The sequence below is a fragment of the Solanum dulcamara genome, chromosome 3 (genome assembly GCF_947179165.1).
Source record: "Solanum dulcamara chromosome 3, daSolDulc1.2, whole genome shotgun sequence".
NCBI classification, from domain to species: domain Eukaryota; kingdom Viridiplantae; phylum Streptophyta; class Magnoliopsida; order Solanales; family Solanaceae; genus Solanum; species Solanum dulcamara.
The window spans coordinates 72,541,866-72,673,530 of record NC_077239.1 but is presented as its reverse complement, the minus strand read 5'-3'; the positions used below and the strand labels follow the sequence as shown (position 1 = coordinate 72,673,530).

General features: G+C 34.1%; 7 protein-coding genes across 12 annotated transcripts in view; 3 read left to right on the top strand and 4 right to left on the bottom strand.

Annotated features, from left to right (window-relative positions):
* The window catches only part of LOC129882847 (CSC1-like protein At4g02900), a 7,958-nt gene extending 7,128 nt beyond the window's left edge, over positions 1–830 (bottom strand). For 2 of the 3 annotated variants that reach the window (XM_055957330.1, XM_055957332.1), the window contains exons 1-3: positions 742–784; positions 555–642; positions 80–419 (exon numbers count right to left, since the gene is read on the bottom strand). In XM_055957330.1, the coding sequence (XP_055813305.1) occupies positions 80–393 (314 nt within the window). In that variant the 5' untranslated portion in view covers positions 394–419; positions 555–642; positions 742–784. Of the gene's footprint in view, positions 1–79; positions 420–554; positions 643–701 lie in introns of all 3 variants that reach the window. The other variant, XM_055957331.1, reaches the window with a different exon arrangement.
* Positions 831–10,216: 9,386 nt separating this feature from the next.
* Positions 10,217–11,699, bottom strand: LOC129882848 (EID1-like F-box protein 3). Its single transcript, XM_055957333.1, has one exon. The coding sequence runs from the start codon at positions 11,075–11,077 to the stop codon at positions 10,226–10,228; it is 852 nt and encodes a 283-aa protein (XP_055813308.1). The 5' UTR covers positions 11,078–11,699; the 3' UTR covers positions 10,217–10,225.
* Positions 11,700–28,722: 17,023 nt separating this feature from the next.
* LOC129883659 (uncharacterized) lies at positions 28,723–32,712 on the top strand. Its single transcript, XM_055958279.1, has 9 exons — positions 28,723–28,998; positions 29,454–29,801; positions 29,979–30,155; positions 30,354–30,434; positions 30,781–30,855; positions 30,931–31,445; positions 31,528–31,663; positions 31,859–32,400; positions 32,487–32,712. Exons 1-9 carry the CDS (start codon positions 28,723–28,725, stop codon positions 32,710–32,712), a joined length of 2,376 nt encoding a protein of 791 aa, XP_055814254.1.
* Positions 32,713–37,942: 5,230 nt separating this feature from the next.
* LOC129883658 (protein HUA2-LIKE 3-like) lies at positions 37,943–66,938 on the top strand. Its single transcript, XM_055958278.1, has 19 exons — positions 37,943–38,378; positions 45,657–45,733; positions 46,456–48,507; positions 48,620–49,088; positions 50,178–50,286; positions 50,389–50,501; positions 50,600–50,787; positions 50,903–51,386; positions 51,514–51,958; positions 52,039–52,212; positions 52,380–52,480; positions 52,891–52,956; positions 53,045–53,126; positions 54,790–54,863; positions 54,979–55,055; positions 55,245–55,306; positions 55,504–55,622; positions 65,114–65,281; positions 66,651–66,938. Exons 1-19 carry the CDS (start codon positions 38,256–38,258, stop codon positions 66,681–66,683), a joined length of 5,016 nt encoding a protein of 1,671 aa, XP_055814253.1. The 5' UTR covers positions 37,943–38,255; the 3' UTR covers positions 66,684–66,938.
* Positions 66,939–88,469: 21,531 nt separating this feature from the next.
* On the bottom strand, positions 88,470–95,974 carry LOC129882846 (uncharacterized). Of its 2 annotated transcripts, none has more exons than XM_055957329.1 (9): positions 95,827–95,974; positions 95,226–95,299; positions 94,345–94,498; positions 93,357–94,234; positions 92,413–92,586; positions 92,198–92,314; positions 91,150–91,329; positions 90,959–91,005; positions 88,470–89,075 (listed from the first exon to the last, which is right to left on the bottom strand). In XM_055957329.1, the coding sequence occupies exons 2-9, from the start codon at positions 95,271–95,273 to the stop codon at positions 88,760–88,762; spliced, it is 1,914 nt and encodes a 637-aa protein (XP_055813304.1). In that variant the 5' UTR covers positions 95,274–95,299; positions 95,827–95,974; the 3' UTR covers positions 88,470–88,759. The 2 variants fall into 2 exon arrangements, with proteins under 2 accessions (XP_055813304.1, XP_055813303.1); XM_055957328.1 differs by having other exon boundaries at positions 95,226–95,296.
* A 6,484-nt stretch (positions 95,975–102,458) lies between these two features.
* Positions 102,459–110,465, bottom strand: LOC129882844 (DUF21 domain-containing protein At4g14240-like). 3 transcript variants are annotated; one of them, XM_055957325.1, is made up of 14 exons: positions 110,247–110,465; positions 109,778–110,075; positions 109,603–109,679; positions 108,941–109,024; positions 108,735–108,848; positions 108,118–108,201; positions 107,862–107,933; positions 106,183–106,250; positions 105,322–105,409; positions 105,151–105,224; positions 104,703–105,081; positions 104,403–104,449; positions 104,199–104,280; positions 102,459–102,791 (listed from the first exon to the last, which is right to left on the bottom strand). In XM_055957325.1, the coding sequence occupies exons 2-14, from the start codon at positions 110,025–110,027 to the stop codon at positions 102,741–102,743; spliced, it is 1,470 nt and encodes a 489-aa protein (XP_055813300.1). In that variant the 5' UTR covers positions 110,028–110,075; positions 110,247–110,465; the 3' UTR covers positions 102,459–102,740. The 3 variants fall into 3 exon arrangements, with proteins under 3 accessions (XP_055813300.1, XP_055813301.1, XP_055813302.1); XM_055957326.1 differs by having other exon boundaries at positions 110,252–110,465; XM_055957327.1 differs by lacking the exons at positions 109,778–110,075; positions 110,247–110,465 and having other exon boundaries at positions 102,465–102,791; positions 109,589–109,679.
* A 17,599-nt stretch (positions 110,466–128,064) lies between these two features.
* LOC129883657 (uncharacterized) lies at positions 128,065–128,529 on the top strand. Its single transcript, XM_055958277.1, has one exon. The coding sequence runs from the start codon at positions 128,065–128,067 to the stop codon at positions 128,527–128,529; it is 465 nt and encodes a 154-aa protein (XP_055814252.1).
* The last annotated feature ends 3,136 nt before the right edge of the window (positions 128,530–131,665 follow it).

Here is a 131,665-nt window from a genome sequence, read left to right as displayed (position 1 = left end):
CGAAAGATTTCCTTATCAGTAAAAACTATAGCCTGTTAAGTGAAATGGACAAGAAATATTGTAAATGTTGTGAACTTACCCAAGAAGGTATATCCGTATATACACAGCAGAATCAAGGCCAGCATGATCGATAAGATCTGGTTCTGGCATTCTTAGAGCTGCAGGCATCCAATTCAAGAACCTTATGTATGTTCTGCAGTCCAAGTTGACAAATTTTTTCACAAATGTTCCAGAACTTCTCGGGCTTGCTCGTATACCCTTCAGATACCATTTTGAGAAGTACACTCTGTCGTTAATTGGTTGGAGTCGTAGAATTGCAAAGGCCACAAGAAATGCAAATGCAGATAGAAGATTGAGCACAGCTGACAGAACAATGTCTTCACTGCTAGCCATGTTTCCCTCCAAATGTTACTTGTAACCTGATATTTCGGCAAGAATAGGTACATAGTGAGAACATGTATGATGGAACTGAGCAGTGAAGACAGGTAAAGTATAAGAGTAACAACTTTTTCAATTATGATATTTCTCATAATTAAGACAAAACTAATCATAACTTAGTTTAACAATATGTCATCAGTGCAATCAGCAGTCCGCAGAGGAGGATGCAGCCTTGTTCCACACTGAACCAGTAATTTCAATAAACTGCATAAATATATGTGAAAAATCAGTACAATTTCAAGAAATACTATAAAATTTTGAACCTGTAAATGTAAATTCTGGTTTCCCTCTGGCAGTCAGCACCTTTAGCTTTATTATCAAGGCAACCAGAAGAACTTGAACCTAGTGGCTCCTTTTTGCCAGCTACAATGATGGCGCACTTTCGACGTTTGTCAATCACCCTTTCACTCTATCAGCCTGTGCTAACCTACAAGTTAAGTACCAAAATTTATATACTTCACCACAAACTAATTAAAGAAACATCAAAGTTATAACAAACATAATTAAGAAACAGTATGCTATGATGTCAGAGACATGCATGTAAACAATTCCCTTTTTTGGTAAAACCCCTCATAACAAAAAGAAAAAGAATCATAACATAAACTTCTTGAGCCACGTAGCTATGACACAAGTGTTGAATTGATTTCTTCCCATGTATCCAAGTCAGATGCCCTCTGCAATTAGTCGAGTTATGCACAAACTAATGAGATTGACACCATGGTTATCAAAGAGAAATTATTTTTAAGCCTAGAGTTTCCAGGAATAAGACAATGAGAACATGAAACAGCTACACCAACGTAGGATTTTCTTAAACAGATCAGAATCAAGAACAGAAGCCCATCGTTTTTTTTTTCTCTTTTTTTTTTTTTAATGAATTCAAAATTTGCTTATTTCAATATCATGGGTAGGTTCGAAAACACACGAAAAATCAAATCTTTTTAACACATGATTACAAACTTGAGAAGATTAATGAAAAAACAAGAACCCAAAAGAATATTTTCTCACCCGTTTTGGCCAAGGAAAAAAAAAGTTTAGATTTTTGATAACAATGTGAATGATACAATGACAAATTAAAATGGCCACCTCTCTTTTTTCTCTGAGAAGAAAAAAGATTTCAGTTTTCTTGGTGAGAGAATTAATTAGAGTTTCAAAAAAAAGTAAAAACGTGGCTGGGCCTGAGAAGGGGCGGCAAAGAAGCAGAGACGGTGTCCGGCCTTCCTTTGGCAGGGCGAAACTTGCTGTCATCAGACACTTTTTTCACCCAATAACGGTATATACTGTTCCATTTACGCAACTCCACACTTTTTCCTCTCGTGGATCTTTCACTTTTGTTATTTCTATTTTTTATTATTAAGTGGGAATTTATTAGAACCAGTTTCTTTTATCTATTGTAATAAAAATAACATTTGCATAAACATTACTTATAAAATTATATTAATATATTGTTTTTGTAATCTCTCAATTTATGTGTTAAAAGTCTAATAGACATAAGCAAATGAATCTGAATGGACATGAGCAAATGAAGGCTTTTTATAGAGTATTACCTCTGTTTCAAAATAAGTGGATTGTTGAGGTAATCCATATTTATTAAAAAAAATAGTTTAAGATATAAATTGAATATAATTTTTTATTTATGTTCTTTTTATTATTTTCAAATTATTTTTGAAAATAAAAATAATTTAAAATAAAATCATAAATATAAATAATTAACTCTCTTGAAATTATCACTTAGAAAATATAAATAAAAAAAATAAAGAAAATTTTTAATAACTTTCTTTAACTTTGAACAATTCATTTATATTAAAATAAAAAATAGTCACTTATTTTAAAATAAAGAGTGTAATAAACTTGAAAGAAATACATTTATGTCATACATAAAATGAAGGACATGTCACGGTCCCTAGAGAAATGATATAGAAATACTCCCTTTGTCTATATTTACTTGTTTATTATTCCCTTCATTCCATATCAAGTGAATTTATGAGGTAATGCATACATATTAAAAAAATATTCAAGAATATAATTTGAATCATACTTTCCACTATTGTCATTTGTAAAATCATAAATATAATTTTCCAAGTAGTGTGATTTATCTCCTAAAAAAATATAAAACTTTAATAAATGAAAAAGTAAATATGAAAAAAGTTTTAAATATCTATCTTAAACTTTGAACAATTCAATTATTTTGAACAATAAAAAATCCTTCAAAAATTCACTTAATATGGGATGGAGGGAATATTTAAAAATAATTGTCCAATAAAATTTATCCGGTTTGAAAAATTAAGAGAAAATTTACCTTTTCGTGTTTATTGTACCTTTGCTATTAAATACTATTCAATACTCCCTCCGTCTCATATTAGATGGGCACCTTACTAAAAATGTTCGTCTCATATTACTTGATCACTTCTTAAATCATGATATAATTAATTAAATTTTTTCTATTTTGCCCCTACCCCTATAATTAATATGATTTTTTGAATGTATACAATTCTCAATATTTGCCATTTTTATACTTTATGTATATTGCATTGATATAAACAAAGGGCAAAATAATAAAGTCTTACAATGTATTAATGATTTCTTAATCACCGTGTAAAGTTGGAAGTACCCATCTAATATGAGACAGAGACAGAGGTAGTATCTAATACTCCCTCCATTCTATATTAAGTAAATTTGTGAGGCAATGCACACATAAAGATATAATTTGAATCATACTTTTCACTATTTCCTTTATAAAATCATAAATATAACTTTGCAAGTAATATGATTTATCTCCTACAAAATATAAAACTTCAATAAATAAAAAAAATATTTGAAAAGTTTCAAACATCTATCTTGAACTTTGAACAATTCAATTATTTTGAATAATGAAAAATCTCTCAAAAATTCACTTAATATTAAATAAAGAAAGTATATTTTTCAAAGCATCAAATTTAATATAATCAAAGGGTAATATAATAATATCACATCTATTTATTGTTTGTTAAAATATGTACCAAGTCAATAGAGCACTACTATAGATAGACAGAGAGAATATATCTGAAGTGTAGTGAAAAGACCAAATTATAAATAGATGTGATTTAATTTGATACGTCTGTATAATAATAATAAAAAAATTAAGCTATATCTAATCAAGAAATTTAACATAAAATTTTGATCATATGTAGGTTATAATATTTACCTGATTATAAAAAAAAATTCTGATCTCAAATATTTTATAGTAATATTTATGTAATCAAAAAATAATATAAAAATTTAAGTGAAACTACTTTTAAATCAATGATGATTCCGTATCTTGGGCGGTGGTTGTCGGCTGCTGCCGTTTGTTTGTCCAAGGTTATTAAAAGGACAGTCGGTACATTAAAGTTTTCACTATATCTTCAACTTAATCAGTTTGTCCGAGGTTATTATTGTTTGAATATTTATAATAAAAAAATATTCACTTATTGCTTTTTTTTTTACTCTATCCGTTCACTTTTACTTATCACTTATTTTTAAAATAGATTTTTATTTCTATTTATTACTTTTGTCATATGTTTTACTCTTAGCATTAAATATTACTTCCTTCATTTCTTTTACTTGTCAATTTTTGACTTGATACACCTATTAAGAAAATAATGATTGATATATGAGTTTAATATTTTACCTCTATTAATTGATATAGTCTTAAGCATATTTACTCATAACATTTTCCAAAGACATTAACTACATGTTAATAAATTGAGGATATAATAGGAAGAAAAAAATTATCTTTTATTGATTTGTCAAAAATGACAAGTAAAAAACTCAAATTAGGAAATATTTGACAAGTCAATAGAAACAGGAGGAGTATTCTTCAAGTCATTTTTCAAGACTTAATACTAAACACCATTTAATAGGAATAATGTGATAAAATACATATATCAATAATTATTTTTTTAATAAATGTATCAAGTCAAACAGTGACAAAATGAACAGAGGGAATACTTGTGAGTTGTGAGCAAGATACAGACGGGTGTCGTTTAGTCGGAGGCGAAGTCAAAAATTTTATTTACAAATATGAAATATTATACGCTTTTTATGTTATTTTATACTTCTTCATTTTTTTTAGTTGTCATAATTTCCTTTTTGAAAGTCAAACGATATGAATTTTGACCAACATTTTTAGATGTATTTTTTTCATCATAATTAATGATATGAAAAAATTACAATTTATAGTATTTTTCATATAATTTTTGACTATCTAATTTTTTATTTTAAAATATCAAATTAATGTAATCTAATTTAGCTTTAAAAGCTAGTCAAATTGACTCTCAAAAATCCCAACATGATAACTTAAAACGATAGAGGGAGTATGACATTGTTTGACTTGACATGGAGTTTAAAAAAGAAAGACTTTTAAAACTTAGTGGTCTAAAATAAATAATACTTCCTCCATTTCAAAATAATTAAATTGTTGCGACGTTTTTCATATTTAATTAACTTAATTGTTCAATATTTAGGAATAATTTTAAATATTCTTCCATTTTACCCTTCATTTGAATTTCCTATTTGAAAAGTTCAAGAATTTTTAATTAATGTATAGTCATTCTAAAGAGTAATTTGACAATAATTCAATTATTTTGAATTGGAGGGGATAAATGTTTGTGTGACTATAAATCATTTTATCAAGGAGGAAGAAGCAGTCATTTAATGAAGACACTACTCAGTTACTCTTTGATACAATCAGAGTATATTCATATACTGTAATATAATATTACGATATCAGAGAGGAAAAAAAGGGTGGCCGATGACGTCAGCGCATGAATTTAAAATAAAAAAAGAGGATGAAAGTAATGAAGCATTTAAGGGTAAATATTTTATTTTTTGGGGATATAAGTGTTCTTTTTCCTTCTTTTTTTTTTATGAAAACAAGCTCCTTAAAAATGAGAAAAATGTCTTTCCCTAATCAAAGTATGAAAAATAAGTCATATAAGTGACATTGCAAAATCATTATTTTTTTCCTCCCCTATCCAACATCCTCAACAGCTCAACTAGTGGCATATCAAAGATTTATACCAAGAGATTCATAATATGAAGAAATAAATACACAAAAAAGTCGATGGAGGTTTAATATCTACTATATACGCATAAAAATAATTTTAATCATATCTAAATAATGTAATTTTTCGTTGAAGAAAGTTTTTTGGAATCCTCTTAGCTTTACCTAGCTCCGCTCCTAGGCCCAATACCACTATCAACCCGCTTGATAACTTAGTTAACTTATGAAGTAAATCGCATTCGTTGAAAGGTTTTTGCTTATTTTTTGTATTTTCCAGAAAAAACTACACATTCTAGCACATTTATAGTAAACAATACACATTTAGAGACAACCCTGATTTTAACTATCACCCCAAATGTCAAAAATTGGGCATTAGTCATCTTTGTTTTGCATACGACTTATTGATGTTTACAAGGGGTGATCTACAGTCTGTCCAGCTCTTGAGGGATAAGTTTGACATGTTCTCTAATGTATCTGGACTGAAGGCCAATCTTAGCAAGAGTCATATCGACTCTGCATCTGGGGAACTTCCTTCCAAATACTTAGGGATGCCTCTATTTAGTAAGAGGTTGTCCGTAGACCAGTGCAAGTCACTGATGGACAAGATAATTGCAAAAATCATTTATTGGATGGCTAGATGATTGACTTATGCAGGTAGACTCCAAATGATCAGGGTTGTGCTTATAGGTATACAAGCGTACTGGTCTCAATTCTTTTTACTTCCGCAAAAGGTTATCAAGCTTATTGACGCAGTCTGTAGGAGCTATCTGTGATCGGGAGAAGCAAGGATCACTAGAAGAGCTTTAGTAGTATGTATGCCTAAAGGAGCAGGTGGAATGAACATGATTAATCTAAAGTTGTGGAACCAAGCAGCCTTGTGCAAATTACTATGCAAATTGAGTCAAAGGAAGGATAAGTTGTGGATTACATGGGTGCATACATACTATATAAAGCAGAATCAGTGGCTATCTATGGAGGTCCCTAAGCAAGCCTCTTTGATGGTGCAGAAGATATTCAATAAGAGGAAGCACTGGCAAAAGTTAAAAGTGCAACCTTAATTGATCAAGGGAGGAAGATTTCAGATTAATATTGCCTACAAAGCAGCTAAAAAGTGAGCTTACAAACGTACCTTGGAGATGACTAATATGCCACAATGCAGCATGTCCAAAACATTGGCTGAGCCTACTGGGAAGATTGAGAACAAAGGATATACTACAATAGTGGGGCATGAAACTTTACAACATATATTATTTGAGTGTGCGTACTCTAATGAAATATGAACGGAGATATTGCGTTGGATGAAATGGCAAAGAAGTATCATCAGGTGGGACTTGGAGTGGGCATGGGTTATGAAGGCTAGCAGACAAAGCTCTCCTAAATGTGTACTGTTAAAGGTAGCATTTGCAACTGTGATATATGAATTTTGGATGGAAAGAAACAATAGAGTTTCAACAATAGGGGTACAGGAAAGGAGAAGCTGGTGCATAGCATAAAAACTGCCCTATGTGTTAAGAGTTAGGGATAACAGTAGGCTTTTTTACTATGTTTGTAAGCTGTAATGTAGGGATGCTTGTTTGAATGTTTCTTAATGAGTAGGTGGTAGATAGGGTCTGCATTAGATGAGCATTTAAAGGCATGTGCTCTCGATTTGTATTTGCTTACTTGGTAATTAATAAAATGTGACAGTTAATTCTCAAAAAAATACACATTTTAAAATATAGAATTTTCTTCAACACTCTATATATATTCCAAAAAGAGAATAGATTATTTATTTACCAAAAATAAATTATGTCTTATTTATTTATATACAAAAAATAAATGCTTTGATAAATGCGCGCATTTGGAAAAATGACTATAAATGAAGAAATTGATAATCATGAAAAAAAAAATGTTGTCATACTTTAGCCACTAAAAAAATATGAATTTAATTAAAATAAAGAGATAAGTGTCAAAAACACACTTCAACTATCCCTTGAAAAACACACCTCTCTCTTTTATTTCACTCTCATCATGGTATGTGTACTACACTCTCTTTTTCGTTTAAAAAAATTTACCACATCACACTTAACAAAATATTCCACCTTAACAAAAATTAAATAAATTATTAGAATTAGTTAAAATTAAATATTAAAGTATTACTATTTCCTCGACCAAAAAAAATTATAAAATATTTTCTTACCTCACTCCCTTTCTCTCACCATTACCCCCTTCCCTCAACCAATTTTTAGTTTTATTTTTATTTATTAAATTTCTTTTATAAAAGTTTTTAAAAAAATTCTTACTTCATCTCCCCCCTCCCCCCCTCTTCTTTTCAAAAAATAATATATTTTTATTTTTTCTAAAAAACAATTCTACCTCACATGCCTAACCCTCTTTTTTCAATTTTTTTCTCATTCTATATTAGATATATACACATGATTTTAGAAAAATCTTTTTTACTTAACGCAAAACTTTTCTTAAAATAAAATTTTTATTTCTGTGATATCCGGTACGCAAGTAGGAAAAAATATTTCTTTAAAAATATATGTACATATCTAACACAAAACGAGAAATATATATAAAAAATAAATATAAATTAAGAGCGAAGGGTTAAATGAGGTGGGTATAATTTTATTTTTTAAAAAAATAAAAACAATAACATTTTTTAGGAAGAAGTGGGGGAGGGGTGAAGTATGAATTTATTTAAAATATTTTATAAAAGAAATTTAAAAAATTAAAAAAATAAAAGGACGGAATTGTGGAGGAGGGGGAGGTGATGGAGTGCGTGAGCAAAATATTTTAAATTTTATTTTTTAAAAAGATAATTTCTTTTTTGGGGGGATAGAAATACTTTAGTGTTTAACTTTTAACTAATATTAATAATTTATTTAATTTTTGTTCAAGTGAAATATTTTATCCATGTAGAATGTCATGTGACAAGATTTTTTCAAAAAATAGAGAGAGTTACACACAATCACTGAGGTGTGTTTCTCAAACCAATAAGTGATAGTTTATGTATGAAACTCATACTTTCAAAGTATGAAAAAAAAAATTAAATGTGTTTTTAAAACTTATATCTAAAATAAATAAATAGTGCACTGATCAAGGCTTAGAGAAAGCTAAACTTTGGAGGCTTTAGGTGAATTTGTCACCTTTTCGCACATTATATTTAAACCATTTTTTTACTTTTTTTTTTAATTTTGTTGGTTTAATTACTTACTTTCTTCGTTAGATTTTAATTGGCCCTTATATGAGAAATAAATATTTTATTTTATTTGTTTATTTTAATAAAATAAAAAATATTTTTTCATATTATCTTTTATATTAACTATATAAAATAGAAGTAGTTAGATTTAGAATTTCAGAGGATCGTTAATAAAATTAGTTTAGTAAAGTATAATTTTAATTAAAATTTTCTCAATCATGTGTTATGTCAACAGGATTCAAGCAAATATAAGATGGAGAAAGTATTTTCAACTTTCATCTAAGTCCTATTTAAACGAGTTGTCATAACTCTATCTGTTTTAATTTGGTATTAAGCTGTGTTTTTAAATTTTTATTTAAAAAGCTCTCAAATGGATACATTGATTAAATTTAGGTTCACGTAGAAAAAGCATCACTTTGGAGCAGTGACAAATGAAGAATATTTATTAAGAGGCGGCGAAAAATAAAAATGTCATGCATAAAGTTTGAACTTGAAACCACAAAATGAATTTTGAACCCCCTAAATTATTGACCAAAACTCTAATCTTGTATTTAAGGGATTCAAAATATATATATATATATATATATATATACAAAAAGAATTAAAAAAATTACCTTTTGATATATATCATCATGTAAGTTTTTGTTGAGAAAGTTCAGGTGAACACCCTGGAAACTCTCTAAATCCGCTCCTGTCCCAACACCCTCCCCTTGACCATTTCAATCCCTGCCATCCTCGAAGCCCCAATCCTCATCACATCAAATTCATACAGTATTTTTCTAGATAATATATATATATATTCTTAAGGTTTTTTTTACCTACTATATCATTAGAAAAATACTAAGACAAAAACTCAATTATTTTTCAAAAAGATATTCTTTAGAAAAATATTTAACAGTTTCCTACCTACCAGACACACACTGTTACAGTTTTTTCTAAAATAATTAGTTATTTAATTGTAGAAAAAAAAATTAATACCACACTTTACATGAGATAATAATCTCGGGTTAATTCAAGGATAGTCTCTTTTATTTTTACTTGTCTATTATTTTAAATTTGATTTTTATTATTACTTATTACTTTTTACATATTAAGAAAAAGACAAGAATCTTTTTCTATTTTATCCTCAACATTAATTACACATTCCTCCAAATTATTTTTTAAGATCTAAAATTATACACCAATTCATATGAATATTATGATAAACTACTCATTTTAGTTATTGTCTTAAAAAGCGTGTAAAATCCAAAATAAAAAAGTAAAAATAAGCGGAGGGTTTAATTCAAAGGTCAAATCGCACATACTAGCTCATTTATTGCTCAAATAAACATAATTTTAGGGTAGACTCTGAATACCGAGTGTGAGAAATTAAAAGAAGAAAACACATAGCTCATTTGTTACCCTATTCTTACTCAAAAAGGTACTGAACAACTAAAAGAGAGAAAAACAAGGTGTCCTATTATTTACTTGTTGGTACAATCAGGTCGTGTTCTTTTCTTAGGTGTTTGGTTGGTTGAGAAATGTTTCAACAAAAAAAGAACTTTCAGAAACTCTTACTCAAATTTTTCAAAACAGATCAAGCATCAGATCCATTTCTTGTAAATCTGATTTCTTCCATCACGATCGTCGTTGCCATCATCATCAATATCATTGTCGGCGCCTTCTTCATCTGACGATAAAGGCACAAGCCAACAACTTCCATGTAAATGCCCATTCACACACACAAAATACTCCAACCCGTTTTCCATTGTACCGAGTCGCCGTGCCGCGCTCCTCGGTACAAGCCTAGCTGCTGTCATGCTCCAAACCCGACCCCCACAGAATGGACACCTCACTCCTTCTTCAACCTCCAGCTCTCTTGTAATCAAACACGCCCTCGTCTTCGACTTCATAAATCCCCCAAATACCCCTCGAAAAATCCCCAAATCATCACCCCTATCCCTAATTTGATGCTCACAAGGATCACTCACGTACAACAAATCCGTCCTACATCTCTTCACCAAAAAACTCCGACCCGACGTCTTCGAAAATCGAGACGACTTCACGAAGTGACCCGGATATGATTGACTCATTTGGAAATGTCGGGTCGAATTACACCCGCAACAGTGAAACAGTAATTTCGCCATAGCATCCCATTCCCCTCCGATCCGATTATTCGGCGCACCGTCCATTAACGTTGCTATCATGCGCGGTGCGCGATATATGCACATCTCCTTCCATAATAGCCTTTTCGCTAGCGCTCTAAGCTTGCGATTAACCGACGCTATTTGACACAAAGAATGTACATCCCACTTCATACAAGGAAAAACCAATCGGAGAATTATCTCACTGTGAATAACCGAGTCGTTGTCTAACTGACTAGACGACGACTCGGCTATTCCATTCGAATTCAATCTCCGTCTTTGACTCATTATAGAAATCGATTTTTTTGCCATTGAAAACTTGTCTTTGGCGCCTATATAAATCGTAAAGTAAACTCTAGAATCACATGGTCGGACACGTGTAGCACTAGTAATAGATAAATGATAAATACTACACTTATGATGTTTTTTTTTTCGAATTAGGGGTACGTGTATTGTTCTGATTGGTGAACACGACCATTAGGGGATATGATTTGATGTGTTACAGAATCTTAGGACAACGTTATGTGTTTGTAAGATAGTGCGGATCCCTTGCCACGTGTCTTAATAAAAGTATCTTTTTTTAGTTGCTCGAAATATCTTAGGGAGTACGTGGCATGATTTGGAATGGGGTTGATTCATTAGTGCCTAAAACGCTGAAATGTGAGTATTATTTTTGTTCTTTCTTTCAAATGATTTGGTCACATGTGTATGTGTATGTAATCTAAGACGTGCACGTATATAATATGAATTTGATTATGGTATGAAGGTTGGTATTTTTGTTGTTTATTGTTTGTGGTCACATGGTCTCGTCAAAGTAACAAAGAATTATTTGTCTTATAAGATGCAGTGTCCAATTGATTATAGTATGCATTTTGTTGGAAAATTAAATTTCGCGTCACAAAATGGAAGAAGGGTTGTCAATTTGTCATTCTGTACTTTTGTTAATTATTTTGTTCATAAAAGTAAATCAGAATATTTAAGTATAAAAGAAAAATATCTGAGATTTTAGAATTCATCGTATGTTTTTAAGAAATTTAATCCTCTTACTATATTCGAGGTGATGAATTATTTTCTTTCAGAATAAAACGGATATATCTGTTAAATGAGTAGCGGCATTTCAAAACTTCAATAACTTAAACAAACTCAAAAGTCAGCAAAATCACACTTAAGACTCGATTTTATTTGTAAGAAAATATATGCAGAACAGTAAATTCGATATAGAAATTGAGAGAAAAACTCCCTACTTATAGCTAACGTTTTGGGTTGAATAGGTGCAAACTCATCTGTTCAAAACAAGTATGGTGTCTATTGGAAGAAACATGTCCTTTTCAAAATAATTTAGTGAATTTAATTGATCAATTACATTATTTGTCAGAATCGAGCGACTGACGATGACGGCGCGAGAAATGACTCTCTTCTAAGCTCTTTAATAATTAGAAGGAGTGTTTCTTATTAAATATACGAAACATCTGCTCTTTACCACGAATGAAGGAGAAATACACTTTAATGCACTAGACTTTCCCTCCATCTTATTTCCCTTTATTTCCCAATTCATACTACACCCTCTTATTTTAAGTTTTACCCTTAAAGAAACCCAACATACATTCCATGTAGAACTCATTAATACTCTATTCGGATGGTTGTTTACTTCTAAATACATGACTTGAAAGTAATACTCCGTCCATTTTTTTAATTGTTATATTGCGTTTTTTGAAAATTAATTTGGCTAACTTTTAAAGTTAAATTATATCACATTAATTTGATATTTTAAAATTAAAAATTTAGATATTTAAAAACTATATGAAAAATTAATGTTTATCAGTTAACAATAGCAAAAGTTTTGCAGAATCTTGACGAACTAAATGTCTTTTTCTTTTAGTCACTCTCTTTATTGTAGAAGAAAAAGATGTAAAGATAGAGAAGAAAGAGAGTTCCTTTCTTGTTCTCACGTTGCAAAGAACAAGTGCATTTTCTTACTCATTTTACTTCATATTGTGACCTGCACGTTTTTATTTTTGAGTCAATAACTTCTCTAGGGAAATTAATTCCATTCTTATCGTTATCAAACGGGTCGGGTCAGGTCGGATCAGTCCGAACTTCGACCTAATTTTCAACAAGTTAATTATGATTCAATGACACACATATTATATTATATTAAGATGATTAAATAATTAGTTTATTATCATTAAATTGCTTGTTAAACGCAATTAAAGTAACAAAAGATAACAACAAAATAGTAATATAATTGACAAGATTACTAAAGTAGCTAATATTATTGATCTGTTTTATGATGTAGTTGTCCAGCAACGTCACCAGAAAAGCAAATATTAAGTGAGCTTGAGAGCTTGATACTTTTGGATTACAGAATTTCAGAGTATAGCTGATGAGTACGAAAATGTGATGGATTACAAGGATAGGATATACATAAAGATAAGTCCTAGGAAACGTCTTGTATAAATCTCGTCCCTAGAATAACACAATAAATTATCCCATGATTTTAGTCAATCAACATGAGATAAATTCATTCAAAAAAAAATTTCAAGAGTAACTATGATTTATCTTTCGTACCGAACAAGCCCGAGAGTGGAATTTGCTTCTACATAGGCTTTTGTTTTTACTTCCTCGAGTAGGTAGAGGAATTTTTTTTTTTTTTGGGGGGGGGGGGAGATCATTTGATTTAAATGCTTAAGTTCTTTAATCACCTTTTCATTAATACTTTTACATTTTACCTAATATAATACGTCATTCGTTCACTTTTACTTATTCACTTTAGATTTTGTGCGCTCCTTAAGAAATACTGATTAATATTTTTTTCCACAATATCCATATTAATTGATGTATAGTCTTAGGTCTTGAAAAATAATTTGGTAAATAAGCAACAAATGTTGAGGATAAAACATGAATTTTTTTTATCTTTTCTTAATATGTTAAAAATGACAAGAATAAAAATCTATTTTCTTGGAATACTGAACTCTTGAATAAATCAGTTGTCCAATTATGTAACCAGCCACTAAACTCTACTTATGTCACTACTAAGCTATCATCAAAGCTTCTTTTTTTTTTGGTTTTCCACCCAATTTTTGGTATTTATATTTGTAAGATCCCGAAAGTCAAAAAGTTGAAACCCAAGAAAATTTCTCAAAATATTGACTGAGTTCAAGTCCATGAGTCTCTCTACGATTCGTAGCAGTTCCTACGACTCGTAGTTGTAGAGGGAACCCTTGAGCTTATTCAGGACCAAATTTCAGGAGAGGTCCTACGACTCAACAAGACGAGGCATCGGCCTAATGACGAGTCGTAATACCTACTCGTAGGAAAAGATCAGAAGCTCAGATTTTCAGGTTCTCAGGACCTGCAGGACGATAAGGGTCTACGACCCTTAATCCTGTTTAGAGTGGTAATAACGACTCGTAAAAGCAACTTCAGAGATCCCAAATCTCAAGGTTTCAAGGACCTGCAGGATGAGTCATTTTTAAGATGCGTTAGACCTTCTACGACTCGTAGAGTCCAATTCGTGGGGTCAAATTTGAAGTTTAATGAAGGGTAGTTCCGTCTTTTTCCAAGTTCGGTTCAATGAGCCTAGACACTTTTATGGTCAAGTACAAAGTATATATTTACCCAATTCTTCAAATTCCCCTCCTATTCTATTCATTCTTCAAAATTTCCCTAAGGCAAGATAACCAAAATCTCTCTCAAACTTCTTCTACAATTTCAAGTTAGGTTTCAAGTTCATCATGGTTCCTCTTTAATCTCTTAGTTGAATTCATCAAGGTATGTGGAGATCGATTCATGGGTTCTTTTCACTCATGGAGTCCCAAGGTTTTCCTCAAAAATCTATTGAAATTTCATTACTTTTGAACCCTAATTTTGATGAATTGTGTTGGGATGTTACCACATAGTGCGAGTTAGGGATATTGATTCTGAAACTCCTACTCTTGAGTTGGTCCCTATAGTTATTGAATTTCTCAATGTATTTTGCGATGACTTGCTCGGTGTTCCCCATGAAAGGAAAATTGACTTTGATATAGATCTCATTTCCAATACTCAACCTATTTCTATTCCTCTTTACCATATGGTTCCAGCGGAATTTAAGGAGTTGAAAGAATAATTTAAGGATTTGTTGGATAAGAATTTTATAAGGCCAAGTATTTCACCATGGGGTGCTCCCGTGTTGTTTGTTAAAAAGAAGAATGGGTCACTCCGGATGTGTATAGATTACCAATAATTGAATAAGGTCACCGTGAATAACAAGTATCCAATTCTAAGGATAGATGATTTGTTTGATCAATTGAAAAGGGAAAGTTACTTCTCAAAGGTTGATCTCCATTCCGATTATCATCAACTAAGGGTAAGGGAGTGTGATATTTCCAAAATGGCATTTCAAATAAGGTATGGTCATTATGAATTTTTAGTCATGTCGTTTGGATTGACTAATGCTCTCGCTATCTTCATGGATTTGATAAATCGTATTTTCAAGCCATATGGTGGTATTTATTAATGACATTTTGATTTACTCTCCAAATAAAAAAGATCATATGGGTCATTTGAGGATTGTATTACAAACGTTGAGGGACAACAACTATTTGCCAAGTTTAGTAAGTACGAATTTTGGCTAAGTGAAGTTGAATTTTTCTGCCATGTGGTGTCCGATGATAGGATTAAAGTGGATCCAAAGAAAATGGAGGCGGTGAATAATTGGCCTAGACCAATGTCTCTTTCAAATATTAGAAGCTTTTTGGATGACTAGATACTATAGAAGGTTTATTGAAGGGTTTACATCTATTGCTTCGTCTTTGACTAAGTTGACCCAAAAAAAGGTAAAATTTCAATGGTCAGATGAATGTGAGAAGAGTTTCCAAATATTGAAGGATCTTCTTATGTCGGTTCCTATTTTGATATTGCCCGAAGGTTCGAATGGATTTTCTGTTTAATGTGATGCCTCACGTGTTGGTTTGGGTTGTGCTTTTATTTAACATGGTAAGCTTATAGTATATGCCTCTAGGCAACTTAAAGTGCATGAATGGAACTATCCAATCCATGATCTTGAACTTGCGGCATTTGTGTTTGCTTTAAAAATTTGGCATCATTACCTTTATGGGGTGCATGTGGATGTGTTTACCGACCATAAAATCTTGCAATATGTGTTTATCCAAAGGGACTTGAACCTTAGGCAAAGAAGATGGCTTGAACTTTTAAAGGATTATGACATAAGTGTGTTGTACTATCCGGATAAGACAAATGTAGTAGCCGATGCTCTTAGTCGGTTGTTCATGGATAGTGCAACTCATGTTGAGGAAGGTAAGAAAGAGTTGGTTAAGGATGTTCATAGATTGACACATTTAGGTGTGGGTTTGATTGACACTAATGATGGGGGTGCTCTTGTGCATAATGGCTCAAAATTATCTTTTTGGTGGATATTAAGGCCAAACAAGACCGTGATCCGGTGTTGGTTGAATTGAAGAAGTCGGTGGTCAAAAAGATCATTGAGGCTTTCTCCTTAGGGAGAGATGGGGTACTTTGTTACCAAAGTCATTTGTATGTGCCTAATATGGATGGACTACGGGAATTGATATTAAATGAGGCCCATAGTTCTCGATATTCGATTCATTTGGGATCCACCAAGATGTATCGCAATTTGAGAAAAGTGTATTGATGGAATGGAATGAAGAAGGATATAGCGGAGTTCGTGGCTAAGTGACCAAATTGTGAAAAAGTGAAAGTTGAGCATAAAAAACTGGAAGGTTTCGCTTAAGACATTGAAATTCCTACTTAGAAATGGGAAGATGTGAATATGGACTTTGTGACGGGTTTACCTCGTATTGGAAGACAATGTGATTCCATTTGGATTGTTGTGGACCAAATGATGAAGTCGGTGTATTTTCTATAGGTTAAGACTTCTTATGGTGCCGAAGACTATGCCAAATTGTACATTAGAGAATTAGTAAAGGTTTGATAACCCCCGAATTTAGAGTATCCTACTTTCACGCAATTCACAGGGTTCAACAAGCAATCGATAGTTCACGATCAAGGGTGTAATACTATTTTCTGCAATGGGCGAAAGCCTGATGGAGCAATGTCGCGTGGAGGTAGAAGGCCCACGGGTCGTGAACTTCTTTTCTTGGAGATGAAGCAATGACGGTATCTAGGAAATAAGCATTGGTTAACTTTGTGCCAGCAGTCGCGGTAATATAAAGGATGAAGCATTATTCAAAATGATTGGGTTGTTTCCTTGTCTATTATATTAGATCGAGATACTCAATTTACTTCACATTTTTGGAAATCGTTTCAAAAAGGTCTTGGTACAAAAGTTAAGCTAAGTACCGCCTTCTATCCTTAAATCGATAGACAAGCCAAAAGAACGATCTAAGCATCGGAGGATATGTTGAGGACGTGTATGATTGATTTTAGAGGAAGTTGGGATGAGCATTTGCCATTGATTAAGTTTGCCTATAATAATAGTATCATTCTAGCATCCAAATGGCTCCTTTTGAAGCCTTGTATGGAAGAAGATATAAATTCCCAGTGGGATGATTTAAAGTGGGTGAAATGACATTGATTAGACCCGATTTAATAGCAGATGCAAAGAAGAAGGTAAGGATCATAAGAGAGAGATCGAAGACGGCTCAAAGTCGCCAAAAGTCCTATTCGAATATTAAAATAAGAGACCTTGAAATTGATATGGATGATTGAGTGTATTTGAAGGTTTCACCTATGAAGGGTGTAATGCATTTTGGTAAGAAAGGAAAATTGATTCCTAGATATGTAGGACCTTATAGGATATTGAAGCGTGTTGGCAAAGTGGCATATGAATTAGCTTTTTCATTTGATTTAGCTATTGTTCATCCGGTATTTCATGTATCGATGTCGAGGAAGTTTGTGGGTGATCCAAATACTACTGAACCATTGAAAAATATAAACGTTAAAGAGAATTTGACTTATGAGGAGGTTTCGGTAGGAGTCTTAGACCGAAAGTGAAAAGATTAAGCAAAAAACAGGTTGCGTCTGTCAAGGTGTTGTGAAGAAATCAATAAGTAGAGAGTGCTACATGGGAAGCAAAAACGGACATGACAAAGCGTTATCCGTATCTCTTTCCTTCCACTCAAGTCTAAAGTACTAAGTTGTCCATGATCAAATCAACTAAATTCCTATGTTTCAGTTTTATATGTCTATGCAGATTTTCAGGTTCTCAGGACCTGTAGGGCGACAAGGGTCTATGACCCGTAATCCTTTTCATGAATGACTCATAGAAGCAACTTCAGAGATCCCAAATGTCAGGGTATCAAAGGCCTACAGGATAAGTCATTTCTACGACTCATCAGACTTTCTACAACTCGTATAGTCCAATTCGTGGGGTCAAATTAGAAGTTTAATAAAGGGTATTTCCGTCTTTTTCCAAGCTTGGTTCAATGAACCTAAACACTTTTATGGCCAAGTTCAAAGTCGATATTTACCCAAATCTTCAAATTCCCCTCCTATTCTATTCATTCTTCAAAATTTCCTAAGACAAGACTACCAAAATCTCTCTCAAGCTTCTTTTACAATTTTAAGCTAGGGTTTCAAGTTCATGAAGGTTACACTTCAATCTCTAAGTTGAATTCATCAAGATATGTGGGAATTGATCCATAGGTTCCATTCACCCATTGAGTCCCAAGGTTTTCCTAAAAAATCTCTTGAAATTTCATTACTTTTGAACCTAGTTTTGATGAATTGTGTTGGGCTGTTTCAGTTATATTTTTAACTATTATTAATGATCATTATAAGTATGATTTTACATTAATTACATAATTTCAAGTTGAATTATGAATGCTCATGCATGAAGCTATTTTCAATGATGATTTACATAAATTATGATTATGAATTTCAATGATTTCAAAGTATTCTCATGGTTTTCACTCAATTTGTCTTTGTATACGAGTTTTACTCTAAATTTAAATATGAATTATGCTCATAGGTTACAATTATGTTCCAAATATGAATTTCATGCAAGTTATAAAGAAAGGTGACTTAGGATCGTTAATTGGTGACCTAGGAACCTAATGGCATGACTTATGCAAGTATGATTTGTAATATTGAAAGGTTTTTACTCACATGCAATTATGACATGAAAATGAGCTACTCTATGAAGATTAAACCTATGCACAAGTTTTTACGATATATGATAAGTATGATTACTATGTTATTTATTCCGTAGATTTGACTTAGCATCGAATGAGACTTGAGGTGGGGGTTCGACTTACGGGGTCCTTATATAAAGTCTCTTATCTCATAACTACGTATCACTGTAGGTTTGTCAATATGTCCTAGCTAGTGGATCCACATATAACACATGTTCACGACACCCGCTTAGTGGGATAGAGTCTACCTTAGCAAGTAGATTTTCCTTTTTTTCGTTGTATAGGGAGACATCGAAATTCCATGTTATAGCTCGCATGGTCTTATTGTCGGTTATGGTTCTATCCCACATATGTACACTCTGTTTATGTTCTTTTATGATCAACTATGGCTCCTAAATGCTTTGATCATTATGGTTTTCTCATAACTTTACTTATCCTCTTTATCATGTACGTTGATTGATCATTGCATCTTATGATTTATTATCTATGGCATACCCACATACTTAGTACATTCAAACATACTAACACATATTTTTTGCCCACATTGTCTCATAATATAGGGGTCGAGGATCACATTTCTTCCACACATGGCAAGTAGAGTTTCCATCCAGCGAAATTTTGGTGAGTTCTCATCTATCGAGGGAGAGTTATGGGTTTATTTCATTTCAAGAACTTTTGGTATATTCGTATTGAGGGTGATCTAGGAACATGTCTTAACCCCAGCCCATCTTGATTAGTAAAGGCATACGTTGGACAAGATGATGTAGAATTTATGTAGTCAAATTTACACTTTCTTTTATAATTCATGTTTTAGACTCTTCCTATGTTATTTTCGCTTTACTTTACCTTATGTATGTTTATGATATGTCAAGAGGCTTAGTTGGAGCCTTTCAGGGTTTCGATCATCGTGTTACAACTAGATCCTACTCTGAATCGTGATAATATTGGAGTTCGATTAAATCTGAATTCGCGAAACTTGACGAAAATAGGTTTAAAATGCATGAATTTTTATTCTTTTTTTGAGAAATCTTTCCTCTCCACCGCTCCCAAACTTGGAGCATCCTATGAGGGTTTTTGGAGCAACCCTCGTCCTTTTACAACTAAAGAGGAGAAGTCCAATTATAAACTTTGCTTCCTGCTATTGGTCCTATCAGCCCGCTATAGCAATCTGTCGGTAGCTACAGGCGGCACTTTAACGAGAAAATTTTTGCTATAGCGTGATGATGTCAGTCTGAGCAAAATTTTAAATTTTTTATTTTTTCGTCGTGTCACCTCAAATTAATTTAATAGCATATTTCAATAATTTTTGCCATAAGATATCCCTGAAATCCTGTTGCTCTACCTTGACAGCACAATTATAGCCTTATGAAAATCATCAAAACTTTTTTCCCCTAACTTTACCCAACCAACCAAAAATAAAATCGACCATACTCCGTGAGGGGATCCCTCCCCTCGAGTTGCACAAAATAAATTAGAGTACCCCCTCCCTCCCTACCGAGGGCCCAAGTAACCCGAGGCCTTGCTAATATATTAGGTTGGGAAGATTAAATGAATGAAATCACAAAATTTTCCTGCTCAAAAGTCTTGACCCCCTATAAGGAGAATATTTTCGCTATTGCGGCCACCCTCCCACTATAGCAAGTGATAATATACCATAGGGGTGAGAAATGGGTTTCTCACCCATTCTCTTCCTGTTTCACCCTAAAATAATACTTTCCCCTCCTGATCACTTCACTTCAAATGTCATAAACAAAATGATAATCAAATATCTTTACTTTTCTTACTTCATTGCACGCAATATGATCGCTTTATGCTATAAATTGGGTGAATAAAATAGATATTAGGTTGCTTTTTGAATTTTGACTTTTTGGAGGTGTTCATTGACCTTGAAAAGGCTTATGAAAAAGTTCTAAGGGGTGTTCTTTGGAGATTTTCGGAGGCTAAAGGTGTCCCGATGGTATATTTCAGTGCGATAAAGGACATGTATGCTGGAGCCAAGACTCGAGTTAGGACAGTGGGAGGTGACTCAGAGCATTTTCTTATTGAGATGGGACTACATCAGGGATATGTACTGAGTCCTTTTCTTTTTGCCTTAATGATGGATGAGCTGACACGGTCTATTCAGGAGGAGGTTCCATGGTGTATGCTATTTGCGAACGATATAGTTTTGATTGATGAGACTCGAGATAGAGTTAATAATATATTGGAGGTTTGAAGACAAACGTTGGAGTCCAAAGGGTTCAAATTGAGCAGGACCAAAACAGAATGCTTAGAGTGCAAATTTGGTGCTGCGATGGATGAAGAGGACATGAAAATGAGGCTTGCCACTCAACTTATTCCCAAGAAAAAAACTTTAAATATCTTGATTCATCATTCAGAGCAGTGGAGACATCGATGATGATGTCATGCACATCATTGGGGCAGCATGGATGAAATAGAAGCTTGCCTCTGGAGTCCTGTGTGATAAGAAAGTACCACCTAAACTTAAAGGTAAGTTCTACAGAATGGTGGTTAGACCAGCATTGTTATATGGAGTGGAGTGTTGGCCAGTAAAAAAAATTTATGTTCAGAAAATGCATGTTGCAGAGATGAGGATGCTGAGATGGAAGTATGAACACACTAAGAATGATAAGATTAGGAATGAAGTTATTCGGGTGAAGGTTGGAGTGGCATCTATAGCTGACAAGATAAGAGAAACGAGACTTAGATGGTTTGGGCATGTGCAAAGGAGGGGTGTCGACGCTCCAGTTATGAGGTGTTAACGGTTAGAGTTGGGGTTATGCAGAGGGGTAGGGGTAGACCAAAGAAGTATTGGAGAGAGGTGATTAGACAAGATATGGCGCCACTCCATATCACCGAGGACATGACCTTAGATAGAAATGAGTGGAGGTCGCAGATTAGGGCAGAAGGCTAGTTGGGATAGAGTGGTGTCTTGTCGTGTGTCAGTTTAGGGGGGTCGTAGGTCTAAGTGTGCCTTTATAGTTGTGTTGTTATTGCCTTTGATTATCACATTACTTTGCTATTGTTATGTTTTTGTCTTGTAAAATTTGCATCACTTTTTTGCTATTATGCTATATATATTATTTGATTTTCTCTCTTACTTGAGACTGTGACTTTTGAGCTGATGATTTTTCGGAAACAACATTTCTATCTCCGTGAGGTAGTGGTAAGGTCTGCGTACATCTTACCCTCCTCAAACCCCACTTATGAATTTCACTGGTATGTTGTTGTTGTTGGAGGAGGTGAGAAAAGAGATGGAATATTTAATATAATAATTATTATCAATTTATCGATAATCCTTTAAGAAAGAAAATCATAAATTATTACGGAATCGATAATTAGATAAAAACTATAAATTTAAATCGTTGATGGAATTTAAATTAATATTCGTACAAATTTATGTTGTGTATAGTGTATTTTTCTTCTTTTTTGATTTTTAATTTAAAATTAAATTGATGGGGCTTCCCAATTCATTTTCGATTGGAAGACTTTTCAATTGCTTAATATTTTCTTTAAAAAATGTCATAAAAATTATAAGTAAAATTTAGAACACGACACCATGCATACTTTTATAGGGCTTGACAATCCTTTTTATGGATATTTTTACTGTTTATAAGATGATAAATTAAAAAGGCATGATAGACGACAATAATGTAGAATCATTTCATTATTTTATAATAGTGTGAGATAATGTTAATTAAAGACAAAATACTTAGATCATTTGAGTGAAAAAAAATAATTAAGATGGGACTCAAGAACTTCATCTACTGAGAATAAATATCAAATAAGAGATATTTAATCATCCAAGAGGAAAAATATTTAATATCTAGCAGCTTGCTACTCAAGACAATTGAAATACCTTATAACTTATTAGTTACTAATCGAGATGCTAAAATTAATTTAACGTCAATAAGAATAGTTCAATAGGTTTCGAAGTTAGAACTTTGGGCGTTAATTATATGTTGGCTTGTTGTCGTTTTCACCATCCCATGCTCAATGCAAAGTTTAATGTTTCATTGTTCTTAAAATTGATATATAAAATATATTTTCACATATAAATTTATTGTGATATTTCTTGATTTATTTTTATAATGATATAAATCTATCAAATTATTTGGTACAATTATAAATTTATATATGAGCATATGATTTTTAAAAAATAAACCTAAAAATCTCTTCGGCACAATTTGATTTTGATCGGTTAAATTAATTTTTTTAAAAGTTATTGACATATCTATTTCTGTCGATCAATTTTGAATGATGAGTTTAGAGTGAGAGATTTACGAGTTTGAAATTGAATTTAGAGAGATAAAATGTCATGAAACTAAATGAGAGAATATATGAGCAATCGATGTTTCCTTTTTTAAGCCCAAATTGACGAAATTGATTCCAAACCCACATTTCTTCCTAATATGTTTTACAAGGTAAAATATTATTTATTGTAGTAAATAGATAAAAATGCTTATTTATATATTGTAGTTTCTATTAGGGGTGTTCAAAATCGAAGTGTAATCGATAAGTCAACCGCAAAATTAATTTATTGACTTATTGATATTGGGTTATCGAATAAACGATGGGGGAATAGATTAAATTTTCATAATTAATGACTTATTGGTGTGGGGACGTATTATTCAATTTTCTTATTAGGTAAACCGTTAACCCGTTAATAATTACCATACCTATACTTTTATTTTAGGTATATTAGCCTTATTTAATATTTTATCATAATATATAAGAGTAATTATATATTTTTCCTTTATTACTCCTAACTTCTAAAGGCTAAAGCCGTAAAGCCAGGATAACTTATTTACTTTTATATAATTATATATTCTGCCTTAAAAAATAGAGAGTAAGTCAGCAAACTCAAAAAATGCTAAAGTTTAAAAGAGGTAAAGGCGTAAAGAAATTCACGGCTTACTGCATTTAAAATAATGAAAATAAGTCATTTTTTTGTAAGGTGCGTTCATAAAAAAATGGTACCATAGAGATTAGTGGATAACCAATACACCGCACGATAACCGCCGGATAATTACTAATCCATTACCGAACCAACCGCTATCTTATAGGTTGGCTAGGGATTAGTAAATTTAAAAACCAATATCTGATAAGCCAAACCGTTAAGTCAAATTTTCCATCTGATCCGCTCTATAAGCAGCCCTAGACTCTACGTTCTTTTTTATTTATTTACTATATTAAAATATATTTTCACTTTTAACATATCAAGAGAACAAACATTTTTTCATGTTTATCATCTACATTAATTACTTATTTTCAAATTATTTTTCAAGACCTAAGACTATAAATCAATTAATATAAATATTGTGATAAAATACTCATATTAATAATTATTTCTTAAGAAGCGTGTAAAGACCAAAACAGACAACTAAAAATGTACAAAGAGTAATATAAAGGAAAAATTAGACAAAATATCCATTTAGTCAAAAATCATTACTTGAAAGAACTCAATTCTCATTTATTACACAAAATGATCATTCGGCTCTTTTCATTGCATTGATAGATCAGTGGGCCTCACTCGTTCAAATATTTCACTATTACTTTTTCTCCTCCACAAACAATTTTGATTCTAATTTGCATCACAATTTTATTATTGAAGGTGGATTGAAGTGAGGAGGAAAAAAAAGAGTCCTCTCTTTCTAGTCCTATCGAACCAGACACTAAATATCTGGGAAGTTCTTTTCCTATATGTTATGTATTTCTCCCAAAGTACTCTTGTCAATCTTGGCAATGTCGTAACATTATTATGAATTGTACTACATATTATCAATGAATTGTACTTAATTTTTGTTGTAATCAGATTCACGATTCGTAACGATTAATTTTCAGTTTTGTTATTGAAGAAATCCAAAGTTTAAATTTTTATATTTGACTTGCAGCAAATATGAATGATTTTGAGTGAATGATATATTAAATGATTTAAAACATGAGAGAAATTCATATCTAAAATTTGGTACTGTTTAAAAAAAAATTGAGTTGGTTGGAATTGAGAAACAATCAAATCATTAAGGAAGATGAATCTGTTGCAACACATAAATATTATATAAATAATGTATCTAAATGTATATACATCTCTAATGCATAGTAATACACATATATACCCAATTATACATTAATAATTGTATGATTCCCGACACAGTGAATTGTAGCTCAAACGACATAGTCCAATTGAGAGAAAATTCCATAAATACTAACCCACTCCATAGTTTGAATAATTATATATTGTCTCACTAATTAATAATTTAATATCAGATTTCAAGTCATATACACCACTATTTCAGATTTGAAGTCAGATAAATGTATCAAAGAAGTTAGATACGAGTATCATTGATACCAAATACATTATAATATTTAGATACATAAAGAGAAAAGCAAGCGAGAAAGGAGAAAGGTGAGCGAGATTTAGTGTATCCCAGATACATATGAATCGCATTAGATACATGTATATGAAATACTAGATACATTCGAGATATATTCTCAAATACAAATACATAGAAAGAGAGGCGAGTGAGAGAGAAGAGAGACGAGCGAGAGAATTAGCGTATCTCAGATACATGTGAATCACGCTTGTATACAATGAATCTGTAATAAATTACACCTAATTTGACCCATACATGTATTTGAGTGCGTTAGATACATGTATTTGGCAAAATAAATATGATATGAAAAGTAATTTGGAAAGTTATAGTGAAGGCACGTAATTAGTCTCTAAAATAATAAAATTGGATAATTACACCACGTGACCCTTCGACAAATTTATTTACCAAAAAGATGACCATTTTCAGTAGTTTGACGTGGTAATTCTTCTTCGTCGACTTCAACTACCTCTTCTTCTTCGACGACGACTTTTTCAGTGTAAGATTCTTCTTCTTCCAGTATCAGATTCTTCTTCTTGTGCTTCATCATTTTTCTTCGACTCTTTCTTTTTCTCTCTTTTTTTTAAAAATAAAAATAAAATTTGACGTACTACAAACGTGGATCATTTTGAACGAATTATATATCAAAAGACTCGAAACATCAAGAGGATTTCATATCTAAAATTCGAGACTATTTAGATGTATTTTGAGTTGCTCAAGATGGAATAGTCAGCGTAAACTTCATGTATAGTTAGTGTATACTTTATGTATATTTAAGTTATATTCAATTTTTTGAGTGTATCATAATGTCTAGTCAGTGTACAAGAATATACTAAGTGTATACTTTCTATGAGTTTTGGTGAGTTATAGTGTATACTTTAAATGACTTTCTTTATACATTATATACAATATTGATAGAGTATATAATCTATTTATGTAATGTATTTGTGTTATATAAACACTGCATATGGATATATATATATATATATATATATACATACATTTTTAACAAGCAAATATATTATATACATATACAATATCAATATATTGCATAACTATTTATACAATATCGATACATTACATGCACAATAATTATTTTTTTTGAATTTGTTTTGTCACATATATGGAAGAGTTAGAAATTTTCTCCATCACGTTGTGTTCATTTTTTAATGTGAGAAATACCTTGAGAAGTTGTGTATATAGCAGTGATACTCACTAAAAAAAATGTAGATTTACCCACGTATCTCACGTAAACCTCGCATTTTGGCTATTTTTTTATTCAAAAACATGACTCTATTTATTATAAACTGATTATTTTATGGGTAAATTACCCTTTTACACATAATCCCCTACTATATTTACTTTTATTCTCATATGCACCAAAAAAATTCCAAATTCCCTCTTTTTTCTTTCTCTCTCTATACCTCACTGATATATCCCAAATCTTCCTTCATCCTTGCCCTAATTTGCTCTTGATACTCTTCAACCGTTAATCAATTTCAAGGTTCCAAATAAGGTATATTTTAATCTTTCCTTATATAAAATTTCACTTCATCCTCATTCAATCTGATTTCTCCTAAAATTTGTATATTTTGATTTCTTCTGAAAATCTTTGAAAAATCTTCTAAACTTTTATCATTTGCTTTCTTCTGTAACTCTTTCTATTTTTGTTTCTCTTACCTTCAATGATACATATGGAATCTGTTCATGGTCTCAAACAGTCCAATAAAAATCAAAGAATTCTTGTTTCTCCTGGTTCGGATTCGTCTTGGGAAGGTTACGACGAAGTTAGATCCAAACATCATAACGATCCAGCAGTGATGAATAAGCTACGTGAGAAATTGAAGTCGAAAGCTACAGTTAAACATGCACCCAAAGAAATAGACAACAAGATTGAAGGGGTTACAACACACCCTAATCTCCCAAAGGTATGTGTTCAATTAAGTTTTTTGTTTTAGAATGAAAATTTTGTGAAGGTTTTAATGATTCTAATACATATCATTTATGTATCATATACATAATGTCTTTTTAAAAGGAATTTTTTTTGGAGATTTTCTATTTTTGATATATCATCTTTAAGTGTCAGTTTCTGTTGTTTTAATTTTTAATGATTCTGATACATATACATTTATGTATCAAAATATATCGTGTTTATGTTGTTTCAAGTTTTAATGATTCTGATCATATTTATGTATCATGTTTATGTTGTTTCAAGTTTTAATGAAGCTGATATATATCATTTATATATCAGTTACATATAGCCCGTTTGGATGGACTTAAAAAAAGTAACTTTTATGTATGAAGTGCTTTTAGAACTTTAAAGTGCTGAAAGTTATTTTTATAAATAATCAGTTGAGTGTTTGGATAAAAGTGCTTAAATGAGGAAAATTAGGTGAATTTTAGGATTAAAAGAATAAAAATGGTAGTTTGGAATTTAGTTAAAATATAAGGGATATAAAAGTAATTTTCATGGTCAAAGAAAATGACTTTAAGAACTTAGAAAAAAAAAGTTAGAAATCCTAACTTTTCATTTTTGACTGACTTTAAGAACTTTCTAGCTTAAAGTTAGCATTAGGCAAACACGTTCAAAAGCTGAAAATGGGCTTTAAGTTGGTTTTGACCAACTTAAAGCCAATCCAAACGGGCTCATAATGTAGTTTTCAAATGCAATTTTTTGAGATTTACTATTTCTGATACATTATGTTTAAGTCTCAGTTTCTGTTATTTCAAGTTTTAATGATTCTGATACATCTACATTTATGTATCAGATACATAATATCTGTTTCAAATGCAATTTTTTGAGAATTACTATTTTTGATACATCATATATAACTGTTTCTGATACATCTTCTGTATGTATCAGAATCTCATCTCATGTATCAGATATTTTAATGCATATGATACATCGTATTTATGTATAAAGTTCAAGTTGTATTTAACCATTTTTATGTCAATGGAGGGAATGAAATACGTCATCAAGAAGATCCCGTCCCACCCATTGAGATTCGGAACGGCATATAGGGCTAATTTTCTTGATGATTTTGAATCATCAATAGGTGAAGAAGGTATAAAGTTATTTAGGCAATCCATATTTGGTTACTACTTAGATATGCCAAACTACAATTTTCAAGAGCAAATCATCAAATGCCTCTTACTTCTTGAGGTAGACCAAAAACACAAAGAAGAATTGCACATTCGTCATGTGCAGGGTAATATACTACGATTTACAATAAATGATTTTGCTATCATTACTGATTTGCGATGTACCGATAATATCAATGACTTTTGGTATTCTGATAACCAAACAAGTAGATTATTGTCTTTATATTTTCCTGGTGCCAAAAATGGGGTCAACAAAGCTCATTTCGTTGAGCGTTTTCTAGTTGGAGGATGGATGGTCATTCTCTATTTCATCTACACTTTTATTTTTTCTCAACTAGGTGATGCACCTATATCAGTTGATGATTTTAAGATGGTAGAAGATGGTAGGTATGAGCAATATCCATGGGGAAAAATAGCATTTTCAAAATTGATAAAAGGAATGCGTCAGGAGTTTTCAAATGCCAAACAAATGTATCGTCTAGGCGGCATGCCATACGCTCTGAATGTTTGGATATATGAATGTGCATCTCAAGTTCCCTCTGAAATTGCTGTAAGAGTGGGTAATAAAATTCCCAGAATTCTTAACTGGCGTGTTGTCGCCGTGAAGCCAAAATTTGAGACCTTCATGTCTACCATCTTCAGTGAGGTACATGCTTTGAATATTATTCGTTTATGCACTGATTCATTATACATAAAATCTAAGATACATTATATATTCATGATCTTGATACAATATAATTTGATTCATAAAGTAGATGTATCAGCTCATATATTTATATATCAGGATATAAATGTATCAACATATAATGTATCTGATACATATACTTTATATAACCTTTCTGATACATATAATTGTATGTATCAGAAACTCATTTATCAGTATTTACAGCTCATGAAAACTCTATCTTATGTATCAAATTATAATGTATCAAGAATTACATCTCATGATACATCTGCATTTATGTATCAGATAATATTGTTTTTCTATCAGTTTAGCATGTATGAAGGATTAATGTTTCTGATACATCATATTTATGTATCAGCATTAATTTTTATCAATTATTCAATTGTTTTCTGACAATCAATTAATATTTTTTGCAGTATCCATGCTCCAACATTGTCCAATCTCAACATGAAATAGACTCTATTGTCATTCATGGCAGCCAACAGAAACCTGAAGCTTCAACATCGGCTGCCAAGGTCAATTTTAGAAAACCTCATGAAGTCCCCGGATTTGAGGACTTTTCAACAACACCACCCACAAAATTATTAAAGAGATCCAGTCATGTCGTTGATACATCTTCTCCACCTCCTTCCAGAAGAATGAAGACTTCTCCTGCTAAAAAGCCAATTCAAGTAGAAACAGCCAACATGCACAAGGATTTCATACCACCAAATGAATCAGAAAAGCCTGTTTCTCCTAACAATGTACCAGGGGCAAAGTCAGCTGTAGGAGGTGAATCTTCCAGTCATTCGAATCAAATTATTCATATGCAATTCAAAGCATTGAAGAAGTCCATAAAGAAGTCTCTAAAGAGATACGTAAGTTTTTACTTTAAGATGTATCACATAAAATATACTTTTAATTAGGTGATAAATTCTGATTTTTCATATATATGTATCAAGGTTGACCGGAAGTTCAAGCGTTTGGGGAATAAAATTGATTCAAATCACATTGATCTTTTGAAAGCCATCGACAGTATGGCGAACCGAATGACTGGCACATCATCTCAAGTTAAAACAGATGATTTTGATCAACCATTCCATGTGGTTGAACAACAAGAAGCACCTACTGGATTGGAGGTGCACAATTTTGCAAATAAATCTGACCCACCCAAAAAAAAATGACAAATCTAATGTCTAGGAAGATATAAAGGTACATACATCATGTAATTTTTGATATTTATGCTTTTAAACTTCTGGATACTTTTCATTGTCACGTATCAAATGTAAATGTTATTATGTTTTCATGGACCTGAACCATCCACCATGATAAAACAGTTGGACAATATATCAGAACAAAGAATTTCAGCAAATGTTCCTGAATTATTTGATCAACAGGTTTATTTTGATACATTAAAGGTAATGTATCAGAAATAAATTGATGAACAATCTGATGCTATATATATATTTTGTATAAGCTCAACCTCTTTAAATATATATATATATATAGAGAGAGAGAGACATTTAGTACATATATATCATAAGTAAATATTATTATGTTTCCAGGAAGATGAACCATCCGTCAAGATACAAAAGGTGGATGATGTATCATAACATTGTAGCACATGATGTATGATATCTGCAGTTTTTTTATTAAGTAATTGATTTTTTAAGATAATGTATGATATCCGCATTTTTTATTAAGTAATTGTTTTTTTAACATTTGTAGGAACCGAAAACATTAATTTTTACACCATAATTGAAGGATGTATCAGCACACCAAATGGAACCACAAAGATCAGATACTGATCAGCTTATTGCTGATTCTAATACATTACAGGTAATGTATCAGATACATTACTGAGATAAAGTCAACATTATTAAGTTTTTTAATGACGTTATACATTACGTGTAGAACACTGGAAAGAAAGATGGAAGAGTAGCCGATGATAAAACTGACAAAGTAGAAGAACAAGTTGAGGAGATTGAAAAAGAAAAAATCAAACCAAGCACATCAGAATCCAATACTTCAGCACCATTTTTGACCAAAACTCTGGATGTGATAGATGCTCTAATATACGGACTTCCATTACCAGCCATGTCATTGACAACTGTTAGTCATGAGCAAGTTCAGGATGAATGTCTATTACGCGATAGCCAGCTACCAACCACTCTTCCATTAAAAGCCAATGTATTGTCTGACGATGCGAAGACACCATTTCGAAGAAGCAGGATTCCTTCGAAGATCTTACAGTCGCCGTATCTTTCAAACTTTGGGTCGAGTGAAAAGGGAAAGGAAAATTTGTCAGCTGTTATGCATCAGACACACCCTTTTGAAGGTTTTGGTATATGCTATCATCCCCCATCCGAGCTTGTCACAGACTACTCTCAATGGATAGATAAAGGACTACTAAAATCACATGGCAACAAGTAAGTATGATATATTCAACTTATACCCATACAAGTTGTGTATTATATTTGTTATGTTATTAAAGTACAAGCTTCCATTCAGGAATTCGAAGGATGATCATTACAGATCTAAGTGCTCTTCATTCGGCTTTGAAAAAATGGACTTTGTAGTGGCATTTTCTAAAGATAAGAACTGGTTCTACCTAATGTCACAGCCGAACAGATGCTGGAACGATGAGGTAAAAATTTCATCATAAATAATATGATACAACTCATACTTACTACCTGATACATACATATTAATGTATCTGATACATACATAGATAAATGTAACTGATACATACATAATCTGATACATGATACTAATTGTTATATAACTAATACTTTCTTAAAATGTGCAGCATATCGATGTAATATTTTACTACCTTCGGAAGAAATCGAAGATGCAGTTGAGCAATCAGTATCGATACACAATGACAAACTGCATTTTCAAAATTTACATCGAATATGCACACACACGCTACTATCACCTTCCACCTAACATTTCTACACAAGAAGATATGGCAAGGGCCACTGTTACAGCTCATCACAAGAGATCCGTGAAGAACATAATGAGAGGTTTCTCAATACCAGCCGGTTTGCCCTGGCATTTGGTAGATGAGGTATACATTCTAGTAAACTGCGACAGGGATTTTCATTGGGTTTTTGTGGTAGTTGTGTTGAAAGAGAGGTTGATACATGTGTATGATTCATCGCCTAGACGAAGAAGTAGCAACCCTTCTCTAGAGATCCAAAAGATAGCAGCCATGCTACCAACATACCTGCAAGACAGTGGTTTCTTTGACAACAATGAACGTACTGATTGGTCGTCTCTTGATTCATACAAGGACAAATCAACTGGTAACATGATTGAACCACATCACCCATTTGCAGTTGAGTATGTTGAAGGAATTGTGCAACAGGGAAGTGACAGCTTGTGAGTATTAACATCGGCTATGTATACCTAAATCATTCATATGTCAATTTTACTTTTTTTAAACTTGTGTATTCCTTTCTTTGCAGGGATTGTGGAGTTTTCCTGGCCATTTTTGCTGAATATCTTAATGATGGAATTTCTATTCCAAATACCGAACTAAATGTTGAATTCTTCCGTTCACGATATGCTGCACTCTTATGGAGATATGGTTGTCAGAAGGCCATGGATGGTTATGTTAGCGATAACGACGATCCAAAAAAACCTAGGAGAGACATCTCTCCAAGCCAAGAAGAACTGATTGATGTCCAATAGTTTTTTTTTGATAGTAAATATTTTAGGTGATTCTGATTCTTCTAATGTATCTGATACATAAACTGTAATGTATCAGATTTAATATGTTTTAATATTTTCATATATCAGATTTACTATATTTTTCTCTAGTTTCAAAATCGGATATAAAATCAAAGTTTATGTTTTATATTCAACTGTATCAAACTTGTATCGAGTATAATATTCATAAGTGTCACATTTTGTGAATTCTGATACATGAATCAAGTTTATTTATTATGATACATCATGCACATGTATCAGATTCTCATTTCTCAATATTTAATGATTCCGATACATTAATTTTTTGCATAAGAATTCTATGTCTCAAGATTTAACATATATGATACATCTTGCTTATGTATCAGATTCGCATTTATCAAGATTTACTACATATGATAATCTACAACCTATATCAAATAAGATCTTATGTATCACACACAATTTTTGTGTAATTATGGTTGTCGAAAAGACAAGAATGTTTATGTTTGGGAAAATAACAATCCAAAAAATAAACCATGTGAGATTTCATTATCCAAGTCAAGGCGAACCGATAGACGTCCTATAATTTATTTTAAAAAAAATTGTAGCAATAAAATGTTATAATCTTGATACATATCAACTGAAAAAAGATTTTTATATTTATGTCACGTGTCAAACTCAAATATAAAATATAAAAATAAATGTTATTATATAATTCAAATAGAATGTATATCGAGATACCACAAATATCATATCTATTTAGAAATGAAATTACAAGTCTTTTTGTTGTGGCCTTCGTGGCCACAACGTCCACAAGAATTTGTGCTACTTGTTATTTTCTCATTAGCGAACTTTTTTCTCCCTTTCTTTGGTCTTCCTGGCATCCTTTTGTATATTGGCGGCAAGACAAATTCTTCCAAAATTTCTTTCGGAACAGTCTAGTCTTTCTTATCTGGCATTGGAACCATTGGTAATTCATAAGTATTTGCTAACGCCTCTGATTTGTAGTAATCAGAACAGTATGGGTGCAGGTCAGTAATGTTCTTGCTCTTCAACACTGCAATTGCATGTGGACATGGTATCTCATCTAGTTGAAATCTACCACAAGTGCATGTTTTTCTCTCTAGACACACAATGTATCTTATACCTAATTCGTAAACAGAATAAAGATATTCTGATAAAGCAACAACCTGCAGGAATTATATTTCAAATATATATATCAGTACTGCTTCCTCACATACACAACTATGTATCAGAACTGATGTAAAAGGGTAAAAATTATCACAGGATATAAATAACAGATGAATCAACAGCCAGCAAGAAATAAATTTCACATATATATATATATCAGAAAGTATGTATCAATTACAGAAATGATATATCAAAACTGATGTATCAGTATATATTTTAAACATGTTATGTTTATATGTGTCAGTACTTATGTATCAACTACACATTTGATGTATCCGAATTGATATATCAGTGTATAATGAGCACAGGCTATACCTGAATGACGAAGCAACAAACTGATATAAATAAACTTCACATATATCTATTAGTACTTATGTATCATCTACACAACTAATGTATCTACACTGATGTATCAGTATATATTTAGAACATGTTATGCATAACTGATTAATCATCAGCCTGAAGGAAAATAATCTTTATATATATGTATTAGAACTTATGTATCAAATGTAAAACTTATGTATCATAATTGAAGTTTTATTATTTAATTAGCACATGTTATATATAACTGATGAATTATCAGCTACCAAGAAATAAATTTCACATATATGTATCAGAAAGTATGTATCAATTACATAAATGATGTATCAGAACTGATGTATCAATATATATGTATCAGAAAGTATGTATCAGAAAGTATGTATCATGTACCAGAACTGATGTATCAGTATATATGTATCAGAAAGTATGTATCGTGTACCTTCATTCGCGAACACTTGATCGTGTTTGAAACTAGGATATCTTCGAATTTTCTACCCAAAGTATGTTTTGTATAAGATGCTATTTCCCTATTTTTGTAGTTCCAAAAACCAAATAACATTCTCGTTTGCTCCAAAACATCAATTATAGGCAGCTCTCGTGCTTCAACAAGACATCCATTGATACATTCTACGATGTTAGAAGTCATCATTCTACCCCTGTTGATAGTGGCATGAACCCTTGACCACTTTTTTCGTATCCTGCATTTTTTAAATATTGTGCCACCCGTTGATCGATTCTTTCAACTTTGGCCATTAATTTATCGACTTTATCTTTTCGGTATGCCTTGACCATTGAATAGAAGATGTCACTTAGTACAGCTTTGCTCCTTCTGTATTTAGTACACACATTTTTCCATATATGTCATATGCATGCAAAATGAGGAACATTGGGAAATACCATGCTTACACTCTTGATTATGCTTTCGTTCTTATCTGATACAACACACATATTGTCCCTCTCACCAAATGCATTCTTGAAATTCTGAAAAATCCACGTCCATGATGCATCATTTTCCGTATCAACAATACCATACGCCAACGGCAATATGCAACCTAATAAATTAATAATAGCGATACAATAGTTATTAGAATTCATCAGAATCACAACAAACGTGAAAAATGAGATGACACACTGTTATTCAATAAGAAACAGTATAAGAAAGTAATACATGCCCCATCAAGTGTGCTAGCTGATACAAACGTCCCTTTATAAGGTCCATCAAGATGTGCACCGTCAACAACAACTACTGGTCGACAAAACTGAAACCCCCTCATCAAGGGCCTTAACGCTATGAACAAATACATGAACTCATCAGTTGATGACTTGTGCATACTTATGTACGAATTTGGATATACGGTTTTTAGAATATGTATGTATACAGGCAGTTGTTTATATCCATCAGCAGGTTTTCCCCTTAACATCTCCAAAGCATGCTCTTTTGAACGCCATGCCTGTTGATAGGTAATATCAATTCCATACGCTAATTTATTATCCTCTCGTATATCATTAGGGGTGACAATTCTATTATGATTAACCAATTTAGGTGCTGTGAATGCACTAACAAAAACCTTTGTAGTATGAACTTTGTTGAAAATCCTATCTCTCAATGCACATGAATGTTCACTATTGAAATATCTAACTTTGAATATATCGGATTTTTTTCCAACATGAAGCTTTCATTCTCCAACAACAACCGTCTGAAAGGCATACTAACACATAACTGCATTTGTATAAAAAAATTGACATGTATCATACCAATATTTTTTCATATATAATATCAACAAATAAAGTGACATATTGATAGGAAGTATGTCTACCCATGTACTTGATACATGCTTCTTTGTATGTATTATTAAAAAAAAACATCTGATACATAGAGTCATATGAATCTGATACATACTGACAGCATTATTATCATTTTTTAACTGAGTTACAAAAATGGAGTTTTGATGTATCATGATAGGAAAAATTATTTTATTTTAAGAATGTATGAGATACACACATTCATATGTATCTGATACATACTGTTGGATAATATCCAACATCAAAATTTCCAACTGCAGAATACGCGCATACCTTTTACTATCGGATCTTTTAACCTTGAAATTAAATTCATTATTGATTTTGTATTTTGCCATTACATCAACTAGAGTTGCTTTATCCTTATAGAATTGATTCTCCTTCACTTCCGCACCATTTGTATCATCTATGTAGTTCGTCAACTCCAATTCTGCTATATAACAATTTGCAACATTACCAGATTTTTCTAAACCAAAAATGTGGGACTCATTCGCATTTGATTCAGCACAAACGATTGCTCCAGATATACTATCGAATGATTTTATCTCACATCTTTTTATATCAAAGCTTGATATGCACATGAGATAATTCACGAAACCAGACTCTTTCTTCTTCAACTCTATGTAAAGATTAACACCCATATCATTACGAATATATATTGGCGACGAGTTACCTTCAACTATGTATCGGATTTCAATTTTTTTCTCTGATTCATCCACACTCAATTCAGCAGCTATTGCTGCTTTTAGATTTGAGTAAGATACATTGTCACCGACAACGATTCCATCACTTTTGTATTGTTCATAAGTAATATCGGATTTCCAAACTCCAGAATGTCTCAGTAGTATCGGGATATTCATATCGATTAATTGATGAAATGCGAAGTTTGCTTTGAATTGATGCTCTATTGTTTTCCTTGGAGTCGATGCTCTGACTTTTGGCTTCAAAATTCATGTACATAACTGTCGCCTTCTTTAATAGATCAGTAATTGATATAAAGAGCCAATCTTTTATCCATAAATAGCTGATGTGCATTAACTATTCTATAGCTAAAGTTATGTATCAGATACATAACTTATGTATCAGCAAAAGTGAAAAAATAATCGAAATCAACTTCAGTATGAATTGATGCTCTGTTTTTTCCATTCAGGACGACGCTCTGTTTTTTGGCTTGAATCTTCATGGACATAACAATTAATTTTTTTAACAATTGATGTATCAGATACATAACTTATGTATCACCAAAACTGAAAAAAAAAATTGAAATCGAAGTTGGTTTTAATTTATGCTCTGTTTTTTTTTGGCTTGAATCTTCAACTACACAACTGTTATTTTTTTAACCAAATTAATCCCATTAATTAGTTCAGTAATTGATTTAAAGAACCAATCATCCCTTATATAAAGATACTATCCATAAATAGATGATCTTCATTAATTACTCATTAGATAATTGATGTATCAGATACAAAACTAATGTATCAGAAAAGTTGAAAAAAAAGGGGATATCGGATGATTTTGATACAATGAGGGATGTATAGTAATTAGACTTTTCCATTATGAGATTTAGGTAAAGTTTACTTATTTTATTGTATATATATGAAATTGTTTTTGGTGAAATTTGTGTTGTTTTGATGGAATGATTCGGGCCCAATTGTATGGGCCTTAGCCCATTAGAGGTTTTATTGAGCATCTGCCACATCCAGCCCAGGTGTCAAGAACAAGTTTGTTGAGTCACGTGTTTCCACGCATATAAAGCAAACCAAGTTCCCTAATATCCGCACCACGTGCACGATAGCCAATATACGTTACAAAATTCTTACCTGTACCCACCTCTTCGGTTCAATTTAGCAACCCACCCACCCCACCCCACCACACACCACGTTCATATCTGTTTTCTTTTTTACTTTATTTTTTTCCTATCATATGTGAACGGCCTTTCGCCATAAAACTCTCTGCCCCCTTTTTCTCCCTCCTCTCTCTGTAAACATTAGGGTTAGGGTTTTACAAACCCACCGCTATTTCTTCTCTTTTCTCTTCTTTCATCAAAGCACAATTGGGTTCAATTCGTGATTTTTCTGTTTTTTTTTTCTTTTTTTTTGCCCTATCAATGCCTCGGAATCTACATATCAAATTGAGAGGTTTTGGTTCCTTTACGTTTAGGAATCCTTTGAAAGTTTGTTCTTTTGTCTTCTTTGTAGAGCGTACATAGCTGCTTTGATTAGTTTATAGCTTCTATGGCACCTAGTAGAAGAAAAGGTACAAGTAAAGCGGCGGCGGCCGCTGCAGCTTGTCGTCAGTGGAAAGTAGGTGATCTTGTGCTTGCTAAAGTTAAAGGGTTTCCAGCTTGGCCTGCAACGGTATGTCGATGCCTTTTTATTTCTCTCTTTTTTTTTACCCTAAGTTCTCGTATTTGTTATTTTTTCTTGTTTTTGTGAGGTCAGTTCTTTTTTTTATAACTATTGGAGTCGTAGATCTGATGTTTTTGCAAAAAACCCCACTTTTTTAGAGTAGATTAGGGCTTTCAAGTTATTGAAAATGCAAAAAGACTGTAGTTGAAAGTGTAAAAGATGAGACTCTAATATCCACGGAGTTTCCAATCGCGAAACAACTGATTTCTTGGTTATTCAATGAGTGTAAGCGATGAGACAAACAAGGAAGAGATTGGGATATGCATGAGCAGTAAAGAGCTAGTTTACCTGATTTAGGAATCTAACAACATAAGACATTAAGTATAGCTAATTACTCTTGCTATATTAACAGTAGTTATCTAACAAAAAGGAAGTAGTAGAACTGCCAGGGCACTCCTAAGTTGTTGATTTGGAGACTAGAATTTGGGTTGACTGCAGAACTTGAAGGGTACTGCTGAAGTGCTGAGCATATCTGCTTTGTAGCTGGTTGGAGTATAGGGTATATGGAGAGGCTATGGGTATTTTTTGTGAAGTTTCTATTTTTGGCTGTTTGATCACTTTATCAGGTTGATTTTCTGTGAATTAGATGTTGAATATCCCATAAATCTTGATTCTACTTTCTTGTTAAACTCTGATTCTTCACCATTCTGTCAGATTTTTTACTTTGGGAAGTGACTATGATGATATTAACTTGTATATCACACTATAATCTCATTGGCAAGATTTTTTGTTTTGGGAACAATAAAAGGTATTCTCTGTCAAGATTTTGTATTATTTTATTCTTTGATAAGCTGTGTGGAGAGATTTTCTTGAAAATACTATATAAGTGGGACCGGTTCACATTAAATGTATTTGCAGAATTATCCCATTGTACTCAGTTCTAGTCGGGCAGCAAGAATAGATATTACATTCTTTATTTCATTTTATGTCCTGGTTGGACTGGAGGCAAAATTTAAGAATGTAAAAGAATTTTGAATCTTGTGGTCTTAAACCCGAAGGTGCGTGTAGTCTTAAATATTCTATGCCATTCTTATAAGGGTAAAATGGTAATCTTAGAATAAAGAACTTACTAAAAATTCAGTAAGGTGGCATTTTTATGAAAGCAAGACACATAAATAGGAACAGAAGGAGTAATTTTTTGTTCTTCTGTTTTTGTTCTTCTTTCCGCAATTTGAATTGATGATTAATGATCAATGAGCAGAAAAAGTAGCAAAAAACAAGTTCAGCTAGTTTGCCAAGTTTGTTGGTTTCAACTGAAAAATAAAAAAATAAGTATACTGTCTCATCTAATACTAATATCTTATACTCAACTAATCTAACAATCCAAAATCTCAAGTCTTTTAAAGCAAAGTGAGTTTCTTTGGTTAATTAGTTAGATCGGCATTTGAGTTTCATAAGGATTTAGACAGTTCCACTAATTGAACTTTTAGTTATTATAGAATATCTTGTCCTTGGGATTTCAGGAATGATTATAGGCAAACATAAAATTCCTTTGGATGTGAACATATACATAACTTTAAACCTACCAGTCTGTGTCTATGATACATTGACTGATGAACATGAGAAAATCTTGCAAATTGATGTCCGACAAGATGTGTTAATAAAACCAAGGGGCAAGGAACTTAGACTTAAGACTTTTCAGTCTGTTCATTTGTCACTCCTACATCTTGTTGTAGTGACTTCCAGCTGCTTTTGACTACGTTCTGATTTCTCCCACATTGTATTTTGAATTGGAGTGTATGTAGAGAAAGTTTGCTGTTAATTTGCTAGTGTGTCTAATAGGCTTGACTGCCTGTCAGTTTGCTACGTAACAACAGCAACATACCCGGTTTGATACTTGTGTAGCTTAAGCAATTTCAAAAAAAAAATATACTTGTGTAGCTTAATTTCACAGTTCTCTCATTTTTTGATCTCAAGTTATTTCTAACCTATTTCCACTTGCATAGGTATTTCCTTAGCGTACATGAGAGAATTTTTTTTGTTGATTGAGCTATGTTGATTCCTTGTACCATCTTCCTCTCTTTTTATACCTCTTGTTTGATTTCCTCTCTTCATACTCTTATATTGTACTACCATTGCTTTACGCATTTCTGTCTTCTTCTACGTTTTCCCTTACTACTGTCTTACTTATTCATTGGGCTGCTTATTCTGTAAATGCTGCCTATTTGTACCACTAGGATTTAAACACACTAGCTTGAAGGTCTACTTGAATAAAACGTGTGCCACCTAGCTTAACTTTCTCTGAAGCTATGTCAATTTGGCATTATGATGTGGTAATTGTGCCAAATCCGGTTTAAGGGGGGCGGATTCATTGATTACCAAGGAGAGATGTCTTAGAAAACCTATCACAAGTTAGGTGTAGTACAGGACAGAAGTTCCACCTCTCTTAATCACGGTTTAGTGTGGGCACAGAGGCTATGGTGTGTGCTCATTGTCTATGAGATCTATATTGGAGATGCTAAACAATAAATGTTAACTGGGAAGTTTATTTTTAGTTGTCAGGTAAAACATTCTAATGAACTTGTTCTTTATAAACATAATAATTGATCTGTTACAACTACTAGTAGGAAATTAGAAATTCAACACATAAAAGTTGGTCATAGAGCTTGATTTCGCAAGTTAAAAACTGCACATTTGCACTTGACTTAGAAATTTGAGTTGACAATAGCATGCATTTCTTTTAATTGTACTTTTCCTTATTTATTTGTTCGTATAGTTATCATTTGTTCTTATAGTTATGTTTTCTTGCGCTGCCTACTTATATGTAGATTTGGTTTTTCCTTTGTTCACACACGTCTTCACTGAAGCATGCACATTAATTGTTGTATAGCTTGAAAAGTTTATACTAATTGTAAACTAAGCAGCGTAATTATAGTGAGTTTTGCCATTGGTGATAGAGAATTAGAAATTCAGTATAGGCAAGCTATTCGTTCAACTTGAATTTAAATTCAAAACTGCATATTTGCATTTGAATCAGGACTTTAAATTTACTTTTTAACATTTTTAATCAAAATTTTGCTGAATCTATGGAAACCGCTGGTTCGTATGAGATCAGTGGACCTAAAATGGATTTCTAGGGGATGTAGCCAAATAGGACATAAAATAGTTGCTCTCACTTACATGCTATTAGACTTGAATAAATATGTCCTTATATTGCCTTGGTGTAAATCTAATTACCTTCTAAAAATGTTGTCGTATTCAGTAATGTGGCTAATGAAGAATTCGGTTGGTTTAGTGCAAACAAAGCTTTTTGTTTGGGTTTGAGAGGTTAAGGAGTTCTATTTTGTTTGGTTTAGTGCAAAAGCAGGCAATCTTGTATGGTGCACTAGTTGTCCAAATCTCTCTCCATGGCCACCCTTTATGATTCTGCTCCAATGAACTAGAAGCCATCATAAACATGTAGCAATTATTTACAGAAAAGATTCGTTTGTTCTGTGGAATCCAGAAAAACCTGTCAGACACTCAGACCCCTCTCCTTGTTCACTGAACTTGCATAGTAACTGAATGAATATAATTACCCTTTCCAATGCCCAAATCGTTACAGTTCCTCCTGAAATTTAGATCCAAAACAGTGCTAGACCTATACTGAGCCACAGATTGCTGCGTATTTGTAACAATGCTATATAGTGCACATATAAAGGTTCATAAGTCTCGCCCCCAGGGCCTAGCTCAAGTGGCAAAGGGTGGAGGATTTGTGGCTTAGGTCACAGGTTCAAGCCCCACACCATGCAAAGCGAAGCCTAGTATTTAAGTGGAGAAGGGCAGAGGAGCGAGCCCATTATCCACCGAGTTTAGAAGGTTATGGTTGGTCCAAAGGGAGGACCATAGACGGATTTCTCGGTTATAAAAAAAAAGTGTCTCAACTATGCCAAATAAAGATGGAGCTGGTTATACCCTAGATTAATAATATCATATTGATTCAGCTTGCTCATATATAAACTGGTAGTGGTCGCACATGACATTCTTCTTTTGCCTTTATAAATCATATCATTTAGTTGAAGACATAACCAATCTTTAGATCCTGCTTTTATTGGATAACACAATGCAAAATTGAATATCTACTTCAATTCAAAGATTATGAAAATTTATACAATTGGTACTTGTAAGTGATTATTCACTTTAAGTGAAGTTCATGTTGCTACCCTTTTTCTTTAGGTTGGGACAATGATGTGAACTGGTCAAACTATCCTTGTTAGATGATTTAGGATTGTAAAAATTTGTTTCTATTATAGTTAAGAAAATGAATCATTTGCCTCTTTGACAAGTTAAAAGCAATACAAATTTTAATCCCTCTCATCCTGCCAAAATATTAAAAAGAAGGAACAGAGTTGGATAATGTTTAAGAAGGATCTTTTTTTTCTTTTCCATTTCACTGCTAAGAAAGATCAAAGATATTGCCTAGCCTTTGGGTAGTAAATTGCCAATATAGTGATAGTGCCTCTATTTTCATCCAGTGCATGAAGACTTGGTGATGAGTATGAGACTGCCTGTTCCTCTTGTCCCTTTTCCCTCCTTTGATCGACAAATGAATAAAAAGGCTAGGAACAATCAACAAAGTATTAAATTGTAAAGCACTTAGATTGTCATTCTTCAGAAAGTAATGAATGTTGACATTTTTAGGAAATCCCATCAGACGTGTATAATAGAGAAAAGGTGGAGAAGTTATGCAAAATACGGTTTGCTCCGGATGCCATATATCATATACAATATCATGGTTGCTGTGTATGCACCAAAAATTCACCAAAAACAAAATATATGTCCTCAATTACAGAAATTCATTTATCACTTCCACAATGCTTTTGTTCCTCGTCCCTCCAAAGTACCCACGTAAGAAGACAATTTAGCTCCTCCTTTTACGCAACATATTTGGGTTGTGACCTGGCGATGCACCATATTCATCCGACTGTTTGAAGGTGAAGCAAGTTGGCAAATGCTATTTCTTTCTCTTTAGATTTCCGGTAGTTTGACATCACTCTTGGTTTCTAGGCACGTATATATTCCACACCACTTCGTGGATCCAAATTAGTTGGTCGGTGGTGGTTGTTCTCCTCTCTTTTTAGTAGCATGTGCAGTATGACTTTTACTGAAGATGTTTGAAGGTGATATATGTGATTGTCTGCTTTTGTTGCAATTCCATTAGGTTCTCAAATGTCTTAATTCGCCCGATCGTAAGTGGCTTCACCATTTTGTGCTATGTGATCCTGATGAATTGTCACATCCTTATGCTATAGATAGTTGGAATGGCAACTAGAGTATATGTTTTAGAAGGGACAACTTTCAGGGATATGTGCTCCCCCCAAAAATCCCATAAGCCTCTGATGTTCTTCCAAATGCTAATATCAACAGCAGAGGGTGAGGTTTTAGCAATCCATATTAACACTGATGTCGTTTCCCCAGAGGGCATTATCTTCTTCATTAAACCGCCACAACCATTTTTGCATCTGAATAAATATAATCTGGATTAGTTTTCAAGCCGGGTTGACGTAATTTTTGCTTAATATGTGTTCCGTAACTCTTGGTCCACTAAGTTGTTTAAATTTACGTTGTTGAAATATAGCAGGTACTTTGTGAGGTGTGTTGCAAGCTTGTCTGAACGCCACCATTATGACAAATAAATAATAATTGTCTATTTATTGTTTTCTTTTACTTGTATTATGTATAATCTTCTTCATTTGTGCCTTTCCTCTAAAGAGTGCTTTTTTAAGTTCAGTTTGTAGATCTTGTTTGTATGACAAGATTACTATTTCATAGAACATTGTTTGACTTCTTTTAGAGGTTACTCAGATATACATGGTTAGTTTTCTAAAATAGTATGTGGGTTGTATACATGGTCATTTCGCGAAAGAAAGTGCATCCTGTCACCAAAAAAAAGATAATATCACCTCACAACTAGTTTCTGTATTTGTTTGTTCTATGCTGTGAAAATAAAGTTCTGACCTTAAATTTACACAAGTTGTACTGCTACCCATGAACTTAAAAGTACCTATTATTATTTACCTTCTCAGGGAAAACATATTTAGTGTTAACAAGAGGTTTGTTCAATGCAATAGTTTTTGGTCATGTGTTTTAACAACTATGCTTGTATGTACACTTTTACTAAGTGTACATCATCATAATATCCTCGGAAAAAAGGAAAACTACTTAGCTGCCACAATGTTTTTTTCATAGCAGTGGTGTCTGGGCAGCTTGCAGGCATTTAGATTCCACCCACCAACTACCTTTGACCAATAGAGGTGTCCGGTAACTCTGTGCACCAAGGCTTAGTTGGATAGGAAGAAGTCACTTTTTGTTTTGTTCTGTTGGGATTGGAACCTTTATTTTAAGGTTTGCACACAATTCATTGACCACTAGGCCACACAATTAGTTTTACCAGCATAACCTCACAGTGAGCTATCTAATGAGGGACATTCTATTTCTGGAAACGTTGGTTTAGTTATTAGCCTTTTTATAAAAAAATTTGTTCTGAAAATTTTGCAATTTAAACTCTTAAGAAACATTTCAAAGGCAGAGGGCTAGATAATCAAGATGTTGCCTTAGATGCTACAGGCAGCATCTGTTAATGTTTACCTTCTACCAATAACTGGGAGTTTCTTCTAGTTTAAGCAGGAATCAGTATCCTGTAGGGTACAATAGCACTGATTAGCTCAATTTATGAGTTTTGTTTTTCCGTAAAGCATATGCAACCAATAATTGTGTCTATACATTTTCTTTGACATTGCCAATGGATTAGTTCATGTTCTTAATAATTTCATGGGTTTGAACCCTGCCATAGACAAAAGTATGGTGTTTAAGTTGGGAAGGTTCGAGGGTCGGGCCTATTATATATTGAGTTTCTAACCGTGTGCCATTGTTCTTGGGGATTTTTTGTTTTTTATAAAAGTTCTATTTAATAAATTATTACTCTTATGACTTATCCTTGAATATTTTATTTATCCTTGAATATTTTATTTCATTAGCTTCGATACCAGATTCATTTTTTTGTTGTGTATTCTCATATGATGGCCAGAAACGATTAGTCGCTTTCTTCGTCTATTTCCTCTACTCATTTGACTAAGTTATTACTTATCCTAAAAATGTTTTTTCATTAGATTAAAATTTATGTATTCTCACATGATGGCCAGAAGCACCTAGTCTCTTTCTTTGTGTATTTCCTTTCTCTCTCATTTGCCTTAACAGCTGTAAGCTTTGCAAGGAGAAGCCTAAACATTATTTTGTTGCTTATGACAGGTGAGTGAGCCAGAGAAGTGGGGTTATTCGAGAGACCGGAAGAAAGTGTTAGTTTACTTTTTTGGAACCCAACAAATGTGAGTACTCTATTTATTGATCGCGACTTTTTATATGTAACTTCTGTGTGGTTAATTAAACCTCTTTTAGTATCTGGAAACTTGATTGAATGGAGTTATCTCCTTGCTTAGATTTCTTAGAAGTACTCTCTGTACTTTTTGTAAGATAATGATCATCAATAGACGCTTTCAATGTTGAAGTACACATAGGAATTAAGAACTATCACCTTGACACTAAGAGAACCAATGTTTTAAGGATGTATGCCAAACTCCAGGAATTCAAGGTTGTTACAGAATATCTTGTAGATGCACCTTTAGTAAGATTCACTGACTGATTTTTTGTATATTGGAGGCTTCATATGTTAGGAGTTGAGAAGGCTGAGGTTTTTCGATCACATCTAATTGCTATCCCATTTTTTCTAATCATATGAAAGCATAACAAGGACAACGTATCCAGTATAATCCTACAAGTGGGGTCTGGCAGGGTAGTGTGTTGGTAGAGAGATTGTTTCTAATAGACCCTCAACTCAAGTAATAACATCACCAAGCAGTTTTAAAAAGGAAAACAACGAGAGTTAAATCATATGAAAGTAATAACACGTTCTTTATCTTCCCTTGCTGTTAGAGTGGTGTTGCCTATTAATTCTGCTATGTCTTCTTACTTTGCGTGTATGCCATTTTTTATTTTCTGTGCTCCCATTCCATGAATTCAATATTTTTGCTAATTATTTTTCTGAATTCAGAGCCTTCTGCAATCCTGTGGATGTCGAAGCATTTACCGAAGATAAGAAACAATCTCTTTTTGTGAAACGTCGTGGAAAAGGTGCTGATTATATTCGTGCTGTGCACGAGATTATTGATTGCTTTGAGAAGTTGAAAGCGGAGCAACTAGTCAATGGTAATTCTACCGATGAAGTTGCTGTTAGGAGTGACAATGTGGTTGTTGAATTGACCAGAACTCATTTGGAGGGTGAAGCTCCCAACACACTTGAATCTTCATCAAAAGTGATCCATGGAGATGAAAGTGAACCAGACTTTGAAAACGAGGCTGGTGCAGTTGCTGCAAAAGACAATGTTTCCCATGATGGCGAAATGTTGTCAGTTGATCCTACTAGCGTGGAGGTTATGGATGGGCCAGCTACAAAGACTTATTCTACCCGAAGGAAAATTGTAGGTGGAAGGTCAGGGAATGGTGCTGTGGAGAGAGGGGCCCCACCTGCACGCAGGTTGAGAAGTTCATTGAGAACCGATCCTGAAGTACTTCAAAATCGTTTGTTTCCCTCTGGCCCTCTCAGCATGAATGCTGGATATGGTGCTAATACTGTAAGGGATAGATCTGCAAGAAGGAATAAAATGGATGGAAAACTGTCAGATGGTTTAGATAGGAACAATATGGAACAATTTGATTTTGTTTCTAATGGCAGCACAGAAGAGAGTAATTCTGAAATTGCTACTGTTGACTCTGGTAGCGTTAGTTTAAATGAAGGAAGCAGTGTGGAGTCTGGTTGTAAACCTGTGTATAGGTGTGCTGTGCAATGTGAATCGGAGGTTGAGTTGAGCCAAAGGCTCGAGTTCCAAAGTAGTGCGGTAGTACTCAAGAAGAAACGGAAGCCAAATAGAAAGAGGCTGCACACTGATTTAACCGAGTCCTCTACTGGTTTAGACAAAGATACAGCTCCGGAGACACTGACTGCTAGAAATACAGATGCTTTACCTGGTGACCCTGTAAAATCTGATGAAAAAAATTCCAAGGAATTGAAGGAAGATGGTGATGAGCACTTACCACTGGTCAAGAGAGCCAGGGTGCGTATGGGTAGATCAGCTCCTGAAGGGGAGGTGCTAGATCATGAGGTTCTGAATGATGCAAAATCACCAGGAGCTTCTGACAAGTCCTTGGAACAGGTACCCGAGGGAGATGGATCTTGCCTTCAGAACTCTACTTGTGTTAAAAGTGATGCGTATGATTCATCTCCATCAAAGAAATGTTCTTCCAAAAGACCACCTTTTTGGGAAATCCGTAAACAGTTCGGTGGTTCGCTGGATGGTGAATCTGCTTTACCTCCATCCAAACGGCTTCATCGTGCCTTGGAGGCCATGTCAGCTTATGCTGCAGATGATGACAAGCAAGATGTGGATGGGCTTTGTAAAATGAAAACTTCTATCAACGGGTATTGCTCGAGTTCCAAGGAGGTTTGCGCTGAACTGTCTGGAGGTATTAAACTTGAGAATAACTCTGATGTGGGTAGAATGGGAGGCCGAGCTGATGCTGTACAGGAAGATGCTACTGTTGTGGCCAGTGCTAAAGCGTTAGTAGCTCTGGATGGCTTGGAAGATTTATCAGAAGTGCCAGATCTTATTACACCTTTAGCTTGTGATGATAGCTCAGCAAAGGTGTCCTGTGAAGATAAATGTGATGTCTCGGACGCTGTTATTCGGACTCAAAAAGTGGAGTCATCAATTGACTGTCCTTCTAGTACTTTTGTTGCACATTCTGCTAATGCCACTAATGACGGTGAGTTGCAGGGTACCTTCAAATGTGAACGTCCCTCACCAGAGCCAGTCATGACATCTGATGAAAATTGTGAAAATGAAGCTGCAGAGGTTGCAAAACATTTTGAAGATCCAATTTCTGAAGTTTCTGGGAAATCTGCTGATTGTGGATCTAATGATGAGGTAATAATCAGTTCACCGGAAAAAGGTGGTATTATGAGGTTGGGTAGTGCAGAGGCTGAATGTGGTAAAAATAACAAGTTGTGCCAGGTGTCATTAGATGTGAGCATTCAAGACAATTACGAGTAAGATATTTTCGTTTTTTCTCGTCACAATTTTTTGTATCCATCTTATTTGCTCTGGTCTCTAATCTGTTGTACCTGATGTATTGATATTTTCCTGTATGCCTTATCTTAGGTCAATTAAGATGAAAGAAGCTGAATCAGCATCAAAGAATATAAGTGTGACTTCATCTTCAAGTCCTGAAAAAGTTGTGGATGTGTCACTCAAGGAGTTGCACGTGTCTGGGTTGAGCTCTGTATCTGATGATCAGTTTGGCGATAAAGCTGTCTCAACCACCCTTTCGTCATCATCTCTTACTGATGGGATGGACTCCTTTGCTAGGGCATCTACACCAAATACTATAACTTGCAACATGTCTACTGTAGATAGTAGCATGCATGTAAGTATTGGAAGCTCTAGTCCCTTGCCTCATCAGCTACATGACAAACCTAGGACTGCTGGGAAATTGAGCAGCAGAGGAGAAGCCAATGTTGCTTTGGGTTCCTTTGAAGCTACTCTTGGGATACTGACAAGGACAAAAGAAAGCATTGGTCGGGCCACACGTGTTGCTTTAGACTGTGCTAAATTCGGTGTTGCTTCCAAGGTAAAGTTACATGCTTCTCGTCACAATAATTTTCTTTATAATAGTTTGTTGTAGTGTGTGTTAACTTATCTGCTGAATCTTCTTGATTTGTTTTCCTCCTCTCCCATGTACAACTGTCTACTGGTAATAACCGTCTGTAGGTCTGATGAATTATGTTAAGTCTTTTCCTTGAACCCTTTTCTGATATCTGAAGCTTGGTTAGGATGGGTTGTTTTCTTCCTGCTTTTTGGGCAGTTTACAAGCTGTTGGTTTGTTTATTTAGTGCCCATTTTGGTTTTCTTGGGAGTCACTAGGTTAGGGGAAAGACTGTGTGACGAAAAAGAAAGTTTGTTGCTTGGTTTTGCTAGAAAGAGCTTTATTGTATGAATTTTCTAAGCTCTAATTCCGTCTATTTATCATTTTAGTTGTGAGCTCTCAGGTCACCTGCTCAGGTTGTGGAACAAGTAATTTGTTCCTGTTGGTTTGAAGGGACTGTGAAGTGTGTGTCAATTCCCAACAGGGAGGGAACATGATGTTTATTCACTTAAAGAGAGTTGTGTGGTATTTATTTGGGAACTCATTTGTAGTGTTCTTTTGTTGGCTGAAGTTTGATTGATATAGAGATGTCTAAGGTGACTCAAGAGTAATAGATGATATATTGTATGAATGGAATTAGAGAAATGGAATTAAAGGTTATAAATCTGTCCTCAATTGAGAAAAATAAACAAAGTACAGATACAATAAGGTGAGGTTAGTCTGGGACCTGATTGACATTTGTATCCTGCATTTTCCTACAAATATTGAACTAATTCACTTCCCTAGATGCATGCTTGATGTATTTTATTAGCTTTAATTAAATTCAGTTACCCTTTTCTTTTTCACCTTGTCATAAGTTGTCGGAACAGAGGCCTTTTGGTTTTGGTGCCCTGAGTTTAGCTGTATTTGACAAGTCCTTGCATCTTGGCCCCTTGTCCCAGAAAGAAGGAAATATAATTCGGAATTTGAAGTTTTGAGTTTCTATTGACAAGAACTGGGAATTTTGAAATTTGTATCTTTTATTTCTCAATATGCATGCTAGTCCTGTTTCCTGATGTTGAATGATGGACTCAGGTTGTAGAGATCATCGCTCAAAAGTTGGAAATCGAGTCAAGCTTACGTAGAAGGGTGGATCTTTTCTTTCTTGTTGATTCTATTGCGCAGTTTTCTAGAGGACTGAAAGGTAACTTGTATGAGTATTTTCTACTTTGTGGCATTGCACTGGTATGCTTCTTTTGCATCTTCCTAGTATGATGTTATTCCCTGCTTGTATTTGCAATTATAGGTCACATTGGGGGCATATATCCTTCTGCGATTCAGGGAGTATTGCCTCGTCTAATATCAGCAGCTGCTCCTCCTGGCAGTAGTTCTCAGGAAAATCGAAGGCAATGTTTGAAAGTAAGAGAAATATTTCCTTTTTCTATTCCTTCCATTGCATTCCAAATTTAATTTTGGGTCAAACCCTAGATCTCATTGTCTTACTTGTTTCTTGATAGGTTTTGAAGGTTTGGCAGGAAAGAAAGATTCTTCCCGAGTCGGTTATTCGACCCTACATACGAGAACTTGAATCGTTTTGTGGTTCATCATTGAGTCGAGGTTTCGCTCGACGTCCCATGAGGACAGAAAGACCTTTCGATGATCCAATTAGAGAAATGGTGGGCATGCATGTTGATGAATATGGAAGGTAACTTATTTAATACCCTTGTAGATGATATTGTTAAAGGTAAAAATAAACTTTACGATTTTCAGACTCTTTCGCTTGAGAAGTCTTGATTGTGAGTCTTGTTGTATTTTTTCAGCAATTCAAGTTTTCAACTTCCTGGGTTTCGTATGCCTGCAATGCTTAAGGATGAAGAAGTGAGTGATTCTGATGGTGAGAGTTTTGAGGCTGTCACTCCAGAACATCCTGCTGGAAAGCCCAATGGAGAGGAGGCTATCCTGGTGATTGAAAAGCACAAACATATCCTGGAAGATGTTGATGGTGAACTTGAAATGGAAGATGTGTCCCCCGTGTGTGAAGGTGAAATTGCTCCCATCAGTTACAGCGTTGGAACAGATTCTGCTCAGATTTCACGTCCTGATAATGGGAACAGTTTTGGAGCCTCCTTCCAGCCCCCACTTCCAAAGGATGGTCCCCCCTCATCTCCTCCTTTGCCATCATCTCCCCCTCCCCCTCCACAACCTCTACCCTCAGTTATGCCTGCACCATCTTCTTTTCCACCTCCATCTTCAATATTGAATTCCGCCCCTAGTATTCAGTCAAAGTGTTCAATGGGTTCCCAGGTACAGTTGTTTTACTTCTTTCTTGGCTATGGGTAATTTTTTTCCTTGTGAATTTGTACTGGTAAGATCAAGTATTGCTTTGGTAGAATTATTTTAACACATACAATCTGAATTTTCATGTTTGCAGAATACCAAAGACAACTTGCCGGATACCCTTTTTCAGCAGTGTACAGTTGCGCAAGTTCATCTGGCTGTCTCAGACGCTATTCATTGTCAGCCCTCTGACAGCAGAGAGATTCGTGCTGAGGGACCATTGAAGGTGGTCGACTCGGCTAGTTCATGTCCTTCCAGCACTGGAGCTGTTCCTCATCCGCCATTCAGCTTGTCTAATGGAGTGCAGTCACTTGATGGGGCTTCTGGCAAGGGCTTCCATTTGCGGCCACCTCACCCCGCTCCTTCAAATCAGTTCTCTTATGTTCAGGCTGATCAGCGAAGGGATATAGCAACCCCTTATTCCAATGTAATCCATATGCAGAATGCAGATAATAGAAGTTTTTCCAGAGATCGTAATGGAATGAAGTCAGCACAAAGTGAAATTGTAGAGAACTGGATGGCACCATCCCATTATTCTGGTAAGGCCTTTGCCATTCTGCAATGCTGAGCATTTCAACTGTATATTACCTTCGGTTTCACTGTTGCTCGTCTCTTTCAGGTCCATGCTTTCCCGATGGCTCCAGAGGTTACTATGCTGCTGGATCATATCCCGTTCCACATGAGCCACTTTTACCAAGCCACAAGTGGGCTTATCCACCTCGGGGTATGAATAGGAGGGAAATCTTTACTCACAGACCACCGCCTGAACACTCAATTCCAGTAACATCTAGAGGTTGAGTTCTTTTATCCATGTGGAAACTACATGTACTATTGTTCTATTTCCAATGTACTTCTGCTTTTGAAGTACCCTTTGTGTTTTAAGTGAGCGACTTAAAAAACCAGATTTAATTATTCTCTAAGCCTTCAAATTGAACTGTGAGCCATTTTTAATTGGTATAGGGGGCATGGGATGCATTACTTGCACACTGCATCAAATTTCTCTTAGAAGCTTTGGCAAAAACTTAACCAGAAGTTTTTATATCTACCCACTGTCCACTGATGTGCAGTTGTAGATTGCAGGCCTTGATTATACACCTCTGATGTACTTCCTTTACTACTTATGCTGTTTTTTTTTTGTAAAAACCTTTGCTGTTAAGTATCCTAACAAAACCATTTACAGTATAGCCTACTGAAATTGTAGATAGAGGGAAGTTGATGGTGGAAATCTAAACATTTAAGCATTTAAGTGGCCAGAAATATCATATGACCTTTCAATGTGAAATTGAACAATAAACAAGTGAAGGTTCCACGTTATAAAGAGAGAAGTGTGAGTGGGGTGTCAGTTTATTGTCTTTGTGGATTGACTTGCTCTTTCTATTTTTTTAATTATATGAATGCAATAAACAATGAGGCATTTTTCCCGAGGAATTTTTGCACAATACTTAAGATGGTGGTGGCTTCTGCTGTGCAGGTCCTGGCTTTTGGAGACCAAGATAGGATGATGACCCAAGAGTGGAAGCTACAGCTGCTGGTACTGGTACTTTGTTAAAAAATTTAACTGTTCTGGCAGTGGTTTCATGTCATTCTTTCAGGCATTTGTTCTTATACCTGACCTATTGTTGCAGGTAGTGCGGTTTGTTTATGCTAATCTGAGAGTAATTTGTGCGTGGAAATGCACTGAAGGGGAGAACAGCGATGCAGTTCATGGTTGTATATATATGTATCTTAGCGTTCCTTCGCAATTGTAGAGGGGATAATCCATCATCTAGAGAGCTCTGTAGCATATTCCTAGGCAGTTGAGTTTTGTATATTTAATTATATTGTTTTTTCCCTTTTAGTTATTCTGTTTATCGTCTCTCCTCTCGTAGTTAATATTAGAGGTCTGTCAACAACATTTTGGCAATAGTTAGGGCATTTCAGGTTATTACTCATCATGTGCACCCATTGTTATAGAAGTCTCACATGATCCCTGTACATTCTGGAGGAACTCACCTCATTCAGTGTAACTAGAATTGTGAAGCTGAAATCATAAGGTGATAAATTAAAAATTGTGTTCTCTTGGTACCAAAATATACTATGCTGTTCTCTCTCTCTTCCATATATCTCCTCTCGATACTTGTTTGAGACTGCTGTGTTAATTGTTACAAGTGGTAGGAGCCTGTTAATACGCTGATCTGCGTTGGCATACAAGAACCATGTCAAATGAGATGGACACACTTGAGCGCCTGTGTTTTTATTCCACCACTGCAGGTTTATTTTGCCTCAATTGGGACACTACTATACAGTTCCCCTGATCAGTTATTCACGTTTCACCGAAAAAATACTGATCTTTTTAGCAGCTTCCTCTGGTTGTTAGAGGAACAAAATATGTGGCATAACAAAGATAGATGGTTATAATTAGTGTTAGTGGCTCTATAGGTAACCATAACCTAGTATTTGATGCAGGTTGAATGTGTTGTGATGCTCTAATATAGAATAAATAAACACACAACAAACTTAAAAATGTTGTATTAAAATATGGATTAATATTTGCAGATTTAAACCAGGAAGCCCTGGGTTTAAAATTGAAATGTTAAGGGTGTAAAAGGACTTCAGATATTAAGAATATGAAGCAGACCAATAGAAATAAATAATCCAAAAGTCTTGGACACTTACGATTCTTCATTGACTTTGATTATCGTTGGAGTAACACGTTAAAGAGAGAGAAAAGGTACTTTAAGAGAAATGCTTCGGTTGTTAATTCTTTTTTCTTATGGAGCACGTAAAACCATACTGGTGGTAGTAACATTTTAGTAATTTTTTAAACTATAAAATATCAGATAAATTGATTTTTTTGAATTTTGTATCTCTCACAATTATAATTTTTATTTACCTCATAAGTTAGTATACTCAAAGTTTTTGAATAACTACCAAACATGTGGTTTAGTGGATGAAGTTATTCGTTCTTTAATCAAAGATCTCAGATTCAAGTTTTGAATGTGAAAAATTAATGATAGAGAGCGCTTCCCTCGAAATGAGGTCGAAATGAGGTTCTACGCGGCACAAATTCAAATTAGTTAGACTTCAATACGAATATTGAATATCAAAATTTTAATATAAATATCGAATATCGGATATTAAAAAAAAAGTTTGTGGATCTAAAAGACAACAACTCACGAGACAAAAGGAAATGCCCAAGACCAACAGCCTTAAAGTGTAGATATAAAATGTGGTAAAACATAAATTGCTCCGAGCAGTAATGATTCGTACAAAGTGACAACTTAGGTGGCAAAATTGGTCCCAACCGCATTCACATTCAAGAAATTGAGACAACCAAAAGCTGTTATCTTTATTACTATGTCTTCTTAAACCCAATTTTGGGGTAGACTATGATTTTCGTTTGACAGAAAAATGGGCGCTTCTAAATCAGTTCCACAAAAATCAATCCATGAATTCTTTGTAAAGGTGATTCCTTCACACCCCCTTATGCACACCTGCTTCATTTTTCTTCTAACTTTTTGTTGATGAGTGTTTATTTGTTATACAATTCTTGTTTTTCTTTTTCTCTTCTTGTTTCCAGGACATCAAAGGGAAAAATGTAGACCTAAGCATCTACAAGGGAAAAGTGCTTCTTGTCGTTAATGTTGCCTCCAAATGGTTCTTCTCTGTTCAATTTTTATTTATTTTTTCAATTCAAAGAATCCAACTTTGAGCTATATTTCTACTGGTTTTCTGTTCTTTGTCATGTAAATTCAAGAATCAAACTTTAAGCTATATTTCTACTGGTTTTCTGTTTTCTGTCTCCTTGTTCATTTGGTGATAGTGTTTTTATGTTGGCTGAAACAGTGGGTTCACTAGCATCAATTACACCCAATTAACTCAACTCTACAACCAATTCAAGGATAAAGGTGGGTGCTCTGTTAAGTATCTTGTAAATACTCTTTCAACGTTTTTCCCCAGAACCCACTTGTGGGATTTCACTGGGTATGTTGTTGTTGTACTCTTTTGACGTTTTATTTCTCTGAAAGTTTGTTCACTCTTACTACAAGTTTGTTAATGCCTCTATAGAGACCCTTATACATGTATATTTGAATTGAGTTGTCAGGTTTTGAAATCTTGGCCTTCCCCTGCAACCAATTTTTGAAGCAAGAACCTGGTACAAGTGAGGAAGCTCAAGAATTTGCTTGCACAAGATTTAGCGCAGAATATCCCATTTTCCAAAAGGTATGATAATAGAATGATAGCTAGCAGCATTTGAAAATCTATGGTCCTTTCACTCTATTGTCATGACTTGCATTGTTTCTTCTTACACTTTTATAATCCTCCTATAGGTTCCTTGGCTTACCCAAGTCATAAGCATATGTTTAGCATCTTTGAATCCTCGCTATCTACACTTCAATCCCAAGCTAGTTACATAGGCAATATGAATCCTCACTATCTATTTCACTAAAATCTCGACCTGTTTAATTCTAATATCTAATAATTTAGATTTTTTAACACTAGAAGTGCACATCTACCTATGTGCAAATCTTCGACAAGATTAAGAAGACTTGTTAAAAATGTTGGACATAATGTAAACAAACAATATGGCTAATTCTTAATCCCCAACTAGTACCATATTCTATTTTTTAAATTTTTTTTTTGGTTGAGTCTACATAGATCTTTTTCTTACATTGTATTCTATCTTTTTTGGCTTTGTCTACATAGACTTCATAATATCATAGATCTTTCGAGAAAGAAAACTTCTTTCCACGCTATTTAGGTCCATCTCGTCTCTCTTAACGCTTCCAATTATCTTGGTTTCACACCTAAGGACCAGTTTATCTGGAAGTCTACGTAGGACATGGAAAAACTATCTCAAGCAACCTTTTAATTTTGCAAAATCGTAAACGTGATTAAGTTAGCTCCAATACTCTCAAACAACCTTCTCTAATTTTATCCTTTAATGTGTAGATTTGTGCATTTGACACGTGTTTCTTTTCTAGATTTATCTAATCTTGTGTTGTTATGCATCTAGGCCACTCATCTTTGTTGATAAGCTAGACCTTAAAGGCCTAACATTCACTTCAGTGTTACGTTGTTGTTTTGTAACTGTTCAATAGGATTTGTCTTTCACTTAAATAGGTATTTTTCAGTCGCATACTACTCTAGTAACACTTCTCTATTTCACTTTCCTATTTCAATTATGTGTTACATCTTCATCTATCTTACCATTCTCCTAGAATTTCGAGTCTTGATATCTGAATTGTCTACTTTTATGCACAGAAAACTCGTGTAATCTCACCTCAATTTAATTTTTCTTATGATGGCTATAATTACAGTGCATATATTCTGTTTTCTACTCAATGTTAAAACACTTACTTTTTTAGGGTACTTTTCCATAGTGCAAATTTCTGGTTAACACCCTCACTAGTTTCATCAAATGCAAACAGTTTGTACATGATAGAAGGACAAATGAACTAGAAAGTAATGAAGGTAAAGACATTTGACTTTCTAATGAGAGCTCTAATTCAAACCAAAAGAACGAATTGAGCTGCAAAATTTGCAAAGTAAAAGAAAAAAATGAATGAAAATTTGAAAGAGAGAAAAAGGTTCAAGAAGAAAGATGCTGCTTAGGTTCAGGCAGTTGTGATGATCTCAACCTCACACTGAAATCAGTAGTTAGAATTTTTCAACAACAACATACCCAGTGTAATCTCACAAGTGGGGTCTGGGGTGGGGGTGGGATGGGGGTGGGATGTATGCAGACCTTACCCTACCTTTTTGGGGCAGAGTGGCTGTTTGCAATCAGGGCTATATGAAAAATAACGTGTGACCTGAGAGGCTAGGACTAAACTGAAAATTTTGTGAAGTTGAACTTTGGAAATACAGTTGTAACTGCCCAATGTGTGCTTACTTTTTCAAGCTTAAAGTATTAGATGTTTCTTTCTTCTTCCGAAAAAACTTGTCCTTGAGGTGTTAAATCTGGAAATTGAGAGCAAAGAAAATGATGGTTTTCATGTGGGCCTTTTGGTAATAAATTCACCTACTGAACTAAAACTTGTTATGTTCCTGTTTGCTGTCACTCTCTCTTCAAGTATAGCAATTGCTTAGATCAAGGGTGGTCCATTGGGGGGTGCAAACTGGTAAGTCAGTTGAAAGAGTTACATCCTCTCGAATCCTCTTTTTCAGCTGTTAGACATGAAATATTTGAGTGAATCTTTAAATATACTAGCAGCTGCAAATCATAGGTTGCTGCTTCTGCTTCCAATCTTTGTATGGTTTGGTATCACCAAGATATTCAGAGATAACTTCAAGTTCTTCCTGATAGACATTAAGGACTGGCTAGTGGTTTGTAACTTTGTATAAACCTAATCACTAATTTCAAAACCCCTTTGGCATCTTATTATCAGCCTGTATTTTTATCCTGCCTTGTGCTCTTTTTAAATTGTTCTTCTTCACCTTATCCATAAGCTATTACTAGAGGAGTTGTAGGAGGATCTGTTTGGAAGATGTAATGGAATTGAAGATTTCAAGAAAAAGAAAATGTTTCTTTGTATTTCTTGATGAATGTACAACCCATGAGAATGATTACTTATACAATGAGTCCTAAGACTGAATAAGGAAAGATAATATCACATAATCAATTCCTAATCAATACAATATTCTTCTACTCCTATAATTAAGCTATCAATATCAATCAACACTCCCCTTCAAGTTGGTGCAAAGATGTCGCACATGCCCAACTTCCGAACCAGTGTATAAAAAGGCCGTTTGTTGAGGCTTTTGGTTAACACATTAACTAGTAGCTTTTCCAATGACACATAGACCAAACTCAAGATACCACTTGTAACTTTTTCTTTGATGATGTGTTGATCAATTTCAACATGTTTTGTTCGATCATATGGACTGGATTTTCAGCTATACTGATTGCAACCTTGTTGTCACAATACAAGGAAAGTTTCCCCTTTTCATACCATCACAATTTCTTTAGTAGCTTTTATAACCACAAAAGTTCACAAACACCCGGGGTCGTAGCTCTATATTTTGCTTCCGAACTCGATCTAGTAACTACACTTTGCTTTTTGCTTCTACAAGTAACTGGGTTTCCTCCTACAATTGTACAATAGCTGGATGTAGATCTTCTGTCATCTAGAGATTCAGCAATCCGCATCTGTGAAGTCTTCTATTTGGAGGTGACCATGTCTGGAGAAAAGTAGATTTTTCCCTGGAGACGAATTCAGATACCGCAAAATGTGAAAGACAACTTGCATTTGAGGATCTCGGGGATCATGCATGGACCAACTTACAAGGTTAACTGAATAGACTATATCTGGTCTAGTGTGAGAGAGATAAATGAGTCTACCAACAAACCTCTGATATCTCTTCTTATCAACGAACTCTCCAATTCTGCTCTGTAATTTGTGGTTGCTTTCAATGGGCGATTCTGCTGGTTTGCAACCTGTCATACCAGTTTCTTTCAAGAGGTTAAAATATACTTCCTTTGAGAAATAAAGATTCTTCTTTTTTGATCTAGCAACTTCAAATCCTAAGAAGTATTGCAGTTTTCCAAGATCCTTGATCTTGAATTCCTATGCCAACAACTTCTTCAATCAGGTTATCTCCTGTCATTACTATGTCATCAATACAAACTATGAGAAGAGTGAGTTTACCCTTTTGATGTCTAATGAAGAGGGTGTGATCAACATTGCCATGTTGGTTACCGAAGGAGGTCATTGCTTTGCAGAATCTATCAAACCAAGCTCTCTTCATTCCGTACAAGGCTTTTTTCAGTTTGCATACCTTTCCTCGACTTTGTTCAAAAGGAATCTCCTTGTACACCTCTTTGTTTAACTCTCCATGAAGAAATGCATTCTTTACATCAAAGTGTTGTTTAAGTCCCAATAAGATTAGCTGCGCAAGACAAAAGAATTCTGATAGTATTCATTCTTGTAACAGGGAAAATGTCTTGATAATCCACTCCATAAGTCTGAGTGAATCCCTAAGCCACCAGTCTTGCTTTGAATCTTACAATGGAACCATCAACTTTATGTTTTACAGTGAAGACCTATTTACAACCAACTTCTTGTCCGGTGGTGATGCCACAAGTTACCACATCTCATTCTTTGATAAGTCCTTCATTTCTTCAATGCCTCCATTTAGAATCTGCAAAAGCTTCCCTACAATTCTGGGGAATAGACATAAGAAATAGGTAAGGCAAAGGCTCTATAGGAAGGAGACAGAATTATAGGAAACAAAGTTAGATAGTGGGTGTTTGGTGCAAGATGTGACTCCTTTCCTTTGAGCAACATGCAATTTTAACTCGTTAGGTCAGGAGATATTTAATAGTTTGGGTCGAGATTCGGCTTCGGCAGATTCAATGATGGCTTCTTTTACTCTTTTTCTCCTTAAGTTATCAAATCAGGTCTGTCCATATGACAAGAGTCTCCCCCTGAATTCTTTCTTCAATTTCATTTTCAACAATAGAACTACGAAAACCATCTATTCTTCCTTATAATTCTCTCCGTGAAGAGGTGATGATGTAATGCTGAAATAGGGCACAAATTCTCGAAAGGTAACATCCATTCTGACAAGGAATTTCCTAGAAGGAGGGTGATAGCATTTGTATCCTTTTTGTGTTAGAGAATACCTAATAAAGACACATTTAAGAGCTCTAGGATCAAGTTCCCAGTGTTTCTAGTGTGATCAAAGTAAACACACCCAAATACCTTTGGAGGAACATGAAAGTCATTCTTACCCTTTAAAGCTCCCAAGGCACACTGAAACTTGAGGGTTTTAAGTGGCATTTTATTGATGAGGTAGGCAGCTACTAGAATGACATTAACCCCCCCTCCCCCTCCAAAAAAAAAGAAGTAAGGCTTTGACAGATACATGGTAAACGAAAGGGATCTTGCTACTTCTAACAAATGCCTATTTTTTCTTTTAGCAACACCATTTTGTGCACTTGTATAAGGACAACTAATTTGATGGATTATCCCAAAAGACTCCAAGTAAGCTCCAAAAGTTTTATCCATGTATTCTGTGTCATTATTAGTTCGAATGATCTTTATCTTAACATCAAACTGAGTAATCATCTTGTGAAATGACTGAAAACAGGAGAAAACTTTATTTTTGGCTTTTAATAGATATACTCATGTCATTCTAGTGCAACAATCAACAAAAGTAACAAACCATCGACTACCAGACAAAGAAAGTGTTCGATTAGGACTACATACATCAGAATGAATAGTCGAAAAAGGAATTGCACTTTTGTTATCACTCAAAGGATAAAGAGTTTTTAGTGTGCTTGGCATATTCACAAGCATCACAAGACAAAGATTCAAAGTTCTAGAAAACAAACTAGGATATAACTTCTTTAAAGCAAATAAGATGGGTGCCCCAACCGACTGTGCAACTGTATTATTTCTTGGTTGAAATTCTTAGTTCATCCAAAAAAAGGTCTCGCCAGAGTCTTCAGTTCCATTGATCAAATATAAGTCATCATGCAATCTACCACTGCAAATCTTCCTCGTTAAAATACAATAATTATGAAGAACTTGAAACTACAGTTTAGTTCTTTGGTGGTGGAGCTAACAAATAACAATTATAGGAAATTCAGTTACATAAAGAATGAATGATAAGGTAAAATCATGGGTACAAACGACTGAACCTGTTCCACAGATAGGGGTTAAGGAGCCATTGGCTATTCTGACATAATTTCCTTTGGGACTAGGAGAGTAGTTTTGAAAGCCTTTAGAAGAGCCTGTCATGTGTATATTCGCACCAGAATCAATTATCCAAGAATTAAGCTGAGCATTAAAAGCAATACCTGGCTGTACATAATTGGAAGTAGCAACATTAGAGTCAAGTTTGTTCAGAAGACGACGAAGATGTTGAAACTTCATGTGGTCTCCTGAAGTGGTGTCTCTTGATGTCTCCACATTTTCTGCAATGACTTATATGCTTGCCTCCACGGCCTCTAGTCGGTCTGCCATGTAGTTTCCACTATATCTCTCTAGTATGCCTTGATCTGCCCATACAACAACAACAACAACAACAACAACCCAGTGAAATCCCACAACATGGGGTCTGGGGAGGGTAGAATGTACGCAGACCTTACTCCTACCAAGGTAGGACGGCTGTTTCCTGGAGACCCTCGGCTCAGTAAAAGCATAAATGCATAAAAAAATGTTAGATAAGAATAGAAAATTAAAAGCTTTATGAGAAAAACAACAAACAAATAACGAATAAATGACTTGATCTGCCCATCTTCCCCAATAATCACAATGCAGTTGATTTTTATCAGAAGTGATTGCCTTTGGTTGTTCATGAGAGAAAACTAGCCCAACTTATCTGTTGGTGCTGAATAAGGCATGACTCATCGTCGGCTCTCTTCTTGTTGAACATATGAAGATGCATCCTCAAGAGAAGGAACAGGAATTTCATTGAGAACTTGAATCCTGATCTGATCATATTCTTGGTTCATACAGACCAGAAAATCATAGACCCTTTCCTTTTCAACCAGTTGTTGAAAGACAACTGCATCATCAGTGCACTTCGCTTGGAGATCCTGATAGAGTAATAGTAATCAATCTCATGCCATAACCCACTTAGCTCAGAATAATAATCAGTGATAGTCAACTCACCTTGCTTAGTGGCATGGATTTTGTTTTGAATCTCAAAGATCTGGGCATCAATTCCCTTGGAAGAGTAAGTCCGCTGAGTTGAATTTAAGATCTTTTCAGCAGTATCAAACAATAAATATTGCTTAGAAATTCGAGGGTGCATAGTGTTCAGAAGCCATGTCATCACAAAGGAATTATCAGAATTCCATTAAATATAGATAGAGTCTGTCACAATAGGTGCGGTACCTGAATGGAGTTGGAGAGTCAGTTGATAAGGAAAGATATCAAAGGCTGGTTGGAAGACTCATTTATCTCTCTCGCACTAAACCAGACATAGCCTATTCAGCTAGCTTGGTGAGTCAGTTCATGCTTATTCCCAAACTCTTCATATGCAAGTTGACTTTCTCATTTTGCGGTATCTGAAGTTGATTATGTAATATTATCTTTCTTTAGTCTAAGGACTTCTCATGGGTTGTTTATTCATCAAGAAATACAAAGAAACTTTTTCTTCTTCTTGAAATCTTCAGTTAGGTGTTTCTAGCTTCCCAGAATTTTTGTAGCTGTTGTTTATGAAAGCTCGAAGCTGAATTCAAGCTCCTTCATTCCTCGATCGACACCCTCAAGCTTCAGATCATTCACCATAAGTTCAGCTCACAAGCTGTAGGAAGTGATGCTTTGATTTCTAGTTGTAACTAGAGTGCCAATTCAAATCAAAGTAACCACAAATAGTTCAGAAGTTGCAAAGAAAAGGAGAGAGAAAAATGACAGGAAAAAAACTGATGAACAGTAAAAGTTCAGATGGAGAGATGCTTAATTCATTCCAATTCTCCTGCCAGTTATGATACCAAAGCATCAAAATATAGCTTTAGGCAATTACAAAGATCCCAACCTCATGTTGACATAACCAGTGACAAGTTTCAAGGTGGGCTAAAATGTAAAATACAGTTTGAACTAGGAGCAACTGTAATGTGAAAACTTTGAGATGCTGTTATAACTTATAACTTCCAAATGATGCGTACTCAGGCACTTCACCTGCTTTGTTTTGGATTGATAAAATTGAGATTACACTTAATGTATTATCATGACTAGAAGAGGAGTTGGAGTGACTGTGGAAGTTCAAGAATCAACTGATCTGTGGGCTGTGGCTAAAGAGGAGTTGGAGTAATTGTAGAAGTTAATTAATCAGTGTTGTGGTTTAGCTGTATGGATCCTCTTCTCCCATTTTTGTTGTCCTCAAGAGAATTTCACAAGATTGCCAGTATGTCCTGTTTTGTTGTTAGCTGATCATTGCCTTCAAGTATAATCACCATGAATAATCACAACTTCTCTATGCTTTTATTACTGAATTCATATTGCCGTTTCTTTTTTACCCCCCCCCCCCCTTCCCCTTAGAGATTGGTATACCATCCCTCATTCTTTCTATTTGAACTTGTTCCTATTTGGTCTTCTTAACATTCAGTTTTGAGTTATTCTCATATTTAATTTAATTTTCTGTTCTGCAATAAGATGTACATAATAATTGGATCTTGTGTTATACTACTGCATCGTTTAAAAAAGGAGAGCAAACAATTGTCTATGTAAAATGCCTGTGAAAAGCTTAGTGGAAAAAAGGTTGGCTATATTGTTGACAATTATGTTGTTAACAACCATTAAGCTGATAAGTATATATTCGAAAATGGAAGCCGTGGTTGTAATTGCTTAAATACCTCTAAGAATTATCACCATGTATTTTGTTATCGCTTGATATTTACTACCAAAGTTAGTCTGGCTCTACTTAAATCTAGGATATAGTAAAGGGAGAGAATGTGATAATAATTTCTTTGCCCTCTCTGGATTGGATACCCTACTTTTTATGCCATTTATCCTCGAGTCCACCCCCTCCCCCCCCCCCCCACATAAGAAATGCTGCTTAAATAAATTGTTCCCATTTAAGATGCTTAAAATATTTGAGTATTTATGAACTACTTGTAATTTCCTTGTGCAAGAATGGTCTTGGATAATTTGGTTTGAAATTCTCCCTTGATGTTATAATGGTCTAGTTGTGGATTATAGTTATTAAGTGCCCACATTGGTTAAGAAATAGGTTGTTGTCTTCTTATATTGTCTTGGTTAATTCTCACCATGAGCTTACATTTGGAGTTGAGGTAGACCCAAAGTCCATTTTTTTAGCATGGTATCGGAGTCTGTTTTACTCAATGTTGGACTCTCATGTTATGTTGTCCACACTCCAGATGTTTAGTCGTAGACGTGCTGAGAGGTGTTTAATTGGTTTTAAAAATGGGTGGTTGTCTCCTTACATGGTTTTGGATGATCATCACCTCATGAACTAGCTTTTGATGCTGAGTTAGCCCCAAGATTCATTTTCTTAACGATAGTTATAGTTTTGGCTTAATAATAAATCACCCGTTCTTATTCATCCCTAAAACAATTAACTTTGATTGTTATGGTCTTACAGTCCAATTGTATATTCCTTTTCAGATCCTACATCTGATAACTTATTGCATTATTTATTTAATCGTTATTTGTTATTTGTATTTATTTATTTGTATTTATTTGTTATCTATTCGTTATTTGTTTGTTGTTTTTCTCATAAAGCTTTTAATTTCCTATTCTTATCTAACATTTTTTATGCATTTATGCTTTTACTGAGCCGAGGGTCTCCAGGAAACAGCCGTCCTACCTTGGTAGGAGTAAGGTCTGCGTACATTCTACCCTCCCCAGACCCCATGTTGTGGGATTTCACTGGGTTGTTGTTGTTGTAGTATCCTACATCTGATAACTTGAAAACTGTCAGATCTCTGTTAAGCACATATTTTGCCTAGTAAAGTTTAAATTTGAATAATATTATTATCTAAAATCGAAAGATTTTAAGGTTTCCAGTTATGATGTGTCATTGTCATGTACGCATTCTTGCCTTTCTACCCAAATCTGGAAGCAACCATCTTTCTTCAGTACAACATTCTGCATAGAATATGTTATTTCGTCTTAATTAAGATTTTGAACCAAAATATATGAATAAAGCTTATATTGTTGTTTGATTGCAACATAGAGGACTTAGTAACAAACATTGATCTTAGTAACAAACTCTGATCACAAAGATTTGATTCTCAGGTGAGAGTTAATGGTCCGAATGAGGCACCAGTCTACAAATTCCTTAAAGCAAGCAAAGGTGGTTTTCTCAGTTCCAGTATCAAATGGAATTTCACCAAGTTTTTGGTTGATAAGGAAGGGCAAGTTATCCAGCGCTATGGCTCAACCACTCCACCGTTATCAATCAAGGTCTCTCTCTCTCTCATGTACATACAAAACACACACTCAGAGCATAGTACAAAACAATGCAACACAACGCGCACACTAATGCTGAAGTTTGTGTGATTATCCTTCCCTTAACCTTACAATCATAAGTTCTCTAAGGTACCACTGTCGCAGCTGTTTTGACTAAATGCACCTGAACAATTCTCCTGAAGAACTCTGAACCACACTTTGATTTCCTATATAGTTCTCTGATGAAGCCAAAGGCTGATTGTTTCCTCAGTCACCATTCCCTTTAGTCCAATGACCATCGTTGATATTTTTTTCGAATAAAAAGGTCATGGTTGATAGCATAGGCCGTAGCACAGTAGGATTTTATAAATATATGCTGAGCATCTTCTTATTCTTTGGTCTTTATCACTCCCCCTCCCATGCTAGGATCATTTTGTCTTTCTGTAACAAAACCTATGTTGCCCTTCTCTGCATGGCATAATAGTTTAGATCTTCTCGTGCCTGGGTAGCACAAATTAGAGTTTTTTACTGTTAGATGGAGGAAAGTTGTAAGAATGGTGCAAAAGAAGAGAACTTTCGGTGAAATGATAGTAGTGTTTGTTCAGAGGAATTCCACTGAACTTGAGAATATGATAGGGTCGATAACACAACTTGACACATTTGTTTAGGACAAAGAAACAAAGGAAGGAGCAACAAAGGTTAATAAACTTACCTGTGTAGACTAGAAATGTAAAGCATTTGTTACATCTCTTGTTTGCATTCATTGATTTCTTGCAAAGATTATGATATATAGACATACTACTAAGGGTTCTTAACGTCACCTTTTTAGCCTCTACATCTGAAATTCTGATTCTCCTTGAGAATCTATCAACTTAGTATAAAAAATGGAAAAAAGAGTACTATACAAACATTACTGCCAATTAGGTGAAGAGGAAATCTTCTAGTTTTTTACATTTCAGATATCTCATGTAGAGACAGTGGACTAGTCAGTTACTGTATCGTTAAACATTGCATGTCAACAAAAAAAATGGGCATGATGATCTATGTTTCTTGAACTCTTCAAAAATGCAACCGCACCCGTGTCAGATCCTCCAAAAATGCACTGTCTTTGGAGGATGCGACAAGCACCTAGTGAAGAGTCTGAGCAACATAGATAATGATTCCAATTGAAGAACCAGTTCCTCATTCCTGTACATTCTTTTTTATTTTTATAACCGTGGTGCCCCGGGCTAACATGCTTGCACCTCGGCTAATTCCACGGGTATCTGCTACCTACCACCATCACAGATACCGAGTAACTCTGTCCACCAAGACTTGAACATCCTGTACATTCTTAAATGGTTTTGACAGCTAAGTAACTAATCTTGCTTGGATTTTCTTGCAGGCAGATATCCAGAAGGCGTTAGGGGAGAATTGAGAAGATTGTGTCTTAGTAAAGAGGACAGTAGAAGAAGCTTTCTGACAAATTATATTTGCTAATAGAGTAATAGTTGGTGTGCTCTTAATTTCATGGTTTTCAACCTTTGTTCGAAGGATTCATGTGCTTAATATCTTTGTGTATATTATTTGCTTGAAGTTTTTAGTTATTGCACTGTCTGCTACATGACTTCTACTATCATTTTGTATGTAAACTGATATTAACTATTAGAGGCAAACAAGTTTTGTATACTGATTACTATGAGTGTTGGAAAAGACAAATTTTCACCATTAGCATCTATGATAATTACAAAGAAAATTGAAATCAGGTCTGTAAATAGCTAAAGTGCGGGATACCTTTTCTGTGTGGTTTGCGAGCTATTGCATAGGAGTGAGAGTTTTACCTTGTACGCATTCAAAGGATATGGGTTACCTTTCCGTGTGATTTGCGAGTTATTGCATAGGAATGGGGGATGGTGGGTTTTTCTTGTCATAAAAAAATAAATATTTATAAAGACTGCTTCGAATACAATTCCTATTTTCCTCTTTAGCTTTTGGTTTGTTTCTCTCTCCTTTTTTTCCCCTCTTTTTTGGTAAAATTATAAATTAATTCCTAAATGAATTAGAGTAATTATCTAGCAAGTAATTTGATTTGTAAAAGTATATTTAAACCTCTTGTACAACATTTATATCCCAAAATAATCTGTATCCCATAAGGGCGTTGGAATTACATCACCACCCAATCATACAGGTGTCAACATGTCAATGCAAACAAAAGTGCTAGTTACATATACCTCCTACCAAATCACAATGTCACATCTAATCAAAATTATATTACATGGTCATCTCATTCCTGTAAAAAACTAGATAAGCATTGCCCGTGCAAGGAACGGGCTTGACATTTACGATCTTAAGATAGCATATTTTTATTTGTGTAAATATGATATTTTTGTTCCATAATTTTAAATTTTGACTTATTTATTTAAAAATAATAATAATTTGTGAAAGTAATATTTCATATTGTCGTTCAACTTTGAACTCTATTCTCAGAAAGTCACTGAACTTTGGTTTTTAATTCGAAAGTCACTCAACTATGAATTTTTTTCTCAAAAAGTCACTCAACTTTGATTTTTAACTCAAAAATCACTCAACTATGAGCGTTTCACTTACAAAGTTCCTCAACTTATTTAATTAATTTTTAAAAAAATTAAAATTTATTTACATGAAATTTTTATTCCTAACTAAAATTGCAAAAAAATGACCCGCCTACTTGACTCGATCCGCTAAAAAAATAATACGGACCCTTTTCTTTTACCCTTTTCCCCCAAAATATAATAGTTAGGATTTATTATTTTAATAGACTTTAAATTTTGTGTGTTTTATGAATTTTTCTACACTAAGCTTAATCTGTGTTTTTTTTATAAGAACATCGTCACAGTTTGAAAAGTTTTTATGAAATTGGATATTTTTTAAGCATAGTATAATTGGTAGTAAATGGTTTAAATGTATGAACTGGGAAATTAATTTCGCTGAAATTCAGAATTAGTAATTTTTAATATAATAATCAAATTTAAAATATATTTTTTATTTCCTTTTTTCATTTTTACTTCTTTTTAGAATTAATTTGGCATATTTTTGAGCAAGAAATAACATGTTAATTTTACTATATCACTCTTTGAATATAATAAATTTAATATATTAAAAAATATATTGAAAATGAATATAGTTAATAACAAAGATAAATTTAAAAAATAAGTGATAAATTATTTTTTATACTCTTAAATTGAATAAATAAAAATTAAATATCTATTTTAATATAGTAGACATGCTCCTTTGAAATTAAATACCTTAGGGAAATGTGCAAATTAAAAATAAAAAAAATTATCAGCCTCACATTATAATTATAATGAGAATTGGATCCACTTGATATAATTGTGTCAAGGGTAAAAGGGTAACCACAGACATATATAGCAAAAAGCATGCAGATGAATTAACTTAATTTTGGACAATTGGGCTAACCAAAATTCGACACCAAATCAAATTGACTTAAAGGCCACATACAAGTTAATTAAGGACTTTAACCACACATGTTGATATCAAGCTGCTTTGAATCACTCTTCTATATAAGTAGAATAAATAAATGGTCTAAATGATTGTTGTTTTGAAAATTAAGATATAATATATTTTTATTTATTTTTTTAATAATAATTATTTTTGAAAGTAATATATATTAACTCATTAGCACAGAAAATTCAAGTGAAAAGCATATGCACAAAAATAGACAGAATATTTATTAAAGAGAGATTAACATTTTTAATAATTAAAAATATAAAGCTATAATAGTAAAAAATATGTAGTTTCTTAAAGGATATATAAATAAAAAAATATGACTAATTCGGAGAGAATATTATAATTACTACAGTATTATTATTTGCTTTATGTTTTTTTTCCAAATTGTTCCAAAAGGTTCCCTTCTTTTAGATGTTTTTTTTTTAAAAAAACAACATTTTTATAAGGTTTAATTGGAATTAAAAATAGTATTTCGATATCAATGTGTTGAGTTAATGCTCATTAATATTTTCTTTTGTCTCCTTAATACTGTACATACACTATCAACAAGTGTAATATCCGTACCCTTTTGAAATCATAATACGGCAAGTTATTGTGAATTAGTTATAATTTGATATATATTTATATATATATATATATATATATATAAAATCCAGAATACTTTTTTTTACCATGGTAAGTATAATAACTAGGAGACTTATCTCCCCTTGTATCTTTTCACCATATTAACTGCCTATTGTGATAATGTTATGAATGATGAATTTGTGATTATTCTATATTTGTTGTGTTATCCTGAGAAATAACCAAAGAGATTAATTTAGCTTATTAAAATATGCGGAGAAAGAGAGAATATAATTACTATTCAGATGATGAGTGATTCAAGTCCGAATATGTGAATTTACGAACGAGTAATTATGCATGCGATTGGATCTAATACCATACTGATACAGAATATGGACACTTAAGATCTCCTGCAGGCCATGACTAAATGGACAAGATTAAGACCTTTTAGCATGTGTGTACAGATAAGATAAGAGTGAGTACACATGATTATCGAGGGAGTGTTAGAGGGTTCTGGCTAGATGTAGAGATTATACCGCTGTAAGACCATAATAGATATGATTTTACTGTTTTGTTGTATTTTTGACAAATGTGCTTATGATTTATATTGATTGGATAATTATAATATGGTGGATATGATTTGTTGATGGATATGGATAGTTGTGACAGTCATAATATTCCATATGATTGATTGGTTGGGATTAATAGCAAGAAAAATATTAAGAAAACGTGTTGAAGTATATAATACTAAGAGGCCGTTTGGATTGACTTATAAGCTGCTTATAAGCTGTTTTTAGTTTTTTTGAGTGTTTGGCTGGCTAACTTAAAGTCATTTTGTGCTTAAAATAAGCCTTAATAAATAGTTGAATTTATTTGGATGAACTTATTTTAAACAGTTTATAAGTTGAAAACAGCTTATAGGTCAAAAAAAAAAAATGGCCTGCACCTATTTTTTTTTTAACTTATAAATAATTTTCAACTTAAAAGCTATTTAAAAATAAGTCAATCCAAACAGGCTATAACTTACTATCTCTTATTCATTGATGTTGCACTGTATAATAATAGAAAAGACTAATTAACTATAATAACGAGGAGATTTATTATCTTTACCTAAGTATCAACGAGAAATCAGTTAGATAACTATTTGAAATTTGTTAAACTCTTAAATTTTAATATTCATAAAATTTAAATTCTAACGTTGGCCTAACAAATTAAGCAATGTCACTGTAAACAATAAATTTTCGAGCCGAGAAAAATAAATAATCAAGATCAAAAAATTAGAGTAACAAGTGTATTATTTGATTTCAAAATATAGTGCGTGTTACAATCTCTATCATAATCCTCTGATTCTTCAAATAATATGGAATATGTTAAACTTGAATTTGATTTAGAGTCAAGGGCTTGAATAACTTGATCTTGAATCTTCGTCTTCAAATTTGGATTTGAATTATTCGTCACAAACACTTGTATGGTTATGACGGATAATAAATATGAACAAGTAATTTGATCTTAAACTTCTTGATATTTTCCTTCGTTCTTGATCTTGAACTTGAGCTTAAATTTGATTATTTGAACTTTGTAGCTTTGTAGAAAATTTGTGGCATTTGATCCTCGAGCTCTCTTCTTGCCTTTTGTTCTTTTTAAACCCCCTCTCTGAGAATAATAAGGACCCCTATTTATAGTTGTAGGGAGTGGTATGAGGGTGTGATTTGATTGGTTAGTTTGAACTGACCAATCAGATTTCTTTGGTGAAGAGGTTTAATTTGATTGGTCAGAATATGTCACATATACACGTGACATTATTGTAGTGGCTCATTTAATTTGACTTAGATTGCCACATAACTTCGACACGTGACATGATTTTAGTAGCTTATTTAATTTGACTTGGATTGCCACATAATTTTGGCACATGACATGATTCTAATGACTCATTTAATTTGACTTGGATTGCCATATAACTTTGACACGTGGTGTAATTTTAGTGGCTCATTTAATTTGACTTAAATTGCCACTCATTTGAATTATTTTTTTAAATTTAATATAGTCCAAATTAATTTACGAATTTAAATTTAATATAATTTTAATGTTTACAATCACATCTATAACAAACATCAATTGAAATTTTTTTAATCATACAATTGAGAGAAGTTTTGGAGGTTTGTTATGTATGTTTGTCTTTAAGTGAACATTATCAACAAATTGGGAGAAGTATGTATACATACATACCTCGTGGGCATGTTGGACTATATACTTAAGGAATTATTGTCTTAAATTATCTTTAGAATTATTGGCCAATATTTGTCTTTATGATAGGTCACATGCCATGTGAAAGTTATTTTCTCTGTTCCCTTTTTGTTTGTTGATTTATTATAAGCCTCATCTATAGTATGGAAATTCAATATTTTCATCATGATGGGGATGCAATTATTGTAACACTTTTTATTTTTAGTTTTAGTGTTATGAATAATAAATCAATTTTTTATTATTTATTTATTCTTCTCTTTGACAATTCAAAAGATTATCAACTATCCTTCTAGTCCTTTTTAATGTACCAAAAAAAAAGACATTAATTGTGTACCTTTTGTCTTCTTGGATTTGTTAAGTTTAAATTTGTGTACCTATATATATTTGACCTTTCAAATTACAAAGGGAACAGGGAAAAAAAGTTTTAATTCGTAATTACAGTTTTTTAGGAATTTAATTTTACTCATAATATTTTATTGCTTGGTCATGTTTGATAGAATTCCTTCAAAACTTTACAAACCAACACAACATTGAATTAATTTCATCAAAACTTAGAATTTCCACACGATTATGTTTTTGAGTTTCATTTTCACAATAGTTAGAAGAAAAAAGGAACAAATTTGTTATATACTCCCTTCGTTCTTCTTTACTTATTTATATTTGACTTGACACATTCCTTAAACAATAATAAATAAAGAGGTAATTTTATTATATCACCCTTATTAATTATAAGTCATCTAAATATTGAAAAATAATTAGTATTTAATAGCAAGGGTAAAATCGACACAAAACGATAATTATCTCTTGATTTTTCAAACTTGACAAATAAAGTTAAACAACTATTTTTAGCATATTGGACAAGTAAAGATAGAAGAAGAAAATAGTTAATTTTAGAGGCCAGAAGCGAATGTTTATAATTAAGGGTAATTATTTAATCGCATACTCTTCTCAATAGTCGCAACCTTTTCTCAATCACTAACTAATATTTCAATCGTTCAAATTTATGTGACATATTTTTAATTGGCACAAAATTTAAGATATAAAAAGACTTCTGGAGTTTATAATCTAATTAAAATGAACTATTGAATAAACTAATGGGCTATGTCATTATTAAGCATGTTATAAAAGTTTTTCGATAAATGTAAAATGGGAAGTAAAAATTTAATTCGTTTCCAAATTTAAAAACGTATCTTTTTTTAAAAATTAAAATAAAAAATATGTCATGTAAATTAGAACTAAGAAAGTACTAACATGTAAATGTATGCAAACAAAGATGAGAGATTTTGAATTCGAACTCGAATATATATCGTATTTGCTAGAGAGTACTTTACTTTTAATGTGAGAGTTTTCGATATGGCATAATACATAAACATGTCTATTAACTTAGCCTCAACTGACATTTATATCACTTTGAGTGTGCACAAGTAGACACTCAAACTTGTATAAAAATTGTACATGTAGACAAATATGACCTACGCGGCATATTACACGTAGCATGCCACATAGGATGTCATGTAGGACGCATATATCTACTTATTCAATTTTATAAAAATTTAAATGCTTACTTGTGCATACTCAAAGTTGAAAGACATAAATGTCAACTGAAACCAAGTTAAAAAACATATTTATGTATTCTGCCTTTCGATATACATTAAATTCGAAGAATTTCAATACAAATATAAAAACTTGGATAGTTAAAAAAATCATTTTCAAAGAAAATTTTAGTCAAATCTGTTAATAACAGTGATGTCTATCTGAATATTTTTTAGTTATTTTTAAAATTGTTTTCAAAAAAGATACAGAGCGCCACCTTCAAATAAATTCTATAATGTACGATTTGAATTTAATCAGAGTTTTAATGCGAATTTGGAACACTAAATAAAAAAAAATCACTTTCAAAAAAGATTAGATTATCAAAATGAAATATTATTATAACGTGTAGAAAGATTTGACCACTCTACTATACTGTCATAATTGAAGAATAGATAAGTGTGGATTGAAAAGACATTGAACTGGTTTGCCTCTCGGCCGGCAATGATGACAAGTGGCCGGCAACAGATAATTGACTATACATCCTTTTTAAGTTGTTTTTGTCACATGAAATGAAAAACTATAGAGTTGTTATATGGTCACACACACATTAATTAATACTATTACTTGAAGAGACAGAGTGCACGTGAGATCCCACATATTTTAAAACTAATGTACTTGAGAAGACTACCTTATCTTTGACCCCCCCCCCCCCCCCTCTCTCTTTGATCAGCCCTAGGGTATTAATTGGTTCGATAATAAATTGTGACGGATAAAATGATGTTGTTCATCATTTTTATTTATTTATTTATTTTTAATTAAGAGCGACGGACAGGGACGTCTAGTCCGTCGCTTATTTTGGCGGTTTTTTGCGCTAAAAATAAATATTATTTTTATATAAATATTTTATATATTTTATTAAAAATAATTATTTATAAATTAAATATTACGATGCCGTCCGTGGTATAGCGACGGACAGGGTCACTAAGTCCGTCGCTATTGGTCAAAAGATTTGGTCAACAAATTTAAAATAGTGACAGACTGAGTCGCTTTGTCCGTCGCTTTTTGATCAAAATATCGGTCAATTTTTTTTTAAAAAGCGACGGACTTAGAGACGCTGTCGTCGCTTTTATTAAAATATGTGGCAAACAAAACATATTTTTTCTGTTTTGTCTCTCTCTTCTCTCTCCCTCTCTCTCTACAAATCCACCACCTCCGTCGCCGTCCCCCCACCCCCGTCGTTGTCCCCCATCAGTCCCCCGCCGCCGTCCTGTGGTGCTTTAGGAGTATTTATTCATCTTTAAGAGGTTAGGGCTAACCTTATTAAAAAATTCAATTTTTTATTTGTCATTTGTTAGTTAGTTAATTAGTTGATTACATTTAGTTTGTTGTAGTTCATTTGTATATTGGATTGTGAAATTAGTGAACTTAGTTATAGTTTTGATTTTAGGGCTTAAGTTAGATTTGAGTTGTTGAATTAGATTGTAAATTTTTTAATAATTTGTAATGTTAGTTAATTAGTTTATGCCATTTAGTTTGTTGTAGTTTATTTGTATATTGGATTGTAAAATTAGTGAATCTAGTTATAGTTTTGATTTTAAGCTTTAAGTTAGATTTGGGATTTTTGAATTAGATTGTAAATTGGATAGTAATTGGTGATTTAGTAGTTAGTTAATTAGTTTATTCCATTTAGTTTTGTTGAAGTTTGTTTGTATATTTTTTTTTGTATATATATATATTTTTTTAAAACGAAATATGCCCTTTGGGCTTCTTATTACTTGTCAAAAGTTGTCAATGTTTAAGTACACTGTAAAACTTTCCCAATTGACTCCCTAGTGTCTCTTTGTCTTCTTCCATTTTCATCTCCATTTCCTCTGTTTGTGATGATGAAGGGGCCAAATTGATGATGGTTCCCTTCTGATATGCTCTTGATCTAGCTGCTTTTTGTGGTTTTTAGCCTTGCATGTTGGTGTGTTGACTCGTTTTTCATGAAAGTGATGAAGAGGCTAAATCTCTTCTGATTTGTGTCTGATTTATCTGAATCTTGTGTATTTTAGCCCTGCATGTGTGTTTGCTGCTTTAATTAGAATAGGGTCCTTCTCCTTGCCGTCTTTCCTCTTTGGTTGTTTGAGTTAGTCCTCTGTTATTGTGGTGTGATGATGATGAAGGGGCCAAAAGATGTTGTTTTCTGTCTGATGTGCACCCTTCCTCTTTGATGAATCTGTTGTGCCTTAGTGATAAAGTTTGTCTAGTATATGTGTGCCTATTCCTCTCAGTTTGTTTTCCGCCATTGTAGTTACTGGTGTGTCTGACATGTCTTCTAGGAGTTAAGTGTATTGTTGTCCTATTCTTTGTGTTGTTTAGTCCTTTTGTGTATACCTGCAAAATAAACAAACTGTTATATGAGGAATCATTTTCCTCCTTCTGGTTTTGACTTTCTTTTTGTGTCTCTTTTCCTTTTTCCTCCATCTCCTTCAGAATTTCTTGATTCTTAAATAAGGAATTTGACTTTTATCACTATTTAGGATACTTCTCATTTTTGTATTCAGATCCTTAAACAAGTAGCACTGCATTGGTCCTTCATCTAGAGCATAATTGGCTAGAGCATCAGCTAGTTTATTTGCTTCTCTTAGGGTATGCTTGAAAATGACATCCATATCCATTTTGTATTCCTCCACTTCCTCTATCCAGCCTGCTATGTTCCATGGAGGTTTCCAATCTCTAGTTAAAATTTTTTGAATGGTTTGAGAGTCTGTCTGGAAAATGATGTTATTAAGTCCTTGCTGTTTACAGTACTTCAGGGCTTCCAGTAGAGCCACCATCTCTGCTTCTATATTAGTGGCATCTCCAATTTCATCTGCTTGAGCATATATTAGATTTCCTTGTGCATTTCTCACACAAAATCCATAAGCACTCCTCCCTAGGTTACCTCTAGAAGCTCCATCTGTATTGTAAGCACACCAACCGAGTGGAGAAAAATTCCATTTAACTTGTGTTACTTTCAATTTTGCCTTGCCTTCCTCCATCATATGCACCAGATTTTTCCAACCAGTAGGGATAGTTCTAATTGAGGGATTTCTGTATAGTACTAGTCTTTGGATAGAATTTAGGACTAGATATATAACTGAGCTATTGATCTCCCTATGTCCATGTTTGATACCATTTCTTCTCTTCCACAATTCCCAAATTATAATTGATGGCACTGCAACATATATCTGTTTCAATCTAGAAGTTACTGAGGCATTCCACCATTTCACAATTAGTTGCTGCAGCTGCACTCCCTCCATGTTTATTCCTGCAGCCTTGCAGAAATAAGACCAAGTCCTTTTAGCAGTTTCTGATGTTAGGAAAACATGATGTATAGTCTCCTCTTTAGGATTTATACAACACCAACACTTAGACACTAGATTAAAGTTCATCTTTTTTAAGACATCATCAATAGGAATTTTGTATTTCCAGCATCTCCACAAAAAGAATGAAATTTTAAAAGGCAAACCCTTAATCCAGATGAAATTGTATTTGCTCATTTGAGGTCCCCTTAGCCTAATAAACTCCCAAGTTGATTTAATAGTAAAAGCTTCACTTGTGTCTAGTATCCACCAGGGTCTATCAAAATCTTTTTCTTCCTTGGGGGTGGTTATATTATTAATTATGTGATCAACAATGTCTTCTGTGAGTACTTCCATCAGTCTTCTTCTATTCCATCTCCCCTGTTCTGTCATTTCCTTGATAGTTTGAATTCTTGTATCATAAGTATTCCCTAGATTTACATAGTATAGAGCTCCCAATCCAGTCCAGTTATCAAATCAGAAATGTGAATCTCCTTTCCTAGTTTGCCACCAAATTTGGTGTTCTACTAGGTCCCTGGCTTCTAGCATTCTTTTCCAGGTCTGTGATCCCTGTTTCCATTGTACCACTGTAGAATGTTCCTTCCTACAATATTTGTTGGTCATATACTCACTCCATAAGGTAGATTTTGTTCTGAAGTTCCACCACAATTTACAAAACAGTGCCAATGACACATCATGTAGTGATCTAAATCCTAGGCCTCCTTCTGTGGTTGGGATACACATCTTATTCCAAGCCACCCAATGTCTACTCTTGCCCCCAATTGTATTGCTCCAAAAAAATTGAGCAAACATCTTGTGTATTTGTTTGATAATTCCAATAGGGGGTTAATAGCTGATAACATGTGTATTGGCATGCTTTGTAGCACATGTTTAATAAGAATTGCCCTTCCTCCAAAAGATAACATTTTCCCTTTCCATCCTTGCAATCTATTCATGATTTTCAGGGTCAATGTATTAAAGAACTCCTTCTTTCTCCTACACTGATAAATAGGGCATCCCAAATACATGAAAGGAAATTCTTTTCTATTGATGCCAGTTACAATCTCAACTGTGATACTGATGTCACATGATACTCTATTATGCATATAGACAGCACTCTTGTCCATGTTAATCTTTTGTCCAGAAGTCTTTTCATATTTTTTCAAAATTTCCATTATTTTTTGCAAAGACACCACATCTGCTGAGGTAAAGATAATCATGTCATCTGCATATGCAAGATGATTGATTTTTGGACTCCATTTAGGCATGCCAAAATTCTTAAACTGACAGTCTTGATGTAATGCATTTAGGCTCCTTGATAGGACTTCTGCTCCTAGAATAAATAGGGTAGGGGAAAGAGGGCCCCTTGCTTTACTCCTCTGGTAGATTTAAAGAAGCCTTGTTGTTGTCCATTTATCAACACTGAGTACCAGTTATTGCTGACAATTCTATAGATCATGTCTATACTCTTTTCTGAAAATCCCGTCTGTCTAAGAACTTTAGTTAAAAACAGCCAAGATACCCTGTCATAGGCTTTTGCCATATCTTGTTTCATTATAACATTAGCATCTTTTGTTCTTAGTCTTATGTCAGATACAATTTCTTGAGTCAGTAGAATATTCTCCACTATACTTCTGTTTTTAATAAAACCAGCTTGATTGATTGATATATTATTAGTTATTTTGGAAACCAGTCTCTCATGGATCAATCTAGAAAAGATTTTGTTCATAAAATTGCTCAAACTAATTGGTCTCATATCAGAAAAAGTGTTAACCATATCTTTCTTTGAAATTAGTATTAAATTAGTGTGAGTGACAAACCTGGGCAATTCTGCACCATAAAAAAAGGCTTTCATCATATCAGTGACTTCCTCTCCAATGATTTCCCAGCAGTCTTAATAGAAAACACCAGTAAAGCCATCAGGTCCTCCTTCACTATTCCTATTTAATTAAAAGACCACTGCCTTAACTTCTTCTTTGGTAGGTTCTGCTTCAAAACACATGTTGTCTTCCTCAGAGATCATTTTGGGTAGGTGGTTTAGAATTTCATAATCTTTTGGATCTTCTCCCTTTGTGAACTGATTTGTGTAAAAGTTGATGGCTTCTGTGATTATTCCCTCTTCCTCCTCTATCCAGTTCCCATCTTCTCCTTGTATTCTTCTTATCTGCATTCTTTTCCTTCTCCCTTGTACCTGTGCATGAAAGAATTTTGTGTTTCTATCCCCATCTTGAAATCACTGCATCCCAGCTTTCTGTTTCCAGAATTCTTCTTCTAGATGTAAGAATTTGTTTAAATCAGCCTGTACTTTATGTAATTCCTGTCTATTGGTAGGTGTTGGACAGTTCTGAAATTGAGTTTCCTTTACCTTGATGATCTCTTCAAGGGTTTCAATTTCATGAAATATATTTCCAAAGGCTGTTTTACTCCATTGTGACAAAGCTGCTTTCACCTTTTTCAATTTATGGTGAAAAAGTATGAAAGGGTTTGCCATAAACTCAGCTGTCCAATTTTGTTTAATTATCTCCATAAATCCTTCATGTTTTATCCAAAAGTTTAAAAACTTGAAAGGTTTTTTTATGTTTCTATTGTCTCCTGTGTAGGCGATTAACATAGGGGCATGATCTGAACCATTTCTAATCAAATGTTTGATATCAACACTAGAGTATTTTGTTTGTAGTAGTTGGTTACCCAAACATCTATCCAGTCTCTTGAAGATACAGTCATCCCCATGTTGACCATTCCACCAAGTAAATTTGTTGCCACTAAATCCCAAATCTGATACTCCACAATTTTGGATACATCCCCTAAAATCCATAATTTCATTAATGGTTACTGGTAGGCCTCCAAGTTTCTCCTCTTCTGATGTTATTGTATTAAAATCACCCCCAATCATCCATGGGATATTGACTGAGGTGGCTAAATTCTCCATAGAGTCCCATAACTCCATTCTTTCATTTTGAGTACATTTTGCATATACCAGTGTTACTAGTATCTCCTCTTGACTTCCTCTAATTTTTAATTTTATGATTAAATGTTGTTGATGATTCATTATTATGTGATATTCAAAAACATCTTCCACAAAAGTCCAGATCTTACCAGATATATTGGCCATTGCATGCTCCATGCCTAGTCTTCTTTTATAATCTTCTATCTTGTCTGTGTCTTGAAAAGGTTCCATTAAACCTATGAATCCAAAATGATGTTTTTGATTAAGCTTTATCAACCTTGTAAAGGCTTCCATGGTATTGACTGACCTAATATTCCATAGAAGAGCATTTATCATGGTTGATTGAGTTTATTAATCTGCCTTCTTGTGTGTACTCCATTCCCAGGTGGGACACGTGTCTCTCTTGAAAATATTTTTTTTTCTTTTCCCCCTTTTTAAAGGTGTTTGGGTGATATATCTCCTGCTCTTAAAGTTGCTTCCAAGTTATGCTCTAAGGTATATTCATCTAAATCTCTGCTACTCCTTTCCATATTCAGTTTTAGTTTTGTTGATATTCCTTGTTTCTGTTGCTCCTTATTAAGCTCTTGAATTTCTTTCCCCTGGTATGATCCTTCTATATTTCTTTGGTTGATTTCCTCAATTTCCATGCTGTCTGTATTATTTTTTCCTTCTTGTTGATTTTGTTTTTGTCTCTCTCCTTCCCTCCAGCTGTGAGTTTTGGGAGGCAAATCTTTGTTTTGACTATTGTTTTCCTTTTCTTGTTCTATTTGATTTAGATCAGAGGTCTAAAATTTTACCATGTTTTCTTGTACATCAGATGATTGTTCCTCTCTACTTGTGGCTGTAGTCTTGCTGCTGTTCACACTGGACTGTTTGTTGTTGTTGTTGTTTTGTTCATTCTCTTCCTCTTGGAATCTTGATGCTGCAGTTTCTGTTTGGAGGATTCGTTTTGGTGTCTGTATTTGTGGTTTCTCAGGTAAGATATCCTCATCAATGTCATTTACTATGTGTTTATCAGTAAATGATTCCAGGTGCTTGTTGCAGTTTTTCTGTCCCTTTTTGTTGCTATCTCCTTGTGTTTATTCTGTACCATTAGTGATATTGTCTGTTTTCTTTGTTTGATTTTTGTGAGTATAGAAACTCTTCTCAATCCATGTTCTAGTATCTTCTTGTGGTAGTTGTGTTGTATTCATATTATCTTGGTTTTCTGGGACCTCTTCCAGTGTTGCAAATGGGTTGGTGTTTGCCATGGTTATATCCTTATTCTTTTGTATTGGACTCACTTCCCCGATTATAATCCCTGATTTATCCTTCTTGTATTTGCTCCTTCTTTGCATCCATTCTTGTTTACCAGTAGTGTACCCTCCCCTTCTTCCATGATTGTCTTCTTTATTTTGTGTGTCTGTGTCAATTCCTTGTGTATTTTTTTTCCGTAGATCTTCTTTAAACTGTTTAGCCAATTCAGGATTAAGACTTTTACATTCTTTTTCCTCATGACCTTGAAGTCTACAGTGTTTGCAATATTTTGGTAGGTAGTCATAATTTATCCTTACCCATTTTGATTTTAGTATTCCTGATGCATCCTCTTCTGCAATGTTAATCCTTTTTGGTAAAGTTGCTAATAAATCTACCTCAACTTTGATTTTTGCGCAGCTTGGCCTTGTCTTGTTTGCTGTATCCAGATCCACCGTTAGTGGTTTTTCAACTGTAGTTGCTATGGAGAAGACTGCCTCTTTAACAAAAAAATTTGGGGGCAGTTCAGGGAAGCTTATCCAAGCTACTGCCTTTGATGTCTCCTCCTTTGAGTTGAACCATGGGTTCCATATAAAAGATCTCATTTGGCAATATCTATCATGTATCTTGAGGTAGTATATAGGTGTCGACATCATTTTAACATAGTCTTCTAGAAAATTTAGTCGGATCAGAATATGTCTTTCATCAAGCAGTCCTATTATTGGTACACCTTTAATTCCACATTGTATTGGAATTACCTTCCTTAGTTCTTTAATATCAATGTTGTCATATGAAAACTTACCTATTATTGCATACTGAAGTTTCTCCTTCTCAATCATCTGCTGAATCTCATTGGATTTCCAGGCAATAAATGGTTCTCCGTTGATGTATGAAATCTGCTTTGGTGGTATTTTGGCAATATCTATTTCTGAGTTTGTGGGTTTGAAGAGATTGGCATAGGATTGATTTTGGTTATTGCTTTTTGAGATTTCAGTATGAGGTATAGTAGGTTGTGTGATTAAAGTGTTGATTGTGTTCTGCGTTACCAGAGGAGGTCTTCCCCCGGTTACTTCGGCCATTCCGGCCAGTATCTGCCTGATTTTTGTGAGCCCTCAAAGAGAGAAAAAAGATAGGTGGCGGCTAGGGTTTGAGTTATGTTTGTTTGTATATTGGATTGTAACTTAGGAAGTTTTGAAGTTTGAAACTTTAGAGGCTTGAGTTTTAGGACTTTGGAACTTGTAATTAGAATAATTTAGATAATTGAATTTTAGGATACTGAAATTTAGAAGTTGAACTTAATTAGAACTTTGAAGTTGAATTTTTTGTTAACTTTAGAAATCTTGTTGAAGTTAAGCTTTCTTTTGAACTAATTAAGCTAATGTTGAACTTTAGAATAACTTAGATGCTTGAATATAGGAAAATTTAAAGTTTTGAAACTTAGAAAAATATTGGAAATTGGATACTTGAATTATACGACTTTAATTTAGAACTTATAATTAGAATAACTTAGATACTAATTTTGAACTTTAGATTTGTATAATTTTTGAAATCTTTAGACTTTAGAACTAATTAAGCTAAGTAGAGTTAGATATTTAAAGTCATGAAGTTGAACTTTAGGACTTTTGAAGTTAAACCTAGAATTTTTTTTAGGTTTGTATAAATTTTGAACTCTTTAGACTTTATAACTAATTTGAATAATTTAGATATTTGAATTTTAGGATATTTTAATTTAAAACTTCAACTTGAATGTCATGAGCTTTGAACATAATTTTTACTTGAATTAATTAGAATATGAACTTAATTATAAGTTGAATTAATTAGAAATTGAAATTAATTATAACTTGAATTAATTAGAATATGAAATTAATTATGACTTGAATTAATTAGAATATGAAATTAATTATAACTTGAATTAATTATAACTTGAAATTAATTATATTTGAATTAATTAGGACTTTAACTTAATTATAATTTGAATTAATTAGGACTTTAACTTAATTATACTTGAATTAATTAGAACTTGAACTTAATTATAACTTGAATTAATTATTATATGAATTAATTAATTAGAACTTGAATTAATGACAGTTGTATTCTCGATGAATTGTAGTCTTTATGAACTAATTAAGCTTGAATATATATAATTTTGTAGATGGATCATCGTTTGTGGATGTATAACATGCATTATAAAGTTGATGGTGGTTTTGAAGCCTGAATTTATTGACGGTGTAAGAATGTTTATCGATCATGCAATGACACTTAATATTTTTAAGAGAAATAGATTGGTTAGGTGTCCTTGTCGTGAATGTAGGTGCTTGAAATTTTTTAATCCAGATATAGTTATGGTTCATTTGTATGGTCATGGATTTAAGCCTAGATATTTTGTATGGGTTGATCATAGAAAAATAGATGGATTGAATAATATATTTTATAATTTGCTGCCCATGGATGAATATGATCAAAAAGGGAGTCTTATAAAATGAACGAATAATGAAATGATGTGAATGATGGATTTTGATGCAATAAGGAAAACTTTGCATGTTTGAATCATTATGGTCATTGAGTGATTTTGAAAGAAAAGCGAGCGTCAGACTGTCTAGCTGGCTAAAGAAAGTTAGGGATGATCGGGCACCTTCGAATTAGATGTTTCCTCATATATTTGAAGAATTATGCCGGTATTGGGATACCAAAGAATTCAAGGCTCCGATGAAGGAAAAAAAGCTAGAGCCAGCCTAAAGGGTGACTCGTTGCACACTAGAGGTGTAAAGAGTGTTGGTATGATTCAAAGGGAAATGGTAAGGTTTCTAAATTTTAAGTTTAAATTCATTTTCTTAAATAAATTATTTGACAAAATATTATTTCATTAATTGCATTTTTATTTATAGGAAAAAAATTTGGGACGCACTCCCTACCGTCATGAAGTCTTTAAAAAGACTCATGTAAAGAAAAAGACTAATGCGTCGGATCCGGATGAGTGGGTGGAGGAAAGGGCCAAACGAGCCTATGTAAGTTATATATATATTGATTATAACTTTTATTTTTTAATATGCAGCAAGATTATGAGCGGCACATACGTGATATGGGAGATTCGATCCAGCTAACACCTAAATAGTTCACTCAAATTTGAATAGAAAAAGTGGTTGGAGGCAGCCACAAGGGATGAATATATTGAATGGGCTTTAGGAATGATCTACGACAACTCCAATCAGGTTTAGAAGGTATTGGATCATTGCGTCAAGCCGAGACCGTTGACGGGGTTCAGATAGCTGCAATATCTCAGCAAATTGCAGAACTTACACGCGCATTGGCAGAATCTGAGGCAAGAAGGGCCGAGGAGCAAAAAAGTATGAATGAACAAGTTGAGCAAATTAAAGAACAAGTGCTCAACCTCGCCCGTCAGCCTCCGCCCCGTTATTCAAGAAGGTCCACTCCAGATGAATCCGACGATAGTGATGAATACATAGCAAATAGTCCTTAGGTTTCCTATGTTAGTTTATGAACATTTTGAATTTTTTTTGTTAACTTTGAAACACTTTAAATCGTTCTAAATAATGACTTTATTCGTTTTAAATGTTTAATTATGTTTGTTATTATGTATTTTGCGTATTTTATTTGTTGTTAGTTGTGTTTGAATGGGTTGAATTGCTATGAAGTGAATTGAATTTTGATTGCAGGTGGGCAGCAGAAACTGTAGGTTTCTGCTGTCAAAAATATTGCAGAAAAGCGACGGACAGGGACCCTATGTCGATCGCTTTTCTGGAAATTTTTAAGAACATCAAAATCAAAAAGCGATGAACGGAGACAAAAAATTTAAAAAGAAAACAACACAGTCCGTCTCTTTATATTAAATAATTACTTTTTTAAAAAAATAAAACGACGGAGTCCGTTTTTTTTTCATTTGTATTTTTTTAATTAAAAAAATTTAGGGGCGACGCAGTCTGTCGCTTTTTGAGACCCTATCCGTCGCTTTTTTAAAAGCGTCGAGCAAAAAAGCGACGAAAGTGACTGCGTCACTTTTTCGTCGAGTTTGATCCGTCGCTTTTTTGCGTTTTTCCCCCACATTTTTTAGCAGCGAGTTAAAAATCACTTAGAAACAAACTGACAAATCAAATGAACCATACATATGAGTTGACAGATTGTATCTTGCTCAAAATCAAACACTGTCACATTTATAGAATAACTACGAGTTTGAGACAGTCATAAATAAAAATATTAAACTAAACTCTAAGTAAAGAATTTTATATACCAAATGCTATAGATATAATTATTGAATTTACTATTAGATTAACGGTTAGCCTGTTAAAAAAAAACCTCAAACTAAGAACCAATAATTCAATAATTAAAAAATCAAAACCATTATCAAAACCTTTAAACCAATAATCCATTGCGGATAAACCGATAACGTTTTTTTGGTTTGGGCTATCAGTTTTGGTTCGATTTTGAACAGTCTTAGTATTACGCGATCCGAATTTAGTCAGAGTTTCAATGCAGACTCCCAAAATCAAGTGGGGAAAAAAATAAGTTGAAGACACACTTGGCAAACACTAGAATTTCATGGTTGGTATCATGTCAAACATTCGTCCACTTCATGATCTATTACTTAGTATCCATACAAAGTTGATTTTATTCGAAGAAAGAGTTGTATACAACATCATTATAACCTAGTTCTATTTGGTTGGTCGTGTCTCATATAATTCTTAAATATTATTCAGACTCTTTGACCAAATTAAATATTAAGCAAATGCTAGTCTTTTAGGTACATAACCAAGCTAGTACTAGTAGTGTGTATGTATGTAATTTGAAAAGCTATAGAGATGTCGTAGGTTGTGAAGACAACAATTAAGTTTTATAGTAGTTGTACAATTCTGTATATTAAAATGGCACAGTTAAAGAGTTGTTTAGTCATGAGAATTATTAATTTTTTTGGAACATTTTTTTAATTTTATTTCAAAATCAGTGTTAGATTATAATTTTTTTAATTTCAAACTTGAAAATGTGCTCCAAACATATTTTCCAATTTCATCTTCATAAATTCTAAATAAAGTGATCTCTTCTATCCTTTTGCAAAAAATATAATCAAATACAACAATCCATTTTAAGTCCAACTTTATAAATTTTAAATCGAAAAAAATTAAACTTTTGCCTAAACGCCTAGTAAGTAAAGAAAGAATGAAAGCAATAAAGATGTTTATCAATGGTCGTTACGTTAGTGAGCTTTCAAACAAATAGCGTTGCTACAAAGATGTAGAAAAGTACGTAGCTAATTAGCGTCGTCATCAATAGATTTGAACAAACTCAATAGCTTTAATTCAATTCGAATATATATATATAATGTTTCAACTATAGTAACTCAAATGAGTAGTGAATTTAGTAACATATTGAATCGATAAAATTCCAATCCTCCGTTTAAATAACGGCTTGATTCATGGGAGATGATTATAGAAGTCTAGGAATAGGTGGAGCTAATCTAGCTCATAAAAATATTTTTTGATATTATACTATACACATTTGATCTTATGTATTAACAAATAATTATGCATTCGAATCACTATTTTGTTTATGTCATATGCATCTCTTATATTACTAAAATCGTGTTATGTAAGTTTTGAATTATAAAAATGACAAGTCATGAAGTTGAGCGAGTTAAACTATGACTCATTATTTAACTCATCTTGGCTCAATGTGGTGACCTTGCTCAATATTTTATCTACCACATAGAAATCTCCAAAACTATTGGTATCTTTTAAAATTTCACAAGCCATGCAATCTTGTCATTAAATTTGTCCTTTGGGTTCTGTCCATTTTCACATTAAATACTTTGTACAAGTATTTATTTTGTAACGCCATGAATAATAATAATAAATACATGATGGGGCTTGGAAAATGATTTCACATTATATAATTGGTGATACAGTAAACCTGTATGATAGAGAAGTTAAATGTAGGGTACCCATACAATACAAAGACAAGACATAGATGGCCCCCCAAACTTATTCCAATTTATCCATTGACACAACTTTGATAACAAGTCCCTTCTTGAGCCTTTATTCACCACATGTTTTACTTTCATTTCATATATCTACTCTTTAGTCTTTTCCTTATATATATGTTCCAAGTCTTTAAACACTACTCATAAGCATTTTTTTTTCTAAATTTCCAATTTAATACTACTATATATTTTCTTCAACTATTTTGAGTTTTCCAAGTACTAATAATTTATATATGGCTGCTCTTGCAAGTTCAATGTCATCGTTACGGGGTTCGAAGATCAGAAAATGGCAAGGATGTTCAAAGCAAGTTAGACAACAGAGGGCAAGACTTTACATTATTTGGAGATGTACAGTCTTGCTTCTCTGTTGGCACGATTAATCGTTGTGATAGACTCAATTTCTAGTTGTGTAATTAAGTTTTCTGATCAAGGATGGATCGATTGTACATCTTTTTGAAGTATTGTCATAGCGCTAAGTTTTGTGTAGGAGTAGAGTTAAATTACATGTACAATGTAAAAATATATACAAAGAGTCTCAATGACACTTTTCGTATTACTAATTGACAGAGCTTTATGTTTTTCATTTGTATTTATATTTGCAGTTTTATGATATGGAACTAGGCCACAAGTTTATGGACCACAATTCTTCATTTTCTTGGTTTTGCAATTTGGTTGAAGAAAATGAATATCAGTAAGGAATTCTACAACTATAATCTAATTAGAGACTTTCATCTAAGGGTAAGGAGTAGGAGTTATGGAGACATTCTAATTTAGAAAAATACTTCATTTGCATAAAGAGACTAATTATCTAATGTTAAAAGTGATAAAAGGCGCAAAAACGCATCTATACTATGGTGAAAGTGTCGATTACACACCTAAACTATGTGAGGATCCTATGAACCCCCACACCTGAAAAAGGAAGAAGAAAAGAGATGGAGATCATAACAGTGAAAGAAGGAGAACAAAAGGTTTGAAAGAGGATAAGGGTCCGATTGTTTGGGTTTTAAAGAATCAAATGGAAAAAAGATACTAAGATCCATTTTTTAGTTTTGATTAACCATGTGTTTGCATATACTGGATTTTAACTTGTTTCATTCATCACGTAAGTAGTGAAGAGGATATATAATACAATTAAAAAAAAAAAGTTCACGAGGGAAGGGAGGAGGGCATAAGTATAGTTGTTGGGTGATTTCGCGATAGTTTAAAAGTGTTTCTATGTCTTTATCTCTATAATATTAGAACAAAACTTTCATACTTGTTGCTTTCCCATTGCTCTGATTTGAAAAACCAACTTCCAAGTCTCCGACTAAGTTTGGGAATGGGAGGTAATCTACTCATTTAATGATATGTGAAGCAAAGATTGTCCATAAGAAATGATGTTTCGTAATTAATGAAAATAGCGTTACGTGGATGGGAATTGATGTAGAATGATAGTACGTTAAAAAGCAAAAAACACAATGACCTGAGATTTTGACAAGTACTTGATCCGCTCTAATTTAGCAGAGAGAGGAGAGTACAACAACTACGCCTCAACTCTCAAACAAGGTGACAAAAACTATTACATGCATCAGAGTTCATTGCCCCTCATTTATGTTATTTTCATGTATATGCACGAAAGGGCCACATGGGTACAACACAAATCCAAAATGTTGTCTAAATAATGGAAATGTGTCTTCAACCACAAAGAACATTTCATATTCAACTCCTATAGCTCTGCATTCCAGAAATATGGAACGGGCATACGATAAAGATTGCTATAAACTTAATTCCTACGACGACATTCCAACTCCAGTAGCTCCAGAGTCTGGAAAGATGATTCCCACTAAAACTACCAAAGCAACTAAAAAGAGACCATAACGTGGATAACTATATGCGAGACAAAGCTCAACTGAACGAAGCAATCTGCTGATAGAGAACTCGACCGAGTACATGATTGTACTTCTCTAATATAAGCTGTTATTTATAAACTTGTACTGTACAAATACTTCAATAGGATAGGATACTTCTTTAAAATAGCTCTCAACCAACATTGCAAAATGAGCATAACAAACTGGAATTCCGAAGAGGTTCGTTTCTAACAAGAAACTTTATTTAATAGATGAGAGAGATATGTTGGAACTAACGCAAGCAGTCAATGGTTCTTCTATAATAGTCACGGCATATACCCACTTGATTCACATGCATAGCTCATGGTTGTCAAAGATTTCCCATCCATCATCCAGAAGATCCGTGTTATGGATCACCGACTTAACATCTTCAGATGCCTTGTTCTCCTCCTCATGAGTAGATACTGTATCCAGCTTTTCTGGAGAATGCAACAAATCTGCAGGGTCGGGCACCTGATCCAGTGCCATACTCTTTGAAGATGAACTTGATGAGGCTAAGATACAGCTGGTCTGGCTTGAACATAAAGATTTGCAAAGAGGAACACGATCATCAAATTTCTCTTTCAACAACCTCACATCTTGGCATATGACAGAGATTTCGCCTCTGCAAAAGGGTGCAACAATCTATTGAGTCGAGCGAAATAGTGACACAAGGATCTGAGTGGAGGGGGGAAACTGAAAACAACTGGCAATATGATTAGAAAAGTAAAGCAGACCTCTTCGATTTGTGTTCTATAACTTAGCCTGTCTAATAATATTAGTTGTGGAACGCCCGTGCTAAGCACGGGTCCAAGTTAGGAAACTCTGTCCACCAAAGCTAGGACAGATGGAAAGAATCACCAAGTGTTTTTTTGTCTCCTTGGGGAATTGAATCTGAGACCTCATGGCTCTCAACCCCACTTCATTGACCAATAGGCCACACCCTTGGAGCTTTATTTAGTCACAAAAACAGAATATATTTTTTTAAAAAAAAATTGATTTTAAGGTAGCAAGTCCGACAGAGATAAGCAGGTAGCAAGGGGAGAAATATTTATAAAGCAAGTTTAGCAGTGGATATGCAGATTTCAAAGGGACACAATGACACGGTGTTCTATAAACAAAAATATTTTGAAGTATGAAATTCAATTTCACATTTGGCTATGACCCCACTCGAACTTCCATATGAGAACAGTTTATGCTAGTCAAAAATTTGGTGCTATTAGCATAGTTTAGACGAAATTCAATGAACCCCTAAATTCATTGATTCTTCATATATACTACATACTTAAATATTCTAAAATATGCTAATATATTAATTCTTGAAACATATGATCACTCTAGGTTAATGTACCAAAAGCCAATGTACTAACATCTTCCACAAGAAAGATAAGATTTAATGCAAATTCTAAAAGGAAAAAAATATGAAAATATGGCATGCACTGAAGCCACTTTATAATTTGTTAAACTCATTCAAGATTTTAAGAAAGTATTCTCTTTTCACCTCAATGAGGCAAAGGTTCATGCTTTTCTCCTCAATGATCAACTAAATTAACCCAAGAAAATTCTCAATAACTTCAAATTTTCAATATCTATTAAGTTATTTTGGACAAATAAATCCACTAATTTTACAAGAACATCATTAAAGTAGAAAGACCTTAAAGTAAGCCTCAATAAATTTGAGGCTCTTTATAAGCGCACACATGAGCTCAGTAGAGAAGTATCAAAATGTGAGAAAAAGAGGGAGAGAGAATATGGAGAGCAAAATGTAGGATAAGAACTTGACTCAACATATGGTAAGAACTAATATGCTATGGTATGAGGGGAGTGGAAGCAAGAACCTTCAAAGTTGTCAATATTTTCCAAAACGTACAGGACAGATGTAAAAAGTGTCTTTAATGAGAGGGCAAAAAGAAACCTTCAAAAAGAGACAACACACACCAACTACATGGCCCCTTCCGATCTTAAATAACAGTTGAGGAAAAAGAAGGAATATGTAGGGAAAGGACGCTGCAACAGCCATGGGCACAGAAGTATCTACTATAACAACAAAACATACTAGTCCCACTAGTGGGGTCCAGGGGGATAGGATGTACGCAGACCTTATCCCTACCTTTGGCATAGAAGTATCCGAGTCCAAATAATAAAATTTCCGAAACGTCTCTTTTTAATAGTAGCAAAATATAATGGTTTTGCTCAAAGGAATTTCAAACCAAAGAAAGACATGCATGAGCATAATGTATGATGGACAGGGTATACCTTCGAAAACAGATCATAACACAAGAATACATTTAGTCGGGATGGCTGCCTTTTCCCCCCAATACTATGTAAATATAATTTGTAGTTACATATATTAATTTTAAGTAAAAACAAGCTTGAATCAGACTGCTAATTTTACCTTGGGCATCCCAACCAAACACAGTTCCATTTTTATCCAAGCAAATAACCCACATTCAGAGAGCACAAATAACAAAGGAAATTTTGAAAGAGATCCAAAGAAGTTATACTTACTGCAACATATCAACAACACGCCCCCGATCCACCAGGAAATCCCTCAACTGTGCAACAAAAGAACGAGAAGATAAAATCATAAGAGTTAAAACTACCATTTTCTTTTTGCTATACAACATTACCAGTTTCAAAAAAACTAAAATCTTCTTGTTATGCATATAAAAATCCATTTAAATAGCGAGGGTCATTACCTTAGCATTTTCTTCTGCCTCTTGCTTCAGAACATTTGCCTCTTGCACAACTTTTTCCATAATGATTTCCTGATCAGCAAGCGCTTTACGTGCAACCTCTTCCTTGTCTAGTCTTTCTTGCTCAGCAGCTTTCATTTCTTTCTCAGCAGCAGCCATTCGCACCTCAAGTGTCTGACGCATCTACACAAAGGGAACTTTAGATGTTCAGGTAAAAGAAGAATATCATACTGCTATTTACATCCACCCTCTCCTTCTATTTGAATAGAACCATAAGTACAAGCAAAGCATCTGTGATTTAGCAGCTTAATATCCACGTGAAAGCTGCCACTCAAGTCCTTAAACAAGTAGTATGAAAAACAAATCAAGAACAAAGAAAAATAAAGAAAAAACGAGCTCACTAATGAAGGCAGAATACCCTTTCAAAGGTGACATATCATGTTGAACGCACTTGTTTGACCATAAAGATTTTCCTCCATTATTCCTCTTAGAGGTACAAAAACAAATGTTTACATTAGTTAAGCTTTTCTTTCTTAAATTTTCCCCTTGTTCAACTTGTGTCCTCTCACCTTCTCACAAACAATCCAATAGGTAATCTTTTTGTGCCAGTCCAGTCCTAGTGTCCTACATGCTTGAGATATAATTCGGCATGTCCGAGACTTCTAGTAAACCGTCTTATCGAAGGAAAGCAACAGTTAATGAAAAGCAGACAATGTGGCAGTCTATTTACATAAAAATATTTGCATGACACAAGTCATACTCATTAGTTCTTTGACGATTCCAGGTATTAATCAAAATAGTGGAACAAAATTGTGTTGAGGAAAGAAAATAAACAGAAAGAATATCAAACTCTGAAACACGAATGCACGCACACACACACAAAAGTAAATTAAAAAAATAGAAGTCACAGGTCAAAACTCTCACATACAGCAATTTCTGTCTCACATTCAAGGTGCGGAGAAGTAATGGATAGCTGTATAAGATACTCTCCTTACAAAGTCTCTTATAACGCTCCTCACTTTCACAAACAAAGATTACAACATCCCCTCACCTCATCAAGAACTGCAAGAGATTTGTCCCTTTCATCTGCCAAGCCGAGCAGGCGAGATTGAAGCTCTTTAACTTCAGTAGCTAAGATGGCCTTCTCACCATATACTTCACCAGCATGCTGCAAAATGATTGTGTAGCATAGTACTTAGGTCACAAGTGATGAAAGAACTAAATTATCGTAGAAAAGGGAAACATATAGTTGAAGAGAAAGGCAACCATATCATTTGCTTCCTTAGCATGTCGTAACATTTCTTTCAGATCCTCTACCCTCTTAAGCATATCCAGTCCCCCCTTAGCAGCTTCAAACTTTGCCTGCTCTGCAGCTTCCTCTTGGAGTTCAACTTCTCTCATCAAGCAGATAACAGACTCCACAGCCAAAAACAGTGTTTTCTGCACCAAGATTTAATTAGAGTTCCAGGAGTTCACGAAGAAAATTGCTAACCTCCCTTATTAGACTTTGCTATTCTCAGTACCCATCTTTAATGAAATAATGATATGTTGGCATGTGTTGGGGCCAGAATAAAGTAAGTACGTGGAAGACTCTAAACATGGAGGACATATATGCAACCCTGACCTGTCCCGTGCAGAAATATAGAAGTCCAAGCTGATGCATACGCCAAAGTATTAAAAAGCTAAAGAAAAGTCACAAATGACTAACAAATGATAAAGGGTAGTGGTGCTTGTACAGACGACTTGCATCACAAAGAGATAACAATATCAGAAATAACTAATCAATTGATCAAGCATTCATTATGAACCACTAGCCAATGCTACCTATTCTATTGAATTGATAGCTGACAACAGTTTGCTGTAACAGCGAGAGTAAAAAATCCATATACAGTAGTAAAACCTAATTGATGAACATTTGGCAAAGATAAGCTGCAACGGAACTTTTCACTGCAATTGAAGCCCCAAATAATATATATAATCCATAACAGATACCACTAAAAGCAAATCCTACATGCACAACCAATCTTTGCCTAAGAGCGCCTGTTGACTTCCACTTGAAAGCATCTAACACTCCCAACTTTGCCCAACTACAGCCTCCAGTATCAGCACTGGCCAGTTAATCTAGAGATATACTAAGATATTTAGCAGAGTCTCAGTTAGTCGTTCACATTCTGCGGAATAACTGGTCTGGAAAATGATATAAAGACTACCTTGTTACTTTTGGCTTCTGTCATCATATCCTCGAGAAGGTCAATACTACAAATTTGACCTGATGCAGTGACCACTGAATTTGGCATTGATTCTTCTTTAGTTACAAGAATTACATCCACCAAATCTTTACTAGATGTAGCATCGACTGAATCACCTAGTTCTGCTTTTTCTTTTTGATGAAGATTGAGTTCTGTTTTTTCTAGCTCAAAGTTATGCACATCTGGTGCAACCACAAACTCTATACTACTTTCAGAACCACATAAAGTTTGAACATTCAAGCGCGCAACCTGACTCTCAGGATCTTTCATGTCCTGATTGTCCATTGAAGAAACCTCTTCATGTATCCTTTTGTGCATGTGTGCATTAGAATCATCACAAGGTGATTTATCAGTCCCTTCAAGGGTATTATGCAGAACAACACATGCTGTAGGCAGACCAAGCTGATTGTCTGCAACTTCAGCTCCATTATTTTTGTTTACTTTGAAAGAAGTTGCTTCAGGACTTGCAGAGTGTTCACATTTCTCATTCTCGCTAAGCAAGTGTGCACACTTCTCATAAACATCATCTCTAGCCTCATCTTTAGCATCTGACATGACATATGTGACTTGGCAGGGTTCGTAAGCAGTAACTTTGTCATTACTATTATCGCACTTCTCCAAGGAAACCGGTGTCCCACCTCCATTGACTTCGAATACATGATCTCCACCAACAGCATCATGATAATGCTGAAGGGATTCACCATCAGTATCTTCAATTGTTTGATGATGTCCACAACCAGCATCATAGAATGATGAGCCATTTTGCAGTTCATCTGAGTCTTTTGTATTGTGAAGAAGAAAATCATCAGTCTGTGGACCTCTATTAGAATCTACTGCAGCTGAGGCAGGCAGAATATGGGGAAAAAAAATACTTCAGTCTGATAATGCCAGTAACGAAGCATAAATGTTAACCAGAGAAGATGGCAGTTGCACCAAAATTAGGCCATACCTTCAGATGATTTGACAGTAACCCCACAATGCTCAGAAGAAGTTGAGGGAAGCTTAGTCAAGTAGGGGATAACTTCACTGAGGACCACCTCAACAGCTGTGTCAGCATCCTTACAATGCTCAATAGCAACAGCTCTAAGAATTCGAGAATCAACCTGACCAATTAAGAAAACTGAGTGTTCAAACTGTATCTTTTCTTGGTACATGCCTTGCAGCAAATCCCAAACTAACTTAACATGGATAATTCAGAACGATACTCCTTGGGGGATAATGCTGGAAAATCATTTTATTTATCATCATCAAAACTGATTCTAAAACATTTGAAGACAAAAGACTTTCAAACATCCCAAGGAGTAAAAACATCTTCGCACTCTTGAGGTATTTTAAAATAACCAATTGGGAGAAAGTAGAAGCTAGTAGTTTGATTCTTGGATTAAGTAAGTAGTGGTAGAAGAAAATATTAACAATAATAGTTTGAAAACTTAATATGTAGGAAAAAAACATCATATAAAAAATTATTAGTTCAACATATTTAAATTCAAGAAACTTCTGAAAAATGTATAGAATAATATTATTAGCAGAACACTATCAGAAGATTATCATATGAATTGGATCTAAAAGAGGACAAAGGGAGTAATATTGATCGAATTGTATGATTATGGAACATAATTTCATAGGAGAACGGACATTTGTAACAAGTTGTGACTTTCACCACATTAATAACAGAGGTCATTTGATGCCCTCGAATATGAATTGATGTTATACATAGCTCTAAAGATATATGCTGCACAGATGCTTAAATTGTGCCACTTCACTGTAAGCCCAAATGAAAACTTGAGCATATTATGAGATCTTAAACTAATATAACATATATCATCCTACCTCAGGAAAAATATCCTGCAATCCCTTATAAACCTTCTTAAATCCCATCTCCGACAGCTATGGATGTAATTCTGCTAAAAACAATTAAGGAAATGTGAGCAGAGACCATGAAAGCATCAGTACTACCAAATGACATCACAAAAACTCAAACCACACAAATAACTGCATTAATAAAAAAACGCAATAAGCAAACAAAATGCCGAGATCAAATCAATTAACTACACCACAATCACAAACTAGCTGGATTCTATACGGATCATGTCTGCTCTATCACGGCTATTTTCATTCTAGTATTAAAAAATTCTCCAATGACTGGAAGAGTACAATTTATATAAGCGAAGAAAACCCTAACACTCCATTAAATTATCAAAATGAAATTAGAGGTATCCAAAACAGAGTCAGAGAACAGAATTGAAAAACCACCGACTTAACAATTCCGGTTCCTCTCTTTCTCAGTAGCCGGAAAACGAATCGATAAGGTAAAGCAGCAATCAAAAGGTCACAATCTCAGATTCCAAATTACACTTACCATAAAAAAGCAAAAACCCTAACAAATCATCAAATTCATCAGAAATTAAAACGGAAGAATTCAACCTCTAACCTTATGAAGAAGTTAAGGATTTGAAATGCACGGTGGAGGAGGAGGAACGCGGCGGTTAGTCGGTGACCGGCCGGAAGCAAAATTATGTGTTATGGAACGTAGCGGATAGTACAGAGTCGTATTTATTTGTAGTGCTATGTGTGTTGGAGACCTACGCCGCTAAGGAATCACAAATAAGATGATTTTGTCATTTAAAATTTATCTGAGGATAATATTGTCAATTTTAATGTACCGACTCTAGACTTTCGGGTATTAAATTTGGCGGGTTGATGACAGAACCATTCCAATGCATGCTGGGGCCCGCTTATCCGTCTTTGTGGGCCCTATCTAAACCTTTTTGCTCCTAAAAGATGAAAAAATCATCAAAATGGTCCTTAATATATAGGAGTTGAACTATTTTGATCGTCAATGTATATCTTTTGACAGAAATAGTCTTTGATATACATTAAAAAGTGTTTTATATAACTTTTTTTTTAACTCACGTGACTTGGAAAAACATAGAAGCAAGTTATTTGAGTTTTGTATATGCGTTAAAAGATTTTAAGTTTTACTTTTATTATTATTAGTTATTAAAAATTAGGATGAAAATAATATATCAGAGACTATTTTAATCGAAAAAGATATAAAATAATTCGATCTGTATACATCATGACTATTTTGGTCATTTTCTTCCTAAAAGACGGAGGAAACTACCAAGAAACCAGCCACGCAGTGATCATGGCTGTTGCTATGCCAAAAATGTAACGTTAGCTAATAGCTACTAGTCAAATCTTTTGTTTTCCTCGTCTTTTTCCATCATAAATTTTAAAATTGAAACTTGAAAATCAATTGATTTTACAATATAGATGCATACAGTGATGATTCTTGTGGCATTATAAATTTTGAACTTTTGAAACTTAAAGTTATGTTTGGACATATATTTTATTTAAGATTAAATTAAAATTTTGTGAGTGAAAGTAAAATTTTTATCAAAAACTAAAAATATTTAAAAATCAAATTATCAAATTCTGATTCAATTTTATGACAAAAAAACCTCAAAAAAGTTTTAGAGGGGGGAAGCGACACTGCAAAAGTGGACAGCTTATCCTTGCACAATACATCCTGAAGAGTAATTAAGGTGCACGAACATAGGCTCAAGTTAAGTACGAGTGCATTAAACACCTCGCATTCACGCAACATTCATAGAAAGACCACACTCTATCAATATCATAATGTAGGGAGTGTACTCCGACTTAAACATCAAGGTAGTGGTGGCAAATGGTTGGATTGGATCAAATTTGGATGGATTGAATATGAATTAAGTCAAAAAATAGATTGGATTACAATCCACCCATATAAAATATGGATAAATATGAATTTGGTCAAATATAATTTGGGTAAAATGGTTCTAACCCACTTTAATCTCCTAAAGACAAAAGACATTAAATAACAACAACAACAACAACCCAGTGAAATCCCACAACGTGGGGTCTGGGGAGGGTAGATTGTACGCAGACCTTACTCCTACCAAGGTAGGACGGCTGTTTCCGAGAGACCCTCGGCTCAAAGCAAAATTATTAATTCTCTAAGCCCTACAACTCCCAACAACAACAAACAAACCCAGTATAATCCCACAATGTAGGGTCTGGGGAGGGTAGAGTGTACGCAAACCTAACACCCACCTTAAAACGTAGGGCGGCTGTTTCCGAAAGACCCTCGGCTTTAAGAGAGGAAAACAAGATAAAAAGTCAGATAAGGACAAGCATATCGAAAACAAGATGAAAATAAAAAATAGCAAAAAAAAATGAGAAAGTCATAGTAGAATAGTATGGGAAGAAGGAGATATTAACTACTATAAATAAATAAGATAAGATAAGATAGTCAAAGTACAACGGCGCCACAACTATAAACAGCAATACAATGCAGAAGTCAAATGGCAATAAACAATGAGCAGAACTACAACAACTATGGTGCAAAGGATGAATCACCTAGCCTTTTATCCTAATCTGAGTCCTCCACAAAGGAAATTGTAGTGCGCTAATAGGATAGAATAACGAGACTATGTACTAGCTTTCTACCCTAATGTGGGTCCTCCATACACTCATATCTAAAGTCATGTCCTCGGTAAGCTGTAACTGCGCCATGTCTTGTCTAATCACCTCTCCTCAATATTTCTTCGGCCTACCCCTACCTCTTCTGAAACCATCCATGGCCAACCTCTCACACCTCCTCACTGGGGCATCTGTGTCTCTCCTCTTCACATGCCCAAACCATCTAAGTCGCATTTCCCGCATCTTGTCTTCCACCGAGGCCACTTCTACCTTGTTCCGAATAGCCTCATTTCTAATCATGTCGCTCCTGGTATGCCCACACATCCATGTCAACATTCTCATCTCGGCTACTTTCATCTTTTGAATGTGAGAAACCTTAATTGGCCAACACTCCTCCCCATAAACATAGCCGGTCTAACAACTACTTTGTAGAACTTGCCCTTAAGTTGTGGTGGCACCTTCTTGTCACAGAGCACCCCGGAAGCGAGCCTCCATTTCATCCACCCTGCCCCAATACGATGTGTGACATTGTCGTCAATCTCCCCATTGTCTTGCATGATAGACCCAAGGTACTTGAAACTACCTTTCTTTTGGATAGCCTGGTCACCAAGCCTAACTTCTGCGCCAACCTCCTGAGGTGTCTCACTGAACTTGCACTCTAAGTACTCTGTCTTGGTCCTACTCAGCTTAAACTTTTTAGACTCCAGGGTGTGTCTCCAATCCTCCAGCTTAGCGTTAACTCCGCTATGAGTCTCATCGATCAGGATTATGTCGTCCGCAAAAAACATACACCATGGCACCTCACCTTGAATTTGTTGCGTCAATGCATCCATCACCAAGGCAAATAAAAATGGACTAAAGACTGATCCTTGATGTAACCCCATCACAACTGGAAAGTGATCTGAGTCCCCTCCTACTGTCCTTACCCTAGTTTTGGCACCCTCATACATATTCTTGATCACTCTAATGTACGCCACCGGTACACCTTTAGCCTCCAAACATCTCCATAGTATTTCTCGTGGAACTTTATCGTACGCCTTTTCTAGATCGATGAATACCATATGCAAGTCCCTCTTTCTCTCCCTATACTGCTCCACCAGTCTCCTCATAAAATGCAGTATTTGAGCGTCCCGGCATAAATCCGAACTGGTTCTCTGAAATAGACACGCCTCTTCTAACCCTCATTTCCATCACTCTTTCCCACATTTTCATAGTATGTTGTTGCAACTTTAGATATCCCCCTTGTTTTTGTACAGAGGGATCATTACGCTCGACCTCCATTCTTCGGACATCGTTGTTGTCCTAAAGATGACATTAAATAACCTAGTTAGCCACTCCAAACCAACCGGGCTCGTGCTCTTCCAAAACTCACCAGGAATCTCGTCAGGTCCGATCGCTTTTCCCCAGTACATCCTACGCACGACACCCTTAACCTCTTCGACCGAAATACTACTGCAACACTCATCATTGTGAATCCTCCCTGTATGTTCCAAATCTCCCAACACAATCTCTCTGTCTCCTTCTTCGTTCAAGAGTTTATAGAAGTACGACTGCCATCTCTGTTTAATGAGGGTCTCTTCTACCAATACTTTTCCATGCTCGTCCTTAATGCACTTCACTTGATCCACATCGCGTGCCCTTCGCTCTCGCACCCTGGCTAGCTTGAACAATTTCCTATCCCCGCCTTTCTCTTCTAGTTCAGCATAAAGACGTTCAAAAGCTGCCTTTTTGCCTTCGAAATCGCCGACTTCGCCTCCTTCCTCGCTATCATATAAAGTTTCTTATTCGTCCACTTCTCCACCTCATCCTTGCTTTCTATCAGCTTCGCATACGTTATCTTCTTTGCTTCCACCTTCCCTTGCACTTCTCTATTCCACCACCAGTCCCCTCGGTGCCGGCCACGGCTACCTGTCGAGACTCCCAACACTTTCCTTGCTACAACCCTAATACAACTAGCCGTCCTATCCCACATAGTGTTCGCATCCCCACTACTATCACAGGCCCCCATATCCTTCAATTTCTCTCCCATCTCCAAGGTGCTAGTCGTGGTTAAACTCCCCCATCTGATCCTAGGTCGGTCATCCCCGATCCTCTTCTTTCTCGTCATCTTAATCCCTAAATTCATCACTAAGAGATTATGTCGGGTCATAAGGTTGTCGATCGAAATGACCTTACAGTCTTTGCACAGACCTTTATCATCCTTCCTAAGGAGTAAAAAATCTATCTGGGTCTTAGCCACCGCACTCCGAAAGATTACCAAATGGTCCTCCTTTTTTGGGAAACTCGAATTGGCTATCACCAACCCAAAAGCTCTTGCAAAATCCAACAGTGAGACTCCTCCTCCATTTTGACCCCGAAGTCGAAGCCTCCATGCACATCATCATACCCTCCCGAAATAGACCCGATGTGCCCATTGAAATCCCCTCCCACGAAAAGCTTCTCAGTAGACGGTATGCCTCCCACTAACTCGTCTAAATACTCCCAAAAGCGCCTCTTATCCTCCTCGTTTAAGCGTGTTTGCGGCGCATAAGCACTAATAATGTTCAACGTGGTCCCTTCAATGACCACCTTAATCGACATCATCCTATCAGTGACTCTCCTAACCTCCACCACATGATCCCTTAAGTTACTGTCTACTAAAATGCCTACCCCATTCCTATTCTTCGATCTACCAGAGAACCAAAGTTTATACCTGTCTACCTCCTTAGCTTTAGAACCTACCCATTTGGTCTCTTGTACAAAAGCAATATTAATCTTCCTCTTCTTTAGAATCTTAACTAGCTTTATGGATTTTTCCGTCAACGTCCCAATGTTTCAAGAACCTACTCTCATTCTAGACGCTTCTTTAACCCACTTACCCCTCCTAAACCTCATCCCCGTCCCCGTTCTTGAGCGAGAACATGACCCTAGTCTACCATTACTATTCAAAGTCACGAAAAGGTGTATGAACTAATAAATTATTCAAAGGTTTAAGCTTAGCAAAATGTAACTACAATTGTATGAGTAAGAAATAAATAGGGGAAGATATGGAAACCGGAGGTACCTACTCCAGTTGAAATGAACCTGATTTTCAAGGTGATGTTCACAACGACCTTTGGATTGTGTGGGTAGCAGATCTTGGGTTGAACAAATCCTTGAGCCAAGAACCCAAAAATGATTGCATTTAATGAAACAGTATTTCATTGAGAAATTTCGTTGAACACCTTCAAGGCACCAATAAAGAAACCCTGCAAAGAAGAAAAGAAAAGAAGAAAAAGAGAAATATCTACAAAATGTTTCTCTAATGAAACAATAGATATGTAGCAGTGAATGTGACAAGAACTATGAAATATATGTCACTATGGATGAAGAAAGAGAGAATCAGAGGTCAGAGTTAAAACGAGAGCAAAGGTGAACCCAAAATCCACCGGACCCCCTAAATTATTATTTTTTAGATAGTTAATTTTTCATACAAAACGAAATTTAATTTCTCTTCTACTCCATAACCCCCCCCCACCCCCACCCCACCCCACCCCACCCCCACCCCACCCCACCCCACCCCCTCCCACCCCCCACTTATCAATCAAATTTTTCGCCCACCTCCTATCTCCATCACCCTTATTTTTTAAAAAAAAATATCAAAAAAAATTTTGCACACCCAAACCCCGCTCCCGCCCATCCTCCACTCGAACTACCTACCCCATTCCCACCACAATTTTTTTTTTAAAAAAAAACTTCAAATAATTTCTAAAAAACAAAATAATCTTTTGACCCTCTCTCCATCCTACCCTACCTCCCATCGGACCCCCTACCCTTACCCCACCCCAAATTTTTAACCCCACCCATCACCCTACCCCACTCGGACCCCCCACCGCCCGCTCCCCAATTTTTTTAAAAAAATTCCAAAATTTTCAAAAAAAAAAATTTTGGGCCCCTCCACCCACCCCCACTGGACCCCCACCCACATCCCCCATGCCCACCCACCCACCCTCTACCCTACCCCAACCCCACCCAAAAATTTTTTTTTAAAAAAATAAAAAATTAATTCTAGTACAATTAAAAATTTTGGGTGATCTAAGGATCTATATGAATACTCATATTTGTATGAACTTTTGAAATAGATCAATTCATATTTACCCATTTAAAAAATATGAGTGATCCATTTAAATAAATATGGACTAAATAAATTCATTTTACTTAACCCTTACATCAAGGGTTGATTTCACAACTCGAACCCATAGTCTATAAATCACATGAAAACAAATTTGCCATTGCTCTAAGAATCAGATTCAAGATAGGCTCAAGTTAAGATTAAGGATGAAAACTATTTTGCAAGAATACCAGCAAAGTCAATGTAACAGCCAAGTCATGCAAGTTGCAAGAAATGATGAATCACACTACTCTTTCAGAAGAATTGCACTTTCCTTTTTTAAAAGATATGGGGGTTGAGGAAGGTAAAAGTTTAGATAACTAACCAACTGATCTACTAAAATGAAGAATTTCACCTGCTATGGAGATTTCAAGGATCAAAAATACTTTTGCAGAAAAGAACTCAATCAGGAATGGCAACAACCTTTTACTCAGTTGCATTCTTTCTATATTGAAGAAGATGTCATTTTACACAAACTGGGCAAGGTTAAATCTTTGCTGGACAAAAAAAAGTGAAGGGGAAAGTTATCTTTAGGAAAAAAGGAATAATGCTGTTATTAAAGTTTATCTAAGTCACTATAATCGAGCTTAATACAAGTGATACCAAGAGTCGAATATTACAATCGAAACAGCAAGAATTTACATTTCCTGGTCAACTAAAAACGACTACAAAATTTTTTATACAGACTGCACCTGCATGGTCCATTTACGCTTAATAAACCACATGTTGGTGCCAAAGAAAGGTCCATCTCCCCATTATCTACTGCAATCATCGCTCAACTGACTTCTTTTGAATCCGTCCTTGCCCTACATGACAAGTTGGGTAAATTTTGAGACACAATGGACCAATTTTGTTGAACCGCGAGTATTCTAACAAGGAGATTCAAATAAACCTAGAACTCAAACCTGAAACTTAAACAACTATTTAGCCACCTTTGCTACTAAATTAGAAGCTTCCCTTATTTATATACAAAAATAATTGTTTTACCCTATTTGCACAGTATAATTTTTCCAATGAAGGTGATACAATTTGAACCCCTTCCAGACATGCAACTCCTCTCCTGTTGTCGAAGAGTTTCTAAGTTATGCACTTCCATTCAAGAAGAATCCAAAATTGCATCACCCTTCTGAATATGGCACCCAACCAGCATTTGGTTACACTATTTGAAAGCCTATATTATACAATGATCTATGTCACATCTACTACCTATTCCTATTTTGTCATTGGATTTCTTCTATAAAACAAAAGCAACATATTCTGAAGACACAATCCAAACATGAAATGTGCTGAATCAGAAATCTGGGCAAACATCGAAATCTTATTGCCTAACATCCTTAAAATTACACTATCTGAGAAAATAACATCTTTATCAGCTTCTATCAACATACAGAATGATAATCAATTTAGTCATAAAAGGCAAAACAGTAATTTTTAGAAATGACAAGTTAGCATCTTTCTGCCACCAATATGCTTGAACTCTGCCAAAAAAGCAAAAGTTTTACCTTATCTGATATTCATTATGCTCAAGCACAAATGAGAAGAACTAACAAAATGCCTCTTAAATGATGCGCAGATAAGAAATTGTCCTTAAAAAAAAGAACAGAACAAAGTTTTGTGACAATTACATCATGCACATGCATTAGCATGAAGTCTCATGCTGGAATAAAAATGCTGATACTGAAGTCACCTCTGCACTACTTGATGTTAGCAAAATAGAGTCAAAATTGGCTCAATGGTCAAAGATCCAGAAAAATTTTGTAGGCCTCAAATATGAAATCCTTTTCGGGATCAAGCTTTCATACTATAGAAAACTGTAATTGCAGGACTGCCAAGCTTTTTTGCCAGGCAATTATCGAATAGTGAAAGAAATACACTCATGTACCAAGCAAATTGGCTCCCAGGCTACCAGGATGATTGGGTGACAAATTTTGTTTCACACCATCATAACTTACAAAAGCATGAAATCTTATGCAGCAACAACCAGTTTGGTCCAAGGAAATAGAAATAAATACACTTTTAATTAAAAAAATCTTTTTTAATATCAAACTATGAAACACTAAGAATATGACTTACGACATCACAGTGGTATAGTATAATCTTAGACCTTGCTAATTAAACCACAGGACACAAGCACGAGAATGATAGAGATTCCAACATGCATAAACACTTCATTTCTACATAGGAAATATCAGAAGATATTGTTTGAGACTCACCGAAGCCTTTTGACCTGTCACTTTCCTAGCAGAAGGGGCTCGAGCAACTGATGAAGCAGCAGCAGCAGCAGCTACACGTATTCTGAAGTACAGATTGTACCAGAATGAAAGTCGACAACTTAGAATCTTACAGCAATAATTATAATAGTGAGTCATGATTATCACCCAAAAACAGAACTTAGAAATAAAGTCGGTTCTTAAGACCTTTTATGAACGTCTACATATACGTCAGTCTCGTCCACGATTTCCTCCTGCATCCATGATGAATCCAGTCATGAGTAGAATGTAGTTTCAGTTATTGAAAATGATAAAAGCTGAAGAAAAAGTTATCCAGTAAAAGGACGATAAGTCCAATTGGATAATGAATTTGAATTAATTTTGGAGAAACAGGATGTTCAAAAGCCCCAGTTGGAAACTTGCAATGAGTTGCAAGCACTAAGAAAAAACCATATGAATTGATCCATAAGGTAACACCTTGGGAAAGACAGTGAAGAAACAGATTACCTGCAGGAGTTCCTCAAAAACATCTTCCAGAGTAATGATGCCAATGACTTCCCCCTCTTCAATATCTTCTGCTAAGTATGTTGAGTTATTTGTCGTTACACCATTTTGATGCAATGATGGGAATTTAATTTCTTGATTCTGCATCGAGACCTTATCAACATTTATAGTAACAGTGTCTGATTTTTCATCATTCATGCACAGGAATGGTGTAGTTAACTGTGAGTCGCCATTCCAAAATTTGTTTTCTCCACCTTTGACACCAGCTCGATCAGAAGCAAGGTTGCAGTCTTTCTTGCCTACTTTCTCTACAGCTGCCATGTGACTGCTTCCCTTTTGAAATTCATTGAGAATATCATACAAAGGCATATCTGCTGGTACCCTGAAACACTATGTATGAGAATTTATATTTCTCAGTGTAGTCCACATCAAAAATTAACACATGATGTACCTAGGCATTCTCCTGATGGAAACAGCACTAACGGGGGTCTCTGTTTCTGCTCGTACTGTAAGAAGACTCTTTACCTGTCCCATGCAGAAGCAAAAGGGAAGCTGATTATTCATTAAATTACCAAGGGGGACATAGACAATGAAATATTTTGAGATCAAATTTCCCACAAACCAGTAGAAGTCCGATAATATTCTTTGGATGTCCAGAATAAACAGGAACACGGCTATGACCTCGTGCTAGGATTTTCCCAATCGCTTCCCTGAATAGATGAGCTTGTTAAATAAAGAAATCTGCACATCTCTTGCCACAAACATTAATAGTGGGGATCCCTTAATAGTGTGGGATTGGGTTGTCAAGGACCAAAAAGAGCAACAGTGTCTCAAGCTTCAAATTTGTACCTCTAAGAAAGTGACCACAGTTTCTTAAGCTGATCTCTATGAGGAGTTATAATCCTCTCTTGAAACTTCAGTTATATATTTGGAGTTCATGCAACAGCAAAAAACTTCAGTCGCTCACTCTCTTGAAGATTAAAACTGCTTAGATTTTCTTAGCACTCTCTATATTTTAAAGCAATAAGATGAATAGCCAATGAAAAATGCAGAACTTAGCAACAAAGGAAGTAGAACAGAATTCTTCTATTCCTTCTCAATGTACCATTCCAATACGGAAAAGAAATTTTATGAAGGAGGAGAGGCATAAATGTATCACAAATGGAACTCGTCTGAACAAGAGTAAAGGGATGCTCGGTGCACAAAGCATCCCGTGTTAGCAGGGTCCCGGGAAGGGTGCACAAAGCATCTGAGCAAGAGTCATTTCATATATGAAATTCATTCTCACCCCAATATGATTAGTTTGTAATTGCCTTCTTTTAATTGTTGCATGAGAATAGAAGCCAGATCACTCTGGCTGGCCTTCATTTCAGAGATTTTAAGGCTTAAAAATCAACTGGAATGGGTTCTTTGTATCACTCAATCTAGATGGGTATCCAAGCCAATTTAAAAAAAGAAAATGGACCATCTATCATAATCTCACCAGTCCAACTTTGAATTGACATCCAGGGAAAAGGTTGATTCGATAGGCGTCATAGCCTCTGCTGCAGTCTGCACAAATCTGAGAAAACTTAGACCATTGTTCTTATAAGTTGTGAAAACATGCCTGACTGAAGTTACTAAAAGAAAGAACAAAACATTAGTTTGGTTGGTAACATGATATCAGCAGCCTATGCGAGAACTTGCTGACTAATTATTTATAACTCTCTCTATTACATTTTATTTAATGTGTATTAGTTTGACAAGCACGGAGTTTAAGAAAGAAAGGAATACTTTTGAAATTTTGGTTTAATAATATTGATATTATTTTTAAAAATAGTGTATTACATGGTTTGGCATTCACGTGCAATGCACGTGCATCAAAACTAGTTAAATTAAAAGCATGAAGGTCCTTAGAAATGTTGCTTGAAGTACAAAACTGTCATTTACTATTTTCCTCAAATTATTATTTATTATTTTTATAATATTGACTATAATCTTGAAAAATTAAGGAGGCCTAAAATATATGGTAAGAGGAAAACATACAACAACAACAACAACAACCCAGTGAAATCCCACAACATGGGGTCTGGGGAGGGTAGAATGTACGCAGACCTTACTCCTACCAAGGTAGGACGGCTGTTTCCTGGAGACCCTCGGCTCAGTAAAAGCATAAATGCATAAAAAATGTTAGATAAGAAAAGGAAATTAAAAGCTTTATGAGAAATAATGTTGGTAGGTTTTTTTTTTCCTTGTGTATGTAAAATAGGAGTCCTAAAATATATGGTAAGAGAAAAAGAGGAAAATATTTAGTAAGAGAAAAAGTGGAAAATATCAGTAGTTTTTTTTCTTCAGAATTAGTGTTGATAGGTTTTAACTTTTACGTGAAAAAAGAGGTCCTAATTTAATGTTCCTCTAACTCTATGTGTACTTTGCATCTGTGTGCATATTCTTTTTATGTTTTACAATTTACCTTAATTGACTTGTCAAATTTACTTGAAAATTACATGGTGAAATGGCAATAACATATATATATATATATATATATATATATATATATATATATATATAGGTAATTAACTTGTATACCAATACAATAGCAGTAGCATATAAGTCGCCACATGGCTGTTTGATACGTATTTATTGAATTTTCTATCAATGACGAAATTTTGTCCACTATATTTAGTTTTACTCCTTTGTTGTGAGTATGATGGTGAGTTATCACGTTCCTCTTTAAGTACACTTTTTATCTACGTTATTTTTTAAAAATTTGTACTTCATAATATAACATACACACAACACTTTATTCTTTTTATATACATTTATTACTATTTAACATGATACACACGTGCAAAGCACATACACTAAACTAGTGTACCAAAATGCCCTTTAAATCTTGCAATTTTAAACAAGGCATGCGGAATGTTGGAATTAAGAAGTTACTAAATATGGAATAGCATTCTTTTTTAAAGAGACTAAAGGAAAGTAAGATACATAAATTGAAACAGAGGGAGTAGCAATGAAGCAAAACTACTCTAAGAAAGGGAAGAAGGTTATATCATCTTTTGCTAAGCCTTCTTGTGCCAGAAGCAGATGCTTTATCAAAAGCTATCCCAGATCAAAAGGAAAGAAGGAAAGCAAGGAAAAGAACTGAAAATCAAACAGGAGAATACTGTTGCAGACCTTTTCTGTCAAATCCAGTGCTCCGCTAATAATAGTAGTTTCATCATGTGTGAGTTCACCACCTTTACCAGCCTAAACATAGAAAATTATAGAGAAAACTTAGTATCATAACAATATTAAGTCAATTATTATGGTAGCATACTAGAGAAAACTGCCTCCTAATAGTGGTAGCTTTTAGGAGACACTTAGGTCATGATCATCAGCAGCTAAATCAACTTCAGCCTTCTGAAAATGAACACTACCTCAGAGGGATTACCTCTATACTGTGGATAGAAACAAGGGCTTTCAACTGAGCTCGTCTGAACAAAGCATCATGATGTCCCAATACAGCGTCAAGAACCTAAGCCATGTCAATTTCAACATTTAAATGTCATGATTTCACAAAGAAGTCTTTAAATTGTAAACAACAGTATAGACTGCATGAACTCGTTGAATTAGAGACCGTATATCAAAGTGTAGTAGAAATCCTTGATCGGTTTTCTAGCCACAGTAATACAAGATTTCAAGTCTACCCTGTACAGATTAGTCAAAAGCAATGAACCAGTACATTACAACCTATGAGGAAGGAGATCCACATCCAATTTGTTTTTCCTTTTTTGGATAGAGATCCACATGCAATACTAATAAACACAGTTGAAAAGGATAGACATATCATTTGTTCTGACGTGCAGATCAAATAAATTCTTGATACCCAAAACAAATTATTACATTTCCTATACAGTACTTTCAAGTTTGACCACTATGACCTCAGATGTTACCATAGATGGTCCCATCCGAAAATTGTCCAAAATAAGTTGCAGCAAGATCAAATAGGGATATAGAGATAGACGACACACCAAGTGCTAGTAGAGACACAAGAGAAACAAAAATTACCTTTCCAATTGGGTAAGAAATGGGATAGCAAATGATCATAAGAACGCGAACAAGCCAGACTAAGTTTGCACCTACAGCAAGCCCATATCGGGAGCATATTGCTTGTGGAATTATCTGAATTAGCAAAGCAAAAGCAATGAAATTGTTGCAGTTCCCAGTTCAAGAATACATGTCTAGCAGTTATACAGTGGATGGAAGCCTATTACCTCACCAAAAGCTAAAACAAAAGTCACAGAGAGAATGACAGCAACAACAGGATGGAAAATTTTGTCCAAGTATATTGGAAGAGCCTGCAAAGCCCATGGTCATAGCAGAAATTATATCACTAATAAACATTATTGATCGAAACTACACCATACACATTGCAGGAAAGAGCCAAAATAAGCATGCGATATATTTTGTAAATTTTGTATTATATGCGATCCATATAGGTGATATCTTTTAGTTGGCAATAGATTTTAGTCTTGTCGCATTGAATTTGAACCTATTGCTTTCCCAGTACTTTTACCTTATGCCAATAAAGATATAGAGAACTCTTAATATTGTTATTACTACTAGTATTTATATATAAAATTATTTTTCACTTTTAACTTTACCGGTATATGATGATGACATGAGTTGAACTTAAGCGAAGAAACATGGTGAATGAAGATTCACATACCCAATCACAACTTGTTTGGGACTGAGAAAGAGTTGTTATCATACTTGATTATAGTATTCCAAGTGGAAACATTTACACAGTTAGAATTTAGAAACAGTGAACTTGATAAAGAAAGCTGATAAACTTTTTTTCAAAAAAAAGGAAAAAAATTATGAGAAACCCGTGCATGTCCTTGCTATGATCAAGACTTTACCCCCAACATCTCACCTCCATTGCAGCCGCATTACACAAAAGCAAAGTCACAAGAAGCTGATGCTGCTTTTGAACAACAGGCAAAATAGTAGCTGAAAAGAAACAAACATCAATTTCTTAATCAATAACCCACATAAAAAATTTCAAGATTTCAAGCAAAATCAAATCAATTTACAAATAAAAACAGAACCTGCTTGTTTCTTCTCAGTAGAAGTACCACTCCTTTGAAGAATTTCAAGCTCAACAAGTCCCATAGACATCAACCCCAATGTAAGCCCCGACATAATTCCGGCGAAAAGCACGAGAAAACAAGACACACCCGCATAAACAAACCACCATGGGTTTCCAAATTCAATATCCTGATCATCCACACCAAAGGGTCTCTTCATTTTGTGCCCAACAGCTAGGGCTATTGCTACCACATTCATTACCAAACCCATCAATGAAAATTTTCAGGAAAAAAAAATCGGTGGACTTCCCTTGTTGCTCTGTAGAAGTGACAGCAAAACTTATAAAAATATATACACACAAAAAAAGAAAGAGAAACTGAGCTGCTGACAAACGGCAAGAAAATGACAGAAATATAATAATAATAATAATAATAATGGTGTTAATGTCAAGAATAGAATTAAAGTAATTTTTCAACTAAATACTCTTACGTTACTTGAATTGGTTTTTATTTCTCGTTACTATCACAAAGTAACGGCGGAGGGTGAGCTGAGGGCCACCGTAGACGGCGGTCGGATTTGGTGAGAATCCCGAGGTATGGAAGTGGAAGAAAGAGAGAGAGAATCTGCAATTCAGTTCTTTTTCGGGGATATACAAACAAGAGGTATCTATAGGAAAAGGACTATGGAAATATTCAGTGTGGGGCAAAATGAGACATTTGGCCTGAGTCAAGTAATGACGTTGATGCAAGTATACTCCAATTAACTAATATGATTCGGGACTGTTTCACAATTAATTAAAAATTTTAAATTTGAGTTTTGAATATAGAAATTTTTTTATTAGGAGTGTCACGTCTAAATGATCAGTAGTGCGTGATTCGAATTTAGTCGGAGCTCCAACCAAATAAGAAATTAAAAAAATATATATACTCAAATTACACAAATTCAAAACTTTTTTTTCCAATTGAAACTTAGTGTCGTGTGAGTTATGCATTGTTTTAAAAGACTCTATTGAGACTCGCCTCGGGGCTGGCCCTAGGGCGAGGCTCTAGTAAAATGCCTCAAGATGCAAGTGTGAGACTTAGTTCTGTAAGACTTAATCCTTGAGTGTCCGACTGTATGCCTTAAGTATGCCCAACGCTCGGGGCTCGCCTAACATATTTTACACAAATTATGTGTTAAAATCTTTAGTTAACATTGTTGATCCTCATAATTCTTGAATAAATGAATGATACTTAATAATATTTAATCTATATTGTAATATCACATTTTTACTATTTGGTAACACTATGAAAGTGATTATATATTACGCAACATTTCTTTTAAAACAACATAGTGAAATTTTACTTTTTCACTTATCATTGGTCTTCATGATTTTGTCATATGTCTCAAAATTATCATATTTTATTTAGCTATTTGAAAGTAATTTTATTTTTATTCATGATGGAGTAGTGTTTTTACTATAATACTAGTAAGTTTTATTGATTATTTTCTTTTAGGAGGATAAATTGTATAGTATGATAAAAAATATTTTGAGAAATAATGATTCTTTTATTATTAGAAAGTTGAGATATTAGATTATTTATACTTGTATAGTCATGTTAGAAGGTTTATTTTCTATGAGTTTCCTTAATCATATTTGTAATTTTTTCAAATTATTGATGTATTTTTATAATTTTGTGTTATTATATTACTATATCATATTGTGAATTAAAAATTTAAAGATCCATGAGGCTTACGTCCCACGTCTCGAGGCTTACACCTCGCCTCACGCTCCCGCCTTTTAAAACACTGGAGATATGTATGAATTACATTATGTACAAGTTAAAATTACGTTTGATAGTTGATTTAGATATGAATTACATATGTATTAAATCATGCATAAGTAATATCATATTTGATAGATAGTTATGAGGTAAGTTATTCATGTATAAAATTAATATGATGTTTGATTTACAATTCAAAAATATATATGACTAATACATATATACGTTATGAGAGAATTTATATATGAGTTAAGTATAATAGAATGTGAAATAACTAATCTCTCCATTTTATTCATTAGTTTATATGTCTCAATACACTGTTAAAAATTCTCTTTATAAGCCTAAGTCTAAATTACTCTTTTTTAGAATATACATAATACCTTATGGTTGAAGTTATTTCAAATTCAAGTACTATAACAAGACTAATGTAAGAAATTATTAAATTATTTTGTACGTTAAATCTTCATTTTTTAGAATTTTAAAATAGAGATTACCTTGCTCAAAATCTCTAAAAATACGTGTTACATTTCGTATTCAGTTATTTATATAGATACATATCTACAGTACCTTCATCACAATAACAATTCTTGATGCATGATCACACGATATTGAAGATTTTAACTCATAACACTCACAGGTCAATTGATTGGTTACATTTCGTAATTATGATGCCCAATCAAGCAATATATAGTGATAGTGGCACCATCTATTTGATCGTGTTGAAATTAAAAAGGGAAAATGGTTGATGGATTCTTGTACTTGTATAAATTTGTACTGTGGATCCTCCTACTCGATTCTTTACCCGATTGAACTTTTAAACTCATTAAAATACAGTATTTTAAATCATTTTCCCATTTGATTAGTGTGTGTAATCCAACCGATTACACGCGGAATTTCACGTCAATTTTCAATGACACATAAGAAATTAAATATTAAAAAAAATCAATGTCACTTTTGCAAATTTTCTGATTATTTTTTTAAATAGTCATGTTCTTCAATCTTCATACTTGTTCACGACTTTAGTGCCAAATTAATGTCAAATAAATGAAATTCTTGTATATTTGATTTGAAATTTCATCTACAAGTTCACCAACATAAATCCAACAAGTCCCAATCACAAATTTGAATTAATTTTACAAATTCATAAGACTTATTTGTTGTTCTTCAAGCTTTCTCGAACTGAAGAAGAAGAAGAAGAAAAAGAGACACGGTAGGTGATTTTGAAGAAAAAGAAAAAAATGAATGTTGTTGGTGAATTTGTTGAAGAAGAAGAGAAGGAAGTTGGGGGTTAGAAATGGGGAGATAGCTGGAAAAGAAGAAAAATGGGGGTGGGTAGGCGTGGGAGAGATGGTTGAAGAAGAAATAAGTTTTTTATTTATTTTTTCAAACAATTGGTATTTTTACAAAAAAAATATTATTATTTAGTGTAAAATATTGTATTTACGCACTTAGAAGCGAGTGCAATCACATATTTTTTTAACTCAACAACGTTCATGCCACATAGGCTCGGTGAATGATCAAAGGGGTTTCAAATATTGTGTTTTAATGGTTTAAGAGTTCGGTTGACAAATTAATGAATAAGAGGGTTTAAAATACAAACGAATACAAATAAAAGAATCCATCAAACCATTTCGCCATTAGAAAATCTATAACTGCATGATTTAGTGTGATAGCGTCAAAGCACACTCTAGCCCTGTCAATCTCAATCCAAATCATGCCAACAAATCTCAAAAAATATTGTTGATTTAAGCGAAGTCTCAATACATGTTTCGAAATACAAACACTAAAAGATGAGATTGGATTATGACGATAGAAAAATACAAATATAATAAATATAATACTCGCTAATCGAATATAGTATATTCTATGCATCAATTCCTCGTAAATTGAAATAGTTGTCAATTTATATAATGAAGTAACTAAAATTACTCATAAATTAAAACCAAATTACTATTGAAAAAATAGTACAATATAATATAAATGTTGAACAAAAATCGATTTAAATATAGAAAAATATGGTTTCCACATGAATTGATTCAAACAATATTCAAATAACTTTTGACTTAACACTATTAAGGAGATTAGATTGAGATGGGTTATAAACCACAACTAAAAACTAAAATTATAAACTAGTAAAATTGATCACATAAAAATTGAGAGTTGTGCAATAACAAGTAATTATCAATTGGAGAAGTAAAGCTAATTGATAAGACAAGTGTAAGATAATTATTTGGGATCTAACTCTATTCAAGAATCACTTTTAAGATTCTATTGGTTCTCATTAATTCATTAATTATTTAAATTATTTTGAAATTAAGATTCTTTTTTTAAGTGACTTAATCTTTATAGAATAAACTAATGAAAATCGTGTGAACATATATGCACGAAAATGCTATTGGTTTGATATCAAGAAAAATGTCTCTCAAATGTCTTCATATTTTGATTCGACTAATAATTTAAAAAACACATCCGATTATTTAGAAGAATCACTAATTAAAATCAAATAAGACGCTGTAAAAATATTCACAAACTATTCCTCTTCTGATTAAATAGTAAATATCTTGATAATTAAACTCAAAACTACATTAATGAATTCAAGATGAAACAAGATTAAATCCATAAAAACGTTCAAAATAAAACTGCATGTCAAAATCCTAAGTAAAAACTACTCTATAACTGAAAAGAAACACATAATCGAAAAGGATTAAAAGTTATTTCACCCCAAACTCTCGTATTGAATCTATTAAGGGTTGAGTTATTCAAGTATTAAATATTGCATAAATTTTATCATGTTTGGTAGCATTTTGGGGTAAGATATAACATGTTGAAATGTACTATTAATCATGTAATCAAGTTATAGTATTTTATTTAATCCCTTGTAAAGACCTTTTATTTTATTTGGTTGAATCTAATAAAATCTTTATTTAAATAGTTCATTGTGTTAATATGTTTGTCCATTACTTGTATAGTAGACGATTTTGTGTATGGAAGTATTTAACTCATACACGGAAGATTAAAATTGTCGGTTCTTATAAGTTATAAATTAAATGTTCACAATCAAAGATGAAGTTGGACAAACATCTGGAAGATTATAGCACAAGATTAAATATTATTTCATCTTAGTTATGGGAATGGTTAAAATTTCCAACTTCTTGTGCTAATACATTTTGTATGTATTGAATGGACCAACTAGAGATATTTATTTATATTCTGAATATTGATAAATAAATTCTTTAGTCCATTACATGTACTTATACTCTTAATATTGATATAATTATTATGATCTATGTGATTTATTTTAATCTGTTAAAATGTGAGACTTTTAAACGAGCCAATAAAATCCTCGTAGATTGGATAATGACCAATTACATTAGCGAAATAATATTTAATTGATAGCACCGTATCTCGTACTCGAGATAGAAGACACACCCCTATGGTTGCTTATAAATTTTCAGAAAATTTGATTTAATTGATTAGTGTCGGTAATTCTTGTTGACACCAAATTTTGACCAACCCATAACTACTTTTCGGATTGCTATCTTAATAAATAGGCATTTTTCAAAATTATTTATTTATTAATTAAATAAGTTTATATTTAGTTTAATAAATAAATCATATATTTTGATATTCATAATTTATAATATTTTTGCTATTTATTAATATTACTACTATTATCTTTATTATTTTTATAATAAGCTTAATATGTTCAAATATTCGTACGTATCTATTTAGTATATATGTGTGTATTTTATTTATATAAAAAATATTTCTTAACTAAGTTTATTTTATAATTTACTTATTCATATTAACATGCATATATTATATATCTATTTTAATACGTCTTGTATACATGTGCATAGAAAGTTATTACTTAATTAAGTTTATTATATATTTTGGTTAACTATATGAATTATACATCTATTAAGTACGTATTCTATACATACGTACGTTATATATACACATATGCATATATTTACATAATATATACATAAGTAGTTACTTTATGTATAAAAATACTACAACTTGGATAAAATTTATGATTTTATTTATTCAACATATATTTGGTAATTAATTATATGACATTTTATTTTTACAACTAATTATAATTATAGCCTAATCCAATTTAATTTAGTCTATTTTTTAAATCAAAATCTCATCCGTTCGTTTAATTGATCGGACGGCTCACATTCATTCTCATTTTTTTCACACTCCCAAAATCCTAAACTATCTTATTCTTCCTCTTTCTAAAAAAAAGGATGGACTCTCTCTCTAACTCTCTCTCTATACTCTTCATCTTCTCCAAAGAGAAGAGAAGAGAAGGCTCTTCAACGCCGCCAGCAGTAACGACTGCAACAACCTCTCCACCGCTGCAACAACAACTTGCAGGAGACATCAACCCATAGCAGCCACGTCGTTGAGCAGCAACCAACGCCTCCGTCTCTCTCGTTGGCCAGCAGTCAAAAGACCCTTCCAGACTCAAGATTTCGGTGTTTTAAGACGTGGATTTGCAAGATCCGTCTCAGGTATGTTTCGATTTCATTTTTTTTAGTTCTTTGTGATTTGTTAAATTCAAGATTCGCGTATGTCTATTTGTTCTTATCCTGTTAAGATTACATCTCACTAAAAGTGTGCTTATATTGTGGTTTGTGTTCGTATAGTTATACTCAATTTATCTACATATGTGACTATGAAGGTCTGACAGTAACTTTTACTGTTATTGGAATGTTCGAGTGTTTGGATCGACATTTGGCTTCAAAAAAAATGCTTGCCAAGTTCTGTTGATTTTGATACATAATCTGATTTTAGTGGTCGGAATGATTTTAGCATCCATAGTCACATCTTACACTCGAATTCGTTCAATTCTTTGCTTTCTTGATGATTCTTAGTTAAATTCGAATTTGGTTTTGTTAAGTATTAATTTGGTAAGATCTGTTTGATTTGCTCAACGTTGAGTCATTTTAATTCGATTAATGTTCCTTAATTAGCTATGAAAAAGAAGGCAGTTCCATGACTTTGTTGATTTACCTCTCTCTTTATTTTCTCTAATCTTTGGACGCTAAATACTTTTGTGAATTAACTTAGTGTATGTTTTTATAACAGTTTGCCTTATTTAACTAATTTTGATGTTACCATTACTTCATTATGTTAGTAATATATTTGTGGTGTTGATTGGTTTCTTTCCTTAAAAGTCCTCCTTTAAAGTTTAATTTTTTTTTTTTGTAAAATACTGAATCTTAGTGCTTGATTATTTGAGTTGTCTTACTAATTCCTTTATGGTAACTTTAAATGCTATATCAATCAATTGATGGTAAAAAGAGGAATATGATTAGGAGGATTACTTTCTTTCCTTTCATTTATTTACTGTTTTGTGTTTTGCTCACTATGTAAAGCTCTTATTTCATTCTTGGGAGTTCATACACATTTTACCCACAACTTTAGATAGAGATACAACTTTACCTACTGAAGCTACCAAAGTGCACATATTTTTAAAATATCGTCCTCTATTTACTCTTACTTGAATACTTTGGATACATTTTGAACATGAATATTCCACTTTGGCTAATTCTATTTCTGCCTATAATTGGTCCCTTCCTCTAATTAGGTTGCATAATTATTTATTTATTTATTTTACAATTATTGACAATGGGCCCCCTTTTGGCATGATTTTGGGACTTTATTAGCTATTTTTTTTATTTTTCTTTTTTTACCAACTGTTGAAACAAGGCTTGTCTTAATTTAACCAAATCATAATAATAGATTGGTTTGTTTGAAAATATTGACAGATCTTGCCTTTTGAAATATTGTTGGATTTTTGTTGAAATTTGGGAAGCTCTTTTGAAATATTGGTTCCTTTCATGGACTTATGGAACAAAAGTTTGAAAAAAGAGTAAAAGTCTTTTTATTAATTTGTTTCTTGAAAGTATTTGATGGATTATAAAAGAGGACCCTTCCTATTATTTGAGGGGACGGACACAGAAGAAGAAGAAAAAACACAGAGAGTATCGAAAGAAAAGAAAGAAAACATTTTACTTCACATTCTTAACACTCAAACGAAAAACAAAAACAAAAAGAAAGAGTTTCTTGCACACTTTATATTCTATTTCTAGTGTTTAGTATTGGGGTTCAGATTTCTATTTATTTATTCTTCCTAACTAAAAGTATCCAGGTTAGTTTCAACCTTTCTTTATATGTTAGCTCATTATTTTAAAATGTTCTTGCCTTGTTTGTTTACTTTTTTTTTTGAGTAAAATCATATGATCATGTTATACCTCTATATTATTTGTATATTGCTTGTATTTTCTTTATGGTTTAGCAGAGTTTGAATTTCAAAGTTCAAGACATGAAATGTGCATTTGGAACAGGATTCAGATAGTTTTAATTTCCTATTTTTATTATTTTTATTTGTATATTATTCCCTTTTTGATTATTTTGGTATGTAAAAATAAACTCTGTATATAATAAAAGGGGGGAAATACGTGGGGAGGGAATATACTTGCTATTTTTTTTTTTATTTATCATAAATTTATGTGTGCGTGGGATACATGTGATTTAGTTATAATACTCATATCCACATGCTTAGGTTTATTTATTCACGATATAAATATATATATATATATATATATATATATATATATATATATATATATATATTTTACAGGATGTTTGCTTCACTCAAAAAATAAAAATAAAAAAAAATAAAATGATCTAAGGATAGTTTGTTAAATATCATTTATCATCATATATGTTTCAAAAAATAATTTGTCTATTTTATATGTGTTATCTTTGTTTATTAAATTTTATTAGAATAATTGCTTTGATGATTATTATACATTATAACTTGCCTTTTAAACTTAAAACTATGAATATAGTTTTCAATAATAACTTTTTCATATTAACTATTTAGACATTATATATGTAGGATTTACTAAATAATTTTGAATATGATGATAGTTGTATCTAGATGTGAATACCATTTCGTATAGACATCATGTCCATATAATTTATAATTTTAATATATCATGTCTATATATATTTTAATTAATATTTTCTAACATATTAATTGTTTACATATCATGTCTGAAGGATTTATTTAGCGTGATAAAAATCATATAGAAATCATATCTATAGGATTAAAAGAGTTTTTGATACTTTATTTAGAAATAATGCCAATAGAATTTTAATAATTATTTATCATATTATATTGAAATCGTGTCTATAACATTTTAATAAATATTTCAACATATCATGGTATTAAAAACATGCTTACTATTTTTCATAAATTTTCAATATATTGTTAGAAATCATGCTTATAGAAATTTAAGTAAGTTTGCATAATATTATTTTATAAAGAGATTATGCCTGTGACATTTTAATAAATTTTCAACACAACATTTAAAAATCACATTTATAGTATTTTAATAAATTTTCAGCATGTTATTAACTAAAAATCATGTTAATAGGATTTTATAAATATTATTAGTTAATAATTAAAATTTATCAAGAATGTCTTTATTTTATCATGTTTGAATTTTTACATTAAATCTCGTATATCTTATTGTATGCACACACATATAATATAATTATTATAACTTTCACTATTTATCTGTGTTTTCAAGCGTGCTAAATAATTAATCTAGAGGTTTACTTGAGATTTTATGTGCTAACTGCTCGTTCCTTCTATTTTATTTAGCGATGTGTCTAATTAGGATGACTATATTTTCTTTAGTCTAAAACCTACCCTAAGAGTATGTCCAATGCCTCTTGGATATTAAGTTGGGACGTTAGACATCTTTTAGGACGTTAGATTTTATTATTTTCTTTTAGATCGCTATAGGATTATAATAATAAATAAACTTAGGAGGGGTAGGGGTAGATAAGCCCTTCAGAAATGATGAAAGTTGACTCGAGCAGAAAAATGACAAAATACTATATTTTTGTCTTCGGATTAATAAGCTGACGCTGATCCGAAGAATGTGAATACATAAATATTTTTATCCCGTCTATTTTAAAATATTTTTCATTGATATATATTTGGGGTAGTTTGATGTTAAAAACTAAATTGTTTTCTTTTAGGCATCACTAATTTCTATTGTCTTTACTCTTATTTTAATTAGTTAATAATATTTATTTATCCTATACTAATTCTAACATTAATTAGTTTAAACTTAATTAAATCCCTTGAAGAGAAACCATTTTTTTATGATCGTTTGTTTCATTTAAATTATCCCTAATCATTTTTATAGCAAGTCTATCACTCTTATAAATTATCTTAAATGTTTTAAAATTTATACTTCTTTCAAATTGTTTAATGCTTCGATTATTGTTTAAAACACATTTTCCCAAAGTTAGTCAACTAATTTTTAAATCGTTGGACAACCACTTGTTAGCGGCTATTTTAAGTGCTAAAACCTTCTTAAAATAGTAATATGAACCTCGTACCTTTTTCTCTAAATTTTTAAAAACCTAAATCTGTTAGGGTCTTTTAAATCAAGTTTTCTTAATTTCTTTAAAAAATTAAGTGACGATTCTTCTTTTACTAAAATTGATTTTTTCTCTATAAAGTTGAAATTAATTTTAAACTCCGTCGATTTTCCGACATAACAGAAATGACGACTCTGCTGGAGATATATTAGGTTCTAATCATTTGATTTGACTAACCTACTTGACTAACTATTCAGGATTGTAATAATAAGTAATTTACTCTCTTTATTTGCGTCTTAAATGTTTAAATTATAATTTACTTTCCTTATTTGTGTCTTTTATGTTTAATATTATGAATATTGAACTATCATCGCATGCATAGCATACTTCCGCCACTTGGCATTTTTCTTCTTACTTAAATGATGGTTATGCGAGTATTGAATCCAAATGCTCTAAGGAGGTACCCTGGCGAAATGAGTTAGCCACTGGATGGTCAACGATCGCTAACTTCCTCCAGCCCGAGTTGTCCGTTTGGGTTACCGATATACTAAAATAAAGCCCACTCTTAGTCAACCTAGTGTAGAACAAAGAAAAATCCCTTTCATAGCGCATTGGACTAAGTTGACCTAATACTCAAGGCGTGTTGGGCCCATTAGAAAGACCACCCTGAGTCCGAAAGGTCCACGACCTACTTGGACGCTCATGCTTATGTGCTTAATTTGAAGGATGTGTACGCTGTTGGACAAACCATTGTGCCTATGGGTTTGGATTTTTATTTTTATTTTGTGTGTTTTGTAGATGACTAGAAGATTCTTGAGTTTCGGCATGGTTACCAAAACCCCCGATCTTCTCCGTCTTTGGTGGGGTAACCTTGGCCCTTATCTACAGACTCAAGTTACAACCCATCTAGGGCATCTCCCGTCAATCATGCAACTCCAAGCATGGCCTGAATTCATTGAGGTCATTACTCGATTTTGGGATAGCGAGAGAATGGTGTTTCGATTCGGGGATGCTGAGATAACACCAACTATAGAAGAAATTCAGGATTGCCTAGAAACCATTGGAATGTGTAATAAACGAAAGCTTATCCCTGACCATCACATTTTGGTACCAAATAAGCCAACTAGCACTGAAATGAAGAATATGCTTCTATTGGTAAATGCGGATTGGTTAGACACACCAAATATCCCATTTATGAAGTTTTTCGAGCATTGGGGATATTAGAGCTACTATAGGGGGTTTCCCAATGAGTTTCACAATCACACCACATGGAGTAACACTCGAGCTTTGGCATTCTCAATTTGTCTTCTGGGGACCATGGTATTCCCTCGGGATAGAAATAATGAAATTGACTCTAGAATTGTTATGACTGCGCACCCCATTTTTCATGGCATCGGTGGGCAAAATTAGAAGAAGAAGCACTTCAATTTGGTTTTGATCATTCTGGCTGATATCTATCGTTCCTTAAGTCGATGCAAAAATGGTCATTGATTTTTCCAAAGAGGTAACCTTTTGCTTCAATGGTGGATGTCCAAGCATCTGGCTAAAAACTCAGAAGAGGGTTCACAAGCTTTGGGAAAGCAAGACGTGATGGACGATATTTATCAACATAAATTCAATTTGAGTCTCTTAAACTTCAAGATTCAAAAAACAAGAGAAGGATAGGCTAAAATTCTTTACGATTTGAAGGAAAGTGACATTCATTGGATGTTCGAAGACTTCAGATCTGAAAAAATAGCAATTCGGGGACCCCGATATCCTTTTTTGGTCCTTATAGGCATTAGGGGAATACGACCTTATAGTCCCAACAGAGTTATGCGATAGTTCGGGAGGAAGCAAATCATACCCCTACGAGGGAACACCGACCAATATATCATCGATTATGATGATCTCAATATAGTACCCTATGCTAAAGAAATGCTTAAAGAGTGGGCCGGTCGTATTTATTTAAAAGAGAGCATAACTGAAAATAGATACAAAGCTGGCTACGACGATGAATACAAAGCATGGTTAACAAAAGATTTGCAAGGAACACTAAAATCGGGACCGTATGAGGGCCCTCAAATCGAAGATGTTCATACAAGGCTTCAAATACAGGCTCACCTTTTCCAACAAGAGCTGCAACAAAGAGAACAAGAGTTCCAACGCAAGGAATAAGAATTCTGCCAGAGGGAGTATGAGAATCAAAGGGCCTTAACTCTCGCAACGTAAGAGCTAGCTAATTCGAGAGCATCATTAGCACAGGTGGACTTGAGCTTAGATGATCAACTCGTCAGTTTCAAATAATTGGCGATGCCTGATAGAGCCTTGTTGGCTGAACCTTTCTTATTGATCCTCAAGCACATTATTCGAGAGGAAACGGAGAAAGCAAAAAGAAAAGAAGGACCCTTCAATTCTTAGTTTGTCGTCTTTCTTGGCGTTGTATTGGTTTTTTTTGTATTGGCTTTTTCCCTTCCCTAAAGTGTAACCCTCTCGCTCGATTTTGTAATGTCTTATTTATTTATGAATAATTTTTTTTTGGGGGGGGGGGCAATGGAATGTGTTCAAATGGCGTACTACATCCTTCAAAACGCTAGGCCTACCCTTGGCATAAAAGGGTCACATATTTATTTAGGATGCGCAATAACTGTCTATGTGCCTTATGTGTTTATTTGTCGCATTATATGTGATATTTCCCATTACAAGTTATGAAAAAAGAATAACATATTTGCCTTTTGAGTTATTTTCTATCTAGGTATTTAGAATTGATTTGTGTTGACAAACTGGCTGAGCACCCTTATTTCACGAGATCAAAGGCTTCCGAAGATTTCTTCCCCGATCAAAATCTGTTAGTACAGAAAAGGAAAATGACTAGCAATAATGACAACACTAGTTTGACGGAGATTGTTGTGATAGACCCTATCATCGCCCAACAAAATAAGTTGATTGCATAGTTGGTGCAACAAATCACCGAGATGAGAGTTGAGATATAAAAAAATCGAGAATTGTCAAATCTGGCTATCACCGCCAACACGCCGGTTCCAGGTGAAGGAAGGCCTCCATTCCACTTCCCTTCTCCAAATTTAAGTACGGAACATGTTTAAAACCCATCCTTAAAACCCGCTCAAAATACCTTCATTGTTGACCTCACTGCCTCAAATCCCCATCATGCTTCCGCTTCCTACTAAGCACCACCTCACCCTCAAAGTACCGACCCTCCAACCTTCCTTCCCCCATAAAATACCAACCCTCAAGCTTGTCCTCCCCCACAAATCCAAAACGTTAACAACCCATAGACCTTTCCCCATCACCAAAATCAGCATACTAATCGTCAGACATTTTCCCAAAATTACCAAGCTCCTCAAAATACACAAAATCCCCCATGTACCCACCCCTCACCTCAAAAGACAGCTTTTCAAATCCCAATCCCAAATGAACCCTATACTAACGGTTTTGAACTTGATCACTATGAGGAACAAGAAAAGGAGTGGAGGGCGAAGGAAGAGACAACCAAATGGAATATAAAAGAGGAGATCATGAAAGCTATGAAGGAGTTTCATTACACTCCGGATGTTGCAGGATTAAATTATGAAGATTTATGTATCCATCCGAATTTTGACCTTCCCGAGGGGTTCAAAGTGCCAAAATTTAATAGGAATCGGAAATCCTTTGGCTCATCTGAGAGCGTATTGTGATCAACTAGTAGGAGTTGGGAAAAATGAAGCTTTGCTAATGCGACTCTTTAGCCGAAGTTTAAGTAGAGAGGCTTTGGAATGGTTTAGCGCCCAAGAAATAAAACAATGGTCTCATTGGAATGCTCTGGCCAAAGATTTTATCGAGAGGTTTGCGTACAACGTGGAGATCGTTCTCGATCGATATTCTTTGGAGAAAATCAAACAAAAATCCACTAAAAGTTATCGTGAGTATGCATACAAGTGGAGGAAAGAGGCCGCCAGAGTTCGACCTCCCATGATAGAGAAAAAGATCGTGGAAGTATTTGTACGCATGTAAGAGCCCGAATACTATGAAAGATTGATGTTGCTTGTTGGAGCAAAATTTGCCGAGATAGTTAAGGTAGGCAAGACTATCAAAGATGGGCTCAAGACTGAAAAGGTAACTCGTGTAGCCTCCTCAACTGGGTCTTCGGGACTGTTTAAAAAGAAAAGAGAGGATGTATCTACCATCTCCTACACACCTGAAGGGAGGAGGTTCGCCAACAACAAGCCAGGAAAATCTACACCTTTCAAGACCTATCCACGAGATCCACAAAATTCACATCAAGTTTACTATACTCAACCGAATTACCAAACCCCACCTTCCAGTTACCAACCCCCATACCCAAATTACCAAGTCCCATTTCAAAATTATCAAACTCCACCTTCTAATTACCCAACTCCATATTACCAAAACACCCCGCCAAACTACCAAACTCCACAACCAAATTACCAAACCCAACCGTACCAAGATTCCAAACTCCCGCACCTTCCAACCAAAATAGTCTGAGTTATCATCATGTACCCTCACCCCTGCAAAATAACTACAACCTTTCCTAATCCAATTTTGAAAATAGGCCCGCTAGGACTTTTACTCCTCTGGTGGAAAGTCAGACTAAGCTGTTCGAAAGATTAAGAGATACAAGTATTGTTCATCCCATTGCACCTAAACCGACTAATACAAGCTCTAGATTCTACAGAGCTGACAAAATATGTGCGTGTCATTCCAACAGTGTCGGGTATGATACTGAAACTTGTGTTAATTTGAAGCATAAAATTCAGGATTTGATTGATCATGAGGTTGTCACTCTCCAAACCACTGCCCCTAATGTCAATAGTAATCCTTTGTCGAATCATGGAGGGGTTAATATCAATATGATTGAGATGGAAAAAGATTGGTGTGGAACAAAAGCCATAGTCCTAACCTATCATAATAGTCTTGAAATGGCTGTGGCTTCACTTAGCATAAAGGAGAAATCGAATTTTGTGATTTTGACACCTCAAAAGGTTGTTGCTTTGGTGCCAAAAGAAATTTCTAACCAAAAGAAGTTCATGATCGAAGCTGCAGCAACTCAGGGAATGACGCGGTCTGGTAGGTGTTACACTCCAAAAGAATTGGCTCAAGGAGGGCATGAGAAAGATTAACAAAAGAGACCGATCAGTAAAGCGGAGGCTGAAGAGTTTTAGCGGAAGATGCGGCCAAAAGAGTATTCTATAGTAAAATATCTGGAGAAAGTACCTGCCCAAATCTCTACGTGGGCATTGTCGATGAGCTTACAACAGCACAGACATGCTTTGATGAAAACTTTGGATGACACTTACGTACCTGTGGGTACAGGTGGAGATAATCTAGCTGCTATGGTGAGTCGAGTCGTTTAAAGACATCGCATCAGATTTAGCGATGAAGAGTTGGCCCTTGAAGGTGTGATACATAACAAAGCTCTTCTTATCACTATTAAGTGTCTGGAAAATATCATGAATCGGGTATTGATCGATGATGGATCGGGTCTTAACATTTATCCCCTGTCGACTCTCAAATAATTGAACTTTGATTTGGTAAAAGTCCGACAAAACCAAGTTAAGGTTAGAGCTTTCGATAGGGGTCAAAGAGATATATTAGGAGCTGTGAACTTGGGTATTTAGGTAGGTCCTCTTGATTTCGTTATAGAGTGCCAGGTGATGGACATCACTACCAGCTACAACCTATTATTAGGAAGACCATGGATCCATATGGCTGGAGCCGTGCCCTCTACTCTTCATCAGATGATAAAGTTCATGAAGAATGACTGTGAGGTGGTCGTTTATGGTGAAGGAAATCATGCAAATGGTTGCACGCCAATTGTTGATGATATTACTAGAGGTACCGACTTCTACACAGTGGAGCTGGTAAATGCCACTGGCGATGATTTGGCCCCACAGCCACCTATGCCTTCTGTTTATAAAATGATAGCCACTGTTATGCTCCGAAGTAGTTTTGAGCCAGGTTTTGGATTGGGGAAGTACTTCTAAGGAATCATTGATCCCATTTAGATTCCCGATAAAGGATTGAAGTATGGTTTGGAATATGTCCCTACAGAAGACGACGAGGCAGATGTGACAAATAGAAAGATTGATCGGGTACTGGCTAGGACAATACCTCACTTGTATATGTCATTTCCAATGCGAGAATATATCGATAATGGCGATCTTGGGGAAGGAATCTAGAATCTTTTTAAAGAAGTTGACACAATCTTGGAGGAAGAAACAGGGACATCGGGCATTCGTGATGCTGAGCTAGAGGAGCAACTTAAAACCTGCCACTATCATGTCATGTCACAAGACAAATGAACAAAATGAGATAGAATGTGATGAGTTCGAGGATTATGATGAAGAGGCTACAATACCTGAACACCTCGCCGAGGGATTGAAACTATTTGAGGAGCAATACAAGCCAAATCAAGAGGAAATTAGGCTGTGAATCTGGGACATGATGAGTGTATCAAGGAAACCAGAATTAGTGTCCATCTAACAAAAGCTGAAAAAAAGGAACTTATCAGTTTTCTTAAAGAGTACATCGACATATTTGCTTGGTCTTATGATGACGTGTGAGGTTTGAGTATGGACATCGTGTATCATAAATTGCCGATCAATTGGATTGCAGTCTAGTAAAACAAAAGACTCGAAAATTCAAACCAGATTTGAGTTTGAGAATCAAAGAAGAGGTTACCAAGCAAATTCAATCCAGAGTGGTAGAAGTGACACAGTATCCGACTTGGTTAGCCAACATTATTCCAGTTCCTAAGAAGGATGGCAAGATCAGAATCTGTGTTGATTATAGAGATCTGAACAAAGCTAGCCCTAAAGATAACTTTCCATTACCGAATATCCATATTCTCATTGATAATTGTGCCAAGCATGAGATGCAGTCATTCGTGGATTGCTACGCGGGTTATCACCAGATTCTAATAGATGAAAAAGATGCAGAAAAGACAGTTTTCATCACGCCGTGGGGTGTGTATCATTATAGGGTAATGTGATTTGGTCTCAAGAATGTTGGGGCCACTTACATGAGAGCCATGACGACCATTTTTTCATGATATGATTCACAAAGAAATTGAAGTATATCTGGATGATGTCATTATCAAGTCCCATGAGAGTACAGATTATTTGACTCACTTGAAGAAGTTCTTTGATCGCCTGCGCAAATACAACTTGAAATTAAATCCTGCTAAATGTGCTTTTGGGGTGCCAGCCGGCAAATTATTGGGATTTATAGTTAGTAGAAGGGGTATCGAGCTTGATCCTGCTAAAATCAAGGCGATTTAAGAATTACCTCCACCAAAGACCAAGAAAGTGATGAGCTTTTTGGGAAGATTAAACTACATCAGCCGATTCATAGCTCAGTCCACATTGATCTGTGAGCCTATCTTTAAGTTGCTGAAAAAGGATGCACTGATAAAATAGACCGAAGAGTGTCAGATAGCTTTCGATGCTATCAAAAGTTACTTGTCTAATCCGCCGGTGCTAGTTCCTCCGAGAGAAGGAGTTTCATTATTGCTATATATATCTGTCTCAGATAATGCATTTGGATACGTGCTAGGTCAACATGATGAGACTGGGAAGAAGGAACGATCAATCTACTACTTAAGCAAGAAGTTTACTCCATACGAGGCTCGTTACACTCTTTTGGAGAAAACTTGTTGTGCTTTAACCTGGATTGATCAAAAGTTGAGACATTACTTGTCTTCATATACTATATATCTCATCTCCAAGATGGATCCATTGAAGTGTATTTTTTAGATAGCAATGCCCACTGGGAAATTAGCAAAATGGCAAATACTGTTGAGTGAGTTTGATATTGTGTATGTGATCCAAAAGGAGATAAAAGCACAAGCCTTAGCGGATCATCTCGCAAAAAATCCAGTAGACGAAGAGTATGAACCGCTCAGAACTTATTTTCCCGATAAAGAGGTATTATTTGTAGGAGAATATATCTTTGAGGTATACCCTGGTTGGAGAGTATTTTTTGATGGGGCGGTGAATCATGAAGGAAGTGGGATTGGAGCGGTTCTAATATCAAAATATGGCCAATATTATCCTATGACAGCCAAATTCTAATTTCGTTGCACGAACAACATGGCTAAGTATGAAGCATGCATCATGGGTCTAAAGATGGCGATCGATAAAGACATTCAAGAGTTGTTGGTAATAGGAGATTCAGATTTACTGATTCATCAGGTTCAGGGGAAATGGGCCGTGAAGAATTTGAAGATTTCACCGTACGTGAAGCTAGTGCAAAGGTTGTGTAAAAGGTTCCGTAAGATCGAGTTTAGGCATACACCAAGTATGCAGAATGAATTTGCTGATGCTCTGGCTACTATCTCCTCAATGATCAAACATCCGGATACAAGTTACATTGATCTTGTGGAGATATATTTGAAAGAACAACCCGCTCACTGTTCGCATGTCGAAGCAGAGCCAGATGGGAGGCCTTGGTATTTTGACATAAAAAGGTATCTAGAAACTGGAACTTATCCAGATAATGCGACTTTCAATCAAAAGAAAGCAATACGTCGAATGGCTAATAATTTCTTTTCAAGTGGAGAAACCCTTTATAGGAGAACTCCAGATATGTGACTTCTCAGATGTGTCGATGCTATTGAAGCTACGAAGCTTCTTGAACAGATTTACGAGGGAGTTTGTGGAACTCACATGAATGGGCTTACCTTGGTGAAGAAGATCCTTCAATCCGGCAGTTTTTGGATGACTATGGAGCATGATTGTTGTAAGTATGTGAAAAAATGTCATTAATGTCAAGTGCACGGTGATTTGATTCGAGTACCTCCTCACGAACTCAATGCCATGAGTTCTCCTTGTCCATTTGTGGCTTGGGGTATGGATGTCATTGGTCCAATAGATCCATCCGCCTCTAATGGACATAGGTTCATTTTAGTTGTTATTGATTACTTCACCAAGTGGGTGGAAGCAGTTTCGTATAAATCAGTTACGAAGAAGGTAATAGTAGACTTCATCCGTAACAATTTAATATGTAGATTTGGAATACCGAATTCCATCATTACTGATAATGGAGCAAATCTTAATAGCCATTTGATGAAAGAGATATGTGAGCAATTCAAGATTAATCACCGAAACTCAACCACATATCGTCCTCAAATGAATGGAGCCGCAGAAGCTGCCAACAAAAACATCAAAAAGATCTTGAGAAAAATGATTGGCAATCACAGAAGTTGGCACGAGATATTGCCATATGCTTTGTTAGAATATCGAACGACTGTCAGAACATCAATTGGAGCAACCCCATACTTGCTAGTGTATGGGACAAAGGCCATAATCCCCGCCGAAGTGGAAATACCTTCGTTGAGAATCATTCAAGAAGCTGAATTGAGCAACGCCGATTGGATTCGTAATCGAATTGAACATTTGGCTTTGATTGATGAAAAGAGAATGACTGCTGTTTGCCATGGTCAGCTGTACCAATAAAGAATGACTCGTGCTTTTAACAAGCGAGTGAGATCAAGAACGTTTGAAGTTGGTTAGTTGGTTCTCAAACGTATTTTTCCACATCAAGATGAGTTTAAATGAAAGTTTGCGCCAAATTGGCAAGGACCTTACATGGTTCGCAAAGTGTTGTCTGGAGGTGCCTTAATATTATCCGAAATGGATGGCCAAGAGTGGCCGAAGCCAATCAACTCAGATGCCATCAAGAGATACTATGTTTGAAGGTTCAATATTTTATAACTGTGTCATTTGCTTGTAATCGTTTTTATGTTTGTTTATTTCACAATTAGCCCTCCTATTTGTAATGAACTACGTCTGACCTGAACTCTCAAGAATAAGATACGTAGGCGGCCTATGTTAGCTTCGGTCACTTTCTTATTAAAATTCCCTATTCCTCAGTTATCTCCCGAGAGGGGAACTACGTTTGACCTGATTCCTGTCTCAATGGGATACGTAGGCGCCATAACGGTTCGGTCATATCTCCCATAAGTTCTCTATTTATGATAGAAATTGGGACATAATTTTTGAGAGGGACTCAAAAATTTCAAAGAAGATCTTTTTCACAAAAGAAGACAAGACTGAGGTGCATCAAAAAAGTAACTGGGACAGAATTTTTGATAGGATCTCAAAAATTCTGCAAATATCTTATTGGTAGTATGATATTTACCAAGATATCTAACTGGGATAGAAATTTTTGAGGATGACCTCAAAATTTTTATCTAATATCATCAGAAGGTTTTACTCAACTTCAAAGTTCAAGGTTGGGCTCGAATGATCCTCGACATTGTTGGAAGGTCAATATCAACCTCAATAATCTCTAGCACCATCAGAGTTCATAGTCAACTACAAAAACTTTCTCACAGCTTCGGATCAAGGACGTTCATTTAAGCTATTCGTGACATGACATCTGATAGTGATCCTTTCCAAATTGCTTTTCAAAAACTCATCTTTCTTAAAGCTTTTGATACATCAAACATTTTGCATGAATATATTTTAGTCTTATATCTACCGCGAAGTGGGGAATCAGAGCAAGCGATCGAAGATAGCAAGACAAGGAGAAAACAAATGGAAAATTCAACACAGATCAATTCATTCAAAACTAACAATTTTTTTGTGGATGCAGATTTATAAAAGACCACCATATCCCTCCTTTCAACAAATACAAAGAATTTAAAAGAACAAAGAGTTTTTAAAGTGATAATTTTGTCACCAGAATTCGTCAGACGAAAAGGAGACATTCAAAAAATGAACAACAATGCCTCGTTCAAATCTCCGGCAAGCCATGAGCCACAATGAATATAGAGTGTTCGCAAATGAGCATGATATTCACACACTAATGTCAAAGTGATCAGGCACTTTGTACATATTTTCAAGAATTTTCCCTAAAGATTTTTGCTCAGTCGTTAGTTAAAACAACAATGTGTTTATTACTTATTTTTAAGTGCAGAAAAATGCAAAAGAGCTACTTTCAATGCAAGCGTCCATAATGACGTCAAATTATGTTTTCCATCCTCAGGGCCATTTATATTTTATTATTTATATTATATTATCGGAGGTGGTAATATCATTCGTTAAGAGGGTCATTCATATTTTTATTATTCGTATTATATTATCGGAGGTGGTAATATCATTGCCAAGAGGGTCATTCATATTATATTATTCATATTATATTACCGGAGGTGGTAATATCATTGCCAAGAGGGTCATTTGGAGGGGTAATATCATTTGTCAAGAGGGACATTCATATTATATTATTCATATTATATTACCGGAGGTGGTAATATCATTTTCAAGAGGGCCATTCATATTATATTATCGGAAGTGGTAATATCATTGCCAAGAGGGTCATTCATATTATATTACTCATATTATATTATCGGAGGTGGTAATATCATTTGCCAAGAGGGCCATTCATATTATATTATTCATATTATATTATCGGAGGTGGTAATATCATTGCCAAGAGGGCCATTCATATTATATTACTCATATTATATTATCGGAGGTGCTAATATCATTCGCCAAGAGGGTCATTCATATTTTTATTATTCATATTATATTACCAGAGGTGGTAATATCATTGCCAAGAGGGTCATTCATATTTTTATTATTCGTATTATATTACCGGAGGTGGTAATATCATTCGTCAAGAGGATCATTCATTTTATATTACTCATATTATATAATGCCGTATATGATGATATAATGCCATATACGATGATATAATGTCGTATATGATGGTATAATGTCGTAT

What these genes read in the sequence shown, in the direction of transcription:
- LOC129883659 (XM_055958279.1), top strand. Translation starts at nt 28,723, where the DNA reads ATGGTAGAAGATGGTAGGTATGAGCAATATCCATGGGGAAAAATAGCA. An exon ending in AAGCACCTACTGGATTGGAG is followed by an intron (nt 30,156 to 30,353) that starts GTGCACAATTTT and finishes ATGATAAAACAG; the next exon opens with TTGGACAATATATCAGAACA. An exon ending in TTTATTTTGATACATTAAAG is followed by an intron (nt 30,435 to 30,780) that starts GTAATGTATCAG and finishes CCATAATTGAAG; the next exon opens with GATGTATCAGCACACCAAAT.
- LOC129883657 (XM_055958277.1), top strand. Translation starts at nt 128,065, where the DNA reads ATGGCGATCGATAAAGACATTCAAGAGTTGTTGGTAATAGGAGATTCA.
- LOC129882848 (XM_055957333.1), bottom strand. Translation starts at nt 11,077, where the DNA reads ATGGCAAAAAAATCGATTTCTATAATGAGTCAAAGACGGAGATTGAAT.
- LOC129883658 (XM_055958278.1), top strand. Translation starts at nt 38,256, where the DNA reads ATGGCACCTAGTAGAAGAAAAGGTACAAGTAAAGCGGCGGCGGCCGCT. An exon ending in AATTCGGTGTTGCTTCCAAG is followed by an intron (nt 49,089 to 50,177) that starts GTAAAGTTACAT and finishes TGATGGACTCAG; the next exon opens with GTTGTAGAGATCATCGCTCA. An exon ending in GGCACCATCCCATTATTCTG is followed by an intron (nt 51,959 to 52,038) that starts GTAAGGCCTTTG and finishes CGTCTCTTTCAG; the next exon opens with GTCCATGCTTTCCCGATGGC.
- LOC129882846 (XM_055957329.1), bottom strand. Translation starts at nt 95,273, where the DNA reads ATGGGATTTAAGAAGGTTTATAAGGGATTGCAGGATATTTTTCCTGAG. An exon ending in AGGCAGAAGAAAATGCTAAG is followed by an intron (nt 91,006 to 91,149) that starts GTAATGACCCTC and finishes TTTGTTGCACAG; the next exon opens with TTGAGGGATTTCCTGGTGGA. An exon ending in CGTGTTGTTGATATGTTGCA is followed by an intron (nt 89,076 to 90,958) that starts GTAAGTATAACT and finishes ACCCTTTTGCAG; the next exon opens with AGGCGAAATCTCTGTCATAT.
- LOC129882844 (XM_055957325.1), bottom strand. Translation starts at nt 110,027, where the DNA reads ATGGGTTTGGTAATGAATGTGGTAGCAATAGCCCTAGCTGTTGGGCAC. An exon ending in TTTCTATCCACAGTATAGAG is followed by an intron (nt 107,934 to 108,117) that starts GTAATCCCTCTG and finishes TTCTATGTTTAG; the next exon opens with GCTGGTAAAGGTGGTGAACT. An exon ending in CACTGGATTTGACAGAAAAG is followed by an intron (nt 106,251 to 107,861) that starts GTCTGCAACAGT and finishes AGATTTGTGCAG; the next exon opens with ACTGCAGCAGAGGCTATGAC.